The following is a 120,850-nucleotide window of genomic DNA, read 5'->3' as shown; positions in this document are numbered from 1 at the left end:
AAGAAATACTTCAATTTGATTTGGAATTTCTAATGACCCACAATTCAATTCATAAACGCTGAATGACCCTTTAATTCAGAGTGTGATAGCAATTATTGAAATATTCCAGAATATCAGCAGACAAGTTTACGCTTTACTTTGAAATTAAAATCCCGCACAGTTTGTATCTAGAAATGAGACTGACATCTATCTATCTATCTATCTATCTATCTATCTATCTATCTATCTATCTATCTATCTATCTATCTATCTATCTATCTATCTATCTATCTATCTATCTATCTATCTATCTAGGACTCTCACTGTTAATGGATATTTATTATTCATGAACAATTAAATTGTAAGTATATATCTATATCTATCTATCTATCTATCTATCTATCTATCTATCTATCTATCTATCTATCTATCTATCTATCTATCTATCTATCTATTTATCTATCTATCTATCTATCTATCTATCTATCTATCTATCTATCTATCTATCTATCTATCTATCTATCTATATAGATAGATAGATGGATAGATATAGATATTACTATATATATAGATGCTATATATATAGTATAGTTCTGTACTATCTGTATAGATAGCTAGATAGATAGCTAGCTAGATAGATAGATAGATAGATAGATGGATTGATGGACTGATAGATAGATAGACATGTTGCTACCTCTAAAACCACATACATTGACAGTCATGTGGACCTTCCATGTACAGTTTAAAATATTCGGCACCACCTGCTACATAGTATGTGTATCGTTTGATTTCAATTTATTCTTGATTTTATAATTATGTTTTACCATTTGTATTATCTTTTCTGAGGTGTATTAGTTTTTAAAATTTGTCATTCTTGTCATGCTGCAATAACATAGATTAAATTCCCCTGGGGACAAATAAAAATTTTTCAATTTGAATTTGATTATGTATCTATCTATTCATCCATCTATCTACCTCACAACAGTTTATCCGTGTAACAGACTTTAAATGACATGTTTCTTTTTCGTGAACACAGGTTTGGTCTCTAATTTCCAACTTTGCTGTACTCTTTATTTTGTTTGCTTAAGTGAAAAAAATCACATTTGACTAAAAAAAAAATTCATTTGTTTCTCAAGGAATTAGAGCAAATTTCTGTCTGTCTGACTGCTACACAGACTTGCACGCAGGCGTTAAGTTTCGGCGCGCAGAGCCGCTCCAGACTTTCCAAGCTGCTCCCGTGAAGCTCCGCAGCCTGGTAGTAAACAAGAAACCCACGTGGCTACAAGCCGCGCCGTGATTGGACGAGCCCGGCCGCGCAGGAACACACCCCACTGAGGTCTGTTGTTTACTGACTTTGAGCTCTGAGTCACACCTGACAGACACGCCGCTGCTGCTGCTGCGCGTCCACGACCCCCCGTCCACTCTGTAATACTGCACGACTTTCATACCGCGGCTCTACTCCATGATCTACAGTTGTGCGACGCCCCCCTTCCCCCCCCGTGTACGCGCGCATGCGGAGCCTCCATGTGCTCCTTTGTTTCCATGTTTATTTCCGCTAATATTCCTGTACACACCAACTTCTTCTTCTGCAGTGTGCATATGCAATAATGTCTATGGAATGCAACAAAGTATGTGCACGGCAGCACACGCAGTCTTTAAGTATACCGTAGTACTCCGAATCATCCCGTGCACAGCTGGTAAATTCAGGCCTGTCGATTATGCCGTGATAATACTGTAAATCTCAATGTTACCGATGAGAAATACAGTACACTGCGGTGGTACTTCACAGAACCGCCCGCCCGTTATAGTACTCGTATACTGCACATCCACGAGGAAACTAAAACCAAAAAACGAAGGATGTCGAGAAAGTACATGTTTTCGATTTCTGACGTTAGTTCCGTAAAACTATTGATTTCTTTAAAACTTCTAAAACGACTTGGTGTTGTTTGTATTGTTGTTTCACGTGTCGCCACACAAACATAACAGGGCGACAGTGGTTTTTTGCGTATTGCAATATGGGTATTTGTACGGCGTGCTGTAGTGTGGATTAGTAACGTGTGCAGTCGTGGTGTGTGTCGTCGAATAACATGTACTTGTGGTGTGTGTGTTCTTGTATTGTGCGCCTTGGTGCAACATGCACAGAGTGTAGTCTCAAGTGTGGGTCTGGCACTGATTACGTAAGACAGTCTGTTCTGTCTCATTCCGCGCGTGCCCGTGCGTTTGTGAGAGAGAGAGAGTGTGTGTGTGTGTGTGTGCGGAGCTGCACGTAGCTCACACACGCTCTTCCTTCGGAATCGTGATCTACGTGCTGATAGTGAAGGAGCGACGCCGCTTAAAGCAACATTTCACCTTATTTACTGTCGGAGGGGAAACACACTGGACGCGCGGCGCGGGAGCGCGCAGCCCCGTGCCGAGTCCATTTAAATCACTTGTGACGTTTGACCGCTGCGTCACGTTTCATCTGCCCGGGAAGAAATATCTGTAATCTGCTTTTAAACACTTGATTTTCTCTAAAACAAAATGGAACCAATACAAAAAGGCGGGGTTCTCATGATAAAGAAATATCCGTTCAATAATTCCACCATGTGAGTCAATATGTGTGTGTGTGTGTGTGTGTGTGTGTGTGTGTGTGTGTGTGTGTGTGTGTGTGTGTGTGTGTGTGTGTGTTAATTGTATTGCACACACTAAAATTTAACCTTGATTCTACTTAAATCATATCAATATTTCTTTTATTGTTACGAGAACGTGGCTACGTTACTGACATCTAAATCACTCTCTGTAAATCAATTGTTGATAATAATCAAGAAAGAGAGAAAACCTCCACAGCTATGATCACATCCCATATTTATAAATTCGTACAATCTTACATACAAACACATGAAAAAAAATACACATGCAGAGTTAATATATAATTGGGGCTTGACCACTTGATCAATCACTTGTCAATCATAGGGTCATAGATATGAACCTGGAGAGAATCAAGGTAGAAGAACCAAAGGGAAGGGTCTGAAGGAGAACATTCAAACCCCATATAGAAAGAACGTTCTTGCTGTGAGGTAGGAAAGCTCACAACTGGTAGTACACTCCTGCCTCAGTTTCACATGTATATGTATATGTATATGTATATGTATATGTATATGTATATGTACCGGTGTATGTATATGTCAATGATAGATGTAGATGTGCATGTAAAAATAACTTGTAATCACAAAACAAATCTCAAGAGAAAAGACCCATGAAAAAGGAATACTCTTTTTTTTCACTTTCTAAAGGTCCCTGGTGGCTCAGGGAGTTAGAGTGGTCATCCTTGGAACCAAATAGTTCTTGTTCAATTCCTGCACATCTCTTAGCCTGTTGAGGTGTTGTTGAGCAAGGCACTGCTCAGTAGCTTCTTTCTGCATGGTTTATCTATGATGGGTTAAATTCGGTGGTTGAAATTTGCTGATGCTGTACTGTATATATAATTGGATTTGTATGTACAGTTCTTTCTTTTTAATGTTTACATCTGCATGAATAGTTTCTGCATACAGGTAGAGTGACACCGAAAACAATGTTTTCCTCTATTTACTAATGGGAAAGCTGAATGCTTCAATTGAAAAACAAAAAACAAAAAAAAAGTAACATATGTATATTTCCCCCAGAGGATCTGTGCGACTTTTCAAACTTGACAAAGTACCTGCCTGTGGAACTGGAAGCACCAGTGTGTGGACTTTGGCATAACTTTTTGGCAGGGAATGAACGTAATATTCACGTCTGCTGCTGCTGCAACCTGTTGGTTCAAGTAATGTTTTTTAGAGGAAAACTTTCTCATGGGTGTTTTGCAACCCAAGTTGTTTTACTTCTCACTGAGTAATATTTCAGTTGTCCAGCCATACAGTCTTCAAAATACTTGTCCGAATAGTGCACAAAATTTTTGAGGGTGTGTGTTATTCAAAAGCAAAAGGAATGAAGTTATAGTCTGCGGGAGAAAGTGGGTCTGGAGTTGTATTTTATTGCGACAGATGTTGTGTGTGTGTGCCAGACGTGCCTGATAACACATTAACGGCCTCCCGCCGAACTCCCACAGTCATGATGTTGTGACTCGCCAGGAAACTTTCCATCAACGAGTCACACAGCTGATAAAGTTCCATGTGATGTCAGCAAAGCAGCCATTACCGGAAAGATGACTTTCTCTTAATATTTCGATAATCAAAAGAGAATGACAATTCTTAAAGATTTTTTTAAAATGCATTATTCATTTCAAATGTCTGTGTTTTATTCTTTTTCATTTTTTTATCTAAATTATCTTTTATTGCTTATTGAGTCATCTACTTATTCATTTTAGCTCAATCTGCAACTATCATACAATGATATGTGTAAATTTGCATGAATAATAACCATCGTGCAAAACAAAGCGGTGAAGATAAGCTGTTCGAAAACATTTTGCATATTCATGATATCAGGAAGATGATTTTCTTACTTTTTAAATTTTTATGAAATGTATATTTTACAGATGCTACAATAAAGATGAACAGAACTACCAGAATACAGTAGATGAACAAGCACCAGAAAAGAGTAGGCAGTAATTCCAGGGGAACTAAAACACTGGAACACAACAGCCAGAATGCAAGAAAAGAAATCGTGAACCAGGTGAAGCTGAGAAGAGAAGCTTTGGGGGCCAAATCAGAGCTGGTTGGGAAGGTGACCATCAAATCATCTACCAACCCAGCTGCTGTTCTGCTCAGCACCATCATCACAAAGAGCTGCGAATGTCACAAATTTTGCAGAAATCTGTCACTTCCACACGTTAGAATCGAGGCCCAGACACATCCCTGGTGAACACCTCACCCCTTAGAGAAAAGACCCCGAACAGTCTGGCGGGTCTATGCCTCATGGGTAGTCTGAAGATGCCTTTGGATTCCCTTGGAAAAGCTGGAGGAAAGTGAGCAGGGAGAGAGAAGTCCAGGCATCTCTGCTTAGGCTGCTGCAAACCCTGGGTGAGTGGCAGAAAATGTGTGGATAGATGGACGGATGGATCTGAAGACTTGCCTGAACAGCAATAACAAGATCTGAGGGATGAACACGTTGAACCTGGCCGTCAGCAGAGACCTTGCTGGTATAATGAGGATATGAGGAGGAGATGATAGTCACAGATATCAAGACGAGGAAGCCCATCATAATGTTAGGGTGGTTTCATTCCAAGCCAAGCACTGTGAGACAGTGAGAGACGGATAGACGGTAAGACCGGTGAAGGTCAGGACAAAACAATCAAGATCCATCAGGAGGATGGTCATTAGAGATGGACTTAGAAAGGTACAAGCGTTGATGGAGAGGATGATAAGACAAATGGAGGGACAAGACCCGGTAACGTCTTGTTTGTGTTTTCATCTAGTTCATCAGCTCAGTTTATCATATTTAATTGTGTGAAAATACTTTGAGCAATTAATGGTTTATGGTATTCATTTTATTTTGCTAATTATGATGCTTTGGATTTTCTAAGGAAATTCATTTGATTTCTTAATAAAACCGTGAGGAAAACATCTTTTTTGTGGCTAAGAATTGCTGAGAAAATTTTCAAATAAGAAGAAAAATAAAAGGACAATATGAATAAGAAAAGGAATAGGAAGTCAGAGTAAAAAAAAAACTGAAAATCACAAACAAAACAAAGCTTTCAAAACAAAACAAGTAACTGTATTTCAAATGAACGCCACATTTGAACATCAGACTTGTGACATCATTTGTCAACAACAATTTTCACTTGTCAAATGAAATCTTTCATATCATGACCCTTCAGGAATGTCCTTTACTGTCATCAGAGACATGTAAGCGTTTTATATCTTCCCATCTAATATTAAGTGACTATAAAATATGCAGTAACTAAGTGCTTATTTCCAATAAAAGAACTACTTTTTTAGCTGACTAAGGCCATTCTTCTATTCATTCTCTTATTCATTGTCCTGCACTCGGAGTCATGGGTTGCTCCAGCAACCCATGGGTGAGAGACAGGGTTTAACCTTGACTGGTTGCCACTTGATCACAGGGCCACATTTCGAGACATACAATTATTCATTCGCTCATTCATACATCTAGGCAATTTAGAGTCTCCAAAGAACTGACTGCATGCTTTTGGACTGTAATTTAAAGTAACTTGCTACTGATCAGGATTTATTTGTGGCGTTTTAATGTATTTCTTGTTAAATTCATGAAGCGTATCAGTCTTTATCTTGAGGTTTTTAAGTGTTCAATTTCAGTGGGGCAGGTGAACAGTCTTGCTGCGACAGGAACAGAGCTGAGAAATGGGTTTCTTCGGTCAAAATTTATAATTTTCTGTGTGGGGACTTGATGAAACCGGATTCTATCAAAAAAGAACCATAGATATTTTGTAACTTTTGGTATTTGATGTGAAACAGTTTAGGATTTGTGTAGAGCTGCCACAAGTTCTCTGGTGGTTTTTAGGCTGATTGTCTTAAGCTCTGCGTATTAACCCTCAATTTGGGGTGTTGTCTCCAACTCAGCCCGTTCTCCCTCATGTTCTCCCTCTTTTTTTCTATTACCATCATTTATCCATCATTGAACAATCTCTTTCCTCCGTCATTTTCTCTGATCTGCCCATTATTGTCCCTCTGTCAGTCGTGACCCTTCCTCTGTCCATCACAACTGGTCTAGAGGCGGAGGGAGAGGTTCCTCCCTCTCCTCGACAGGGGGCGCCTTCTTTTTAATTTCTGCATACACTACATCGCTCGGTTCCGATTGGGTATTCAAATAACCATTTGGCTTATGATTGGCTGTTGGAGGGGTCGCTTCAGTGGTTTGGGGAATGCAGTAAGAGTTGATCTGATCTGCAAACAGAAATGAAACATAAGAGTTAATCATTTAGCACATATCATTATAAAATGAACATTGACAAACCCTGCTTCTGTACAGGAGCCAATGGTCATGCTTTTAGTGACTATTCAATCTCCCTTTTTTCAGTAAATCAAAGAGTCAACAACCCAGAGAATTCCATCCTTGAAAAGCGAGTGAGAAGCCAAACTACAGTCAAAGTCACATAAAAACAAAAATTGGCTCATATTTTTGGATATAAAAGAAACAAGATGAGGGTTTTCCCTAAAGTGAGGGGACAAGACCTTTCTTTTTGCAAATATTGAGATTCAAAAAACAAATTGAAGTAATTATTGAGTTTATTCCGTTTTGTCTTTAAAATTGATTCTAACATCACATTAAATATATATACATATATATATAATGTTATGTGTATGTATATATGTATATACATACATACATATATATGTTATATATTGTGATACAATCCCTGACTATCATATATATAGAGATATATATGATATATAAATGTAAAATATAAACGTTTCAGATGATGCGCCTGCGAAACTGATCACCGACCTGAATTGTTTGGCGCCCCCAGGTGGCTCCTCCAAGAAGGGAATGATACTGCGGTAACATCAGGATCTGACTCTGAACACACACACACACACACACACACACGCACATGCATACAGAGAGTAGAGGGCATTATGAGAAATGTAATCTGTATCATGGAAGGATGGTAATTTCAACACTCATGTCTAGTTACCAGCTGCAGTCTTTGTGTCAATCTCTGTCTTCATCACAGTTGTGTTGCCATTGGTCAGAACATCTGAAGATGCACACACACACACACACACACACACACACACACACACACACACACACACACACACACACACACACACACACAAATACACGCATGTCCATCTGAATTTGTGACTAACTTCACTGACATGCATGAAGCAAGAATGACTTTTAAGTGATATCTCATTCCTCACGTGTCTTGGATTATCAGAACATACTGTTTCCTTGGCAACAGATAAACTGAGAGAAAGACCACACAAATCATACTTTTATCAAAGACATTGAGCAGACATACCTTGGTGCTGGGTCACCTCCAGGTGGCTTCTCCAGGGAGTGAACGTGTTCTCTGTTGATATAAACTCTAAGATGCAACAAAAACAAAAGATAATTTATTCAACTTAATCAGTTTATAATGAGGATTCACCGTTAAAAAATACAAAATTATATTATTTCGATAATAAACATTTGCAACTGCCACAAAAATGAAACCAAAGAGGCAGAACAAACCCACACCATTGTGGGATAATGATTATGAGCATTAAAAAAAGGAAATATATGCAAAAAACTTAAACATTGATTGTCACATAAAGGCTGTTGTTTTTATTTCATGGCATTTTCACAAACCTTTCTCGTCCTTTTGGATCTCCGTGATCATGGGATTCTCCCTTGCCACCTCCTCCAGCTTCACCTGTCAATCATCATGGTTAGAGCTGAGGGCTCACTCTCAAAGGCTGTGGTGAATATCTGGGGTCGGAGGTCACTCACCACTCGCACGAGAGTCGGGGGATTTTTGTCCACCTCCACATCTTGCAGCTCAAACGAAGTTCTGAAAGAGAGACTTGATTGATGGAACCTCAATACAACCGTAAATAATGAGAAATACACTCAAACAATGGACATTGGGTTCCTGCATTACAGATTCAATTTCAGTAATTTATTACCATTTCCTTTTACACCCACAGTTATTTAATGCATTTCAAAATGGTAAGAAGATATCTTTTGTGACCGGAATCATTTATAAATCGCTGAATAAAGTGAGTTTCTAAAATTGTAGGAAATCTTCAGAAATCAAGCAGAAATCAAGCAGAAAATTATTCTAAAAATCACCTGAAGTTTTCCAGAATATCACCAAAATCTTAGTTTAATCTTTGCATTAAAATGATTAAAGTTGAACAGAAATAACCTTGAAATAATAAATGATAAGATTATTGTCAGAGGAACATTTTAGAGAAATCTAGTGGGAAATCAAACACAGCAAGAAATGGCAAAACATTAAGTGAGGATTCATTTATAGATAAATAAGACATTATCTAGAAACAAAGCAAGGAATCAAGTGGATCAACGGTGATGAAGTAATTCAACCTTCTGAAATAATCGTTTAGTTTTCAACTTCAACTGAGTTCACTGACCTGGCGCAGTCGCTGCATAGAGTTGTGAGGAAGATGGAGAAGATGAGGAGGACGACAAAGGAACCGATGAGTCCAAATGACAAGAACCACTGGCCTCCAATCTCAGCTGCAATTGCCGCCATGACTCCAAGAGAGACAGCGAGGAAGCGAAGACACGTGGCTGGAGAGAAGAAGGCGTCACCTGGGCGACGTATGGGATCTTTGTGCAGCAAAAAAATATGTCAACCTCAGAGACAAGTCTATTTAACAATGCCTTAGGAACATCAGTTTAATATGACAAATATCAAGCTATTAAAATGTCAGATTGCGTGGATGTCAAATATGTTGTATTTTTCATTTTGGCTTGGAAAATTGGTTTCAGTAACCTGATAAATGTAACTCTATGTAATGTAATCAATCTGTGAACAAGACTTTTGCCAGAGAAAAATGTTTAGTTTGAACACTTACTGTATAGCTAATGATACATTTGGTTATTTGTCATCCTGGAAACTGTATTTTTAGTATCAAATTGAACTCTGCGGTGACGCTCTTACTTTGCTCTTAAACTGGTTAAACTGACCGAACAGTCTGCAATGATTAAAAAACAATAGACTCCCTGGAAATATTGCTATCGTAATGGAGTGAGATTAATCTCAGTTCTTCACACAAACACCCAGGAAACGATCTCCTGGGAAATCATCAAAAACTGCTAAAACAATATTTCGATATACTATAACCCAAGGCGGCCATCCTAATAGTCAAGATTGTTTTTTTTGTCTCAATATTTATACGTGTAATATTTTTACTTGGCATATTGGAGCACCATTAGCGAGTTAGCTAAAAGTGCATCGTAGCATTTAGTCAGGGAAACACCCGGATGACGGTAAAACATCTGTTTGATGAGCAATAGGTGTTGTTGGCCACAGCCGCTTAAATGGATGTAAAAAAAAAACCCAGAGAATTCTTTGCACCCAAAACCACATCAACATAATTCCCATCAACAAAATCACACAGAAAACGAGCATCATCAGAAACCACCAAATTCATGACTCGCCACAGTATGTTTATGCTAGCATAAAATTACATTCAGATTTTCTCCACATCACACGCCACACTGGCTTCCAGCCACTGGGGCTCTAGGATTAGTTATCAAAGTTTTTATACTTGTTTTAAAAAGGGTTCTGTATCAGACTGTTCTATATTTCTGTTGCTTATTTCATTTAAGTCAAATGTTTCTCTTGGCAGGTGAGCTGTGCATTTTGCTTGAATCATGGACAACTGTATAGTGGGGCCAGTGTCTCCCTGAGCCTGCCTCAGGTGGGCACAGGCCAGTGTCTTCCTGAGCGGATAAATGCAGCAGGTTGCGTTAGGAAACGCATCCGACATAAAACTTTTGCCAAAACCAAACATGTGAATCAAGCATAAAAATTGCATACCAGATCAGTTGAGGCCCAGGTTAATAACGACCGTCATTGGTACCAATGACCTACAGGGAACCAATGGAAACTGGGCTACTGTGGATCAAAGAAGGTTAGGAGGAAGGTGTGTTTGGAAGCAGAGAGAGAAAAGGAAAGGCCAGAGTCTGTGTCTGAGAGTAGGGACTATGAATATTGAATAGTGGGACTATGACAGGAAAAGGTGGAGAGTTGGTCGACATGATGCAGAGAAGGAAGGTGGATATACTGTGTGTCCAGGTGGAGAGGTAGTGAGGCTAGAAGCTTAGGAGCAGGCTTTAAGTTGTACTATCATGGTACTGACAGGAAGAGAAATGGAGTAGGAGTTATCTTGAAGGCAGAGTTTGTTAGGGATGTTCTGGAGGTGAAAAGAATGTCAGAGAGATTTATGAGTTTGAAATTGAAAATTGAAGGCATGATGCCCAATGTTGTTAGTGGCTATGCCCTGCAGGTGGGATGTGAGTTTGAGGAGAAGGAGAAGTTCTGGAATGAGCTTGATGAAGTGATGCAGAATATCCCCAGAGATGAGAGAGTGGTTATTGGTGCAGACTTCAATGGGCATGCTGGTGCAGGCAATAGGGGAGATGAAGAACTGATGGGCAAATTTGGTACACAGGTTAGGAACACAGAGGGACAAATGGTGGTAGACTTTGCAAAAATGATGGAAACGGCTGTAGTGACACTTTTTTTCAGAAAAGATAGGTACATAGGGTAACTTATAAGAGTGGAGGTAGGAGCACGCAGGTAGACTACATCTTGTATAGACGAGGAAACCTGAAAGAGATCATTGACTGTAAAGTACTTGTAGGTGAGAGTGTAGCCAGAGAGCATAGGATGGTGGTTTGTAGGATGACTCTGGTGACAAGGAAGATCAAGAGGACAAAGGCTGAGCAGAGGACAAAGTGGTGGAAGATGATAAGGGAGGAGTGTTGTATGGTTTTCAGGGAGGAGTTCAGAAAGGCTCTTGGTGGTCAAGGAGAGCTTCCAAATGATTGGACAACTACAGCTAGTGTTATCAGGGAGACAGGTAGGAGAGTACTTGGTGTATCATCAGGAGGGATAGTAGATAAGGAGACTTTGTTGTGGAATGAGGAAGTGCAGGAGTATATACAAAGAAAGTGGTTAGCAAACAAGAAGTGGGACACTGAGAGGACTGAAGAGAACAGACAGGAGTACAGCGAGATACAGTGTAAGGTAAATATAGAGGTAGCAAAGGCAAAACAAAGGGCGTACAATGACCTGTATGCTCGGTTGGAGAGTAAGGCGGGAGAGAATGATCTATACAGGTTGGCGAAACAGAAAGATAGAGATGGAAAGGATGTACAACAGGTCTGGGTGATTAAGGATAGAGGAGGAAATGTATTGACAGATGCTAGAAGCGTGATGGGAAGATGGAAAGAATACTTTGAAGAGCTGATAAATGTAGAAAATCAAAGGGAGGCGAGGGTAGAAGAGGTGACTATTGTAGACCACAAAGGAGCAGAGATTGGTAAAGTGAAACGAGAAAGGTATTGAAGAGGATGAAGAGTGGAAAGGCAGTTGGTGCTGATGATATGCCTGTGAAGATGTGGAAGTGTCGAGGTGAGGCAGCGGTAGAGTGTCAGACAGACTATATGTGTGTGAATAAGAGGAACTTGGGTGGAATGATGAGGTTACAGGAAGAGGAGATCAAGAAGTTGGAGGATATCAGGTACTTCGGGTCGGCAGTCCAGAGCAGCTGAGAGTGTGGAAAAGAGGTGAAGAGACTGGCTCAAGCAGGTTGGAATGGGTGGAGAAAAGTGTCAGGTGTACTATGTAATAGAATGCTACCAGCCAGAATGAAAGGAAAGGTGTTCAAGACAGTGGTGAGGCCAGCGATGCTGTTTGGCCTTGAAACAGTTACAATGACGAAAAGACAGGAGGCAGAGCTAGAAGTCGCAGAGATGAAGATGCTGAGGTTCTCTTTGGGGGAAACCAGGATGGATAGGCTAAGGAATGAGTCTATCAGAGGAACAGTACATGTTAGATGTTTTCGAAAGAAGGTCAGAAAAGCCAGACTGAGATTGTCCGGTCATGTGCAGAGGAGGAACAGTGAATATATTGGTAGACGGATGCTGGAATTCGAGCTGCCAGGTGGGAGGTCTTGAAGAAGACCAAAGGGAGCGAGCATGGATGTAGTGAGAGAGGATGTGAAGGTAGTTGGTTTGAGAGAGGAGGATACAGAGAATAGGGTTAAATGGAGAAGGTTTATTTTCTGTGGCGGCCCCTAAAGGGAAAAGGGTAAAGGAGAAGAAGATAGACAACTGTATGGTCTACCTTGGAACATCTGTGATTTATCTAAAGGCCTCCCCATATTCCATGAGAAGCAAGAAATTTGTTCCACATGAATGAGAATATTGTTCATTCATATTTCAGATGTGCTGAGGACAAGCTCTGAGAACAGAATGACATAATTTTGTTCTGGTGGCCCTGGCAGCAAAGTTCTTGCTTCTCCCAAATGTGTACAGGCCTTAACAATGCAACATTTAGCTTATTTTGAGTCTCAACTTATGTATTAGCATTCTGTCTTTTTACAAAAGCACAAATAATGTTACCATGTACAACACCCATGTTTGTCAATAAAATGGAACTGTTTTAAGTAGAGTCAGAGCAGACAGTATAACTACTGACAGAGTAAAGTCAGTACAAGAAGCTGTGAAACAACCCTATCAGAATGAGTATGTTTTGCTAGTAGCTAGCAGACTAATGTAACATAGCATGAAAAGATTTTATAGGCCTATAAATAGGATGTGTAGCACATTAAAAAGATAAAGATATTCTGGTTCCTTTTTGTTTTGTTTCTTTGTTTTAAAAATTATGAACTGACTAAATAGCATTATGCTAATGGAACCAGCTAAAATTATGATATTTGCCCGTCACCATTGATCTTCTTCAAACTGTTAGCTGTGAATATGGGCTCACAGTAATTGGCATATATTGCTTTATTTATTTTCAGTTTCTTTTCAAAACATTAGTTTGTTTCCCTCTTAGCTATCAAATACATCTACACATTCATCTGCGTTTTCACCTATGATATTTTATCAGGTTGATAAGAGTAGAACTCACACAGACAATTTAAGGCACTTAAAGGAGCGTGCACGTGTCACTCAGGGATGGCCCTACAGTAGGCATGCTGAGAAGATGTGCACTTATATTCAGGTTAGGACAAAGGTGTATAAAAGTAGGCAGACATGCTTGTCTTCTGTATTTCTTCATATTTAGAAACTTCTCTATGTCTGGATGACCTGTCTTGTTTCAAACAGTCAACTGTATCAAACAGTTACTAGTTCATCCCAGCCGAAACTTGTGTATGAAGTGCTGGTCTAACTAAAACACAACTGTTGGGAAAACACACTCGTAGGAGTCAGACTCAGCATGTGTGACTTTACTTTGCACATGCTCATTTTAATACCAAGGTGGGTTAAGACTTTTCAGGCACCACTCGGGTTCAGTCGTACATTTCACACACCCTGCTGTGTTCACAACCGCGTTTATTTTTGAATATTAACTGAGGGTGGAGGAATCTCACATGCCTTGAGTGGAGAAATGTCAACAGCCATCTTTAGCAAATATGACATCAACCCTCACGTTGCCATTTTCTTTATTGTTTTGAAACTGTTACCTACAGCAGGCCCAAAGTTTCCCGAACCCCAGCAAAACACAATCTGGGAAATCTGAACAGCAAATCAAACCTAACAAAGTTGACAGAAAAGGTACTTGGTATCAACAGAATCTGCTGGCCTCCCCTTGGGTTGAAGGAGATGCTCTGCCATAGAACATGAGAAGAAAAAGGGTGGAGCAATGGGCTGTGGGATATGAATGGTTGATGTATGGGGTATGAAGGGTACTTGGGACATGAGAGGTTGATATATTTTCTGTTCAAAGGAAAGGGAAGCCGTCCAATCATTGAAGACCTGCGCTGACAGCAAGCACCAATGCCTGACCTGTCACACTTCTTTGTGCAACTTGTCAGTATGATTGTTGTGACCTGCCTTAGTGCACTAAGGGGAAACCTCATCGCACTTGAATGCATCATGGACTGTTAATGGTTGATACATAAATACAAACACACACTGTTTAAACTCAGGAAATGTTTGAATCTCCAAATTCCAAGTAAGGATGTCTGTAATACAATGCAAGGTATCGAGTATAAAAGAAACCTCTTCAAAAATGCTCCGTATACGTGTGTAAATGTATATATATACATACATGGATCCATATATATATACAAGCAAACAATAGTGTTTTATTATATTATCCTGTTACATGAAAGATAATTTTGTTGGCATTATGAAAAAAAATATTTTCATCTTTTTTTGATGGCATTTTGTTGGATTCAAGTCCAGCAATATATTACAAAAGTAATATCTGTGATGACCAATGAATTATCCAATAATCAAGGAGAAAATAATTAGGTCTTACATCCAACCATGAATTCATACATCCTGTGTGTGTCTTTTTAATCTTTTATCTGGTTCACCGTTAGAATGAGGAACCCTAATATACAAATCAATCTGAAATATTCCAGTGGAAATGTTGGTATTTGAGAGGAGAAGAAAATCTGATGGTTTAAAAGTAAAAATACTGTATATACTGTACGTGTATGTTATTCGTTGAAAGAGTGTTTCCTACCTGGTTGACAGCTGGGACTTCACTTGTTCCTGTTGCTGCTTATTCATTGAGTCACTGAACAAACACTTGGCTGTTTGAGCTGCTTAAAGGAGCGGACACATTGTGACGTATTGTCACGTGTGATGCCGACAGGCTGGATACCTGAACATCAAAACTCAAACAGGGAATGGGTCTTCCAAATGGTCACTGGTTAAAAAAAATAAAGTGCCTGACAATGCATTGGTTCCTTTGATTAATTTGTTCATTTGTTGTTCATTTGTTCAACAGTGTGAGACAAGAGAAAACACAGATCCAATTTTTCCTAAAAAAAACGGAAAGTATATAGAGCTAACCAAAATAAATTACCCAGAATTATCAATAAATGACCAAGAAAATATTTCAAAATATTAACCAAATAGAATAAAAATGAAAAGGTGGGGAAAATGGTTTCATGGTTTGTGTAAAATGGGTAGATATTTATTCAAAATGTACCCGAAAAATTGAAGAAAGGTCTTATAATCATCATCATTATTAATATTTCACTCCTCAAAAGATGCTCGAATTACCTGGAAACTTGTCCACAAAAAAAAAAATTCAAACAGGTTTGAAAGTTGTTTGAAAAAATTCATAGTCTGCCATAATTTTTTGACTTTCAAATCTTGTGAGAGCTGCCTGAAAAGTTACATAGACAGGAAAGGGAAATTAAACAGGAGCTGAAAATGTATTGTTAATTATCTACAACTAAACAAAAAAATAAAATGAAAATTATTTAAAATTAGGGGAATAAAGGAAAACTACTTTCTTATATATCCTATTAACTATCATTTGTGTTATGATTACAATGTAACTACAATCTGAGTTATGTTCATATAGAGTCAGAGCAAAGTATATCTATCAGTCTGTCCTTGTGTTTGAGGTTCTCCATTCAACAGCGACATGGATTGACGGCGCTGGCAGCCGTTGGCAGGACTTGACACTGATAAACTCATTAAAACCCCAAACCAAACTGAAGCTCCAGTTTATCAGCTGCTCCACCCAAACACTGGAACTGAAACCTGCCGCTTGACTGGCAGAGCGGTGAGGAGAGATAAAGAGGTGAATGTGTTGTTATGTTTTTTTAACGGTTACACTTTCACTTCCATCGGCAGCAGATAATTTGTTTTTTTCATTTTCTAATTTTTACCTTTGCTCCGGCAAGTTTCTCTAGATCTCTTAACAAAAATGTGGTGAAATTGTTGTTGTTTGGGTCAATGTCTGACGGACCATCACATCATCAATTGCCAGTTTGGGGGGAAATTTGTTGCTTATTTAAAAAATAATTCTATTCGTTGAGGTTTTTTTTGTTGATGATTTTTTCAAATTGTCCTAGTGACGATTGAAGATAAGGTTACAGAGGGAAGATTTATTTTTGGCTCAGAGCAGTGACTATCTTTTACATTTCCATTTGGTTTGATTCCAAGTTCAGCAGTTTACCCCCTGTAGATGGCTGTTTGAGAGACAGAGACACGCACACACAAGCACACCTGCACACATGCAGCTGCAGAAATGTCTGGTCAATCTTATGTTGGTATTTTAAGTCAAAATTCAGCCTCTTCTTCTACTATATCTGCTCTTTCATTGATGTCGCTGCAACCCGCCATCCCGCACCGAGGGCCACCACAGCGGAGCCAAACATCAAGCACAGGAAGGAGGTGCAGATCAGCAGAAGTCGCTCCTCTCCAAAGGCACGGAGCAGGGCTGGGCGGCGCAGCAGGAAGTCACGCTGCACAGCTTCCTGCTGGACAAGCACGCTGAGGGCCAGCAGCACGTGGCAGATCTGGCGGGCGTTACCGATGATATCATAGCGACCTGGGGAGAGGACCTCAGGTACAGGGCACGAGAAGAAGAGGGCAGCCAGCAGGAACAGCGCCATCTAGTGGAGACAGGTTTGAGCATGCGATTAAACGGCACCGCCTGCTCGAGACAATGTGTGATAAATAAAGTCCATGTTTAATAAGTAGTGTGCAGTGTGTGTGTGTGTGTGTGTGTGTGTGTACGTTTTGTCTTTGTCTTTGTCTTTGCCAAAAAACAAAAACAAAAAAAAACTCACTAACCCAAGCTTACTGTTCTGTATATTTCCTGTGCATCGTGTATTTGCAAGTGTATTTGCAGTCCCTATGCCCGCTATTGTAAGTCGCTTTGGATAAAAGCGTCTGCCAAATGCAATGTAATGTAATGTAATGTGTGCATGACACCTGCAGGAGGTGTAGCTGCCATGCAGAGATGCTGCTCCAGGTGTGGACGGCTAGTCGGTGGGCAACAGGGCTGAAGGCCAGGAGGTAGGCCACACCCACCAAGGCTATCCGACACAATTTCCTGTAGAGCAGGTGTGATCTTTGGTAGGAGACCTTGGCGTTACAGGAAGTGACGCAGATGAGCCAGGCGAGGAGGGCAGAAGCTGGGAGGAAGACCTGCAAGGATTTCAGTGCTTCTGATGTGATATCTGACCTGGAGCCGTGTCTCAAATGATGAAATGATGTGGCCAGAAGCCAAAGTCAGACCTGTCCCAGCACGCTTTGTGTCCAGGAGATGTCCGAGCTGTACACATAGAGAGCCAAAGTGCTGCCATACTGGTAGACAGCAACGCTCACGTAGCTCAGGAAAAAGAGGAAGTAATGGGCTTCCTCTGAGCGGGAGTGCAGCAGGCGGGCCACGGTACTGCAACAGGCCACTCCATGATGTCAGTCAAATTCTAAACAGGTGAAATTCCAAATGGCCAACAGGAGCGTATTCAGACAGTTTGATTTAGGGGTTTATACATGTCCATCAGGACCTGGATGCCTCACACCTGATCCAGAGGCCTGGCATGAGCAGAGATGACCTCATTATGGTCATTATGGCCAAAGTCTATCACTGCTGGTCCAACCCTTTTGTTTAATCTGTAATAACAGCCATTTTGATTGCCCTTATTCAGTTTCACCCACAGCAATTTGATTTTTTTTGATTTATTGGAGTTAACAATATTATCTAGTATTCATTGATACAGTTCTTGCACTGTGGACAGCAAAATTAGAATTTCATTGTACGGGAAACTGTCCAAACCACACTGTACATATGACATTATATGCTTTGAATCGCGAATCTGGAAATCTTGAATATTGATATGGAAAACCCTCCATAACTGCGTTTGACTCTGCAGCATATTCAGTTAGAGCTTAAAACCATTACTTGGCAGCTCTAGTGTGGGAGTTGTTCAGAAACAAACATTTGTAAACATGTAATTTGGTGTGAGCCTTTGTTATTTTTTATAAAGAGAGGAATTGGGAGCCTATTAAACATCCTGAAGGCTGACCTGACAGGAGAGTTAAACAATCTTTGTTTGAGAATAGTATTTTATTTTTTCTTATCTTAATGAAACACATCTGCTGGAAGCACAGACTTAATTCATTTCTTCAGAGGCTCACCTGCAGCTTAGGTACGTGAGGGCTGAGAGGATGAAGAGGAGGAGAGGTAGCGAGGAAGCGTCAAAGGAGAAGCCCTGGCCTTCAGGGCCTTGGTGGCGAAATCCGATGATCCCCTAAAAGGAGTCGAAGGTTGCAGAGGTGAAATCGGAGGCAGTCAAACACCCGCAGGATCGAATCAATGGGTCTGGACTTCAATACCCCTCCCTGGAGGACCGTGAAGAGCAGGAACCTGGCCAGGACGCAGATGGCGGCCAGCAGGTGGCTCCACACGTTAAGCGTTTCGTTGTGTATCTGGAGGAGGCTGAGGGCGTAGCAGCGCCACGGCAGGGCCAGTGGACGGTAGCCAGTCAAGATGTAGCGTTCCCGAAACAGAGGCGGGACCCCCATGTCCCGAAGAGTAGTGGGTAAGGAGGGGAGGAAGCGATCCAGCAAAGGAAGGAGTTTGAAGCGCAGTGAGGGCAGGGCGAGTGACACCTGAAGCATGATGGGAGACCTTTGGAGGTTTTTAGTCCGTCTTGTAGTCTGTAATTATATGAGCATTTTTAGAGCATTTTCAAATTTGCAGAAAAAGATAACCTTAATTTGTAACTTTATCAAGATTTTACAAAAATGGTCATCGTTTAGATGATTACTTTTACATGCATTTTTTTTTTTTTTTTTAATCGTGACTCATTAATTGAGCGTAAGTAAAGAGAATTATCTTAAACATGATAGTTATAAGAAAATCTCTCAAAGTTCCAGCCAATGATCTAAAGTACTTCCCCCTTTGGCCGTGGCTTCTCCGAAGTAAATCAGCATTCCGAGTTCTAAACTGACATAATGATACCGAGGTAAGTTTCTGCCGTGGAAACACACCTCCGCCAACGACCTGGTGGTCAGATGTGTCATCTCTGTCCTCCGAGAGTTTGAGAGAAATTTCAAACATGGAGGGTAACCTATTTACAAGTGACATGTCAACAGGTTCTTAACATTATTAAGGTGCCACACATTATTTACATATGGTCTGAGTTTTAACCTCAGTAGAATTTCACTCACACGACAGTGAGTAAAAGTGTAAAACTGAGTTTTTGATTTTGACCAGGAAACTCTCAGTGGGATGTTTCGTCGGAATCTACATGGTTAGACCACAACAGTTAAAAGTGTTATTCCAGTCAGACTATTTAAAAAAAAAACCTTTATCTAAATTCCCCATCAGATAACATACAAACTTCAAACAAACAGAAAAAAAAAAAAAAAAAAAAGTCCCAGAACCAGGTACTGAATCACTGAAAGCTTTTTCTTTCCAGTGTCTTTGCAGAGTAGAGAACATGCGATGTACAAAGAGATTTATAAATGCATGCAACTGTTTTGGTAAAAACCCTCATAATGTGTGTTTCCTGTATGACAAACACACCCATCACCGTTAACATTATTTATTCCTTCATCAGCTATGCTGCTTAAGGCCTCCATTTACTGCAGGACAAGGAGAATGTGGAGAGAACCCAGGCATAGTCGGAATTAAACCAATAACCTCCTTGCTATTACTCAGCAAGGAGGCCCCCAACCACAACTCCATGGGTCACACAACACTACCCCAAAGCTAATATTACCACTAGCAGCTATGAATTTATATTAATGAATATCAACCGCTCTACTTACATAAAATCAGGTATTCTCAACATTTTTGTAAAACTACTGCATTTTATTATACAGTTTTGATCGTTATGGTTCTATAAACTCGCGGTTTTAAACATCTGACCTGGAAGAAAACAAAAAAACAAGACTTCAGGATGTGCCGACTCAATCAAGACTGGGTTCAAGCCCACATAAACATATGTAGTCTTAGAAGTTCTTTGTGAAAGATAATATGAACATGACAATGCCAAACAACATGAGTCCATCAAGTATTGTGATCACAAGTCATACAGTGAGTTTTTTTATATCTATAAATCATTAAACTCAAACGTGTTAAGAGTCCGTATTTCTTCTGCGGGACCGTAAACCATCTTGCAGAAAATGCTAAAATCAAGACACGCTGTATTGTCAACATTGATGGCCTGAAATGATAGAAATTACTTCCAAGGAAGCTGGGTTTAGTTTACAACATTGTATATATATAACTTTCGCCAAATCAAAAGAAATTTCCTGATGATAATCAATTTGAAGTCACTGTAATTTGGTCAGAAGGACAAACATGGCCAACATTGACACACACCTACCTGAGAATGTCTTCTCGATGTGTTCTACTTCATTCTGCATCCACAGTTTTCTCTTGCTTGTTGATGTGTCACAGAACCATTCACACACACTCCCACATGCGCACACACACACACGCACACACACACACACACTGAACCTTTACAATGTGTACTTGTTTGGCGTTAATGAGAGCTGATTGCGGTCTGAATGAGACGTCATGAGACTTGCAGAGAATCAAACTCACTGCTTCCACTGGGAGAACCATTGGTTTCCTATTTCTGCTATAATCTGACATGCCGCTTTACATATCTCGGTAAATCTCGGAGAGAATATTCCAACTTCGCCCACTATCGACCCGGGCCCTCTTTCCTCTCTCGTGCACAAGTTTGCTAGAACAGGCTGACCGAACCTATCCTGCACCCTTCAAAAATGCAGGAATAATACAAAATAGCCTTTTATCATATAAAATGTTAACAAGTCAGTGGTTAGCACTTATCGCATGGTTTTAGTTGTCTTCTTTTTCTTTCGTCTTTTCCCTTCAGGGGTCGTCACAGCGAATCGACCTTCTCCATCTAACCCTTATCTCTGTATCCTCCTCTTTCACACCAACTAACTTCATATCCTTTCTCACTACATAAATCTTCTCTTTCTTTTTCTCTTCAACATTTCTTCTCCTCCTCTAGACCTCCTGCTTGGCAGCTCCAATTCCAGCATCCATCTAGCAATATATTCACTATCCCTCCTCTGTACATGACCGAACCATCTCAGTCTGGATTAAACTTTTGATTATTCATTCATTCATTATCTACCACTTATACAGCACACACTCAAAGTTGTGAGGATGCTGGACTTTATCCCAGCTGTCATTGGACAAGAGGCAAAAAACACCCTAGACCAGTCGGCACTCAATCACTGGATCTCATGAGACAAACAACTGCTGACCCGCTCATTGGTTTCGCTTTAACCTTTTGCATGTTTTTGGATTTTGAGATATTAAGGAGAACCCAGACAAAACCCATGCAAACACAGGGGGAGAATAGAATAGAATAGAATAGAATAGAATAGAATAGAATAGAATAGAATAGAATAGAACAGAATAGAATAGAATAGAATAGAATAGAACTATATTAATCGTGAGGGAAATTCTTTTGCCGGAAGCCTCCAACATTAAATCCATTCACTTGAAACATGATTTTGATTTTATTGCTGTTAGGTTTCCTTCTTGCAGAAAGGGAAGAGGTTATATAGTTTGATGGCCACAGGTATAAAAGACCTTCTGTGGCGTTCTGTGGTGCTGAAAGTGCTCTGGTTGGACTTCAGTACAGCGTGCAAGAAGTGAGAGGTGTTGTCCCTGATACTGAGCAGCTTCTTCAGTATCTCCTCTGAGACTCAACACAGAGAAAGCTCCTGTGGAATTATATCTATCTTGCTGTGAGGCAGAAGCGCTGACCATTTCTCCACTAGATGCCAATTATTGGTTATTCATTGTTAATACTGTTCATACTATTTCTGAGTTGAATGATAATTAGCTTCCTATTTTTGTTGCTATTGATATTGATGTCTCAACAGCATCAACAACACTCATCTTGATATTAAAAACCTGCAAATTTTGTTTAAATATTTATTCAATAATAAGAAAACAAAACATAACATGACAAAACAAAACAAAACAAAAGCTTAACTACGCAAAAAGGACATTTTTTTAGCTAGATTTAATGACAAGTTACTTTCTACCTTTCTTTTATGTTGATTTATTTTACAAAATTTGGCTAAACTGGATGTTTATCATGACTCATCTTTGAAAAAAATAACAGAACAAAAAAAAAAACCCTCTTCAATCAGCCTGCAAAGAATTCTTGGAATAAATCTTGCCAGTGTTCAGATGACATTGGGTGTTAAATCTTTATTTCCTTTAGATCCCGTAAAGACATTTCCTGGCTTCAAAGTGTGTGACAGCTGAGCTTCCTGTTTCCATTTGTGACGCTCAGGACACGACCTAAGAAGCTTTGCTGTGGCCAGACTTCCCTCCCAGCATCAGCACCTCTGCTCTGACCTGGTTCGAGCGGCAGATGAAACTGCAAAGTGCAGGCCTCAAAGAAATCAATTATTGAAAAATTGTCTAGCAGGTGGAAGCCACATTTGCCTTATATTGACACTGTAACCCAAACTGTCTTGAGCCCATTGATCTCTAAATGCGTGTGTTGATGTGCGTGACAGTGTTATAAATTAGCTTTAAGTCCATTTAGCATTTGTAATGGGGTGACTGTTGGGAGGCGGTTGTTGTAAACTCATCAGAATGCAAAAGAAAGGTTTACAAATGTTTTCAAAGAACTATTGAGTTGAGGGTCAGCATTATCATATCCCAAGAAATTAAAAACAAAAAAAGAAAAAAATTATAGAACAGGAAATCAAGAAACTGCATTACCTCTGCATAATAAGACTGACAAAACAGACAAAAAATAGAAATTCAAATAGATGGATAAATACAAAACAAATTAATAAATAAAAAACATTAACCAGAAAAGGGCTTAAAGTACAAAAGGGAGATCTAGCAATTCATCAACTAGATAAATTCGATGGAAAATGTATAATAATCTATGATAATCTGACCAAAAACTGTCCTGAAAAATAGCAGGGAACCAAGCCAGACCTTTTTAAGAGTTTTTTTCTTGACAAACCAGTAGGATTATTTGCAAGGAAGCCTCCACAAGTAAGGATGGTGGAGTGATCTCAGAACATTGAAAGACATAAACATGAAACTAACCTTAAAATCATTGAGTTTAATTATCCCCAGCCTTTGTTTTTATAAAACAAAAATCGAATACATTTAGCCCTATATTCATGTGTGTGTGTGTGTGTGTGTGTGTGTGTGTGTGTGTTTGTGTGTGTGTGTGTGTGTGTGTCCGTGTGTGTGTGTGTGCTCTATTTCATCAGACACAGTCAGAAGATCTTATCTTAGAGTCAGCTATAACAATGGCTAAGATAATAGATGATGTCTTTGATGTTAAGATGATGTTAAGATGTCTTTGTATTTGTCAACAGAAATCCCCTGCAACCTCAGCTTCTCCCACAGCCCCACATCGAACCCAGGAAGGTGTTTCCAGTCACCACAGCAGCAGCAGCACTCAGGAAGTCCTAGAAAGACTAAAGGCGTCTGTATCAACCATACATTTGTAGCCACGCTGACATTTTTGCATCTTTAAACAGAAACTTCCCTGTGTTGTGCTCAGAAGTGTGTTGGACAGTGAAAGTGTCATCGGTTAAGTTTGTCTGATTCTTTCAAAAGCAGTTTAAACACCAAGTGAAGAATAGCGAACCCAGTGATAAACCTTGAAGAACTCCATATATGGCGCCCACCCATTAGCATTCACATATGCAGGTTGTGGGAAATGACAAAGTGGGAAATCAGCAAGACATTCATAAATGTATTTATGAAATCCTTTCAACATATTATACACTACTCGAAAAAGGAACACTTCAAAAACAGGATCAAAGTGGAAAAAGAATCATGTTGGATATCAATACTGATATTATATATTATAATACAATTATATATTATATAGTCAGGATCATGTTCAGGGACAAAGCGATGGCATACCATTGGCATAACATTTGACCTTCGCCAGTATAACACTTCTTCACCAAGCACTACCCTACTAATCGCACCTAGCCCCCAACCCCCAAGCCAAAAAAAAAAAAAAAAAGGGGGTTGAATGTATGTATGTATGTATATGGTTCTGAGATGGCTATTTGGTAGAGTGGTCACTTCTGAATTCCGACTACTGGTACTTCGGATCTTAGGTGACTGAATTGCACCTCTTGTAAGTCGCTTTGGATAAAAGCGTCTCCCAAATTACTGTAATGTAACGTGTTGTAATGATGGAAATGAATATCAATCAGCAAAGGGCAGAAATCATAGACACAGAAAATCAAAAGGGAAGAAACGATGCCACAAACTTGTCTATTTTGCTGAAATTCTACTGCACTAACTTAAAATGGTATTCAGTACTCTTACTTACATACCTTGTTAATTACTTTCTATTTATGCAAACAGTTTTTGTACATCTGATAACTCTTACTCTTGCACTTTATAATGCCTTGGTGCTTTATATTTTTGGTTATACTCTATATTAAATTCTGTGCTGGGCAACTTTTGTGTACACTTGTTCGCTGATTGACAATGATCTACCAGTATTAGTAGTTAGTTTGCCCCCCACTAACAATGGCAGAGCATAATCCTCATGAGACGATTATTTTTGATGTGCATGTTCGATGTGACCAAATGTATTGCGAACAGCAAAACAATAATTTCATCGTACGGGATACTGTACATTGACAACAAACCTTTTTGAATCCTTTTAATCCTTGAAAACAAAACAAAGCACTGATTAACAACCCCTCCACTGCTTAACTGACCAGATCAATCCCAGAAGTTCTGTTGACTAGATGCTATCAAGCAAATGTAAATGAATAACATATTAATAGTAAATAAAGACCAATGACAAAGTATCACGAGATACTAAGGTACTAATATTAAGAATACATTTCCTAAGAATTAGCAAGGAGTAGCAAGAACTATAATCAGATAAATTACCTTAAAAGCGAGCAAGACATCACTTCACAGTTAAATAAAAGGAGAAAAAAGAATGAATCTACATTTTATCAACAAAATATAACTTTGATATATACCCAAGTAAAAATCTACGAGGAGGAAAAAAGCCTTTGAAATTAATCTTTATGAAATAATAGCCGAAAGAAAAGGCATGAACAAAATGTATTTTCTTAAGTCAATAAAAGCATCTGTATATTTTTTTTCTAACTGTCACGGAACAGATGTCAAGTTCAGATATCATCACCTTTGTGATACTTCAGAGAGAAATCTGATAACATCTAAACTTTAGATCTAAACCCCATCCTTTAGATTCTAAAGGATGGGAAAGATTTAATCTGAGTGATGTAACAGGGGAGATGAGTACCAAAAAACTGTGACAATGAGTCTTTCAGATGGCTGATAATGATCGAAGCGGGTCGTGGTGGCGGGGGCGGCTGCTGCTGAGCATCCTGAGTCACGACTGCGGATCTAACCAGCTCTGACTCAACACATGAGTTTTGCACTGTTGCATCACGTTACATCTGAGAAAATAGAATATTTTCTTCAATTCCCCATTGCAAATAAAACATCCAGATCGGCTTGTTGGGTAATCCAAATGTATTCAGCGTTCTCTGATCTGATCGGTATTTCATGGTACGCAACATTATCTGACAATATAACAGGATACCAGGATTAGACACGAAATTATAAAAAGCATAAAATTCTATGACTTCATCTGTAAAAACAAAAATGCTTTAAAAAATTAGTTTGAAGTCTACGGTTAAAAATGGAAATTCATGCTGTTATTTTTGCTAAATGAATAAACGAAAATAATACAACCACTAATTCAAATGATTCCCAGATGTATGTAGTTGTAAAAGATCTATACATTTACACCTCAAAATTTCAAAGCACTTTACACCAGAGTGCATTCACCCATTCTTAAACTCACACCGACACACCGATGGTGGAGCAACTGGGGGCAACTTGAGGTTGCCCGAGGACACAATGCAGACAGGATGAGCTGGGAATCAAACTGACGACCTTCCGATTGGAGGGACGCTAGCTCTACCAACTGAAACACAGCTGTCCCACAGGATCCCTGCAAGGTTATAAATCACGTACAAGTGTCTGAATTTCCATCTCATTAGATCTGGAGGCAATTAGATCAATATTAGGTCACTTTCCTAGAATGGCACGGTTGGTTTTCTCAATAAAACAGAATCTTTTGAAATCAAACAGTAGAACACGAATTACATGGGAAATGGCTCTCGAGGGAAAAAAATATAATTTTTTTTTTTTCATTATGTAATGTTTTAGATCAGTTAAGGGATCAAGGTTCTTCTCATTCTTCTCTTTTGGCTGGTCTCCTCAGAGGGTCGACACATGAATCAACATTCTTCATCAAACCCTATTCTTTATATACTCTTCTTTCACACCAACTAACTTCATGTCCTCTGTCACTCCATCCAAAAATCTTCTCTTCGGTCTTCCTTTAGTTATCCTGCCTGTCTGTTCCAACCTCAGCATCCTTCTACCAATAGATTGACTATCCTTCATCTGTACATGACGGAACAATCTTAGTCTGGCCTCTGTGACCTCATCTTCAAAACATCTAACATGTGCTGCCCATCTAATGGACTCATTCCCGATCCTATCCATCCTGGTCACTCCCAAAGAAAACCTCAACATCGCCATCTCTGCAACCTCCAGCTGTGTTTCCTGTCTTTTCCTCAATGCTCCTGTTTACAAACCATACAGCATCTGTGGTCTCACAACTGTCTTGTACACCTTTTCTTTAATTCTGTCTGATATTCTTCTATCCCACAGTACCGCGGACACTTTTCTCCATCCTTTCCAACCTGCTTGAACCCATTTCTTAACCTCTTTTCCACACTCTCCATTGCTCTGGACTGTTGACCCTAAGCGCTTAAAATCCTACACCTTCTTTATCCCTACTCCCTTCGCTCCACTTGGGTCCTTATCTTTCACACACATTCTGTCTTGCTGCGACTGACCTTCATTCCTTTCCTTTCTAGAGTATACCTCCACCTCTCTAGAGTTTCCTGATCTCTGCTCTCACTACATATCATGAAGGCATCTGCAACCATCATGGTCCATGTAGATTCCTGTCCAGTCTCATCTCTACACCCCTGCAAACAAGAAGGGTCTCAGAGCTGATCCATGATAGTCCCACCCCTATCTTGAACTTCCCTGTCATACCTGCTGCGCAACTCACCACTGTCTCACATCTAGCATACATGTCTTGCACCAATCTAACACATCTTCCAGCCACTCAAGACTTCCTCATACAAGACCATAGAGTATCTCTTGGCACACTGCCGCATGCTTTCTCTAGCTCTGCTAAGGCAAAATCCAGCTCCCTCTGACCTTCTCTGTACTCCTTTACCAGCATTCTTTCAGTAACTAATGAAATTGTAGGATTCTTTCTGGGCATGAGACCATACTGCTGCTCACTAATGTTGGCTTCTGCTCTCAGTCTAGTTTCCACCACTCGTTTCCTTAACATCATTGTATGACTCGTCAACTTTATCCCTCTATAGTTATAGTTACATTTTCCTTAAAAACTGGCACTTCTTTACACTTCATACTTATTCTCCATTTCTCAGGCATCTTCTCTCTCTAAGATTCTGTTGAATAATCTACACAGAAACTCTACTGTAGCCTCTTGTAGATACTTTCATACCTCCAAAAGAATATCATCAGGACCAACTGCTTTTCCACTCTTCGTCCTCTTCAATGCCTACCTCACCTCACCTCTACTAATGTCTGCTACTTTCCGGTCCACAATAGCCACCTCTTCTACCCTTCGCTCTCTTTATTTCCCTCATTCATCAGCTCTTAAAATTTCCATCTTCCCATCACTCTTCTAGCATCTGTCAATACATTTCCCTCTCTATCCTTAATCACCCTTTCACCACACGCCTACTCCATTTTCTTTCTTTCAGTACCATGACAGTACATGAAAACGTGCACCGAAGCTTCTAGCCTTGCTACCTTTCCACCTGGACTCCTGGACATACAGTACATCCACCCTTCCTTCTCTGCATCATGTCTACCAACTCTAGCTTTTCCTGTCATCGTCCAAGCATTCAAAGTCCCCACTCAGTCCCAGACTCTTGCCTTTCCTCTTCTCTCTCTCTGCTTCCGAACACGCCTTCGTCCTCTCCTACTTTGACCACAGTAGCCCAATTTCTATTGGTACCCTGTAGGTTATCGGCACCAATAGCAGTTATTGCTAACCGTGCGAAGGCCGATCCAGTATGAGAGGCTCAAAAGGATGGTGGCTTGGCCCCCCTGAGGCAGCAATTTCACTGCATCAGACTTTATTTGATCAATTCCAATTTACTTGCATTTTAATAATTCCTTCTGAATGTGCAAGTTGGTTTAATCTAATGAATTTTATAATCAAAGGGAAATTTATATTGGTTAATGAGCAAAGACTAATTCCTTCACGTCACAGAACAAAACATGATTCATTCCAAATTCGATTGCGTCCAACGATGGAAGATATTTTGCTGAGTTGAGAGCCGGAAATCTAGGCGACCTAGAAACATTTGTGCAGAATCACATCAGTTCCTGTGAAACTGGGTCGAGGTCCCGTCATGGGGCGTCGCTGTGGTTTAGCAAGGATCAAAGGTTAAGACATCATCATAGGAGCACTGTCTCCTCTCGTCAGGATAAAAGATAGAACTTCACCTGCTGTCATGCAGAACATCAGCAAAGCAGAAGAATCATCGGAACAATCCCTGCAACTCCGACACAGAGAACCCTGACCATCAAGTCAAATTTCAGAATGTTTTCGACATCCTTGACGGTAAGAATCGGAGTGGATGTCGGACGTCGGACGTCCAGACGTTATGGGGGTTTAAATGTCAAATTTTTTTCAAAATTCTATATTGAATTTCAAAATTGTAACGCCGTGGAAAGGAAAGTTTGCTCGACGCTTTCATTGATAATGGGAGATTCTGACTGGCTGAAAGATGACTCCCATAAAAATGGTCACATTATTTCTATATCATTCGTAAGGACTTTATATTTATTTACTTACTGACTTGCTTATTTATTTACTTATTAATTAATTTATTTATTATTTATTTGTTTAATATTTACTTCGATCATGTTAAAAATTTTCATCACACAGTGATTTTATTTTTAACGCTGGCGGAGGCCAAGTTATTTATAGCAATTACATTTACATGATCTCAATTCTCTGTGATTATTCAGAAATGTAAGCTTTGGCCTGTGTTAATTTGTTGCTTTATTCATATGAACTTCAGCTTTGAAACCCTGGAGAAACACACACACACACACACACACACACACACACACACAAGTAATGATTGACGAACTCATTATTCTCAGGTAACCCAGGTGGCCATGATAACGATGGTGGTGATGATGATGGCACCTGTGGCATCAGCAGCGCCGAAGGGAAACAGTCACAAACAAAGTGGATCAGGCGGAGCGGCGGTGGAGACAGTCACAGTTGAACTATCCAGAGAGGACCTGAGGGCCAAGCCTGTCAGGTCTCTGGCGAACGTTTCCATCTCACCCTGGACTTACAGGTACGGATGATCAGAACCTGCGCTAATTTCTCCTCACCCTACTTCTCCATCGATTGTCCTTTTGAGACAATTGATGAGCTTTGAATAAGTTAACCTTACTTTACAGGACATTTTCTTCTGGTCTTTATATAAGTGCTCACTGAAAGTTGTTTTTTTTTATTTATATATCCATCGCTAGTTTATAAACTTTGAATCACTACTACTGGAGATATTCTGGGTGTTGGCATCAAGAACAATGAGTAGAGAAACTACTAAACCAGCTTTAACAATAAGAAAATAATGAGTTTTCTATCCGTGTCTTCAGCATGTCCACGGACCCCGAGCTAGTTATGCAGATGATGGAGGCCCACTGCCTGCTGCATGGCTGCCTGGACTCCAATGGAAAGGAGGACAACAATCTGCATTCGCGGCCCATCCACCAGCAGGTCCTGGTGCTGCGCCGCGTTCCCTCGACGTCCGGCGACAACAACAACCACTACCGCCTGGAGTCCCGTCTGGTCGCCGTGGGCTGCACCTGCGTCCGGCCCCATGTTCAACACCAGGACTTAGGGCAGATGTCAGTATTGGAAGCTGTATGAAATCTGAATTTCATGCAAAACTGGCAATAGCTTTGTCAAAAATGGCCATGAAAGCAAGAAAAAAAAGAAGGAACGGCCTGCTCTCAGTACAGCAGAGGAATTGCATTCATATTTATTTTAATTTAAAAAAAACTATTACAGGTTATGATAAGATAATTCTCCTCGTAACTTTTTTTTTTTTTTTCAAATAAGTATAAAACTGAGGAGCCCATTGTTTATTTAAATTTAGAAAGGATTTCATGTAACTAGTGACTCGGGTCAGTGGAAATTCTTTTGTTTTTCTTTCTTTAAGAGACAGCGATGCATGTCATAATCTTCTTCATTAATATTTATGGCTTGAATCTATTTAACTAAATTTTTATTTAAGCAGTTAATCCATACTTGGTATTTATTGATATTATTGTTTAACATATTTATGGTTTGCCATGTTTTCCTCTAATAAAAGCAACAAAGAGGCAAAGTGTAATCAATTTATTTCTTCAATTTTAAAATATAATGTGATTTCTGTACATCATCATCATCATCATCATCATCTTCACGCCACTCGTTGCAGCTCCTCCGCGCACGCCGCGGCTGTAAACAATAACATACACCTGACATACATTTATTCTTCATCAGTGCCAGAGCTAGTGTCCCGGTGTGTTTGTGGTTTGACAAAAGGAGCATTTCGACTGCGGAAACTCTCAACAAAAGGAAGTGCCAATTTCCTTCCTATTCAAAAATTTTCATTTTGAGGGAGATTTTTTTTTTTTAATTGAAAACAAATTTGAAATGTGGCCGTACAACCACAAAGCCTTCTTTTTCTTCTTCTCACTGCCATCTACTGTAGTGGAGTTGTAATGTATTTTTCTTTTCCATCCATCATCAAAGTTAGCCTTCAACATTAAGAGAGTTCTTGGAAATTTTGTCGAAATGCACCTGAGTTAAAAGGTTCAAAGCCTCAGCAAAGAGCTTTTGATTTGGTACGATCCTCTGCAGGTGTAAAGAGCATGATTGTATTGAAACAAGTATGATGCTCAATTAAAAGACAGTTGATTTGTGTATGTTTTTGTATTTTATCTTCACAAAGGGAGTTCTTTGAAGGGCACAGAGGGATCTGAATGATCGTTTGAGGGGCCTTAAAAAAACTACAAATCTAAAATAAACAAAAAAGAAAATTTGTGTTTATGTTTTTTTCCATGCTGGCAACATCAATGTTGAAGATATTTATATAAGATATTTATTTTAGACTGCATGGGAAAGTGGAAAAAATAAAAACGATAAAAAGGTATTGATTGTTTGATTTTAAGTTGCTCTAGGGGAAGATTGATCAAATGTTTTTTTTTTTTTCTCCCATAGAAATTTGTATTCAGTTTGTTTTCAGGGGCTCACTGAACCCACTAGTGGCCAAATCAGTTCAGAATCCAAATCAGAATCAGAAAAAAACTTTATTTGTCCCTGCGGGGCAATTTGGGGACGCAAGGGGTAGCAGTATCACATTATGAACATCAATAAATAAATGGATGAATATATGTATATATGTAATATAGGTATAATAACTACTATTTGATGTGCATCTGGCTGGAAGGGGGGAAAATAAAAGTGATTAAAAAATCACTTTAAAAGTCAAAATTACATTTCCCTTTTTTTATGATGTTTTGATTCATTTTCTTTGGAGATTTTATGAAACCCTAAAAGCTCAACTGTACCTGTGTGTCTTATGACCGATGATGTTGGCTTGTGATGGCTGTTGTTGTGTCTGTTGTGTGCATGTGCTGCGCGTTTGTGTGACCGTGACGCATGATGCATTTGCAGCAGGGGACACCAATCATGGTTTCAGACCAACTTTTGGTCTGATTGGAGGAAATTTTCCACCCCAATGATGAAGATCCTTGACACAGTCGCTCACGAATCCACATGCTGGCACTGATGGCATGGCAACAAGCACATTTTCACTCCTGCATTCCATCTGAGGTTTGAAAAGTCTTTCAGCTTAGAAGCAGTTTGTCTCTCAAAATCATGTCCTGGTTGTAAAGAGGAGGTCCAGCCTCCTTGTCTTCCTCCTCCTCCTCTCTGGCTCCAGAGTTTCCCGGTCAGAGCAACATCTCGCCTCATTAACTCGCTGCTCTTCTGGCTTCAAAAATGGCTTCCAATGAATGTTCAGCTTGTGTTGTGATCAGGCCATCAAGACACCTGGGAAAGGAACCAGAGATTCCATATTCAATGAGGAATACACACCATTTTGTCATAGTTTGATTTATGTTTTTCATGATTTATGTTTAAGTACTTAAAAACATCTATCTATCTATCTATCTATCTATCTATCTATCTATCTATCTATCTATCTATCTATCTATCTATCTATCTATCTATCTATCTATGTATGTATGTATGTATGTATGTATGTATGTATGTATCTATCTATGTATGTATGTATGTATGTATGTATGTATGTATGTATCTATCTATCTATCTATCTATCTATCTATCTATCTATCTATCTATGTATGTATGTATGTATGTATGTATGTATGTATGTATGTATGTATGTATGTATGTATGTATGTATGTATCTATCTATCTATCTATCTATCTATCTATCTATCTATCTATGTATGTATGTATGTATGTATGTATGTATGTATCTATCTATCTATCTATCTATCTATGTATGTATGTATGTATGTATGTATCTATCTATCTATCTATCTATCTATCTATCTATCTATCTATCTATCTATCTATCTATCTATCTATATGTCTGAGTTCTAACCTCCTGTGAGGCGTTCAGGTGCATCGTCCACTGCTCACGGCAGGCGTCAGCACGGTGCTCCTGCCGCTCTTTGGTTTGAGCTTTCTGGGCCACTTCCCGCTCGTGCTCCCGTCTCTCAGCCAGGTGCTTCAGCAGCTCCGCCTCCTGACACTAGAGGACGACAGAGAATGCAAAATAAATTGAATTTATTCATTTTTTTCCTCAAGAAATCGCTAAAAAACACACACAAAAAAAAAAAATCTAAAAAAATTGGAAAAAAAAAATTCAAAATCTTTTCTTGACTTTTCCTCTCAGAAAATGAATAGACAAATAAGCAAGGCTAGATAGATAGATAGATAGATAGATAGATAGATAGATAGATAGATAGATAGATAGATAGATAGATAGATAGATAGATAGATAGATAGATAGATAGATAGATATTACTAATAATAATTTCATTTTTAATTGAAAGAGAGAACCCTGAACAGTATGAATAAATCTATAATTATAACGTGAGTTTGAAAGGTTCTCAAGGCAGCTTGGTCCCAAGTAACATATGTAAGTTATGAGATATTTTTTGGGTGAGGGGTCACGGCTGGGGGGGTCACTGACCTTCCTCCTCTCCTGTGCTGCATCCAGCTTCTTTTGAATCTCCTCCAGGGAGGGTTTGGGTTTTGGCGGTGTCGTCGGCCGCAGTTCTGGGGTGCCGTCAAAGGTGGGCGGCTTCAGGATAACCTCGAAGGCCTGTCCACTCGCCCGCTTGCTCAGCTCGATCACCTCCATGTCCCGGATGTTGCAGAGGTTCAGGTCCACCACACCTGCTGGAGGTGCAAGGAACACTGAGCCACTGCATTTTCCCACATACATGAAGTAAATGATCTGTACTAATGACATCATTCGAAACTTTGGATCAGGATGTAATCTATATGTATTTAAATTAAAAAGAGAGAAACCTTGGCATATATCAAAATGTTTCAGTCTTTTGATTTGAAGACATGTTAAATAGCACTGGGTCAGACGAAAAGCATTTAAGATTGATTAGAAATACTTCAGAGGGACATGAATATTGGATTCAAATAATCTAGTGAATGACAAAAAAAAATGTATTTAGCAAACAAAAAGATTATATCTTTAAAAATGTTATTTTAAATGATTTCATTTGATTTGAATGCATGTAAAACCAGATTTAAATATGGTTTAAACGCTCAAATTAAACTCTAGTGTTAGAAATCAAAAACTTTCAAAAAAGTCCTTAACATTTTCAATTTATTGTTAATTAGTATTGAATAAATAAAAACAAATATGTTCCATCCATCCATCCATCTTCTGACGCTTATCCTGCATTCAGGGTTGCGGGGGATGCTGGAGCCTATCCCAGCTGTCATAGAGGCAGGGTACACCCTGGACTGGCCGGCAGACAATCGCAGGGCCACATATATAGACAAACAACTATCCACTCACTCATTCATTCAGGGTATTTTCCAAAGTTTTTTCCAATTAACCTGCATGTTTTTGGACTGTGGGAGGACACCGGAGAGCCCGGAGGAAATCGACGCAGACCTATGTGGCTGAATAAGATTTATGGTGTTGGAATGTTTTGTTGACAAAAGGGAATAGAATAGAATAGAATAGAACAGAATAGAATAGAATAGAATAGAATAGAATAGAATAGAATAGAATGCCTGCTGACCTTCCTTCATGTCAGTGTCCGGGGCTCTAGGCAGGATGCATGAGCAGAAGAGAGACACTAGGGGAAGCTCTTTCACCTTCTCCCTGTAGGCTGCAACATTCATAGGGAACAGATGGGACATCTACTGTCAGTCATAGCAATAGGCAAATAAAATGTCAAATGCTATAATAACACTTACAAAAAGTAAAACACAAATATAAGAAAAAAATAAATGACAACCTCAACAACAAAATAATAATAATAATAATAATAATAATAATAATAATAATAATAATAATAATAATAATAATAATAATAATAATAAATACCTGACAGAGTCATCCTGCTGCTGTTGGTTTCAGTCAAAGACACTGTGGTGAGGTAGAGGCTGTTCCTGAGGATAGACAAACACAACATACTGTTTACTTTTTGCTGCAGTACACTTTAATATGATAGGTATCTTAAAACTGCCCCTCCAATCCCAGATAAGTATGGTAGGATATAATTTCTAATTAAATTTAATCTAATTTAATATAAATTCTAATTTGCTCACTTGTTCTCAAAGCTTTATTCTATTGCAGATTTCACAAACCCACCCACACACATGACATTACATTACATTACATTACATTTGGCAGACGCTTTTATCCAAAGCGACTTACAATAGAGGACACACACAGCATATACATAGTAAACCATCAACAACAAAAAAGCTTTTGACTAAACGTACATGCAGTTAAAGTTAGTAAACAACCAGAATTCCTCTCAGAGCAGTGGCGTGATTATCAAAGATATCCGAGTGAATAAAAGGCGAGGAACTCGATCAACAACAGACATTCCAAGGTCATTGATCGACCACTGGAGAGAAGCTGCAGATGATTCAAAATCATCATCATCATCATCATCATCTGATGCAGCACCTTCATCATATGTACAACCTGCTAAACAAACTGTAGCGTCACGTCATCAAACGTCATCCTTCATAATGATCCAATCACACAAATGATGAGGAGCATCTTCCTCTTCCTTGATGAAAGTATAGACCAGTAAAGTAAAAGATCTGCACACAGTGCTGCCGGTCAGCACATATATTGGAAAGAAAGTAGAATAAAAATGAAACACTCACAAGAAATAAAGAAAAACAAGCTAGAATATCAGACTCGGGGGTTACAAATAGGATTAAAAACTGCAGGCAGGTCTTCCTGATCTCACCCAGTGACAGAGGCTGATTTCTGCAGCAAACACACTTCGACCATCCCTAGTAAACCACCTTAGCTGAAAAACACACTCCTCAGCTTCAACTCATAAAAAAAACAAAAGGGCAAAATCTACATTCTAGGAACGAACCGACGACTCGCAAACAACTATGAGATCATCCTTGCTGCTCGTGCGCGCGAACGCGTGCGTGCGCGATCGCGCACGCGCAATCAGAAGCAATGGTGTCATCGTTTCATCGTTGCCAGTAAGCGCATCGTGCACTGCAGCGGCTCAAGGCGAGAGGTCAACAAAGACGGAGGGAAAAGTGTGTGTTTTTTTGGTGAGGGGGGGCTTAAGATGAAGCGTCTACAGGATTGAATTGATTAAATGAAAGATTAAAACATGCAGATTGTTCGGATTATTGTTTTTGCATGAATGCAACCGGGATTAGGAATAAATGGCGAATTCAAAGATAAAATAAAAGATGCATGGATCAGCTGCAGTGTTGCCCGATAGGACAGATGGAAAGCGCACTCACCCTGCAGGTGCTCGTCTCTCCGCCGCTCCGAGGATCTGCAGCCCGGCAGCATCAGCACCTCGCAGCAGCTGCCGCATGACATCACCGCCGAGCCTCCCCATTGGATGACACGGACATCGCGCTCTGATTGGCTCTTTGCGAGGAGGCGGATGGGAGGAGGATGGGAGGAGGATGGGAGGAGGATGGGAAGGGGGTTTTATTTCAGAGGAATCCTCCTGATCGTGCCTCACATCAGTAACTCGGTGAGCTCATCCTCAGTAACCGCGGCAGAGAATTTCCAGGAAACATGTTGATCTTATTCTCAACTTATAATATTTTTGAATCAAGGAGCAAAATCGAAAGGAAAACCTCTACCTTTTACACACAGACACAAATCAAAAATTCAATTCCATTATTTTTTCAAAGGCTTTTTTGGAGGGGGGGGGGGGGGGACAACGTGTTGGTGGCAAGGGTGGTGAAGTAATAAATATGTGATTACCAATGAGTAATGACTGGAGGTGTGGGAGGGATATGAGTGTGTCATATAAAGAAACGCATATTAAAAATTTCTGCAAGAAAGGGAAGAATCAGGGGGAAAACTATATTTATCCTTTCAGTCTTTACTACCAGACAAACTGGCCAGGAACAAGTAAAATGATAACAGAACCCCTTGAAGCCACAACTAACTGTCTATGAAATATATCTCAGGGAAAGAAAACAGTTTGTTTCGTAAGAATTCTATGGTATCACTGGGTGGACAATCTTTTGTTTTGTTTTGTTTTGTTTTTGTTTTGTTTTGTTTTGTTTTTGTTTCATTTGAATGGTATGAATTCTTGAATTAAATCCTGCCTTAATGTGGGGTTTTCTGGGTACTGATGTTTATCTGATGAAATAAACATGTGGCAAAATGAACATCTGAGGATCAGAGTTGTCATTAAACAAAGGAAAAAAAAATAGCTATTTGTTGTGATTTCTTAAAGCTTAAAAAGCATTTGAAATGATAGTTTGGAAAAAAAGCATCCAAAATGTAAGAATTTTAAAAAACTTTATGTAAAAGTAGAAGTTTTTATTTGTTGTATTTGAACTAAACCTCTAAGTGGTGAAAAAAAGAAAGAGAAATGAAACTTTGCAAAACAAACATGATTAATTCCCCAAGTAGGCACTTGAAACCTAGATATGCAGAACAAAAACAAGCACACATACACACACACACACACACGCACGCTTGCGCACCCACACACACACACTATCCCACTCACACACACTGTAAAATGTCAGGAGCATGTAGATGAATAAGATGAATAAAAGTGAGTGGATTTGCTTGTGTGGAAATTGTCAGCTCTATATTTACTGTGTTACTCATCCTGATACACAGACATAGAAACAGACAGACACACACACACACACATTCTTCCATCTGTCTCTAGGTGATGGCCAACCATTTATGTCTGTCACTTTCTATTCAAACGCCTCCAACATCATTTCCACATCCGACAGCAGAGAAGTTGAAGAAGTGTTCCTTTGTCCCTCGTCTGCTCCGGGGCTACGGTCCCCGGAAAGTCACACTGACAGGATTTTTGAAAGGTTTCCTTTGCATTAGAAGATTGTTCATTTCCTTGCAGGTTCCCACCTTTGAAGTGGGAAATACTGGAAATACTGGAATCACAAGGTTGTGTGTTCTGTCGAGGCCAAAGTTAAATTTGTTGTCAATACTTTCGTATGTTTCACACATACATGGGATTGTATGTTCACAATATTGTTGATAAGTTGACTTTGACTTCTGGTTGGGATGCTGAATCTGTGTGTTTGAGACCATATAGAGGCCTATGATGGGGCATCTTGTTTCATATTAAAGATCAGCATGACCCTCCATCCTTGTTGCAAGTGGGGCCGGGGGTGGTGAGGTGGTTTGGTTCAGCACTAAACAGTGGAAACTAATGAATTAAAGTGACAAGCTGGTGGCACAGTTTAATGACCAGACTCGTTATAATAAAATAATAAAGAAATGTATGTGGAAAATAACAAACAAACGTGGGGTAGAACATTAAGGAGATGTAGGAAAAGAAACAAGACAAAATAATTACCTCATAATAACTGTAATAAAGAATTTATGGCAATTAAAAAACCTCAATGGCAAGAAATACATTTTAAAAGTCCTCTTGCCAAGTCTTATTTATCAGTAAGGGTAATGGAAATTAACGGTATTCTACATACCGAAGACTTCACTTCACTTCAAAGAAAAGATGCTGGATTTCAAATTAAAGACCATTTTATCAAATACAATTGAAATAGCTGTTTAAATGTATCAATGTGTCGACATCAATCAATGAGGCGCTGACAGGACAGATTATAAGGATCCAAAAGATACTTCAAAATTAATTTTTCAGTATTGAATGATGTCCCAGGGGGAAAATTTTGTTCACAAATTTTCCAAATAATGCACGAGTATATGTAACGTGGTCTGTCCATATGAATGGACAGTAACTACAAATGTGCAACGGTCAGGTTCCCCATATTCAGGACTCCACTTCCCATAATGCAACAAAATGGAACACTCTGTTCCACATACATCATATAATGCAGACATGTGTGTGTTTGCGTGTGCGCCAGAGAGAGAGAGCGGGAACAGGAATACAAGATGGAAAGGCTGCAGAAATCTCCACATCCTAACTGATGATGTCATCCGCAGCCAATGGGCTTTGAGCTCCACAGCCAGCGTGTGCGTGTGCACGAGTGTGTTGCAGAGTCAAACAAGGCTAAAGATTCAGCACCAGCAGCAACATCTGCAGTCCTTTTCACAGAAATTTGAATATACTTCATTGTGTTGTAGTATCTATATACACGTACCATATGCAGCAGCCTATAATGTATACAACAGAGTGATAATGCATAATGTAATGCAATATAGAAGAGATTGTGCTATGGAGGGGGGCAGGGCTCTGGCATACACCAGGGGGCGGGGCTCTTCTGGAGGTCAGAGCAGCTCTGGCAGCAGCAGCAGGACTCAAGGGATGACATAATCTCTGAGCTCGGAGGGTGATGTCATTGGAAATGAGGTCAGCGCACCGAGCTCGATGCAGCAACATGTCATAACAGTGATGATGTCACATCTGAGGAAACAAAAAATATTAAATTAAATATAATATAATATTATAATATTTAAACATATTAAATACATCAGCAGTTTTCTTGGCCGTCTGCCACTAAATTTATCTGCCAATATTCACTTGCAGGGAACTTCATTGATGACGTCAGCTGTGTTGATGTTTGAAATTAAGTTAGCCATCACCTCAGATGAGAAGCTACTGGGAAATCAGTTTGAAATGCGGACAGGAAGTTGATCATGGAAGGTATGCTATTCATCAACGCGCTCTTCTTAACGCTGGAGAAACTCTTCGTCTGTATGAATGGATCGTGTATATGAGTGTATGCTAGATCTGCAGAGAGTTCAATTAGATAAAGGGTAGACGCGAGTAGATTGTGTACTGGCCGTGAGGTAGACATATGAAGAGCGTGTACTCCATGTGATACATCTAGAATGTGTAATGGCTGTATTGAAGAACTGTGTAGATACTTTACTGGTAGTGTAGAAGATGTTTGTAAAGTATGGACTGGATGAGTTTTACACGTGTGTAAAGTGTATAGTTGCTTTGTTGTAGATGTGTGTACACTGTGCATTGGCTTTGTTATACATGCATGTACAGTGTGTACTGGATGCAGAGTCGATGTGTGCGGAGTGTGTGCTGAATGTGTAGTAGACATGTATAGAATGTATACTGGATATATAGTAGATGTGGGTAGAGTATGAAATGAATAATAGACGCGTGTGGAGTGTGTACTGGATGTGTATTAGATGTGTAGATTTTCTGTGAAGAAAACATTTGTAGATGTATTAATGTCTGTGTTGTAAATGTATGTAGAGAGTGTACCGTCTATGTAGTAGATGTGTGTAGGGGCTGTATTGACAGTGTGTTGGCGAGGTGTCGTGACTGTTCGTGGTGGTTGTACAGCGAGTGCGGGGTGAGCCAGCAGCAGGTAGAGGCAGGGAGAAAGAGGGAGGGAGGGAGAGAAAGAGGGAGTGAAAAGGGTGAACGGGCTGAATGTCAGTAGAGGTGAGTCACTGCAGCTGCTTCCTGAAACTCACCTGAGACCCTCACAGACACTCATAACCAAAATATCTAAAAATAGTACCATTATTATTATTGTTTTTTCCAAAAGTAATTTTTGACACTTCTGTAATCAGTCATTTATGACAGCAGGAGGGTCCATACATGTGAGAATCAATTTACCGTAAAAACAAGACTATTCATTTGGAAGCAAGGGAGCCTGCAATCCGTAATCTGGAGTTTTTTTCTTCCCACAGACCAAAGCTCTGGTGTTTCTCAGCTATAGAAGTGCTGATCAGTTATTTATATTTTTGTTTTTCCTGAAAGAAGACACTCTTTAGCTCTGGAGATGTAGAATAAGAAACTTTGAAATACCCTGTTGAAATAAAACAACCACATAATATAGAAAATGTTGGAAATTAGATGAAAAAAATGTATACATTTCAAAATAAAAAGTATCATAACCGTTTCGGCATAAAGAACCATGTGGGATGGTGAGCCTCTTCTGGATCAGTTGCTCTCAGGCTCTTACCCTCTGGTGGAACGAGTCGTGCAGCACCTTCTTTTCCAGGCGGGAAGTGACTCAGCTCTGTGGCCTAACCACGGATCTGGAGGATCTGGGTACGAGGGTGGGCGACGCAGGCTGGCAGATGGCGGCAGGGCGGTTGAGTCCATTCAGCCTGAGATGAATGAAGAGAGGGATAGGTTTCCTCTTACACAGAAGATACTGCAGAAATACACTAACAGTTGCATCTTCCACTCTAATTGCCTTCAGAGGTTCTCGTAAGGAAAAAATGCAAGTAAGAGAAATTGTTACATTATTTTAAAGGTTTTTCTTTGTGCTTCTTCCTCTCCTTTTCCATGCCTGGAAAGACGCTCTGCCATTTTAAGGATTTTCCAGGATCCACGCGAGGCCTGCCTTCGGCTTCATGGTCATGTGACCCCATTGAACCTCAAGAGCTTGTTCAGTAATTCTGAAATTCACCACGTTGCAGAGAAAACATACAGTGCATCTCTCCCCCAACCGAGCTGATGTTTATCTTTGAGCTCCTTTTCACTAATTCCACCTTTATTTAAGACTTTATTACAATGACTTATTAATAGCAGAAACACATCTTTTTTTTGGGGTTGAATAACATTTGAAATAAATCCAAATAGGTAGAACATACACAAAAAAACAAAAACAAATTAAGACTTGCCAGGTGAAAAAATACAATGTATAATCAACAAGGAGCAAAAGCAATGACTTGTCAGATGAAATAAAAAAAAAAAAAGAAAACCTAAAAGATCTAGAAATCTTCTAACTGTGATCCATCCTTTAAACATGTACTTATATCTGGGCATCTGGATAGATAGCTTACTCTTCTGATTCTGTTCTGAGGTACAATCAGTAACAATCAATAATTATCAATCATAGATTGGTGCTGCAATCAAAACAAAACTTATTTTGCAGGTTGTTGGAAGTCACTGTCCTTCTAAGTCAGAACTCAGTAAAAAGAAGTAAAGCCATCAGAAAAAATGAAAAGAATAAATAAAATGACAATCGTGATTTTAACATATCTCCTGATCAAAATGAAAGATCAATCTTGAGTTGGTGTTTTGCCACAGTGAAGCAACACTGCCCGTCACGCAGGCATTTTGTCCAAAGTAATTCTCCAGATATAAAAATAAAACTTCCTTTTTTTTTAGGGGGGTCGGGGGTCGGTGATGTGACAGTCTCTCTCTACCCAGGGGTCAGAGGTCAGAGGGGTGTGAGGTTCCCTGCAGGACTTCACTTTTTCTGTTGCGTACGTGAACCACCTCCTTCCGCTCCTTCAGGAAGTTCCCGAAAGCATCCTTCTCTTTGCTCTCCTCCGTCACTACGATAGGTTAAAAAAAGAAGGGGTCACTTCTGGGATCACTCGCCGTGCAAGTAGGCTTAATGAGGGATTTCTTTCTTACCGCTGTGGTCAATGTCATCTGTGTCGCTGTCCTCCGCATCCTCCTCGTCATTGTCAGGGTTACCACGTGTCATAATGAGGTCGCTGGGCCCGGGTATTGCGACGTCCTCTGTGGACATTGAGGGAGTCAGCAAAAACAACATGAAACAGAACATTTAGGTTTTCAACCCAACTCTATTGCCCCCTGAGACAGAATCAATATCGCCATGGAAACATCTTCTATAAAACTACAGTTATGGAAGTACAATGAACTATATAAGCAGTGTTTCAAGTCCCTTGGTGGCTGCTTGGGACAGAGCTGTGGTTCTGTGTGGTGTGTGTGTGTGTGTGTGTGTGTCTGTTCTCCGAACACAGGTGTTGTGACTCGTCTAGTGCAGTAGATAGAGGGAAGGTGCAAGCCTACTTCCTGTCTGCTTGCTACCTCACTTTCAGAGAGCAACCACTAGCTAGCCCTTGTGATGAATGAAGAGGCAGCTCATACATCAGTCTTCTTCTGCCAGTACAAAGCCTCTCCATCACCAAGACTCCTGCCAGGCCTCCCCGTGGCACACATGGTAACTGGGGCCTTGCAGCCTGGGTGAGGACCAGCAATCGGAAATGGTAGAAGTCTGGTGGCGGGAGCAGGTCTGAATGCGCTGGAAGCTCCTGGTCAGAACCCTGCACACCAGTGGCACAGGGCTTTCTGGCCTCTGATGATAAAACCCACCCCAAACACCAGAAGCTCAGATGGGCAGAACACTCTGAACCCTGCCTGAACCAGCCCTCCCAACAGACCCCTCAGTGTCGGATGAGTTACCTGACCACCTCACTATTAAAGACCTCGATCTCCCATCAACCTTTGAGGAGGTTAGACGTGCAGTAAGATCACTGAAGAACAAGTCCCCTGGCCCTGATAACATCCCTGCAGAGATCTTCAAATATGGAGGCTACCCCTGCACTCCCACACTCTACCTCATTGTTGCAGATGTCTGGCAGCAAGAAACAGTCCCTCAACAGTGGAGGGACGCAAACATCATCACCATCTACAAAGGCAGAGGATATAAGTCCATCTGTAGCAACAGCCGTGGCATTTTACTTCTTGCTGTTGCCGGAAAAGTCCTGGCCAAAGTCATGCTGCACAGACTGGTGGGTGCACAGACTGCACTCCGCTGGGTTGTTCATGTCATCAGGATGCCAATTCCATCTTGGCCGCCGTTCTGCTGGTGGTCAGAAAAGGCAATACAAGGACCAATTGAAAATCCTGATGAAGAAGTGACCGACAATTAGTGCTCCTTAAATTCCAGCCGCACTTGAGAGCTGGCTTTCATAGCTGGGCTTTCGTAGCGTAGGGCACCGCGAATGAAGGCAAACGCGAAACAAGGCAGTCAACTTTTTCAAGGCAAAAACTTCTTCAAGCGAAAACGCAGTCAAATCAAACTGACAAAACCCAGTTACAATCACCCACCAACTGCTTCCCTAGTTTAGACCATGTGCTTCCTTCCCATCCCCAGTGTAGCACCCACACGCAGACCCCACGTTGGGTCGCACCTAGACGCCGCAACCCTTCCAACCTCATATATCCAACCATATCCAACTACACTAAATAGGAGGTATCCGGGGCTCTCTGGAACTGACGGTCAACAGTAAAAGAAAAGGCAACAGATGTCATTGCTGCCTGTATATCCACTCGCACACGAAACTTTCTAGCTCTAACAGAAACATGAATTGCACCGGAAAACAGCCAGAGCCACACCAGCTGCCCTGTCCGATATGTGCACATTCACTCACACCCCCAGAGCAAATGAGCGTGGCGGTGGAACCGGCTTGTTAATCTGCCCAGAATGGAAATCCTCTCCTGTTTCCATCCCACACTTTCTTCCATCCTCCTTTGAGTTCCATGCCATCCCTGTCCCTCACCCGGTGAGACTCACTATTATAGTTGTGTACCGTCTACCAAGGCCCTTCGGGTTATTTCTGGAGGAACTTAATGCGCTCATATCACACTTCCCCATTGACGATTCTGCTCTTACTCTTCTTGGTGACTTCAACTGTGGGGAGAAGGACAAGCTAGAACCACAGTTTCTCTCCTTTCCTCCTTTGACCTTCACCTCTCTCTCTCCCCTCCCACCCATGCGGCCTGTCGTCAGCTTGACCTAATCTTCACCAGAAACTGCCCTCCGACTAACGTCTCAGTCATGCCTGTAGATAAGAAACAGCTCTCAGATCACCATTTCATCACCTGCACCCTAGCCCTCACCCCCTCTACCTCAACTCCCCCCACTGCCCACCTGGTCTCTACACGCATACAGCTCCGTTCACTGAATCCCATGGATCTTGCCTCATCCACTACTGCTTCGCTCCCCTCGATCAATTCATTTTCCCTCCTCCCCGCTGACGAAGCTACTGACACACTGATTTCCACCCTCTCCTCCTCAATAGAACAACTCTGCCCCCTCACCTCCAGACCTGTTCGCTCGAGCCCACCAGCTCCATGGCTATCTGACACTAGTGACAGACGGACACTCAGAGCGGCTGAACGCAAATGGAAGAAGTCCCTTCTCCCTGATGACCTCCAAACCTTCCAATCGCTCCTTTCCATCTTCTCCTCCATTCTCTCAAAGGCGGAAGCCACCTTCTATCGCTCCAAAATTCAACCCTCTGCATCTAATACCAAGAAACTCTTTGAAATCTTTACTAAACTTCTCCAACCCCCTTCCCCTCCCTCCCACCTCTTCCCGATGATTTTGCAAACTTCTTTGAAAATAAAGTAAATGACATCAGATCCTCTTTCTGTCACAATCCAACTAGCTCCACAGCCAACCACCCCTCCTCTACCTCCCCACCCATCGCACCAGTCACTACCCCCCCCCTCCCCAAACCCGTCCTCTTCATCCCCATCTAACCCACCTCAGCCTACCCTGCCTCACTTCACCCCTCTCTCTCCCCCCGAGGTTCTCAAACTCACAACATCCAGCTGGCCGACCACCTGCTCCCTCCACCCGGTCCCTTCCCCCCTCTTACAATCCACAGCACCAGACCTTCGCCCCTTCCTATCTCACCTCATCAACACGTCTCTCCAGACGGGCTGCTTTCCATCTGCCTTCAAGTCTGCTAGGGTCACCCCTCTGCTCAAGAAACCAGCACTTGACCCATCTGATGTCAAAAACTATAGACCCGTCTCCTTACTACCCTTTCTCTCAAAAACACTTGAGCGCGCAGTCTTTAAACAACTTTCTCACCACCTTCAGCAAAACGACCTCCTGGACCCTCTTCGGTCAGGGTTCAAAGTAGGTCGTTCGACAGAGACAGCCCTCCTTGCAGTATCACAATCACTGCAGGAAGCGAGAGCAGCCTCTCTCTCATCTGTGCTTATACTTCTTGACCTGTCAGTCGCGTGCGACAGTCAACCACCAGATCTTTGTCTCCACCCTCAAGGGTCTGGGTGTCACAGGATCTGCACTCTCCCTGTTGGGATCCTACCTGACAGGTCACTCCTACCAGGTGACATGGCGGGGAGCTGTGTCTGAACCACGCAGACTATCTACCGGTGTTCCACAACGTTCGATTTTAGGCCCTCCCTCCTCTTCTCCCTGTACACGACATTGCTTGGTTCTGTCATTCACTCCCATGGCTTCTCTTACCACTGCAATGCTGACGACACACAGCTGATCTTGTCCTTCCCTCCGTCAGACACAAAGGTGGAAACCCGAATCACAGCTTGCCTGTCCGACATCTCAGATTGGATGGCAACTAACCACCTGATGCTCAACCTAGACAAGACTGGGCTGCTCTTTCTCCCGGGGAAAGGTTGTCCACGTAGAGACCTGGCCATCACCATTGACAGCACTGTGGTAGGGCCAACCACAACTGCAAGAAATGTGGGTGTCGTCCCAGACAACCACCTGTCGTTCTCTGCGAGTATCGCAGCGGTCGCACGTTCCAGCAGATTCCTCCTTCACAACATCAGGACAATTCGCAGATTCCTCACGGAGGATACGGCACAGATACTCATCCAGGCTCTAGTCATCTTTCGTCTGGACTACTGCAACTCCCTCCTTGCTGGTGCCCCAGCGGTGACCGTTAGGCCTCTGGAGCTTATTCAGAAAGCGGCAGCCCGCCTGGTGTTCAACCGTCCCAAATTCTCCCACACAACTCCCCTTCTTATGTACCTACACTGGCTCCCGGTAGCCGCCTGCATCAAGTTCAAGACCCTGGTGCTCGCCTACCGGGCAGTGAATGGGACAGCCCTGTCATATCTTCAGGATATGGTCAAGCCACACGTCCCTACCCGTCCCCTCCGATCTGCCACCTCTCGGCGACTGTCAACCCCATCACTCAGAGCCACTGGCTGCCTATTGAACCGGTCTCAGCTCTTCACGGTCTTGGCTCCTCAGTGGTGGAATGAACTCCAAGAAAAGGTTAGAACAGCGGGGTCGCTGCCCATCTTCTGCCGTGGGCTGAAAAGCTGAAAACGTACCTCTTGACCAAGCACTATCCCACTAATTGCACTTAGCCTCCCCCCCCCAAAAGAAACGAAGAAATGAATGTATGTATTTATATGGTTTTGAGCTGGCTATTTGGTAGAGTGGTGACTTCTGAATAACGACTACTGGTACTTTAGATCTTCGGTTATTGAATTGCAATTTTTGTAAGTCGCTTTGGATAAAAGCGTCTGCTAAATGACTGTAATATAATGTAATGTAATGAAGTGCAGTCTGAAGCAAACCCTGCCGGAGGAAGCCGCCACCCAGCGCTTCACCTGGCGGAGACTCTGCCAACAAGGTGTGCACAGACTTGAGGAGGATCGAAATGATAGATCGTTGAAGAAACGCACAAGGAGACATGAAGCCTGCATTAAATCTACAACCAAAGCCTAGGGATTCACTTGCCCTGACAGCGGCACACAGTGTGGATTAAGGATTAGACTCTATAGCCACAGCATGACTACAAGTAGCAGAGGCAGGACTGTCATCATCGGACACAATGGACCACCAAGAGAGAGAGAGAGCGTGCATGCATGCATGTGTGCGTGTGTGTATGTGTACTTGCAATATTATAGCAAAATACCTGATTTGAGTTTTTCTGATTACTTTATTTGGAAAATTTACAAGGATATTTTCTTGTTCCAGCTTACTAACATACTGATATATCACAGCTATACCTTAACTTACAAGTATATTTTGTAACGACCAAATATTTGTATATTTGGTCATAACTCATAACTCAATTTGCCCTGATGTCATTTTCAATTTCCAAGCCAAAATGACTTGAAACGCTAGTAATCTGTTCCAGCTCCAGGGTTTTGGGGTGTGTTTTGTCACATATCGTATCAATTCATTGTTAGTGGATGCAAATCTCAATTCGTTTTTTTTTTTCAATTCCAATGTCTATTGTCCAATAGTTCTCCTGTGTTTAATGATTTAATTTTCAATTGTCATTTGCTTCTACATTTCTCTTTATAAGGTTTTTTATTTTTCTTTGACGAGATCAAGCACTACATGTTGGTAATCATCTTGTGCATTTGAGCTGAAACCTGGTTTTAGACCTGGAACTGACCTGATGTGAAACTCTGATGGGGCTGTGGCAAAGCTGCACTGTCACAATTCGCATTCTATTTTGATAATCTCAGCCACTGACCTGTGGGCGGAGCGCTTGACATGTCGACGGCACCGAGGTCCCTCCTGAGACGCTCAAACTGGTGCTGCTGCGATTTGCTCTGAGCCTCGGCCTGCCGGGTCGGGGAGTCAAGAGACGGACAGGATCAAGCCAAGTGTACACTGAACTCCTCAGCCACGGTGGCAGGATTGAAACACACTCACCAGCTGCCTGCAGAGTCTTTCATATTCAGGTCTGTACTCTCTGAGGGACAGGAGGGGATGGTTAGAACAGGCTGAGATCAGAAGGACTAATATCCAGGTAGGCCGGGGTCACCTCTCACCTCTCGTACTCCTGGGCAGCATCCTCCACCTGGACAAACAACTCGTCCAATCCGTTGCCAGTGACAGCAGATACGCCCACCACCTGCAGACAGATACACACTGCGTCTGTAACCTTCCATTGGTGAGGAATAAGAAGTGGTTGACTCGATTTGAATATATATATTTTTTTTTACAAAAACTACAACCACTGTCAGCTCTCCAGACTTCCTGCCTAAGGTCAACGGTCCCTTTATCTGACTCTGCAAGGGCTCCTCACCCTCAGGTTGGTGTAGAATTCATCCAGAACCAGACTCATGGAGCGCGTCAGGTTACTGACGTAAGAGGTTTCCTGATTGAGGGCGTCCTGGAAGACCTCGAAGTCCTGCATCCACTCCACGGCAAAACTGTGGTCGATGATGTCGGTCTGTAAAGACAAGCAGGTGCCGGGGCCAGCCAGCTCCGTCAGCATAGTGTGACGGAGGACAAAGTCTATCTAAGGAGCCGATTCAGAGACAACTCGGCCAGGTCCTGGAATGACAGACAGGAAGAGACCTCACCTTGTTCATCGCCACGATGAAGGGCAACTTGGTCTTGTACAGGATGCTGAAGGAGAGTAACATCAGTTTAATATTCAGTGACTGGAGTGCCCCCTGCTGGCCGTGCTGCCGGTGTCCCAACCACATTTTGTCCAGCTTAGTTCTTATTTACTTCCAGAAGTTCAGGTTCAGACACATTTTAGAATACCTGCATGCATATAACATGTTGGACATGAAGGTAACGGGGTTGACGCTGCGGGACGTGTCCATCACGTACACCACAATGCAGGGGAAGGACGAAGCCTGAAACACACACACGGGGTGAAATCAAAAACAGACAATCACAGAGAAGGGAACAAAAAGGCCTCCTGAGACTCACCAGAGCCTCTGTGATGATGGTTCCTGACGCTGACCAAGTGAAGACTTCGATCTGCCCCGGGGTATCAATCAGCACATACCTGCGGAGGTCAGAGGTCATCAGACAGGAAGAACACAAGGTGGATGAAACAAGGTAGTCAGTGACTAAAATGCAAGTATTTGTTGGAATAGAATACAATAGCCTTCACTGTCATTGCATAATGCAACAAAATAGGAAAGAACAACAGAACTGGCAATTTTGTACATACATTTTAGATAAATTTTCATGTAAGTCTTTCCAAGTAAGTGTTTTCTTTCTTGTTCAAAGTAAATGTAACCATACTGACCTGTAATTCTGCTTCTTCTTCTCTATGAAATGCATCACCTGATGAACATACACAAAACCACATACACAGAGTTACTACAGAGGAAAAGGACAAAGTATGGTAAAAAGAAGCACCTCTGCAGCTTAACAAGTTTAAATGTCACTGTACCTGGGTGAGAGTAACTGCAGGCGAAGGCCCATTACATCCCTATACTTCACTCCATGATTACATTTTTTTCTCATTATCTCATGAAACTGTGTTGATTTTGGTAGGAAAAACTTGGAGGATATATTTCAAGCATTTACATCAGGTGACAAAACAAACGCACCTGATCGAAGCGCGTGGCAAACAGGTTTAGTGACGTGACGATGCCTCCGTTGGGTCCAAGGCCGTACTGCTTCATCACCTCCTTGTATTTGACGGTGTCTCGGATGTCTGGAGGACAGAAGACGGAGACAGTTTAGACCAGGAAGATCATACTCCGAAACCAGGGCTGGGTAAAACAACAACAAAAGTGGAGGGATGTCAAGAAGGAAGTACAGAAATGAGTGGGTCTGGATGGAAATCAAATTGATAAATGCAGTTCATTGCTTCTGTTCACTGGCTCATCCTCACATCCTCACCAATGTTGGCAGGGAAGGGCACTTCATGAACGGCCGGGTCCAGGTTAATGATGTAGGGGGGCTGTTTCTTGCTGTGAAGGTAGGCAGTCAGTCTCTGCAGGACAGGCAACACAGCAACAGATAGTTCGTCATGAAACCGTTTGGCCGAAGAGCAAGTGACTCAAAAATCGCATATTCTGACAACATGAACAAACCAGAAACTGTGATAAACTTATCGTGAATTGCTGTGGGATACAACTTCTTACAACAAAGTTAGGGTGAAAAAATAATTTCGCATGTAAATTATAAATGATGCTTCAACTTTCTCTGCTAACGTGTCGTACCAAACTAATCTAAAAATATAAGTGAATGAGCCCGGTGGGCAAAAACACATCAGCCATCAACAATGTCAACAGCAATTAGAAATCCCATCCACCATCATATTCTATGAAAATATTGTATTGTCTTATTTTAGCTTCACAAATACATTTATTTGGGTTTGTTACGGGAGCCGAGTACTTTAATTGTGGTTCATCCAGTGGAAAGCAGCTGGAAGTAAGACTCAAAGTGTTACTGGAGTCAGCTTGAGTTAGGTCATGCTAAGCTAACATTAGCCGCTGTCGTTACCTGGACGAAAGTGGTTTTACCGGATCCAGCCATGCCGAGAACGATAAGACACACGGGCTTGTCCTGGGACGCGGCTCCCGGGTTCAGTTCTTGTTCCACCGTAGACGAACATCCCGGTTCATCCGTTAGATGCTCCTCAGCGCCGTGACACCTCGCCGCTCCGGCCATGTTTGACGTCAGTAACCTACTGCCGCAAACAGACTGGCGATGTTGTGATACGGTTCGTTATACTTGAGAAGCACTTATTAAGTTTGGCCACTAGAGAGAAGCAGAGAGACCGTTTTAATAAAACAATTTTTTTTCCCCAAAGAACTCACTTCTTACAAAATTAAACTTTAAAAAAGTACTTAACAAGAAATACCACGAGGACAAGAACTGGTGAAACCCGTCTTATCGATGACACACCCGCAAAGGGTCATGGGTAATTTTTCTTTCTAGTTATAATCTCTGGTATGACTTGGACATGGAAAACAAGCTCAGATAGTTTAGAAAGCAGTAACCACGACTTGAACTGATCTACTGCGTGTATAACATGCAGTTTGCGTTATTATTTAGAAAGAACATTAATTAAAGAAAATAAATGAATACATAAATGAACCACTCGATGTGATATGGTATACGGAACGACAACAAATTAGGATAGTTGCTCATCAATATAAAATGAGCAACCGCTGTTACAGAATTTGTACATGTATGTGTACTTGATAGCCAATAATTGCAACACTTTTTAAAATAATTTTCTCAGTATTCGAAAATCACAGGGCCATATTTAAAGTGAAGCCCCCCTCATACAGCAGACAAAATACTTTCTTTTTTGGCCATTGTTCGGTTTCAAATATTCCGATTTGCAAGATTTTTACAACTATCCTGACTGTAACTACTACTGCTGCTACTTCTAAAGAAGTTGTAGTATTAAAAAATGGACAAAATATCACGGGTGAATCAACATTTTGGCCATTCCTATTGTTGTTATTAGTACAATAAAATGCCCGAGTGCACGGAAACATTTTGGTATTCATGTTATGTGTATTTTATGAATATCGACTTCAATGTATTATGCATTTAACATTGAAGTGCATTAATGGTTGATTCCGGTCAGACCGATTCCGCTTCTTCCTGCATTGTTTCGATATGGCAACTCGACATCGCTTATCTGTGTCGTTTGTAGTCTTTACGGAATGACAGTATTTTAATTCTTTGATTGTTGTTTCCTTTGTGAAAAATAAACAGATACGCTCTCCTTCTGTCATCTAACTGATCGATGTGCTCACTCTAACACGTTACTGTCAACACGCAGACATCGTTAATCATTAAACCTAGTAGATCCCAGGTAAATCGATGCCTAATTGACGTCATCGCTGCTCGAAGCGGAAACAAGTGAGAGCTGACGGTGACCCCACTGGAGGGTCCGAATCGAAACAGTCATGGTTTTCGAGTCTCTGGTCAGCGACCTTCTCAACAGGTTCATCGGGGACTATGTGGAGAACCTGGACAAATCCCAGCTCAAGATCGGGATCTGGGGAGGTGAGCTCCGTGGTTAGCTAGTGGCAACTGCTAAACGGACCCAGATAGACCAGACTCCATTTAGAAACGTCACTCTTCAATGCTTACATTTTTCTTTACAAATGTAAACAAGCAAAAGCACAATTCCGACAGCTCTGGGGTATAAAAAACACCTTCCTTTTGAATTCGGAATTGGTGCTTTTGTGTCGACAAACGTCATTTTTCGTCAATTTTGCTTGGCGACACAGCCTCATGGATGATGCTTGACCGGAAGTGAGCTGTTTGTTGATGTTTTGAGATGTGCTGTTTCGCGTACTGTCAGTGGCCTCTGTAGAACTACTTGCATGCGGAAGTGTATCAAAGCTCAAGTCGACTGAAAGTCACAACTGGTTATTCGTTTTTATTTGAAACCACCGCTTGGAAACACATCCCTGTCTAAATATTCCCAGGTTCAAACGAGGTTTGGCGTGCTGTTTCGTGCCACCCATAAACAATCAGCAGAGCTTTGTTTTTTTTGTGAAATGCTGTTACAATTGTCCTCATACCTTGTGGTGATTTCTCTGCCAAAATACTAGAGCAGTCAGTTGATTTTAACACATTTTTTATTTTTTTAGGCCCGTATTTTGATATTAGTTTAATGAAAAGAAGACCAGAACCGTGGACGAGCTCAGACAAAATGAAGTAGTGCTTCCTCAAAAACGCCAAACAAAACTGACAATGAACATCTGTGAACCACAATGTCCGGGACCTAAAACCACGACCCAACTCCCAGTCCCATGGGGTTAGAGGCCACGCCCCTTAGTGTCCGCCACAATAGATGATTAAATAACATTTACTCAATTTAATCAAAATGGCACCATTTTTTATATTTTTTCATTGTTACGAACTGGACAAGAAAGAAGCTATATTACAAACTTTGCATTAATTATCAGAGGCTGCAGAAGATCCTAGCAGGTATCTGTGGTTGCTGCCATTTCAAGGTCCAGCAGCTGTCTAATATAGAGTTACAACACTGTGCTATGTATTCAACAAGGAAAATTGGAAGTATTGGTTTCATGCCTTGAAAAAGTGCTACAGATGCTGCTTTGCTTTAAGAATACTGGTAGAGAAGTACAGAGAAGGTCACAGTGAGCTGCACTGCGCCTTTGTAGATCTAGAAAAAGCATATGACAGGGTGCTGAGAGAGGAGCTATAGTTATGTATGAGAGAGATGAGATGAGAACAACTTTATTCATCCCGAAGGAAATTGTTGTATGAGGAAGCCTGGAGTGGCAGGGAGGTGTGTTAGACTGGTGCTGGACATGTATGCTAGCTGTGAAACAGGGCTGAGATCTGTTGTTGGTGTGACATAGAGGGTGACGTTGGAGGTGGGACTACATCATGGATCAGCTCTGAGCCCCTTCTCGTTTGCAGTGGTGATGAATAGGCTGACAGATGAGGTTACACAGAAATCCATATGAACCATAATGTTTGCTGATGACATTGTGATCTATAGTGAGAGCAGGGAGCAGGTGGAAAATCTTGAGAGGTATACTCTGGAAAGCTGAGGATGAAGGTTAGCCATAGCAAGACAGACTATTTGTCTGTGAATGAGAGGGATCCAAGTGGAATGGTGTAAAACAGGGAATTGAGATAGAGAAGGGGAAGGATTTAAAGCACTTGGAGTCATTTCAAAGCAATGGAGAGTGTGTGAAGAAACATGTTCAAGCAGGTTGAATGAATACATATTTTTTTGACACTTGAACACCAAGCTTGATACACATGAACATTGTCAGGACTTTGTTTGGGCTAGGGTGTAACCCCAAGGGAAAGGGCACCACCTACACTGTTGGACAGGTTTGCCTTCTTCTCATCCCGTTTGCAGAGCAGGTCAACTATGCCATCCCAACCGCACCCTCACACTCACAGACACACACACATGCACATGTGTGGCTGCACACAAGAACACACAAACACAGGAGATACAGTCACATCAATACACATTTGATCCCACTGTGATTTTGCAAGTTCTTTCCCTGAGAAATCATGGTGGCGTCTAAAATTTTCATTGTTGGTGCGTTTCCACTGTTAGAGATGGAATCTAAAAAAAAAAAAAATCAGAAATCACATTGTATGATTTTTTTAACAATTTATTTGTAAATTTTAGGGTCAACTTAAGTGTTTGATCCCTTGAGTCAAAGAATTTTATACTTGGTACAGAAGCCTTTTTAAACAATATTAGATGTCAACCTGTAGGTCTTCACCAGGTTTGCACTGCAGCAGTGATTTTGGCCCTGCTGTCTCTACCTGTCATTTTGCCTTTTAGGCTCATCAAATTAAGCAGCTCCTCCATACAGCAAAAATTATCATCTTCTCTCCACAAAAAATTAACAGCTGTGTGGTGTCTGTTGCATCTGTACTCTCATTGCATGCTATTGCAATTTTTACTGATATTTTTGCTCGCATTGCATGTGCGTTAAAATCAAAAGCACAAGCTTTGCCTATCAGCTGACGTTTCAAGTTAGCTGACAAGTCCTCGATTCTCCGTACCACTGTATTTCTGGATAAGCTCACATTGTTGAAATCCTGCACATTTTCTGGTGACATTATATCAGTGACTTTGATGAGGCACTGCTTTAAGAAATCCCCATCTGAGGATGGTTTGCTGTGCTGGGCAATAAGGTCATAGCTTGCTTTTGTGGTGTTTTCCTGTATTTTGTGAGCTTAAAAAAGAGAATTGTTGTTAAGCTTGCAGGCCAGCTGCCATTTGCTTGAATTTCTGTGTTTGTTCGGCTCCGGTATTCGATGTGTAGCTCTTATAGTGCAAAACAAGAAGAGTCTAAAATTTGGACTCTTCTAGTTTTGTGCCTGTTTTGTCTGCATATTTCCCTATCATGGCACTTGTGATGACTAATCTAATTTTATCTAAACCGCATTTTCCCATCTCTTATTCGTTTTCCCCCTCCTGTTTGTTGACTCTGACTCTCCTTTGACGTTTCTGCAGGAAATGTTGTCCTGGAGAATCTGAAAGTGAAGGAAAATGCATTGGTAAGTCCTAAACCTACACGCTTCTGATGTCATTGCACACATTTCTCCAGAGAGTCGCATTGAAAGCAGAAAGACATCAGAGCTGCTCCTCCAAATGGAACTCTGTCCCCTTTTTTCATTCATACTTTGAAGCCTGACACCCTGCAAGAAATCCTTCAGGTTGCACCTCGGCCCATCTGCTTTTATTACCAGAGTATAGTACAGCTTTTTTTTTGTTTCAGAGTGAATTTGACGTCCCGTTCAAAGTGAAGGCTGGGCAGATTGGTGAGTCTTTGATGGTTGACGTGACTCAGATCCCCTAATATTTGAAAAAAAAAACAGAATAAAACTCAACAGCTAAAGTTGTAAAGATAAAGGAAAACTCTGAAGTGCATACGACCCCTCTGAACATTATTTATTGGGATTAACCTAATTTAGACTGATCCATTTGCCGGTGTGTTTCAGGGAAACTGACACTGAAGATCCCCTGGAAGAACCTTTACAATGAGGCCGTGGTCGCTACGCTGGAGGGCTTGTACCTGCTTATTGTTCCTGGAGCCAGTAAGTGCATAGTTTTCTCAGAGGTGGCCTTGACGCTATTCTTTCAGACACTATCTTGACCAGTCATCTTAAATCAGCTGTCTTGTGTCATTGAATTAATCTTATTGTCATCTTATTCTCTAACAGGATTCTCTGTTATTCAACTTGGATTTTTTTCCAAAAATGTGATAGGAAATGTCTGGAAAATGTATGCGTTGAGGTGTCTGGGATGACCAGAGCTGTCAGGTGTGGGGAGGGGAAGAGTGTTCCAGAAATAGAGGGATGTGTAATCCCTCTGACATGTTTTTCATGGTTTGATAAGTTCTTCTAGTTGGATAAGCCTGGGTTATTCAAAACCACCTGAAATTTCTGTTAACCCTTAGACCCCCCCCCCCCCACAATTCTACTGTGGAATACCACAGCTCTGTCCACCAGTGAGTTACACGGGTGTCATTTGGCTTGACAGAACTTGTTTGAATTCTGAACAAAAAGCCATCTTGTTATATGGAAAAACTACACTACTGTATCACCGGGATTAACCACCATCATCAGTCTTCAGTGCCAAATTCTAGATTATTGATTATCCGTCAGGTTACTGTTCTGCAGAAACATGTCTTAGTGAACCAAGGTGTTTCCAAACGAATACTGGGCTTACACCTTAAGATTTGAAAAGATTTTTAAAAGACTTGCGTAAAACCATCATCTCACAGCAACTCACATCTAAAGACTAGTATTTAGAGTTGTGAGTAGGCAGAGACTGTGATTTTACAAAGATTTTACATCTAAAGACTCTAAAGGCTCTTCTTTCTGTTTAATCCATACTGATCGGTACGTCTCTGCCATCACCGTTCATCCATAATGCAAAGAAATACTGTCTCTGCCACCCATACCGCTCTGGTGATTGTTTGCTTTCTGGTTTTGCTGGAGCTCAACTATTAGTTGTTGATTCAGTCTTTAAGGTGACAAAACACAAAGACTTGTGATAATATCAAACATGAATGGCAGCACAGTAGCGCAGCTAGAAGGTCCTGGGTTCGATTCCCAGGCCTGACGGGGCCTTTCTGTGTGGAGTTTGCATGTTCTACCCGTGTCTGTGTAGGTTTCCTGCGGGTACTCCTGTTTCCCTTACCACTAAAAGCATGTACAATAGGTCAGTATGAATGAGAGTGTGTTTGTGAGCCCAACTGTGGGACAACAGATGCAAATTAGCCCATGGCTACTATCCGGAGTGGTGTGTTTACATGCATGTCTCATGTGTATTCATTAACATGCATTGTCCCAACCAAATAAATAAAAATAAAAATAAAATCAAATAAATGTTTGATATTGTCATAAGCCCCAAGACTTGGCAAAGACTGGGATTCATCTGAGCTGAGAAACGCTACTAGCTCACATTTATTGACCGAGATGAAGGGAGGACACAGTGATTCCATTAAGACTCCCCTAAGACTCCCTTCTGATTTCCAGTTTTATGTCTGTGACCGCAAAAACTGTAAGGTTAAGCCCGGCAAAAGTGTCATGTGTTTTTCTGAGGGATTCCGGTATAATGACCTCAGCGGCATGTATGGTGATAGATTAGATACTATTCTAAAACCATCACTGTCAAAATCATTGACAGAATTGACAGAGGATCATCCAAGTTGGAGAAATCCAGGGCAAGAAAGACATGATGTATGGAACCGTCCTGTTTCAAGCTGCATTACACATGCTATTATTGTGACAATAATGTGAAAACTATGCTGTTATTTCTGATATTGGGTTTTTTAGTAAAGAGTAGCTAGTCCAGGATGTAAGGGTATGATGGCATTGAATGTATTACCGGAGGCGGGGGAGTGTATGTTCTTAGTTTCTCTGTGTTTTCCAGTTGGATCCCAATTGAAATCAAGGCCGTACAACGGTAAGCTGCCAAGGACACCGGGTGGTACATAAGGATCAGAATCAGTCTCTCTGCTTCCTGTCGGGGCTGCACGATCTCTACAAAATGTACAGGCTGTTTAATAGAAATGCTTATTTCACGACAAAAGCCTATAACGTACCAACAGCTGGAGGGCTTTCACATTGAAGCAGCTCTAGTTTGCCAATTTAGCCTGTGTCTGAAAAAGATATCACATCGTGCAGCTCTATGTTGTCATCGACACTGATTGTTTTTTGTAGCATCTTAGCCTTGGTCTAATCTGGTTATAGTTTTTCAGACGGTGTTCCTGAGAGCTCCTGGGGATTCAAATTTGATTCTTTCGAAACAGTAGGGAAGGTGTGGGCGGTTAGATGAACATGGCATATTGGTGATCGGCTGAGGTTTGAGTTTATGTTGGTATTGCTGAGGGATGTTTATGTGGGTGAAGCTCTGCTTTCCAGTTTCAGCTGTGTCTCTTGCCATCAACCTCGGGAAGAGATGTCTGAATTGAGAGTCGCCAGCAGCAGACAGTCGCAGGGTAAAGACTTTTTATTTTTCTGACTTCAGCCATCAAGTATGACGCAGCAAAGGAGGAATCCCAACAGCAGGAGGTGAAGCAAAAGGAGCTGCAACGCATTGAGGACGCGCTGCAGATGGCGGCACGTAGAGGTGAGACCTTCTGGCCTTTGACCCCTGCACTGCTGGCAGTGTCCTCTGCTCCTGACATTTTTCTACCTGCAGTCAGATCTCTGATGTTTCATCAGTTTTTTTGCTTCATTTCTGCTCTACTACATTTATGTAATAACACAATTATGTGCCCAACCTCAGCTGTGATGACATCACTGGTGCCATTGGTATTCATAATACTGGGTGTTTTGCCACGTGAATGTGTGCTCATCTCCGGGCGTGATGACTGGATGAAAGATGAAGGATGAATGTGTTAATGCTGTCTGTGCTGTTCATGCTGCGTTTGCTGTCAGCGTCTCAGACTGGAGATCTGATCTTCAGTCTGGAGAGCGTCGTGTACAAGGAGCCCCTCAATGGTAACACATTCTGAAACACAGATACTCATGGTGGCACTTTAGCACACACAGTAATATAAATACATCTATATGTAAGCCACATATTAGTAACTAGAGATATATTCAAAACAAACGATCTTGTTATCCCAAAAAGTTAGTAAAATGGACAAATATATGAACAATCTGTGCTGACATGTGTCATGATATCTAGTTTAATAACTCTTAACATCCGGTAACATGTTTCTCAAAATATGTGCAAGATTAATTTATAAATTGATGGCTTTTATAGAGTGAAATCAACAAATGAAGTTACTTGGCTATTAGTGAGTGATGTATTAAGAATAGTAGATATGAATGACCAGATTACATTTAAATGTTGGTGTCATAATTTGTCATAGCTTTATATTTTACACCGCTACCTGTAAATTCTGTGTCCCTTCTCCGCTTATCTTTATAACGCTGCTCTGATTGGTTCTCCTACTCACCAAGTTGTCTGCATGGCTTGTTCTTTTTTTCTGGGCTTTTCTCTTAACTGCTGTTCTTATCTTTAATGCTGCCAAAGTCCCTAAAGGACTTAAAAAAGACAAAAAGCACAAAAAAGCTTTGAAGAAGTTGAAAGGACATAAAAGCAAAGCAGGTGAGTTAAACTGTGGAGATGTCTCATGAAATGGTGGCTATAGGTAATGGATCTTGTGAGTGTGTGTGTGTGTGTGTGTGTGTGTGTGTGTGTGTGTGTGTGTGTGTGTGTGTGTGTGTGTGTGTGTGTGTGTCAACGATGTATACTGCGCAAAAAAATAAAGGGAACACTTAAACAATACAATGTAACTCCAAGTCAATCACACCTCTGTGAAATGAAACGGTCCACTTAGGAAGCAACACTGGCTCATTTTGACCTGTTCTAAGGACATTACATCAAAGTTGGATCAGCCTGTTGTGTGTTTTTCCCTTTAATTTCGAGTGTGACTCCAAATCCAGACCTCCATGATAAATTTGATTTCCATTGAATTTTTGTCTGATTTTTGTCATCAGCACATTCAACTATCTTCTTCTTCTTCTTTCGGCTTTTCCTTTCAGGGGTCGCCACAGCAAATCAACTTTCTCCATCTAACCCTGTTCTCTGTATCCTCCTCTCTCACACCAACTACCTTCATATCCTCTACATATCCTCTACTACATCCATAAATCTTCTCTTTGGTTTTCCTTGAGACCTCTTGCCTGGCAGCTCCAATTCCAGCGTCTGTCTACCAATATATTCTCCATCCCTCCTTTGTACATGACCAAACCATCTCAGTCTGGCTTCTTTGACCTTCTCTCCAAAACATCTAACATGTGCTGTTCCTCTGATAGACTCATTCCTCATCCTATCTCATTCTGGCAACTCCCAAAGAGAACTTCAGCATCTTCATTTCTTCGACTTCTAGCTCTGCCTGCTGTCTTTGCTTCATTGTAACTGTTTCTAGGCCAAACAGCATTCGCTGGGCTCACCACTGTGTTGTACACCTTTCCTTTCATTCTGGCCGATAGTCTTCAATCCCCACTCATTCCAACCTGCTTGGACCTGTCTCTTCACCTCTTTTCCACGCTCTCCATTGCTCTGGACTGTTGACTTCAAGTACCCGAAATCCTCCAGCTTCTTGATCTCCACTCCCTGTAGCCTCACCGTTCCACCTGAGTTCCTCTCATTCACACACATATGTTCTGTCTTGCCGTGACTAACTTTCACTCCTCTCCTTTCTAGAGCATACCTCCACCTCTCTAGATTTTCCTCTACCTTTTTTCTGCTCTCACTACAGATCACAATGTCATCTGCAAACATCATAGTCCATGGAGATTCCTGTCTAACCTCATCTCTCAGCCTGTCCATCACCATTGCAAACAAGAAGGGGCTCAGAGCTGATCCCTGATGGAGTCCCACCTCCACCTTGAACTTCTCTGTTACCCCTACAGCATACCGTGCCACTGTCTCACAGCTAGCATACATGTCCTGCACCAGTTTAACATGAGATGAGATGAGAACAACTTTATTAATCCCGAAGGAAATTGTTGTGCCAGAGTTTCAAGTAAAAAAACATAACAGTAATAGACAATAGTGGAAAGGAGGAAGAATAAGAAATATAATGAAATATAAATTGTCTTAGCTGTTAGCAGTAACTACAAAGATTGAAGATTCCCTGCGGCTGAGGGAAGAGGAATTAAAAAGTCTGATAGCCTCAGGTAGGAAAGACCTCCTGTGGCGTTCAGTGGAGCTCTTTGGTGGTATCAGTCTACGACTGAAAGAGCACCGACAGGACATCAACGTGGCATGCAGGGGGTGATGGATGTTGTCCATGATGCTGAGGAGCTTCCTCATCATCTTCCTCTCTGAAACCTGCACAACAGACTCCAGCTCCACTCCCAGGACGCATCCAGCTCTCCTGATGAGCTTGTTGAGTCTGTTGGTGTCAGCTGTCTTGAGCCTGCTGCCCCAGCACACAACAGCATAGAAGATGGAAGATAGAAGATAGAAGATACTTCTCTGCCACTCCAGACTTCCTCACACAATACCAGAGCTCCTCTCTTGGCACCCTGTCAAATGCTTTTTCTAGGTCTACAGAGACACAATGCAGCTCCCTCTGGCCTTCTCTATTTCTCTATTAGACTCATAAGTCTTCACCTCCAGAAGGTTTCTAACAAACTCCTCCTTCAAGATAACTACTCCATTTCTCTTCTTGTCAGTACCATAATAGTACAACTTAAAGCCTGCTCCTAAGCTTCCAGCCTTACCACCTTACCACCTGGTCTCCTGGACACACAATATATCCATCTTCCTTCTCCACATCATGTCGACCAACTCTTCATCTTTTCCTGTCATACCTGTAGTCCCACTATTCAAAGTCCCTACTCTCAGTCCCAGGCTCTTTCCTTTCCTCCTCTCTCTCTGCTTCCGAACACGCCCTCCTCCTCTTCTTCCTGTTCTTGTTCTGCGACCGACAGTAGCCCAATTTCCACTGGTACTATGTAGGTCATCAGTACCAATGCTGGTCGTTGTTAATCCGGTCCTCAATGATCCGCAATGATATGGTTATGGTTGACTCGCATGTTTGGTTTTGGCAAAAGTTTTATTCCGGGTGCCCTTCCTGACGCAACCCTCTGCATTTATCCAGGCTTGGGATTGGCTCAAGGGGACACTACTCCGTGCCTCCCCCCAGGCAGGTTTGGGGAGACACGGACCAGTGCCGCCCTGAGGCTGCATTAGCACATTCAACTATGTAACGAACAAAGTATTTAATTTTAGTGTTCCCTTTTGTTTTTTGAAGCAGTGTATATAGTTTATGTAGATACATTAACAAATGCATACATTTTCAATATGGACATGTTTGCATCTATTTAGTTGATTCATTTTGACTTTTTTACTGTAAATTTGTTTTTTCTTTCCTGTGTAAATATTGTAACACTATTTCTGTTAAAGGCTTAAGCAAAAAAAAAAAAAAAAAAGGCACAAACTTGTCAAACAGGTTGTGCAGAATGGCTAGAATCTGAGCACTTACCCTTTACTTTACCGTGGTCATTGATCTCACAACTAATGCCAATATAGGTAGTAAATATCAGCTTACTTAGGATTTGTATTTAAAAATAAACTGTGGATGGTTCAGTTTGTTCACGGTCCATGACTGATTTGCCTCACTTTCTGTCGTTTTATCCATCCTGGATTTATATAAATGTATATATGTGTCATTATATGGGTGTCATTAGTCCTGGATCAGGTTTCTGAAATGTTCTTTGGTGGTCTATTTGGGCCTGTGCCCGGTTTACATTTGGACCGGGGTCTTGTCCGGGTTTCTTCCCTCCGTTAATTTCAGAGAAACCTCAGGAGGAGAAGAAGGACACACTTATGGAGAAACTGGCCACTCAGGTGATCAAAAACCTACAAGTGAAGATCAGCAGCATCCACCTACGCTACGAGGATGACGTAAGTTCTGGCTTCATGTTCGGGCTCTATTCCTAGTTACATTTATTGGTCTAGTCCAAGCTCTGGTTTATGATTTTGGTCAAAACTCAGGTCCAGATAATGATTTATATCCAGGTCCAGTCTGGGGTTTCAACTCAGTAGAAAAGTTGAGGGAGCTTGAGTGTCCCATTGGAACATGTTTGTTTGTTTTTTTCCAAGGTGTCGGACCCAAATCGCCCCCTGTCCATGGGAGTGACACTTTCTGAGCTCAGCCTGCAGGTACACACACACACACACACACACACACACACACAGACACACACAAACACACACACACACACAGTTGCAGCTCAGGTCAACTCCTCCATGTTTTATTTTCAGACCACAGATGAGCACTGGAAATCATGCATCCTGAATGAATCAGCAAAGATCATCTACAAGGTATACACACACACATACACACACACACACACACACACACACACACACACACACACACGGACACACATACACACATCTTGAAAGTGAGGGATTGTTCAAACAGAATTATCAAATACATCGTAAATTTTGGCATATAAGCCACTACTTTTTTCACATGCTTTGAGAACTGCAGTTTATGTTTTTTTATAGGATAATTATGGCAGCTTCCTTCTACCAACACTGCCACAGTGGACAAATGAAACTGTTTCGGCAAACTCGCATATACGATTACATGACATTACTTGACAGTCATTTAGCAGACGCTTTTATCCAAAGTGACTCACAAAAATTGCAATTCAATAACCGAAAATCCAAAGTACCAGTAGTCGTTATTCAGAATTCACCGCTCTGCCAAATAACCATAATTCTTCAGATCAGCCATTTTGTGCTTATTGCACATAGTCACATCATGAAAAAGATGCGCAGAAGTGCATTTGATTGGCTTTCAAGTTAAAAGCAATCAGTCCGGCTGTCGAAGAAGGAAAAAGAGCTGCTGCAGTTAAGTTTGGCATTTGTTCTGGAAAAAAGCATTTGTGTTATGTACTAGTAGCTGTAGATGTTACCATCATTTATTCAATTAAAAGTTTTCAAAAAAATCTTTCCTGTAATATCTTGCCGCGTAAATATCTCATGCTTCAATGGGGATACCTGTTGCTTATAGACAAGTGCGGCTTATTTATGTACAATTTCTTTTTTCTTTTAAAATTTAATAGATACAGCCTTAGTAAAGGTGTGCTCTATAGTCTGGAATTTACGGTACCGTAAAGATCACCTCTTTTCTTTGAAGTAAAGATCTGATATAATAACAATAACGATAATGACAATACAGTATTATTCTTATTATCATTACTTATTAGTATCATTATTGAATAATATAACAATAATAACAATAGAATAACTCATTAATAATACCAATATCATACTAATACTACTATTAATGCTACTACTACTACTAATAATAATATATAGAGAGAGCACTTCTTTCAGATCCTCACACCAAAGGAAGAGAGTAGAGTAGCAGATAAAATATAAATCATTTGTTTATTCAGTTAGTCAGTTTTTGCTGCAGTGAGGTACGCTATGGCGCGAGTGACTCCCAATTAACCTGCACCCTCAGGATAATACTCATCCTGCTATATTCCCACCTAGCCTCTCCTCTGTAGTCGCCACCGATCAGACAGACTTATCCCTCCTGTGCACACAAATGACACACAACCAATCCTCTATCTGCTGTCAGTCAAATACTATTATATGTGCCCACCAGGAGCTGTCAATCACTCCATGACACGCTACTCCCAAAGCAATGACCATAAACCATCTAATGTGTGTGTGTGTTTGTGGCCTCAGCTCGGACGCCTGGACTGCCTCTGCGCCTACTGGAACATCAACAGCCCCATATTCTACAAAGATTCATGGGAAACAATCTTGGTGAGCTCGAGTTTAGACGCCAAACAGAATAGACGGATGTCAACGCCTCATCTCTGGTGGCCTTCATCACCTTCCATTCTGTCACCGACCAGTTTGAACACACACACACAGGATCTGACCTTGTGGAACTTGTTTCATGCTGACCTGTCAGAAGTTTTTCAGCATGTACCTGATAAGAGTTTGTTAAACTGTGTGTGTGTGTGTGTGCGTGTGTGCGTGTGTGTGTGTGTGTGCATGCGTGTGGATATTGCAGGATCAATTGAAGAGTGGTATAAGCTGTAATGACCAGGGGCTACGTCAGTATCAATACAGTGAGTTCAAGAGTTCATCTTGATGTAAATTTAATAAAGTCTGAAAGACAAACACACACACACACACACACACACACACACACACACACACACACACACACACACACATACTGCACTAGATCCCTATGAAAAACAGATGTACTGATGTTTCTTTTTTTATCACAACCTTAATCTGTGACTTTTTTTTAGAGATTTAGGCTTCCTAGTCTGATTTTATGTCATTCTAATAGCTATAAATAGGAATTTATCTCCATGTAGTATGTTTGCAACTAATATAAAACATCGTAATGAACTGTTAGATATAATTTATCCGCATACAGCATCTCCAGCATGTTGCTTGTCCAGCACTGAAATGCTGACAGTAATTTATGTCTTGCAGTCTTCAAGCCGATCTTCGCCTCCGCAAAAATGTGCATCAACCCCAATGCTGAGCTGGAGCTGAAAACTCCCAAGGCCAGTTTTCACCTGGAGATCCTGAACATCGCCATAGAGATGACCAAGCTGCAGGTAACATGGTTGACTGGTTGACAGTCTTATTTCAATTTTTGACATTAGACGTCCTGACATAGTTTAACTGAATGTGCAACAAGATATCAACAGTTTAAGCACACTTGCATTTCCTGAGCGTTATTTAGCAGTTGGTGCGGTTATTTCAGAGGTGGCGAGTGTATCACTTAATACACAGTGCTCATCTGAGGTTGCGCTGTGTGTCGTCCTCTGCAGTACACAACGATGCTGGAGCTGCTGGAGTCCTTAGACTGCATGGTGAAAAACGCCCCCTACAGGAAGTTTAGGCCAGTGGTCCCCGTCAGTGGCAACACCAGAGTCTGGTAAGGTCCAACACCATACTGTACAGGAGCAGACACAGTTCGCGAACACGAGGACAGCATGAGGTTCCATTACCGCCCCGTACAGGCCGTGGTGGTTCTTTTATAGGAAGAACTTGCATCCTGACCTCGTTAATCTTTTACAAAGAAGTAGATAAAGCCAACTGTCACCACAGGGGTTGATAATTGAAAGGAGTTCAGAGGTTGTAAGCACCAAAAGTATCTATGGAGGTTAATTATATTAAATATGAAGTTGAGCCCCCATAGAAACACAGACACAATGTCCAAATTCAGGTATTAACTTAATATTTCTTATAAAAACATACAAAGACTTCTGGGTCTGATCTGAATTTCGCCCACATTCAAGATTGAACCTCAAAATTCAACAATGATTCTAAGAACCAACATAAAAATAGGCAAACATTTCAAGTAAAGATTGTTGATAGAAAGTTTCAGGGAAGGACAAAATAAAAACCTGTTCAGATAAATGTTATGGATTCAAACGCAATCAGGCGATTCCAACTTGTAAGTATCAGTCTGACCTGAAGGGGACACTGAAGTAGAGTACTTTGTGACAAACACTAGGAGAAGAGGTGTTAGTCTTTGAATGGTGTTTGAGACAACACGTTTGTTTTCCGGGCCCTGCCAGGTGGAGGTACTGCTTAAGCAGCATCATGGAGGTCCATGTCCAGCCCCTCAGCCGGATGTGGTCCTGGTCCAATATCAGGCAACACCGCAATAATCTCCGTGCCTACAAGTCTGCCTACAAGACACTTCTCAGCCAGAGCAAACCAAACCCAGACACTGAACGCCACGTCCAGGTGAAGTCGCAACAACCCGGCATTATTAAATTTTATCGTTAATTCATTATTATTAAATCCAAGATTATTGTGTTTACATTTTTTCTCAATATTTTACCGTCAGGACCTGGAAAAAGTTTTGGATGTCTTCAACATCACTTTAGCTCGCCAGCAGGCTAAAATGGAGGTACACTTGATGATGGTAATGATGATGGTGAGAGCGATGTTGTGGGACAGAAATGATCACATCTTCCTCCCTCCCCCAGACCATTCGCCAAGGACAAAAATTGGCAGCAAAAAAGATGTCAGGGGGGCAGAAGCAGGGAGGGTTTTTCGGCTTCTTCACCAGGAAGGCCAAGAAGGAGGAGCAAGATACCGAGGAGAGCAAGGAATTGGAAGGTGAGGCCATTTGTAGTGAGAGTCAACTTTTATCTATCACACTGAAATTCCGTTCTAGACGTTTTTAAAGGTAACGGTGACTAGATGTAGATAAAGGCGATGTAAATGTAAAGATATGTATTTTTTGGCTGCGGTTCAGGTCTGGATCAGATCATGACGCCCGAGGAGAAGGAGAAGCTCTACACTGCCATCGGCTACAGTGGCAGCTCTCACAACCTTGCCCTGCCTAAACAGGTAAGATCACCTATTGTGTCCCGGTAACGTCTGCAGACTACAAATCTGCCGAGCGAGCAAACTGTCCTCTAGCTTCAGCACAGAAAAACGCATCTTCGGTGTTGAGTGGTTGTGGTTGGGGTTTGTAGACTGAATCCCTCCGGATCCAGGTTCTGAAGCACAGGCATGATTCAGACATGTCACCCTTCCATCCCATAAGTGATTATCAGTATCAAAACAAGATAGCCATGTTGTTTTGACCATCTGGCATTGAGGTGGGAACGTCCTTAATGTCATTTTTCTGGAATCACAAGAGCTTTCTCTCTCGATTGCAGTACGTCGCTGTGGTTGTCACCTGTCAGCTATTCAGGACCTCGGTGACGGTCAGAGATCAACCAGATGTTCCAGAGATTCTCAAGATCCAGATGATCGACCTCAGCACCAAAATATCGCAGAGACCAGGAGCTCAGGCTCTCAGGTGAGCCAATGCTAACAGAAGCTAATGGATCCCGTGAATAATTATGTGAGGGGAGAAATAGTCGGGGAAGGAGGTGAACCTTTGTGCGCCGTTTCAGGGTGGAAGCGTCGTTGCAGCACTGGTATGTGACGGGGTTACAGCAGCAGGGGGTGGTGCCCTCACTCATTGCCTCTGTGCGAGACTCCAAATCCTCACTGCTCAGCGTTGTGTTTGAGTTGAACCCAGAGGAAAGCACTGCTGACCAGCTGCTGAGGGTCCACTCCCAGCCCGTAGAGATCATTTACGATGCGGTAACACTCCTGAGTCTGAATGTTTTACTACCTTCAGGGAGAAATCATTAGATGCTGCAATGCTCTTAATGTATATTGTCCCCCCAGCTGACGGTGAACAGCATAGCGGAGTTTTTCAAGATGGGCAAAGGCGTCGACCTAGAGGTCCTGACCTCGGCCACACTCTCCAAACTGGAGGAGATCAAGGAAAAAACAGCAACGGGTTTGTTTTCCATCTTTCTGGCACCTCCCATCCAGCCTCAGGTCGTCCCTCATGTCCCCCAGACTGAGGGTCTCTGATTGATACCGGTCTCTGCAGGTCTGTCCCACATCATTGAGACCAGAAAGGTCCTGGATCTCCGCATCGACCTGAGGCCGTCGTACATGCTCTTGCCAAAGTCGGGCTTTTACAGTGACACGTCGGACCTGATCATCGTGGACTTCGGTAGCTTGCAGGTAGGGACATTGCTCTCTTTTGGAGCAGCCCAAAGGGCTCATTTCAACAACCTTTCAGACCTGCCGTTCTGTTCTTGTCAGCTCAACAGCGTGGAGCAGAGTGCTGCCGATTCATCTGCGTCCTTCTCCTCCCTGGTGGACATCATGGATCGGGCCTACGACAAATACAGTGTTGAGCTTCGTCGAGTCCAAGTGCTCTACAGCAAGTCAGGTACGCAGTAGCTGTAGCGAATTTAACTCTTACGAACACCAGATCTAAAAGTTAGAGCTCCTCTCGTTACTAGCCTGCTGACTATCATGCCAAGGCTCATCTGTTATTGTTTAAGGGTGAGCTTGTGCAAACAACGGCATTTATTATGGTGTTTTGAGGTAATAAGTTGGTAATACATCCAGGTCAGGCCTGGAAAGCCGCTCGTCTGCAGGCTTCGTCTGCCCAGCACATCCTGCAGCCGATGGACTTCACCGTCCAGCTGTCCAAGTGCATGGTGGAGAAGGACACCAGGATGCCCAGGTACGAGTCTCATGCCTGGATAAAGAGAAAGACCACATGCTATATCTGTACTGCTGTGTCATTTCCCTTCCTCCGGCTGCAGGTTCAAGGTTTCAGGCGAGCTGCCGCTACTACATATCAAGATCTCTGACCAGAAGATCCAGAACGTCCTGGAGCTGTTCGAGAGCATCCCACTTCCGCACATGGGCTCCACCCCTTCCAGCCCCACAGGGAAGGTATGCTTGGTACAGTCTAGCAGAACCTACCAAGTGAAACAGAAGGTGAGATTTTATCCAAAATTCATGCTTCTTGACTAACATGACGGTATTTGGCCATGCTTCCACTGTAGGTGCTGTCACTGGTGGAGGCCCAACCTAGAGACTTCACTCTGTCCCCCGAATTCCTCAGCACTATGGAAACAGGTGGAAATCTGGCATTGTTCATTAATTCATTCATCACATCCTTTGTCATTAGTTCTGACCTAGTTTCAAGTATATGAGAATTCATATGTAAAAGGTTTCCTGGGATCAAATCAACTTACGTCCCTCTTTGTATCCATAAGATTTCGTTTCTAAACTCACGTCTGCGCCACGTTTCAGATTCTGACGAAGATGTCAGTGAGAAGTCGATGGACAAGGACCAGCAGCGCTTAGCCCTGGAGGAGCTCACTGACCTTCATTTTAAGTTTGAGATCAAAGAGGTTGGTTTTTTTTTTCCAACTTCCCTATTTTCATTCATTTGTTTTAACAGAATGAAGTACTGAGCCGCGACTGACCGTGATTTCGGTGTGTTCAGGTGCTGCTGGAGCTGAGCCGGCAGGTGGACCAAGAGAAGACCATCCTCTCCCTCAGCATCTGCCAGCTGGGTACCGAAGGGAAGAAACGCAGTTTTGACCTGACTGTAGCATCATACCTGCGCAGAGTCACCCTGGACTACTGTGACCTCCCAGGTGACATTGTGCTTTCTGATTGGCTAGGAAACAAAATGAAAAGCTGGCCTACATAAATTATAAATATCCATTTATTATCAGAAGTTAAAACATAAATGCTTCATTAAAGTAATGTGATGAATGCAAAAATCTCATTTTCATTCATCACATCCTGCTCAAATGTTCAAATATCAAGTGGAATTTGATATTCTGAGAGGCCAGTTCTTTCTCTGTGCTGTGACTCTGTCTCTCTGACGTGTTCCAGAGGGGAAGAGCCGCCCCCTTCACCTCATCAGCTCCTCGGAGCAGCAGAGCTCTGACCTGCTGAAGGTCGAGTTTACCAAGGTGAGCCCAGCGAGGCACCTGCACTTTTAAAGGAAATACATTTCCCATGATGCAGCAGCTCAAACTCAAAGATGTCTCAGTCAAGTCTCATCCTAGCAACAGCAACGTTTTTAAAAAAATCTATGAGAAAATTTCTGTATCATTTGCGCATTTTGTCCTGTTTTGTTCCCATGCTGTTATGCAACGTAGGTAAAGCAGAGGCTGTGCATGACGTATCTGTAACACAGATATAGAAGCAGATCATACTCCCTGTGCATGCGCTTTTGTGTGTGTGTGTGTTTGTGTGTGTGTGTGACCCCTGTGTGTGTAACCCTACAGGTGGACCCCAGCAGCCCTAGCTTTCAGACGCTTTTCGACAGTACCGAGCAAACGCTGAAGGTAGGTGGAGAACTTGTCAAAGGCTATAAAAAAATGGGAAATTCCTGCCTGAGGAACTGCAGTTTTTTTTTTTTTTTGTACATTTTGAGTAATTGCTTGTATTGATAGAAAATTAAATGTGAAGAAAATTGAACAAATAAAACATGAAAAGAAAATAAGCAGGATTTTAGATAAAAAGCAACATCTGTTCCTGAAAGGGTTTCATCAGTTTGAATTCTCGAGTTACTCCCCGTGTCTGCTGCAGGTGGATTTCTCGTCCCTGGACTTCTTGCTCCACACCAAAGCTCTACTCTCTACCATTAACTACCTGAACAGCCTGGTGCCGCAGCAGTTGGTGGCTTCCCGCATCACCAAGGAGCAGGTGGAGAAGGTGGGACAGGGGAGGTCAGGTGAGTCGAAACCCCAAGGTACCTAAGACAGATCGCCAGGATAGTTTTTCAAACCCAAGGTATTTTGGCAGTATCGAAAGGAGCTGCAGACGCCAGCGTGTTCAACTTCAAGCTCTTCGCCATGCTGGGCTGCATCCACGTGGAGGTGTGTGATGACCGCAACAGCATCGCAGACATCAGAATCCAAGGTACGGGATAAAATTAACCAGATAAAGGAGTCAGAATCTTAAACTTTTAATGTTTGTCGCCACTTTGCAGGAATCGATGCGTCAGTGTTTGTGCAGGTGAAGCAGACGGAGGTGTTTGCCAGACTCCGAGACATCGTTGTCACAGACGTCAGCCCTAACACCATCCACACAAAGGTCACTGTGTTATCATTATTGTTAATATGTCATTACATTAAGTTAGCATGTAGGCAAAGAGAATGAAATGTTCAGAATACGAATCTACAGTGTTATAAAATTGATTAGTCAGGATTAATTCATCCTAGAAAAGAAAACTACTCAGAGTAGTCATGTCTTCCCCCTCCCACTCTACTGACAGGCGGTGTCCATCATGGGCGAGGAGGTGTTTAGCTTCAATCTATGCCTTTTTCCCGGGGCAACCGAAGGCGATGGCTACAGCGACATGTCCAAGGTGGACGGGAAGGTCACCCTACGTCTCGGCTGTATCCAGATAGTCTACCTGCACAAGTTCCTGATGTCACTGCTGGTCAGACACACGCAAACAGACGATGTTAAAGATATACACACATGCATCAACATCAATACAGACATGGAAATGCAATGATTCACCTAAATACACATGTATGTTAAAATATAGCTATGTTTACAAAGGTATCCATTTGTATAAGAAAAGTGCACAATTACGTATTTCGATAGGTATATGTAAAAACAGATGTACATGTTCACAAATACAGATGGGTATATATTAGACTTAGCTATGCAGATCTACAGTGTCGCGCATAGGCACATATACAAAAAGTATACAGGGGGTAAACGCAAAATTACACAGGGTTGTACATTCACAAAGTCACACATGATCAGTTACTAATACACATACATGTTTACCATAAAAATTACCTATGGATGTGATTTTTTTACTTGTAAATATTTAAGAATGCATACATTCGTCAGCCTATCCCTTTTTAAAATACATATTTACATGTATATGTATTCTTCATTATCTACCCAAATATTTTATGTTTACACATATTTAATCCTCCTTCTACAGAGCGAGTCTAAGGAAGCACGTTTCTCTAAGTGTTTTCTGTTTTAAGTTGCATTAGTTGTGTTTTTTATCGTCTCTGATGTCACATATCTGTGTATATCTGTGTCCGGGTGTCCCTTTTCTTTTCTCTTCTTCTCGAGTGAATTGATGGGAATTTTAATCACCATTAATTAATTTTTTAATCCAAATTTTTTTTATAAAGATACATCTATAGTGATCTATACTTTATGTTTGTTACGATAAGTAACAGTAAGCGGTCATCAGATGGCAACAAGAACACGGTTTCTGAGTTTTCTGTGGTCTTTTTTTTTGATAATAGTAGTTTTTCAATAATTATTTCATAACCTCTTGGTGATTATTACTATTTTTTTTAATCTGAGCAATTTTTATGTAGATTCATTCTGATTTTGTCATGGAATTTTCTCCATTGTCAACTGCAGGCACTTAGCAAGATAGCAGCACTTATTAAACCATTCGAGAATTCCTGAACCCAAACAATGAATCTCTTCAAAATGAAGGTGAAACTGCTGGTCTTGTTTCCCTCTGTCTCTCATCTCTCCTGTCTTGTCAATGTGTCTTGTCCTTTCAGGCTTCTTTTAGCATTCACTATGCGTCTGACGAGGTACTGCTTCAAGCATGCACCTTTTGAAATCTATCAAACCTGCTTTGCGGCTCAAACCTGCTTTGCGGCTTCACTCAGTAACTCCACCACACTCTCCTGTCCACCTTGAATATCATCGGGCTTACCGCGTTGGTCAGGCCCCGGCTTCCACCCGCAGCCCTAACCTGACTGATTTCCAGAGGCAGACACACACAGCTCATTACCATATTTTTAACCCAGAAAGATGGGAAGAGGAAATAAATGTGGAAACCGTGGAAAAAAAAAGAAAATCCCTTTTTCAAATTTTTCAAACAGCGTCCGAGCTGTGAGAAGCTGCAGGTGAAACAAACGGGAAAGGAGTGAAATTAAATCTAAGTTTAAACTCCACAGAAATAAAGGTTTGCCAAGTGGAGCTAAATCAGTCCATTTTGGATATTTAAACACCTGACAGGATTGTTTGTTGTCAGTATCGTCTGTGTCCACTGCTGGCGATTTCTATGCTAAAATGTTGGTTTCGGCTCATCAACTTCCTTTTCTAAACCAAACCATTAAACACGCAGCTAGGTATCATGAGCTAAGCAAAGATAAATGCCGCATCAGTGGCAAAATAGCTTGTATCCGACTCAAGAGATGTCACAGCTCATGACTCTATAAAGTTCCAATCTCACCTGATGGACACCGGAGTGCAGGAAGCTTGTGTCCAACTTGGGGGAGCAACGAGCCAATGAAAGCCTAGAGGGAAAGTGTTTGAAAATGCACGGGCGACATCATCACACCTCACAGCTCACCTCCTCCATAAGGCTTCTGCCCTCATCATCACCCTCTCCGTCACATGATCACCATTAGTCACATGACCTCTGCCTGCGTTACTGCACCTTCTCCTTTAATAAATGCCATTAATTGTTTTTTTTTTAACTGCCACTTAAACTTGAAAATTTCTGTGATGATACATTTGGAATTCTAAATTCTGAGATTAAAAACAAAAAAACATAAATTGAATTTTTCAATTTCAATTGAAGTTTACTGTAGTCAATATTATAATTTCTGCTGTTTTAAATTCCATTTAAACACATTCTCCAGATATTTTCATGTTTTTTGTTTGTTCAACATGCCCTTAATCTTACATTAACATAAATAAGTTACAAATATTGTGAGGAAAAATAAAATATATCTAATAAATTTACATTTCCTCTGTTGATATTGGTGGATTAAGTTTGAATTCATTTTTTCATTAAACCTTTTTCAAGAGCTACTAGCTAGGGTGTGAATACAGACACATATTTCTTACCCTAATCACCCTTTAATATTTCCTTGACAGTGAATGTCTCACCTCAATCCCTTCTTAAAAGGTTCCTTTATTACAGGTTTATGAACACCGTCATGACACAGTTCCTCGTGCCCCCCTCCCCTAAACTGTATTTCAGATGTTCGTCAATAATTTCCAAACGGCCAAGGAGGCCTTAAGTGCTGCGACGGCTCAGGCGGCGGAGAAGGCGGCGTCCAGTGTTCGCGACTTTGCCCAGAAGAGTTTCCGCCTGGCGATGGACATCAGAATGAAAGCCCCCCTCATCATCATCCCCCAGTCGTCCAAATCCCTCAACGCAGTGGTAGTGGACCTGGGCCTGATAACTGTGGGAAACAGCTTCTCGCTGCTGCCCGCTGAAGGCTTCCCTCTGCCAGCGGTGGTCGAGAAGATGGATGTCAAGCTGACTCATTTGAAACTATCCAGGTATCCATATTTTTTTTTTTTGTGCTCAGCCTCCTGGGAAAATCTTTGGTCAAAATTTTGGGGTGAATGCTCCTACCCGTGCCCTCCACAGAACCACCTTGGAGAGAGACTCCCCGCAGCCGGATATTGAGATCCTGCAGCCAATAAACCTGGAACTCCTCGTCACCAGAAACTTGGCAGCGGCGTGGTTCACGAAGATCCCCGGGGTCCAGGTCCAGGGGGTTCTGCGGTCACTGAAGGTATGTTCAACTCGCCTGCCTCTCCCTGATGCCAAAGCAAGTAAGACCCCTCCCCAAGTGCTTGAAAGCCCTTAGTAAGATTGCGTATTGTATCACGCAGATGAGTCTCGGTGAAGAGGACTTTGGTGTGCTGATGAAAGTCTTCATGGAGAACATCGATGAGGGGAGTAAAGAGCACAACAGGGACGTGGACACATGGGCAGCTCAAGGTAAATGGGCACAGTAACTAACTGGCATCCATGTTTAGTGTTTTAGGCCTCCCTAGAGCCCGTTGGCATCCATCACTGTTGTTGCTCTGTGATTGATAGGTGACTGCTCCAAGTCAAACCTGCCTCTCACCTAACTTGTACCCCAACACTTATGATGTAGAAGCAGCGGAAGAAGATTGCAATACCAGTGACCTTGTCACTTGTTTCCGATCACAGAGAAGGCGGAGCTGAGGGATCAGCAGCTGGAGGCATCGCCATTGCCCATGGGAAATGGCGGTACGTTGGATGCAGCCCACGGGGACCTTTGTGAGAACACCATCAATGTCCTCCTCAACTTTGAAATCAAAGAGGTACCCATGGTCTTCGCCCACTCAGGTGTGTGAATGTCAAAATGCAATAAAATGTACCAAGATAGTCATCGCTCGTGCCCCTTCCCCCCGCCCGGCCAGGTGATTCTTACTCTGAAGAAGCTCAGGGACCAGAAGGAGTCCCCATTTCTGGTCTTCCTTGCTGCTCAGCTCGGCATCAACACCAAAGTCAGAAAATACGACATGTGCGCCAGCACCTACATTAAAAAGATCGCCCTGAAGTGCCTTGAATTCAAGGGTAAGAGGCTCTTTCCATTCATTTTTACCCCACAACGATTGACATGGTACCTACCCTCCACGACTGCTGGACGTAGTTTTTTATGACCCTCTGTACCATGGTGTTCTTACAGTAGCCTCCTGTGATGTAGGGTACAACATTTGACCTTCTGCTTTCAAGTTGCAATAGTCTGTTACCTTGAAGTGCAAAACTACCTTCACTGTGTTTTTTTTGTTGTATTACGCAGCTATAACATGGTTTTTACCAGTCAGCATATATAGTCTCCTATTTTTTTCATTGTTTACATCCTCCACCTCTGATTATTTATAGTTTTTCATGCAGTACTCCATATGTTTGTATTTAGCTGTTGAGATATACACAGATATATACATACTCATATATATATATATACTCACATATATATATGTACATGTATGTATGTATATATATATATATGTGTGTGTGTGTATGTATATATGTGTGTATATATATATGTTTGTGTGTGTGTATATATATGCGTGTGTTTGTGTGTCTGCTTCATATATATATATATATATATATATATATATATATATATATATATATATATATATATATACACACACACCATGGCCAAACCTATTCGCTCACTCATCCAAATAATCGGATTCGGATTCATGTGTTCCAATCACTTCTATGGCGACAGGTGTATAAAATCAAGCACCTAGGCATGCAGACTGTTTTTACAAACATTTGTGAAAGAATAGGTCGCTCTCAGGAGCGCAGTAAATTCCAGCATGTAACTGTGATAGGATGCCACCTGTTCAAAGAACCAGTCGTGAAAATTCCTTGCTCCTAAATATTTCACAGTCAACTGTCAGCTGTATTATAAGAACATGGAAGTGTTTCGGAACATCGGCAACCCAGCCAGGAAGTGACAAGCTACGCAAACTGACAGAGCGGGGTCAACAGATGCTGAGTCAATCACTACAAACCTCCAAACTTCATGTTGCCTTCAGATTACCTCAAGAACTGTGTGCAAAGAGCTTCATGGAATGGGTTTCCATGGCTGTGCAGCTGCATCCAAGACACACATCACCAAGTGCAATGCAAAGTGTCAAATACACTGGTATTAAGTACGCTGCCACTGGAGGCTAGAGCAGTGGAGACACATTCTCTGGAGTGACAAATAACGCTTCCGATGGATGAGTCTGGGTTTGGCGGTTGCCTGTAGAATTGTGCTTGTCTGACTGCATTGTGCAAAGTGAGGGGGTAGTATGGTGTGGGGTTGTTTTTCAGGAACTGGGTTTGGCCCCTTAGTTCCAGTGAAAGGAACTCATAAAGCTTCAGCATACTAAGACATTTTGGATGATTCCATGCTCCAAACTTTGCTGGAACACCCTTGGGATGAATTTGAATGGAGACTGAGAGCCAGGCCTTCTCATCTGATATCAATGTGTGACCTCATGAATGCGCTTCTAGAAAAATTGGTTGAAAATTTCCATAAACACACTCCTGATCCTTTTGGCCAGCCTTCTGAGAAGAGTTGAAGCTGTAATAGCTGGAAAGGGTTGACCAACGTTATATAGAACCCTATGGATTAGGATTGGGATGTCACTTAAATTCATATGTGAGTCAAGGCAGGTGAGCGAAGACTTTTGGCCATATAGTGCATGTGTGCGTGCCTGCGTGCATGTGTGTGTGTGCACACACACACACATACACACACTTATATTTATTCCAGACACCAGCGGCGAGCCCCTCTGTCTCATCAGCTCCTCTGTGGAATCAGGGTCAGAGCTTCTCAAAATACAATACTTCAAGGTACTTCACACACACACACACACATACACACACACACACACACACACACACACACACACACACAAACAATATCTCTTGAATGCATCAGTGTGTCTTCTTAACCTGGCTGCGTGAAGACGAAGAAGGGTGATGTCACTGTGTTGCAAGAGAAAACAATCTTTACTGGAGTGTGATGAAAAGTTATATGTATTTATTTTTTCTTTTTTATTGATTATTCAGGCCGACCGCAACGGTCCTAACTTCACCACTATGTACAAGAACACAGAGCAGATGATCAATGTGAGTAACCGCCTCCAGTGAATTCTTCTTTGCCTTTCAGCTTTTCCCTTCAGGGGTAGCCACAGCGAATCGATCTTCTCCATCTAACCCCATTCCCTGTATCCTCCTCACTCACACCAACTACCTTCATATCCTCTCTCTCACGACATCCATAAACCTTTTCTTTGGTCTTCTTCTAGTATGCAGTATCTGTCTTCCAATATATTCTCTATGCATCCTCTGTACATGACCGAACCATCTCAGTCTGGCTTCTCTGACCTTCTCTCCAAAACATCTCACATGTGCTGGTCCTCTGATAGACTCATTCCTGATCCTATCCATCCGGTACACTCTCAAAGAGAACCTTAGCAACTTCATCTGTACAGCATCGCTGGTCTCACCACTGTCTTGTACACGTTTTCTTTCATTCTGGCTGATAGTCTTCTATCGCATGGTACCCCTGACACTTTTCTCCACCCATTCCAACCTGCTTGAACCCATCTCTTCACCTCTTTTCCACACTCTCTGCTGCTCTGGACTCTTGACCCTAAGTACTTTAAACCCTCCGACTTCTTGATCTCCACTCCCTGTAGCCTCACCGTTCCACCCGGGTTCCTCTCTTTCACACTAATATGCTCTGTCTTGCTGCAACAAACATTCATTCCTCTCCTTTCCGGCGCATACCTCCACCTCTCTAGAGCAGCATCTGGTGAATACACTTTAAAATACACTTAATACTCGAAAACACTTAACTGTCCTTCACAGTTATTCATTTCAACTTTTTTAAAGTAATTACTTTAATTATCAAGTAATGTGATAATGTGGTAATGACTAATACACATCTTTACCAGGAGGTTGTCAATATGACAAAATCGATTGTAATCCAATAACTTACTCGGATTAGGCAAGGTAAGCTCAGGTAGTCACACTATTGTCAGTCAAGTACAGACAATTAAATCAGTAAAATAACAAGTTAATACCCATGTAACTAAAGAGGCATCACTTGCACTGTTTAGAAAGAAGCGAAGCAGACAGAGTGAAATCACAGCTTCTCTCTCTCTCTCTCTGTCTCTGTCGCTGTCTCTCTATCTCTCTCTCCCACTTTAGGTGACCTTCACCTCTCTTGACCTCATGCTGCACACCGAGGCTCTGGTTTCAGCCATTGACTTCTTGTCCGGAGCTCTGTTGTCTGGCGTGGCGCTACCTTCAGAGGGGGAGACACGACCAAAGAGCGAGAACAGCACAGCGCCGTTGGGCAAGTCCAAGTTCGCATTCTCAAGCTACTGTTATAACTGGGGTTTTAGCAGAACCTTACAAATGACAGATAGTACAATAATACTACCCCTGTTGACTTAAGAGCCAAAAATCCAAACACTTTAAGACCTATTTTTGATCCGTCTGCCATTTTATATTCACCGGACTAAATTTTTCCAATGCCTCGATGACTCATAATCTATAAGGATTGATTGATCCTGTATTGCAAGGGCAAGTGAAGATAATTGGTCCGATCTTGACCATTGCTTGAATGTGTCGTGTTTTCCCAAAGCTGCCGTGGTTTCCTCAGCTGACAGTAACGTTATTGACCTGAAGCTGATGATGGCACTCAAGGCTTTCAACATCCTGGTGTGTGACCAAAGCACTAATCTGGCTGATATTAAGATCCAAGGTACTTCAGTTTTATTTCCTGCCGTTTTTTTAGTATTATTATGTGTTGATTTAAATAATGACTTCTACCGATGCGTCTGTCAGGCATCAATGCCTCACTGCTCATGCAGGGAACTCAGACCCACATCTCAGCCCGATTGAGAGACTTTGTCGTCCTGAATGTGGATCCAAGAAGCATTCATAAGAAGGTCAGTCAGAGCATTCTGCTGTTATAATGTCGTAATAACCATCTCAGCACCAAGTGGACCACAGTGACGTTCTTATCAAAGATGATTATGTTTTTTGGTTTGTGTGTAGCATTTCAGTGTTTGTTTTTCAAATTCAAAGAAAATGAATCGACTAAAACATCACGAATATGTTGCCCCACATTTATTTTTTTGAAACACACAGGCAATAACCCAACAATGAAGGGGCATTCTAAAAAAATTAATAAATCTGCATGAAGCGACCTAAATATTAGGATTGGCCGCGATGTGTATGACGGTTAAAGTGATAAGCGATTCAATTGTTTCACACCTTTTCAGAGAGTTTAAGAGATCTCTTCTCCGCAGGCCATCTCCATTGTTGGCGACGAGGTGTTCAGTTTTGCCCTGAGTCTCACCCCTAACGCCACAGAGGGCGAAAGCTACGCAGACACATCCAGGACTGACGGACGGGTGAAGCTAAACGTCGGCTGCATCCAGTTGGTTTACCTGCATAAGTTCTTCATGTCTCTGCTGGTGAGTGTCAGGGCGGCGCCAAGGGGAGGTTCTTGTTCTTACCCACTCAAAGTGTCATCTCTTCAACCACTGACTCATGTTCTAGTGTTTGTGACATAATCTGCTATTAATTATTATTACAAAGTAGAAAACAGGGCAGATGAGTGGGAAGAAGTCAGCATGACAGTCAGAAGCTCCAAGTCAGAGGCTCTGGTTCTGTACCAGGAACAGGTGGATTGTCCCTTTGGAGAAGGGGGTCCAAGGGGTGGTGAATATGTGCACTGTCTACATTGGTTATGACACCTAATTGATCTGTTGGGATAAAGAGGGAGCTGAGCTGGAAGGTGAAACACACTGTTCCAACTCTCACCAATGGCCATTACCTTACATTTGGGTCATGATTAAAAGAACAAGGTCTTGGAAGAAGGAGGCCTGATTGAATAACCTCCGCGGGGGGGTGGGGTTTAGCAGTTGGAGGTAGCCTGTGGAGAACAGCTGCTGCTTCATTTTGCTGAAAGGAGTCAGAAGAGGTGGTTTAGGCTTCCTGGGCGCCTCCCATTATAGGTTGTCTGGTCAACTCGGAACACATAGGGATGATAAATTCCATCTGGGAACAAAACTTGGGAAATCTTTTACATTTTTCCACTTCTTTTTCTTTCAGAACTTCACAAACCACTTTCAAATGGCCAAAGATGCTCTGAGTGCTGCAACAGCTCAGGCAGCGGAAAAAGCCGCGTCCAGTGTTCGGGACTTTGCCCAAAAGACTTTCCGTCTGGCTATGGACATCAATCTGAAGGCACCGCTCATAATCATCCCAGAGTCCTCCATCTCGCATGATGCACTGGTGATGGACCTGGGTCTCATCACCGTGGGCAACAGCTTCTCACTGTTGCCCATTGACAATTGCCCGCTTCCCGCTGTCATCGACAACATGGACGTCCAGCTATCACAGCTTAAACTGTCCAGGTCAGTGAATGCATCAAATACAGTCTGAACAAGAGTGTAATTATTAGGTGTTGGGAAGTTCTGGAATTCAGACCCCAACACCAAGATAAGCCTACCAACTTAAAAAGATCCTCATAGTAAAAAAACAAAAAAAATGATTAACTTTTCTCCTCTATTGCACTAGAATATGACCTTTTGTCTCAGCATTGCTATAAATAAAAACATGTGAAAAGTTAGCCAGAAATTGAGAAAATAACCTGGTTAATAACAAAAAAAATTAAAATAATGCCTTTACATCCGTCCCACAGGACCAGTCTGGACCCGGCAGCCAGCCAGCTGACCAGTGAGCTGTTGGAACCGGTCAACCTGCAGCTGAGTGTCAAAAGAAACCTCGCAGCAGCTTGGTACAAGAAGATGCCCGGTGTGGAGATCAACGGTGACCTGAAGCCGATGAAGGTAAGGACGCTCAGTCCTGGTGGTGCTGAACTGAAAGGTCTATACTTCAGGAGTGTTGGGGGTCATCTGATCGGGATTACAAACCAACTTCATATGTATAGATTTTATAAAAGTGTGATCAGACCGAAAGCATCAAACTTGAACATGTGTGTTCTGTTCTCATTTCTGCGTTCAGTCATCATGTCTCCCACCCAAGGTACAGCTCATTCAGGATGGTCTCTGCTTCTATGTTTACTTGAAGGCTCCTCGAAATGAGCGAGCTAAGCTTGTGCTTAGTTAGTAAGTCGATGTAGTTTCGATCAGCTGCTCCCCCTTGTTTCCAGCCCCTAGTACTACTTGTTCCTTGGACACTGGTAATCCTAGACAAGCAGCTGTACCCCGATATGGAACGTCCCTGGAAAGTCTCACATGATCAACCTGTTGATATGTGTGCGTGGTAGGTGGCGCTGAGTCAAGAGGACCTAAAGGTTCTGCTGAGGATCCTAATGGAGAACCTTGGAGAGGCTGGCAGCCTGGAGCCTACAGCCCCGAGGCTGGAGACCAACCTGCAGCTAAGAGCGCCTGGAAGCCCCCAGACCGGTCTAAGACTTTATATCCTTGGTGTTTATCTTCAGAAATTTTCTCCAAATGGCAGACAGAAACTCATATTCTGATCATGTTGTCCCTCAGAAGACGTTGGGAAGCCTCAGGAAAGCAGCGATGAGGAGGACAAAGTACTGGAGACCATGAGGTTTAACTTCAACATTGAATCTCTTGGACTGGTTTTGTATAGAAACAACCCAAATCAGGTCAGCATCTCAACACCTCCTCATTTGCCTCCTTCACTCAAACAAAAGAACTTTGTAGATTTGATTGAAAATTCATTTGAATATCATAGTTTCTGTTAAGTCAAACTATCTTGGTAATTCAGCTTCATCTTGATCCTGTCCAGAAATTTGACATTCCACAAGTTCAGATGGTTCAGGTTCTATTGGTTAAGGATCAGTAGAGGTTTCTGCTGGATCTTTAGTCTTAATCCTGGTCCTGTCTTCTCCAGCCGACCGACCTTAAACATCAGGAGAGCCTACGCTTGGGGGAGTTTGCCCTCCACCACCTGAAGACCACAGGGAAGATCCTGAGTAACGGCAGCATGGAGGTTTCCACCATCTTGACCAACTGCACCCTGGACGACCTCAGGACAGGAATGGAGAGGGTGACCTCGCAGTGAGTTAAACCACCCCTCTTGTCTTTTTTGGGGGGGGAATGGGGGGGGCTCGCTCAAATGATGGCTACTCAAACCTTACCCCACTGACAGGATGGTTGGGCGCCGGGACAAGGACAACACCGAAGTGATGATTGACGTGACGTACCGGCAGAGTGGCGGGGAGCGTGAGCTGGTGGCCGTCCTGCAGAAGCTTTACTTGTGTGCTAGTGTCGAGTTCCTGATGGCTGTGGCAGATTTCTTCCTCCAGGGGCTTCCCCAGGGCCGGCCTTTGGGTACTGCCTCCACATTGGCGAGTGAAAGACTGCCGCTGAGGCAGGTGGCGGAGCCTTTACCCAACACTAAGACTGGTGAGACCAAACCTGGTTCACGTGAAAACTAACAGAGTCAGACCGTCTGAATTTATTATCTAGCTTTATCCTGAGAATAAAGAAACAGTAATATTGCAGATTGGTTATTTCAGGGCTGCATATAGATTGTAACTGATGGAATGAAAATACAATGAAGTTGACAAATTAATTACCATATATATTCTACTCATCAGAGTGATTATTGATCCCTGATCAATTTAATGGAATGAAAAAGGTTTGTACTCTGTTTGGCTTTTCCAAAAAGTAACTGTCATGTTTACATGACAGCTACAGCTTAATAGTTTTTTTTCCATTTCTCTTCTAATAATTGAGAGTTTAAAATATTAGAGAATCAGAATTCATTCAAAGAAAATGTGTCTAATAAACATCCAAAAACAAAATTGATCCAATAGAACTGACCTATCAAGACTAGTTCTCACAGTTAGAGTAGGATCCAAACAAAGTAATTATAATATACACTTTCAGATCTTTTTAGCATGACAATGACATTATTGCGTCATCTGCATAGTAACAGAGCATTTTGACTTGGATCATAGAATATGTGGGTATTAAAAACAGTGCAAAGAAGGAGGCTTGGTAAAGACCCTTGGGTGCAGGAAATATTCACTCTCTCTGAGCGTAATTGCCTCAAGTGGTTTGTCAAAAACCTTATTGTTAGTTCATAAATTAAATATACAGTTTGGATAATTAGTCTCTCTCTCAAGCTAATAGTGATTTGCTAGTTTCACCTTCTCTGTGGTACTTTGCTATTTTACACATTAAGTTGCTGTGTTAAAAGGGAATTAATTTGAATAAATGTTAATTTAAGATATTGTATAGTTGACATAATTGCCTGTGTAGTATTGCCTATGTAATGGCTATGTAGCACTAATGTCAAGAAATCGCAAATTAGATGTTTTGCTCGTTGAAATCCTTGATAGTCACAAGAGGACAAAAGTCAAACCCAAGTCTCGTCTGTCCTCACCCTGCAGCCTCCATGCCGAGGACACGTCTTCACGCTGTGGTTGTAGACCCGGAGGTGGTGTTTGTGGCCAGCCTGATGAAGGCTGATGCCCCCGCCCTGGTAGTGTCCTTCCAGTGTGACTTCAGCCTTCAGTCAGAGGATGATGGCAGCCACAACATGAGGGCCAACCTCCGGGATATGAAAGTCCTGGCTTGCCCCTTCATCCACGACGCGCACGAAAAAGCCGTTACCACAGTAAGAGCTCATCCGAGGAGTTACCATGGAACCTGCTGCCTGTACTAGAGACATCCCTGAGAGAGCTGCCGTTTGTGTTATCGTCTCTAGTTGATACAGTATATTTTGTGTGAAGTTTACTTGTACTTGTACAGTGATAGCCATACAACAGTCAGTAATGCTGGCATAAAAAATAAAGGCATCTGGGTCAAAATGTTTGTTTTTGAACTTTGGCAACAGTGATAACCAAGACTGGTGGAAAAATTTTGACACTGACTTGACTCTTACTCAATAGGTGCTGAGGCCCTGCTCTGTTGCCTTGGAGATGCATACCAAACCCAGTCAACCAATGAGCGGCTCTGTGATGGTGGAGGAAGTCATCATAAAGGTACAGTTGGACCCTCAAATGACAGTGTAATAGAAACAAGAAAAAAATGATGTATTGTCTCCTTTGTTTGGGTTTTAGTTTCAAATGCAGCTGTTGTTTTGTGATGTGATGCATCTGCTCCACTATGCTTCTCCATCCATAGATCTCGCCCTTTATAATCAACACGGTGATGTCAATAACAGCTGCCATGATGGCAAAGCAGCGCCATGAGCAGAGCCAGTCTGCAAAGCCAGACGTCAGCAATCTCTGGTCCATCATTAACATATATGCTTGTAGCTTCTGGTTCCTCGGGGTGGACCAGGCCACAGAGGTCACAGAGAGCTTCCAGGACCGGGACAAGCTCAATGAAGGCGAGAGCTTGTCTGTAGAGGTCAAGGTGCGACAACATAAATAATCAGTTATGAACCATCAAAGCTGTTCGGGCCATCCTTTGTCCCGCTGACCATGCGTCTTTGGCACACAGGTGATCCAGGTGACGCTGGAGTCCGGCTTAGGTCATCGGACCGTCCCTCTGTTGCTGGCAGAGTCGTCTTTTAACAGCTCAGCCAAGAACTGGTCGTCACTGCTGCAGCTGAGGGCCAACATGATGCTAGAGGTGAGATCCTGATGCTTTTCAGACGCACGCTAAAAAGATCTGAGAGCACTGCTGTGCTTGAAATATATCATTAATGCGCTAAAAGGTGGTTCAAATCAAAACTGCACAGTATGTAACAATAACAATAATGTTATCAAATTTAAATCACAATGTTGTTTCCCTTTCAGCCCCCAGCATCAAGGACAGCGGGTCTGTCTCTTTAATATGGTACCATCTGCTGGATGTGTACCATATGTGTTTATAAACTATGTGTTTGTAAACCATTTTTTTAAATGTTAAACCCTGCCTTTTCTTTTAACTGTGAATGCATCACATTTTTCAGCTTTGCGGTTCTTAGCAGGTCATAGCAATGCTCATACAGATGTGGGATCGTGCACAATGACGGCTTCGTGTCTCCAGGTGAACTACTTCAATGAGATCCACGCTGTGTGGGAGCCTCTGTTAGAGCGAGTGGACGACGGCAAACGGAGGTGGAACTTGGAGCTGCAGGTGATTCTTCAGGCTCTCCTCTGCTGTTTCTCACATCCACAACAGGGCGTATCTGGTAGAATGAATAATAAGAGTCTGATGCATGGAGACACATGTTAGCTTATTCCTTTTTTAATGAAACTGTGAATAGCTGTTGACGGGTGTCGGTTCCATAATGGTGACATGATCTAACATCACTCCATTGTTGCTCCTTCAAAGCTGAAGAACAACCCAGTCCAGGACAAAAGCCCCGTCCACGGAGACGACTTCATCATCCTCCCCGAGCCTCGCACGGCCATCACCATCAGCTCCGCCGACACCATGAACATCACTGTGTCGCAGTCCTGCCTGAACGTCTTCCAAAACCTCGCTAAGGTGGAGAATTGAATTAACCTGTCATAGTCATCTGATGACTCCCCGCTGACTGTCATTGCATATTCCTGGCAGGCATTCTCAGAAGGAACAACTTCAGCCCTTGACTTCTCCTTGAAGGAGAAAGCCCCTTTCACCATACTGAATGCCCTCGGGATCCCCCTCATGGTGCACCACAGCGCCAACCTGAGGCCAGTGGACTCGCCGGGGCAGGGAAAGCTGCACGAGCTTCCCGTGGACCAGAGCATGGACCTGGAGCACTCCACATTTGAAGCGTGGTCTCGCGGCAATCTGTCAGCACTGCAGCGGCAAGAGAGTTGCCTGTTCAACCTCAGCATCGGTCAGTGCACCCCTCTGTGTCCTGCTAGCTTTGTCATTTAACCGGCGGAGCAGTAACCAAATTTCGCTCAAGTAGTTTTGTTGTCGGATCCTCTAGCCTACATAGATAAGGGAATAAAAAAGGGGAACATTTTATCCTCCATCATGGAGAAATGCAGCGGACGAGGGTGGTGACACTCCTTCATTTCTGCAGTGCCAAGTGGCTACAGCGAGATCTCTAACATCGCTTCTGACAAGCCGGGACGCCGCCTCTACAATATCCGAGGCCCGGGGCTGAAGGAGTCAGTCTCCGTGTTGCTGCAGATTGACGCCGCTGAAGGCAACAAGGTCATCACGGTCCGCTCACCCCTTCAGGTCAGTTGCCCTCCAGTGTCGACTGAAGTCATTAATGTTCGATCCGTGTCCAGCCTGTCGACAATGATTCTCAACTCGTCTTCTTTCCAGATAAAGAACCACTTTTCTGTGCCATTTGCCGTTTTGGAGTACTGTCAGACGTCCAACAGCCTTCAGAAGGTTGGGCTGGCCCAACCCGAGAAGGAGTTCCACATCCCCTTACGCACATACAGGTAGCCATGGAATCACAGCACCCCCCCTGCCAACTTACAATCAAAAAAGGATATTTCGCACAAATATTTAGGGATGAGAAATTGATACAAAATCAACGCTTCAACTCTTGATGTCTGATTATAAAGTTATTATATATTATACAGGAAGCTTCAGATTATCATTCTAGCACCTCCATCTCTAGGGGTCAGCTGTTCCTGCAGCCGGCTGGTTGCTTGGAAACTCAGTACGGGCCCTCCGCCACCTGTGTGTCGTGGAAAGAGCAAGTGCACCGCAGCTTGGAGGTCCACTCGGTGCTGCAGTGCCCAGCAGCTGATGGCGGGCTGCTGCCGCTGATGATGAACACACTGGCCATCCCAGACAACCTGCAGCACATCGCTAACCACGGAGAAGACGACTGGGACCCCGCTTATGTCATCCACCTCCACCCAGTGGCCACACTGCGCAACCTGCTGCCATACAGCATCCGCTACATGCTGGAGGTACAGAATGTCACCTGGTACCAAAATGAGTTTAGTAGGCAGATCTTCGTTGCATCACTACAGCGATTAAACAGCCAGTTATTATCAAGTTAATGTTGCTTTGTAATATAAAAAAAAGACAAGTATCTTATTAATCTTGACAATGAAAGCAATCATTTTCCCTTTTAGATCCATCACTCTTTCGTGTGTTTGTGTTTGACAAGGAGGGAGGGGCAGTGTTGTATGGCAGTTGTTTGGTGTCCATACACTGGGAGTAGCTTATAAAAATCTATATAAACATATAAAGTCACACACACATAGATCATGTTCTATTATTTCACATGAAAACATAAAAGCAACCAAAAAAAAAAAAAAAATTTGTTTTCACGATCTAGATCAAGATTGTTCTTTTTCTGACTGAATTTCAGTCAGACCAGTAGGAGAAACATATTTTTACTGCTCTGCTCAATAGATGTGTAAGTCATATCCATGGTTTTAATTTTCTTTTGGAAATTGTGTTATAAAGAACAATACCATTCCAACACTTATCATGTACATTGCATCACCTACTTTGTAAAAAAGACAAAGACATAACACCACAAATGTGAGGTAACCTTTGTCTGTGGTGTCATAACTCTGACTAGACCTTAGCGCTGTCAGGTCATATTAGCTGTCACAGGCACAGGCATGGACGCACGCACACATCTATGTACCAATGCATGAACGCACTCACACGTGCACAAACATGCACACATGCACTTGTTTCCTCTCTGGTTCCTTGTCTTCATGGCCATTCTTTCAATGAGTCCTCCGCTTCTGCTGTACCATGTATATTTCTTAACATACATCTATAACTTTATTTTGTGATAAGATTTGTTGATTTGGACATGGTCCAACAGCTTTGTTGTCTTTAATCATGAGTAAAAAAGCCAGAGACCTTGGTATGATATACAGTGAGCCTCCAACGACCTGAGATTTGTCACCCGGTGTCGAATGAACGGCTCTGTGAACATAAGACCTGCCGTTTCAAAGGCTGCCTCTCAAGTCAACACATCCTCAGTAACTCAGCTGTGCTGTGGGTCCATCAGAGGTGGTGGACGGTTGCTGTGTTTGCTTTGCTCAGCTTGATCTGATAAACATCAACCCAGATGTGTGTTGACTATTGATAGCAGCAACTAGTGAGCACAGGTATTCTCAGGGGTCAGTAAATCACCCGTCTAAACCGCGGGGGATTGCAGCACATTCACGGATTGTGTCCCCCCATGGTCCGGGATCCTCCCCGTGCGGACTTGAGTTGTTTTCAATGCGGGTGTAGGATGATCTGGGTCGACGCCTGGCAATCAGTCTGCTGATCAGGAAGGTCGTCGCGCTTATAAAAATGACAAAATCGATCAGGAGCCATACACAGATAATAGAATCCATTGTTGTAACTGCAGGGTTATTGAATGGTTACATTTACAGGTTCTGTCTGGCAGAGAGGCCTGTGACGTCCACCAGGCTCTCACTATCAGCCATGTGGGGACCCTGTGGTGTCTGTATGACGTCATCTATTGTCAATGCGATGTCAGGGGAATTTTGGGTGGAGTCCCTGCATTTTTAAGGCTTATGATGTCAGTGCAACGGTCCAATATGGAGGACGCAGGGTCCTCACAGTTCGGTCCAGAACTGTAAGAATCCTCCCATCTAAGGCTGTAAACCTAAGTAATCATTGGACTATTATCAATAATGTTATCAACAAATCCTGAGATGATCTGCTATTGGAGATCCACTGAGTTCGGGAAGCTGTTATCAAAACAGAATAATTCATAACATATGACATCTGTAATCTCCATGATTTTATTTTTTTTTTCAATATTTTATCAAACAGCCTGAGATGATCTGCCAATCAGACTCTTTGTTCCTCAGAATTCGGCGGACTTCTACGAGCTGGAGGAAGGCAGCACGTCGGACCTGCTGAACGCACGTGTGTCGGGCGAGGTCATGTCGCTGGTGCTGCTCAGGTACCAGGGCCGCGACTGGCATGGACACGCGCGCGTGCAGCAGGACATGCCAGAGTTCTTCACAGTGTGTCTGACATGCGACACAGACCCGAGCATGACGGTGGACGTGAGCATGCACGTGTCGCGCGCTGGAGGCCGCCTGCTGCTGTCTGTCTTTAGCCCGCACTGGATCATAAACAAAACGTCCCGTGTGCTGCAGTACCGGGCGGAGAATGTCAGCGTCAAGCACCCGGCCGACTTCCGGGACATCATCCTCTTTTCCTTCAAGAAAAAAAACCTCCTCACTAAGAACAAGGTGAGAGATGCCACGTTTGCCTGGTGATCTCAAGCGACTTTTTCATCTATTTTATTTCTCTGACTGTACACAAAACCCTTGTTAATTTCCTTTTTTTTTTTTCCTCCGATGACCATTTTTTGTTCGTTTTCTTAACATTCCAATAACCTCAGTGTTTTTGCTCTTGTCGTCGATGTCGGTCGTTGCAGCTCCAGTTGTGCATCTCCACCAGCTCCTGGTCAGACGGCTTCTCTCTGGACACGGTGGGAAGCTGCGGTTGTGTTCGCTGCCCTGCCAACAACATGGACTTCCTGGTAACCCCCCCCCCCCCCCGCTGCCCCCCTTCTCTTCATTTATGGTTTGTTAATGGGGTCATCTTACCGATCCTCACCCTGTGATCTGCCTCATGTGTTGTGCAGGTGGGAGTGAGTATCCAGATGAGCAGCTTCAACCTGACGCGCATCATCACCATGAGTCCCTTCTACACGCTGGTCAACAAGTCAGCGTACGAGCTGGAGGTGGGGGAGGTGGTTCACCAGGGGACCACTAGGTGGCACTATATCTCTTCTACTGAGGTTAGCAATCTTAATAAGTGAAGTAACCTAAATTAGATTATTTTTTTGACAATAACTGGATATCTAGATACAATTTAATTATTTGTTTGCATTGAGTTTATTCACATGGAAGTATAACAACAAAAGTTACAGATCAAAAACTGATAAATTCTGTCACGACTGCTTTGTGTGTAATGTTTTGTCACAGTGCCTCCCTCTGTGGCCGGAGAACAGCTCAGGGACGTTGTGCGTCCGTGTGGTCGGATCCGACTCGGCCTCTAAGTTCTTCCTCTTCAACCGGCAGGACAATGGCACGCTTCTCAGGCTCAACATGGTTTGTGGATCTTGACCGAGTCAAATGGCTGCCTCAGCCCACTTCTCACTTATTTTCTGTTACGCCCCCCCCCCTTAGGAAGAAGAAAACATTTTGCACTCCTCTACTCTCTGTGACAACTATAAATATTGTCATTTGTCTATAAAATTGTTATATGTACACTTCTGCACAAAATTGTATTACATTAGTATTAACATTGTTTTAATGTTAATGAAAAGAAAAAGAAAGAAATATGTATCAACATGCAACAAAGAATGTTTATCAACATTTATCAACATAACAGTGCTGAAAAAACTCAAGTGGCTTTTCAGCGTAAACGGAATGTAATGTCTTTAAGTGACGCCTTAATTTATTTGGCTTCATGCTATCGACTGCCAACATTTTTAGACACTGTAAACACAAGGGTCTTTCCTCGTCTCCCAGCGTAGACAGTGAAGCCAAGCTCTACATACACTTCGTCATATAGTTTCCTCGTCTTAGCTTTTTGGTGACTTTCATTTCTCATTATCTCTGTCACTCACCGCCTTTCTTATCATCCCTGCTAAATATTTTTTCCATGGTGTCTATTGAGGGTTTGTTCACTGCTCTTTAGATCTCCTGCTTTGTGCTGCGTGTGAGCATGCTTGGTTTAAAAAAAAAAAACGTACACCATACAAGTAATACTACACCATAAGCATGTTCCCCGGGGTCACACACGCCTGCCCTGGCATCAGCCCCCCAGGGAAGTGTGCCCCACCATTCGAGAAGCAATGTTATACACACATTCATCTCAAACAGTGTGTTCTGTGTGTGTGTGTGTGTGTGTGTGTGTGTGTGTGTGTGTGTGTGTGTGTGTGTGTGTGTGTGTGTGTGTGTGTGAAGTGCGGTGGGATCATAGTCGAGGTCAGCGTCACCGATCACTCGACCGTCATCAGCTTTAGTGATTACTACGAAGGAGCAGCTCCCGCCCTGATTATCAACCACACTCCCTGGCTCACCATCAGCTACCGGCAGAGGTCAGAGGTCAACCTGCATACAAATATGCTAATTTGGGTCCGATGCAATCGTTTCATGTCCCTCCACAAATTAACGCCCAGACAAAGAGACATACTTTCACAGCACAATGATAATAGCATCACAGAAAGGATGCTAACAATAGCAGCCAGGCTTGTTGTGTTGATGCCAGTGGGTACTGGCATATGCGGAGGGATACACAAGTGTGCTACTACCATCTAGAGTGTGAGGATAGCTGCGCTAATGTTTTTCCCACAGTTGCGGGTTTAATGTTTTTGGAGGAAGAGAGAGAAGCGGCCTGACTGCATCTTAGCTCTTAGCTGGAGGATTTAGCTTGAGTGGTCTTATTTAGATGATTCACAAATTAAGTTTATTGATTTCATGACTATTTTATGATGGAACCAACACTCATGCACACACGCACACAGTGGCTCGACAGCTGTCCACCAGCTGCAGCCAGGGGAGGCCCAGCGGTTTGCGTGGGATGAGCCGGCAGGCACCAGGACATTAAGCTGGAGCTGCAAGGGACATTCAGGAGAGACGGACCTGCTTAAGGTCAGAAAAAGCCTCTTTGAAGATTTACAAGATTCTATTTGGCGCATCTTTTAGAAGGTCATTTTGGTTCTGTTGGATGTTTCCCATTGATGTCTGTCCTCCACAGGATGAGGTGGGTCAGTTCTCCTACGAGAGCTTGTCTCAGGTCCACTGGGTCTCCTTCCTGGATGGACGCCAGCGGGTGCTGCTGTTCACGGAGGACGTCGCCGTGGTGACCAAGGCGCGGCAGGCGGAGGAGCTGGAGCAGTTTGAACAGGAAGTCAAGGTGTCACTCCAGAACCTCGGCCTGTCGCTGGTCAACAACACAAACCGGCAGGAGATCGCGTACATTGGCATCCCTAGGTATCCAACAACTGGAGAAGTACACTTTTATTTTACCAGCACATCTACAGATTAGCTACAACACAGTGTGTGTGTGTGTTTGTGTGTGTGTGTATTTCAGCTCTGGGGTAGTCTGGGAGATGAAGAGGAAGAACCGCTGGAAGCCATTTAATCAAAAGAATATAAACCTGTTGGAGAAAACCTACCAGAGTCAGCTGAAAGGGATGATGCCGCAAGGCTGGGTCAAATTGGAGCCTAATCTGGAGGTCAGAGGTCACTCAGCTTACATTGATTTGTCCAATGAGTTGAGAGTGAGAAAGCAATGTCTTTGGTTGCCAGGTGAACCTCAGTGCGGCCATCATGATGATGCGTCAGCCCTTTGAGTCTCCGGTGAGGAGGAACTTCCTGTCTGGGATCCAAGTAGAGTACAAGCAGTCGCCTCACCAACGTAGCCTGCGGGCGCAGCTGCACTGGCTGCAGGTAAGCACACTTGCAAATGAACATAAACACAGTAATCTTAACATACACACTTGTACAACTGAAATTGTCTGTATGTGCAGGTGGACAACCAGCTGCCCGGGGCAATGTTCCCAATTGTCTTCCATCCAGTCCCCCCCCCGAAGTCTATTGCTCTGGATTCAGGTGACACACTCATACACACAGAAATACAGGCAAGGGATGGAGCTATTCTTCACATCATTTTGATGATATGATTTTTATTGGTGTGTTTTTACTCCCTGCAGAGCCAAAGCCATTCATTGATGTGTCAATCATCACTAGATTTAATGAGCACAGCAACATCAAACAGTTCAAGTGAGTTCATGACCAGTCCAACCTGTGGTGGCATGTGAAAGATGTCCAGAGAAAGGAGGATGTTACACTGTTGTGCGTGTGTGTGTGTGTGTGTGTGTGTGTGTGTGTGTGTGATGCAGGTACTTCATGGCTCTGGTTCAAGAGATGGCAGTAAAGATAGATCAAGGATTCCTGTCAGCCATCTTGGCCCTGTTCACACCACCTACTGACCCCCTGGCAGGAAAACAAAAGGTATAGCCAGTAAATGGAGGAGTAGGATGTCATGTGACCTGTCACCTGACCTTTCCCTTCCTGTGCATGGTATTAGCTGATAGAAAAAGACCTGCAGATGCTTCAGGCGGAACTGATGGAGGCATCACTAAGTGACACATCGGGGCTCAACTTCTTTGAGCACTTTCACATCTCACCCATTAAGGTACGCAGACTTGCATGCACACACACACACACACACACACACACACACACACACACACACACACACACACACACACACACACTCTTCATGTCGTTGAGCATTGTCTCCGGTCTTTCAGCTCCACCTCAGCCTGTCCCTGGGCTCCGGTGACGATGACTTGGGCCAGGAGACGGCAGCTATTCAGTCCTTCAACCTCTTGCTGAAGAGTATCGGCGCCACGCTGATGGACGTCGATGACCTCATCTTCAAGTGAGGCCCTCACTGCTGGCAGGGTCATGAAACTCCCACTGAAAACAGCTGCTTCAGCTGGCTGCCATACTAACATTTCAAATGATGTCCATTAGCCATGGTGTGTGTCATCATGGTTGTCCTCTGAGTGGTGTGTAACGTCTGCTCCCCTCTTCCCCTCAGACTGGGCTTCTTCGAGGTGAAATACCAGTTCTACCACAGAGACAAGCTGATGTGGGCGGCATTGCGACACTACAGTGAACAGGTGACATCATTACCGCCGGCTTATCTTGCTCTTGTTTTCATCGTTTTGAGTATAGACCGATGGCAGTGGGGGAGGCATATGTGGGAGCCAATATGTTAACCCGGTTTCCCAATTTAGTTCCTGACGCAGATGTACGTTCTGGTTCTGGGTCTGGATGTTCTGGGAAACCCCTTTGGACTGATTAGAGGTCTGTCGGAGGGTGTGGAAGCATTCTTCTATGAGCCTTTCCAGGTAGGACACATATACACCTACTTAGAGAATTTATATGCATACATGAAATGCCATATTCAGCTGTTCAAAAGCATCGCTTTTCATTCTGAAACTTGTGCACACAGAGAGTTCATCTTTGATCCCACCTTTATTTGAATGGTTTTACAGTTTTACCTGAATTTAACTGTGAGACATCCAGGTCGAGTTTAGATCCCTGATCTGTGCAAGTTTGTGATATTATCTCCGTCACACTGTGTCTCTCTCAGGGGGCAGTCCAGGGGCCAGAGGAGTTTGCTGAAGGGTTTGTGATCGGTGTCCGCAGCCTTCTAGGCCATACAGTGGGTAAGAATCAGGAGCCGTCTTAAGAAGCACTGTGGAGACCAGACGGATGAATATTGCAGATTATGGACACATCACACATTAGAATAAATCATCCCGTATTACAGAAGATGTGTACAGACACTACATCCCATTACCTTTTGATGCAATGTACCAATTATTGTACATCAAGATGATTCTGAAGCACAAATTATCTTCTATTATGAGTCTTTAAATGAATGAATAAATGACCATTTAGAGGGACCAATTACTACATTATAGGACATTTCACAGGACAAATTACCCCACATTAAGTGTTCATAGGCTTAGACATGGCACAGATGTGATATTTGTCCATCTGGCCAGGCTTGAGCAGCTGTTACTGATGGGAATGGTGTCAACTCATCACTGATTTACAGCTATATCCATCTATATTCAACAAGACTCATTAAAACTGTAATAATTCACATTTATAACCACTTGTAGTGTTAGATTTTTTTTTTTCAACTCAAGTTCTCGTGAATATTGCAAGTACATACTTAAATTGTAGATTTTTTGACTAAGAAATAATCAGATTTAACAAAGTGTAATATTTTTGAAAGACTACTTTGGGATAAAAGTATGTAAGGATGCAGTATGAAAATCAATGTGCATCTTGTAAGGCATATAGATGTGTGTGTGCGTGTGCATGTGTTTGTGTGTGTGTGTGTGTTCCTTTATCTGTCAAATGAAGACGTAGTGGATGTTCCCGTTTTTACACTAATTTTAGCCTCCCCAAATTTTTTCAAATGATCTATCAATTTCTGGCCGGGAACACCATGAGCATACAAAACATAAAACAAGTGTATTTATTATTTAAAACTTTATGTTGTGCATTGAAATCCAATTTGCAGACAGAGTCATAGAATTAAGATCAAATTACTTAGCTCTTTATCTTTAAAATGCTCAAATTTGACCCGGAGCAGAACATAGGGGTTAAATGTTTTTTTCATAATTAAAAAAAAAAAAGAAGCTCATTATATTACCCCTTACGAATTTTGTTGAGATTTTGTCTCTTGTGGTGTCCCACAGGCGGCGCTGCAGGCATGGTGTCCAGGATCACCGGCTCAATGGGGAAAGGACTGGCCGCCATTACCATGGACAAGGAGTACCAACAGAGGAGAAGAGAAGAGATGAACCGGCAGCCTAAAGACTTAGGGGAGAGTCTTGCTAAAGGAGGGAAAGGGCTGCTGAAGGTAATAACACCGATATAGATGACAATGCTCGAAGAATCAGACACTGATAAACAAGGCGCCTGAAAAAAGTTACATTATCTCACTTTGATGTAATTCTGTGCTTTACCTGTAAGATACGAGCAAAGATATTTGGTCTCATATCAATACTGCTTGAGCGGTTTGTTTCACAGCTGAAAGCCAGGGCACGGATGTAACTGGGTGTTTTTATGTGTCTGCAGGGAGTCGTCAGCGGGGTGACTGGTATTGTCACCAAACCTGTGGAGGGTAGGGTTTATTTCCTATTTAACCTTCTTATTGTACACTCACATGGACTCTTGCTGTGGTACTTCAGGTTACATTCATTCTCATTGCTTTGACTCTGGTTTCACACACTCTGTAAGCCTTGACTCTCTTTTGTTGTGTTGACTCTTATTGTCTCAAGTCTTGCGAAAGCTACTCTGATTGCAAGTCCAGTTGTCTCTGCATCTTGCTGCTTTGACTCTTATTGAAGGTTTTTGCCTCGGCCCATGCTGTGATGACTGTCATTGTCTGGTTGTGTTGACTTATGTGGACTCTGGTTTGTTGAGGCTTTTTGTGATGACTGTGATTGTGTTGAGTCTTATATTTGTGACTTTTATTGTTTTTATTTTTGTTTTGACTGATTGTAATGACTCTTTGTGTTCCCTCTTATTGTTGTGACTTGTTGAATCATTGAATCATGAATCATTGTGTTAACTCTTCTTCTGTTGAGTTTTAATGTGTCGACTGTTATTGTGGTGACTTTTTTTAGTTTGACTTTTTTTTAGTTGACTTCCTCTATTGATGGAACTTGTGTTGAGTCTTATTGTGTTGACTTGTTTTAACTATCATTGTGCTGTGTCACATAGAGGTAACTCTTATTTTGTCAACTCTGTGTTGACTCTTATTCAAGAGACACATATTTTGGTGTCTCTAATTGCTTTGACTCTTATTTTGGTGTTTTTTTGTGGTTAGTTTGACTGAGTAGACTCTTTCTGTTGACACGTAGTGCGACTGCTCACTACTTTGACTCTTATTGTAATGACTCTCAATGTTATGACTCTTATTTTGGTGCCTCTTCCTCTTACTTGAATCTTATTGTGGGGACTCATGTGTGTTGACTTTTATTGCGGTGACTTATTGCTTTGACTTGCGTTGACCATCACATTGAACAGACTCCCATCTTTTTCTTATGTTATTTGACTCGTATTGAATTAAGTCATTGCTTCTCAAATAGTGGGGCGTGCCCCCCTGGGATGGTGCGATGTGATGCCAGTGGGGTCACGTGTGACACCGGGGAACATGCTTATTTTTTCTGGCCTAGAATAAAGTGTGATTGCACCTGAGTGTGTGATTATTATCTCTATGGTGTACGTTTTTTTTGCACTCAGCATGCACACAGACCGCACAGAAAAGGCAATATGAAGTGCAGTGAACACTCACGAGACAACATGGAAAAGTATTTAAAAAGGATGATAAGAAAGGCAGAGATAATGAGACAAACCAGTCACCTGAAACCTAATACAAAGACATACGAGGAAACATTTGCAGTGCTTGGCTTCCCTGTGACTAAGCTGGGAGGAAAGACCAGTGTGTTTACTGTGTCAAAAAAAGTGCCCTGAATAACTGTTGCTGATCAATTTGGATATATTATCATTTATTTTATTTTATTTTATTTTATTTTATTTTATTTTTGAGTATTAAATGGTTAAATTGGTAGAATTTTTTTTTTAGTTTAAATAAGGATTTAATTTTTTTAAATTTCAGGCAAATTCCTGCACTTTAAATATTTTCTGTTATAGACTAAAAAAGTTGGGGGGGGACGCAAAATGTTTTCTTCTTCCTAGGGGGGAGCATATCAGAAAATACTGTAATTGAGAAGCACTGATTTTAGTCATGACATACTGTCTCTTAACACATATCACTTGTTTCTTTGACCTTATTTTTGGGGGGTGTTAATCAACCCACACGAGAACCCAAGAAAGGCCTGGATGGATTTCCTTGATATCATCTTGCACCACTGTCTAATTTCTAGAAAGGTATTTAATTGATCCAAAGTGATGTTTGTGTCCCGGTGCTCTGCAGGCGCCAAGAAGGAGGGCACAGCGGGCTTCTTCAAAGGCATTGGAAAGGGCCTGGTTGGCGTGGTGGCTCGGCCAACAGGCAGCATCGTGGACATGGCGAGCAGCACCTTCCAGGGCATCCAGAGGTACAGTCGACTGTCTGCCACCGCACCAACGCGCCTCTATATTTCTATTTCCTTTATTTGTGGTGACGTAGTTGTTCTCTGTGTGCGTCACAATGTGTTGTTGCTCTGTTTTTCATGTCTGCTGACTAATTTTAATATTTTCTGCTTTTTTGTTGTTTTCCTTTTCTCTCGTTGGTGGTTTTTCCTTTCCCTGTTTTAATGGTTTATTATTTGGTGAGAGTGTTTCACATGTTAAAGCTGAACTCCTTCATGCGCACTTCTGTGATTGGTTTGTCGGAGCTACCTAGTGGCTTTAGAAATAGCGCTATTTTTTTGCGGTAACACAAAAAACACAGGGTGCTATGAAGGAGAGCGGTTTGGTGTCCGTGCATGCCATTGTCATCCAGCAGCAGCAGACGGATGGTAAGTCGCTGCATTGTGCGGGAGATAAACAGTCCATTTTGGTGTTTTTTTCCGAAACAACACCCCACCCCCCCATACTCACACACCTAATATCCCCGTGGCGCAGAGTCGACTGTTGCAGGTGGAGAGGTGGAGCCAAGCGTGTCGGCCTGGAGCCCAGCTTTTCCTCAGCTCATGCCTGCCATTAATGTCTAGACTCCAAAAAACAGAACCAAGTGAACCTTTTATAGAGCTTTTAAACTTTTAGAACTCTTAAAAAAGAAGAGCACTGAAAGTGTCTGGGTGTTAAAACAATTGCTCCACTGGGTTTATGAGGGATGGTTCCGGGAATGTCGCGGAGCTGCAAGGGTATAAGGCCAGAGGGAAAATTATGGCGAGGGGAACTCAAGAAATGAAATAAACACGACAGTGAAGCAGAAAAGATGAGAAGTAACTGTTAACTTTACATCCATCGGCTTAATTGACAACACATTGAAACAGATCCGTCGGCAGCTCGTTGGTGACGTCGCAGGGGGACCATGCATGTGCACGCATGTGTATCTCTGTGCATGACATGGCAGTCGCAAGTTTTGTCGAAGGGTCCTTAAATGCATCACTGCTCGCTGGGCTTCACGTCCTACCGAAGCAGCTCACCCTCCTCCTGCATCACCCGCGCTCTGGATCTCTCCTTCGGGAGTGGCTGGCTGAATGGTAACATGTAACTAGAACTGACTGCACTAACAGCCATGGAGTGATGGCCTGGTCGGTGGGACAGGGCGGGGAGGGGGGGGGGGGGAGGGGCTATCTTTTCAAGTAGCACAAACATCTTTGTTTCATTTTTTTAGAAACTCAGATCCTGGAGATCCTTAGCCAAACGATCATTTCTGGTCCGACTCCTATATGTATTCATCTGTTGATCAGGAACTTATTTCTTTTTTCTTCAAAGACAAATTTTTGTTCCAAATCTGATTTCCGGGTCAGTGTCTCCCTGAGCCAGCCTCAGAGGGCCCAAGCCCTTATAAATGCAGAGAGTTGTGTCAGGAAGGGCATGCATCGTAAAACTGCGGCGGATCGGTCGAGGCCTGGGTTAACTGCCGTTGGTACCGATGACCTACATGGTACCGGCGGAAATTGGGCTACTGTGGGTCGAAGACAGAGAAGAGGAAGGTGTGTTCGGAAGCAGAGAGAGAAGAGGAAAGGCAAGAGTCTGGGACTGCGAATGGGGGCTTTGAATATTGGGGCCATGGCAGTAAAAGGTAGAGAGTTGGCTGATGTGATGCAGAGAAGGAAAGTGGATAAGGAGACTTGGTGGTGGAATGAGGAAGTACAGGAATGTATACAGAGAAATTTGTTGGCAAAGAAGAAGTGAGACACTGCGAGGACTGAAGAGAACAGACAGGAGTACAGGGAGATACAGTGTAAAGTAAAGATAGAGGTAGCAAAGGCAGAACAAAGGGCGTATGAAGACATGTATGCTCAGTTGGAGAGTAAGAAAGGAGAGAATGATCTATACAGGCTGCCAAAACAGAGAGATAAAGATGGAAAGGATGTACAACAGGTCCAGGTGATTAAGGATAGAGAGGGAAATGCATTGACAGATGCTAGAAGAGTGATAGGAAGATAGCAAGAGTACTTTGCAGAGGTGAAAAATGTAGAAAATCAAAGAGAGGCAAGGGTAGATGAGGTGACTATTGTAGACCACAAAGTAGCATATGTGAAGTGAGGAAGCCGTTGAAGCCATTGAAGAGGAGGAATAGTGGAAAGGCTAACTGGTTCTGTTGATAAACCTTTGGAGATGTGGAACACACAGAACATATGTGTGTGAATGAGAGGAACTTGGGTGGAATGGTGAGGCTACAGAGTGGAGAAGTTGGAGGATTTTTACTACTTGGGGTCAAGAGTCCAGAGCAAAAGAGAGTGTGAAAAAGAGGTGAAGAGACAGGTTCAAGCTGGTTGGAATGGATGGATAAAAGTGTCAGGGGTACTATGTGATAGAAGACTATCAGCCAGAATGAAAGGAAAGGTGTGCAAGACAGTGGTGAGACCATCAATGCTGTATGGCCTAGAAACAATAACAATGATGAAAAAACAGGAGGCACAGCTAGAGGTCGCAGAGACGAAGATGCCAAGGGTCAGTTTGAGAGCTAAACGGATAGATAGACTCATTCCTGATCCTATCAGAGGAACACCACGTTGGTGTTTTTGGAGAGAAGCTCAGGGAAGCCAGACTGAAATGGTTCGGTCATGTACGGAGGAGGGATGGCGAGTATATTGTAGATGTATGCTGGAATTGGAACTGCTAGGCAGGAGGTCTAGAGAAAGACAAAAGAGAAGATTTATGGACGTAGTGAGAGATGATATGAAGGTCGTTGGTGTGAGAAAGGAGGATACAGAGAATAGGGCTAGATGGAGAATGTTGATTCACTGTTAAGAGCCATGAAGAAAAAAGCAAAAAGGTGGTAGAAGAAGAAGAAGAAAAAGAAGAAGAAGAAGAAGAAGAAAAAAAGAAGAATGGAGCAAACAATCAGCATTTTTTTTAAAACTATTTTCATTGTTTATTGTTTAATCGGTGATTACTAACGTGTTTTTACTGTAATGTTTTTTTTCGTACTCAAAAAGTTAAAAACAAGATGAAAAGTGACAAAATTCTCAAAATAAGCAACATAGAGCAAAGAATTACAAGATGATATTCTTGGGTGCTTCTGTCCTGCTGTCTGTCCATGTCATATCTGTGATGCTTCATCCAAGTTGCTGGGATCTAACGCAGTAACAAGCAAAATACATTCAGCTGTTTCCATAGAAACACAGCTTTTGTCTTGTGGTTACACTTGTATGTGGAAAAGAGGATTTTATCCTTCAAGATTCAATATATACAGTTTTGTCAGGTTTTTATATAGGTAGTAAATATTGTTTTGAGGTCACAAGTATTTTTTACTGAAATTTTACAGGTCGGTTTTTGTAGATTATCAGTTCATTTACATTATTGAGTTATCTTGGGAATTTAGTGCATTTTGGTAAAATTCTACAAATATTCAGGTAATGTCAATGTCCTGGTTTGTGGGGTTTTAGCGCCATTTATTTATTATTGCTAATTTAAGAATCACTGGAATTTTTTTTTTTTTTTTAATATTCACTCAGTTTTTATTGAATAAAGTTCAAGCTATTGTCATAGTGATTACATGCAGTCGCAGTCAAAAGTTATATCTGTTTTTTACTATCAACGTCTGTTTTATTACCATTTTTATTACTATGGTAATTTCCCCAACATTATCCATTGCGCTGAACCAAACAGCAGCTTTAGTTTATTTAATGTGACATGGCCTCAAACCCCTGCTTCTGACCCCCCCCCTCCAGTCCCTTCCCCTCCATGTCACATGATTCATCCATGTTGTAGTTATTATCTTGTTGCTGTTCCACGCTGTCCCTGTAGAGGGCACACAAGGTGAGCTATTTGATCCTCTACATGATGTGCACGAGTCCAGCTCTGTTACGCCATCTGCCCCCCCCCATGCATTTTGACTCTTGGGGGTGGGGGTTGTAAGAGAATGATGAATCTTGACATCTGAATTAAAAAATAGAGATTCTGAAACGGTGTTCCTGTGTGTGTGCGTTTGTGCGTGTACATGTGCGTTCTCAGGGCAGCCGAGTCGACGGAGGAGGTAACGAAGCTGCGGCCGGTGCGTCTCATCCGGGAGGACGGCATCATCCGACCCTACAACCAGGAGGAGTCGCAGGGCTTCGACCTTTTCCAGGTGCGTTCTCTTATTTGCTCGCCTTCAGATGGGTGATGTCAATTCCTGCAACAGTGCAGAGCAAATCAGGTCCTCACCCCATCATTTATTCCATGTAAACAGTCCCCAATTATTATTTTAAACAACAAATATTTAATAATAACTACAAAAGGTATTTTACAATCTGGCTTTCTGCTAATCATGCAAGCTCTTACCAAATTAGTGCTAAAACTTTGGGCAATTCCAAATGGAAGACGGGTTTCTAAAGTTCCTGTCATTTCTCTCTAATCTGGGTCTTTTGTGGAATAATTTACTTTTGTTATCTCTCTGTTTTTCTGTGTGTCTCTCACATGCAGCCTGATGAGGATTAGACTCTGGTTTGATTGTTATCCGAGTGCTTTTCAAACACTGCGCTGTGTCCGATCCTCCAATCCCCCCACCCCTCATACCTCTCCCCAAGTCTGTAAATAATGTATTTCCTCCACGTGTCTATAAATATTGAAATCAAACATTGTTTTTCCTCTGCATGTCAGAAGTCACCAAAGCCTTTTCACACTGAAACGCCACGCTTTCATTAAGTCTGGATTGACAGGATCATTGTCTCAGAAAAAGCAACAAAATTTCCAAATAGTAAAAGTAAACGTCAACTTAAAGTATGATCGGCTAAGATAATTTGATCTTGTTTGTACTAAACAGAACAATAATTCCATGAATTATTTGATGAAATCCCTGAGCCGATGATCTCTTCATCCAGAAAAGCGAGCAGGTGGAGGGCTGAAAAAATTCTGCTTCTGTGCGCTCTTACTTTTTTAACACTTTTTTTTCCCATTAATTTCTCTATTACTATTGTTATTATTTCTAAAAGCTAATTTTATTTGATAACATTTGTTTGCAACATTAACCATGTGACTCCAAAGAAGGAAACCAGAAGTGAAGATTATTTTTGTATTATTTGTATTTATGTTTTTAGTTCATTTTTTTTACAAATATGTTTTACTTCTATCAGATTTTTAGCAATATTTTTGTAAAATATTGTAGTGTATTCTCATGTATGATATTTATCCTCATGACTAAACTGATATGCCATGTATTCAGGCATGACCTCTGACCTGGTGTTTTGTACAGGCTGTGTATCTGTGCAGCAAGTGTGAACTTTAAGAAAAGAGCACGTTACTGATGCATTTTTATCTGCAATCTACACACTTTTGTTTTTAAACTGGCAGGGAAACAGGATGTGATAATACAAGTTTAAATTTGCTCAAATATGCTCAAAATACCAAAGGATTTTGAGTACAATATTAACAAGTCATAGTAAAAAAAATATCACAAATATGTATGTATATGTATATACATACATACACATACATATTAACATATATACATATATATGTATGTTTATACACTGTGTGCGCAATTATTAGGCAAGTGATTATTTTGACCATATCATCATTTTATCCATAATTTCCTACTCCAAGCTGTGTATACTTGAATGCTTATTGGATTTAATGCATAAGAGGCAATGTGTATTTGTGTAACGAGGGAGGGTGTGGCCTAAGGAAACAGCCAGTATCAAGGTGTGCATGAATATTAAGCAGTTTATTTTCCTCCGGGAAAAATGGGCAAAAAAGAGATTTAACTGACTGAAAGTCAAAACTTGTAAAAAGTCTTTCAGACTTGCACTCTTAAAATATCTAAGCTATTGGGGCATGATCACAGATCCATCAAACCTTTTGTTTGCAAATAGTCAACAGGGTTGCAAGAAATGCGCTGAGAAGAAAAGATGCAAATTAACCGCCTAAGATTTGAGAAGAATCAAACATAAAGCCACCAGTAACCCATTATCCTCCAGTGTTGCCATATTACACAACCGCAACCTACCTGAAGTGTCAGGAAGTACGAGGTGTTGAGTTCTCAGAGACATGGCCATGGTAAGGAGAGCTGAAACCCGACCACTTCTGAATAAGACACATAGGTCGAAACATCAAGAATGGGCCAAGAAATAGCTGAAGACAGACTTTTCAAAGGTTTTGTGGACTGATGAGTGACTCTTGACGGACCAGATCAATTGGCCTGTGGTTCGATCAGTAACCGCCATAGACATCTACGTCAACTCAGACGGCAGCAAGGTAAAGGTTGGGTACTGGTATTGGCAGGTATGATTAAAGATGAGCTAGGTGGACCTTTTCGGATTGAAAATGGACTCAAAATCAACTCTCAGACCTAACGCCAATTTTTAGAAAACACTTTCTTCAAACACGGGCACAGGAAAAAGTCTGCATCTTTCAATAAGACTTTGCTTTTTAGAGAGAAAAGATGAATAACTAATGACATGGCCCCCTTCTTCACCTGACTTATATCCTATTGAGAACCTCTGGGCCTTTCTTAAGCAGGAAATTTACAGTGAAGGTAACTGTAAACCTCTCTGAAACTGACTGACTCAGTTAATGGAAGGTCTGTGACTGCTCTCAAAAAGAATGGTGGCTACATTAGTCATTGAGGTTATTTTTTGAAATTTCAGAAATTTTTATCGGTGAATTTTGAGTTTGCTCATTTATCTCACTTTAACAGGTGAAAATACACAATACAATCTTTGTTTTTCATTTAGTTGCATAATAATTCTGCACACTAATAGTTGCCTAACTACATATAGATACATATAGATGTACATATAGATATTCTCTTAGGAATGCTACTTTTACGACTTAAATGTTCAGGTTTGAGGTTTTAATATTATGGACCAAGAGCACTTGCCTATTAATTGTGCACGCAGTGTATATTAGTGTGTGTGTGTGTGTGTGTGTGTGTGTGTGTGTGTGTGTGTGTGTGTGTGTGTGTGTGTGTATTGTCCCTTCAGGGGTTGCCACATTGGGCCAAAAGTTGGCCAAAATGTATATATATATACATATATATATATATATATATAGTCATGGCCAAAAGTTTTTAGAATGACACAACCATAGAAACATCTGGCAAACACCTAAAAACCCTGAAGGAATAGACTTTGTGAAAGTGTCATTCTCAAAACTTTTGGCCATGATTATATATATATATGTGTGTGTGTGTGTGTGTGTGTGTGTGTGTGTGTGTGTGTGTGTGTGTGTGTGTGTGTGTGTGTGTGTGTGTGTGTCTCTACATATATATGTTGACCTGTTGAGTATCTACTTCATTTTTTTTTCTCTGTTTCCTCACATTATCTAAGTAAGTTTTCATATCAGAGTAGTTTTATTCCACTTCGATAAATAAAGTCAACTTTGAGGTTGACTTTATTTAATTAATTTATCTTAAATTGAACGATGTTTCAAATTGTTTCTGTTATTAGTATCAAAGTAACAATGTTTTTTTCCTACAGTTCTGGTCACGGCCAATAAAGTCGAGCCTCTAAGACCCATTGCAGGCTTTTTAAATTGAGTTTTAGCAAAACGGCAACAGGATTGTTAATTCATGAAAATATCAGTTGATTTAGTTTAACCGTCCATCTGTCCATGTTCTTCACCTCAAGCTGACTTCCTGCTTTATTGCTCTAAATATTTACTAATTTCTAATCAAAGAGACTGGCATTATATCTGGTTCATTTCCAAAAAATGATTCGCTAACTTAAATCTATCTCAAATTTTTTTTTATTTATTTATTTATTTACTTTTTTTTATTTTTTTTGCATAATTTGTTTGGTCAAATGTATCGTTTGACATTTTGCATATTAATTCAATATTATTTTCAAACAATAATGAAGGATATGTTTTGCCACATTTTCCCAGAAATAAGATAAACACAAAACGCTTATTGCATCAGTACATGGTTCTGAGGGTCGGGTCTGTGTAATATATTGTGGATTGTTCCATCATTGGCCCCTCTGGTTCTGTAATAAACATGTAATAACAGTGATCATGTTGTCAAAATGACTTATTGATATCATAAAGAGTGTAACAAGGATTTATCAGCTACATCAAGTGGTTCATCAGTAATTCCCTTCGCTGGATGAGTGATTTAGCATCAGTAGTGTCTGGTGAGGCAGAATTTCTCATCATCATAGTTGTAGTCCGTAAAATCTGCCCACAGTCACGTTCACGCCGTGCGTGTGTGTGTTTTTGTTTGTCAGAGCTCCGAGATCGAGCAGCTGGATGGGGAGGTTTTCCGGGAACACTGTGCCGTTCAGGGACAAAAGAAGGCCAACATCATCGTCACCAACAAGTGAATACACATACTTTCATCACCGCTGATGCGAAATGTTCGATACACGTCTTATTTTTAATTAATCAACTGTTTTTGTTCATTTTTGGTTATCAATATTGATCATTTAATTAATTGATCTTCGTCCCTCATTTTTGTTGTTGCTGCTCAGGAGGGTTTTGTACCTGAAGACGGACTTTGTGGGTCATTTAAACAAAGATTGGGAGTGTTTGTTCGAGAACTTCTACCGCCCACCTGATCTGAAGGGCTCCGAGCTCAAGATCTACTGCAAAGTACAATAAGTCTGCCTGCTCTCCATGCACCTGCTAACTTTCACCGCATTGCGGGGAATTTTCTTAAGAAACCATCAGATGTGCAAATGATAAAACCTGCTGTCACCCAACCGGGTCACACTTCCACCCATGTCTTTTATTGTTTAGAAGTGATGTGTAGCTATGGTAACACCCTTCGTTTGCTCCGTCTCACAGGACCATCACAAGCTGCAGCTCCTGAAGTCAGGTCAGGAGGGAGGGAGGAGCATTGAGCTACGTGACCCCCACACTGCACAGGTAGGTGTGTGTGTGTGTGTGTGTGTGTGTGTGTGTGTGAGCGCGCACGTGTTCATGCCAGACAAATAATTCAGACATCACACGAAGTCTGTGTCAAATACAAGAGTTTGTATTGAAGGCATATTTTGAATTTTTCCGTAAACGAGATGCTTCACACTCACTTGGTTACCGTGGCAACCCACAGAGGCTGCATACAGCCATATCAGATGCTAAGGCCGCCTTCCAGCAGCGCCGCATGGCGCGGCAGAAGTCGCAGCGTTTCCTCAAGTCCACAAGCAATCCCTGAGGACCCCCACCGGCTGCAGCGCCACTTCCTGTCCAAGGCAGGACTTCCTGTCAGCCGTTCGATAAAAATGCCTAGTGATGAAACACGCTGTCATGTCAACCAGCTGCTTCTAGAAACTTCTGTAGAATCAAATCCAGTCACAAAACCAACATGGAGAAGAAACCTGACAAAAAAGCATCTGACTTATAACATGCAGTGGCTGGATAGCTGTTTATATATGTGTTTCCATGGTACCAGTTAGTTCAGCAGCCATGGGATAAAGGGCTAAATGTAAACAAGCGGCAAATATGAAGATTTTCTGTCTGGGTGCGTGAGCAAGCCGCTGGACGAAGAGTTTTTTTCTCAGACTTTGACAGAAAATCCGAAATCACGTCTTGTTTTGAAAACCATTACCACATTTCAAATCTTTTCCTTTTTCTAAGTCAAGATGTTTGAAAATCACCCGATTTCTACTTCCTGACGAAACACAGCGCTCTCCACTCGGAGATAAAGATCCAACGGATGCGTCCAGTCGGCCGAGTGGAGGGTTCGATTCCCACTACATGCTCTTTATTATTTGATTGAATGTGTAAAAAGCCTCAGGTGGACGAAGCCATGGGCGGTGAATTTCTGACCCCCGAGGTGAAAGTTTGCACTAGAACAGTCTGTTTACATGGATCTTTATTGCACTATTGTCTGTTTGTTTAAAACTCCTTTAGCTTTGAGCTTTAAAATCAATTTATATTCTATTTTGATTCTTAATATTCATTGTAAGAACGTGAATAGGAATTTAATATTGTAAGCTGATTATTTAGGGATGAATTAAGTTTTGAAAAGTCAGATAATATATCTTGGAGTTATACTTCCTTCCAACTTTACTGCCAATGAAACTGACTAAAATGCACAACATAAAGTTATATCTTTAATCAATGAATGAATTGGAAATAGATGGTTTCATGAAGGACGAGACCATGTGAGAGTTTCTACTCTGATGTCCCGGGGAAACTGCTACATGGTCTTTAAGTTAGTCGATGCAATGCTCAAACGTCTGTGTGGTGCTCAGGGAAATAAATGTAGGAAGATGTAAAGATTATTACTGGCAAGAAATAATGAACTGTTGAAAATGGGTCAAAAGATGAAAACAGCATTACAGCAGAAATAAACATTAGTTACTATGCAGGAAATGACTACTTTGACAAAGATGTGTGTGTACCATATATGTGTGTCTGTTTTTTGGACATGTGTGTGTGCGTCACTTTACATGGTTCCAATCAAAGCATCAGAAACTCATGCACTAATTATCAGGTACTCAACAAAGTATAAACTGTTGGATTATTAAAATAAAAATAATAAAACTATTTGTGTCATATAATTGTTTATAGATACATTAAAAATATGTTTATCCAAGTTGACTGACTCACTGTCCTTTTATAGCCATTGTTAAGTTTATTGGTGAATGTATATGTCTTTATTTGAATGTCATTTTGCATATTTTTTCATTTTTTACAGGATCTTAGTCATTGTTGATTATCGTTAACAAATGATTAAGTACTCAATTGTTAATAGGTTACATATGTATGTATATAGTGTCAAGAAGCTCTTCATGGTAACAGGAACATCAAAGTTACAGCAAACTGAAATGTCTATTTCCATGATTTAATTCACACGTGATTATCTCACTTCTTCTCCTTTCGGCTTTTCCCTTCAGGAGTTGCCATAGGGAATCAACTTTCTCCATCTAATCCTATTTGTATCCTCCTCTCTCACACCAACTACCATAATATCCTCTCTCACTACATCCATAAATCTTCTCTTTGGTTTTCCTCAAGACCTCTTGCCTGGCAGCTCCAATTCCAGCATTCCACTAATATATTCACTATCCCTCCCCTGTACATGGCCGAACCATCTCAGTCTGGCTTCTCTGGCCTTCTCTCCAAAACATCTAACATGTGCTGTTCCTCTGATAGACTCATTCCTGATCCTATTCCATTCTGGTCTCTCCCAAAGAGAACCTCAGCATCTTCATCTCTGAGACCTCCAGCTCTGCCTCCTGTCTTTTCGTCATTGTAACTGTTTCTAGTCCATACAGCATCGCTGGTCTCACTACTGTCTTATACACCTTTCCTTTCATTCTGGCTGATAGTCTTCTATCACATAGTACTAGGCCTGACCCCGACTGCTTGAACCCGTCTCTACACCTCTTTTCCACACTCTCCGTTGCCCTGGACTGTTGACCTCAAGTACCTGAAATCCTCCAACTTCCTGATCTTCACTCCCTGGAGACTCACCGTTACACCTGAGTTCCTCTCATTCACACACATATACTCTGTCTTGCTGCAACTAACTTTCATTCCTCTCCTTTCCAGTGCATACCTGCACCTATAGATTTTCCTCAAACTGTTTCTGCTCTCACTATAGATCACAATTTCATCTGCAAACATCATGGTCCAAAGACATTCCTGTCTAACCTCATCTGTCAGCCTGTCCATCACCATTATAAAAAAGAAGGGGCTCAGAGCTGATCCCTGATGGAGTCCCACCTTGAACTTCTCTGTTACCCCGACGGCACATCGCACCACTGTCTCACAGCTAGCATACACGTCCTGCACCAGTCTAACATACTTCTCTGCCACTCCAGATTTCCTCATACAATGCCAAAGTTCCTCTCTTGGCACCCTGTAATATGCTTTTTCTAGGTCTACAAAAACACAATGCGGCTCCCTCTGGCCTTCTCTGTACTTCTCTGTTAGCATTCTCAAAGCAAATAATGCATCTATAATACTCTTTCTAGGCATGAAGCCATACTGCTGTTCACAAATGCTGACTTCTGCTCTCAGTCTAGTTTTCACTACTCTTTCCCATTGCTTCATTGTACGGCTCATCAATTCAATCCTTCTGTAGTTGCCGCAACTCTGCACATCCCCCTTACTCTTAAAAATGGTCACCATCACACTTCACACATGTCTCTTCTTAAGGCATCTTCTCAATCTCTAAGATCCTGTTGAATGATCTAGTCAGGAACTCTACTGCTGCCTCACCCAGACACTTCCACACTTCTACAGGTACATCATCAGAACCAGTTGCCTTTCCACTCTTCATCCCCTTCAATGGCTTCCTCACTTCACATTTACTAATCTCTGCTACTTTGTGGTCTACAATTGTCACCTCATCTACCCTCGCCTCTCTTTGATTTTCTCCATTTATCAGCTCTTTAAAGTACTCTTTCTATCTTCCTATCACTCTTCTAGCATCTGTCAATGCATTTCCCTCTCTATCCTTAATCACTCTGACCTGTTGTTCATCCTTTCCATCTTTCGTCTTCGGCAACCTGTATAGATCATTCTCTCCATCCTTACTCTCCAACGGAGCATACAGGTCTTCATACGCCATTTGTTCTGCCTTTGCTACCTCTATCTTTACCTTACACTGTATCTCCCCGTACTCCTGTCTGTTCTCTTTAGTCCTCTCAGTGTCTCACTTCCTCTTTGCTAACCGATTTCTCTATACATTCCTGCACTTCCTCATTCCACCACCAAGTCTCCTTATCTACTTTCCTTCCAGATGACACACCAAGTACTCTTCTACCTGTCTCCCTGATAACACTAGCTGTAGTTGTCCAATCATTTGGAAGCTCATCCTGACCACCCAGACCCTTTCTGAACTCCTCCCTGAAAACCATAGAACGCTCCTCCCTTTTCAGCTTCCACCACTTTGTCCTCTGCTCAGCCTTTGTCCTCTTGATCTTCCTTGACACAAGAGTCATCCTACAAACCACCATCCTATGCTGTCTGGCTACACTCTCCCCTGCAACTACTTTGAAGTCACCGATCTCTTTCAGGTTACCTAGTCTATACAAGATGTAGTCTACCTGCGTGCTCTTATCTCTGCTTTAATAAGTTACCCTCTGATCCTGTCTTATCTGGAAAAAAACATTCACACAGCCATTTCCATCCTTTTTGCAAAATCTACCACCATCTGTCCCTCTGCGTTCCTGTCCTGTATAGCAAATCTATAGCCTGCACCAACATGCCCATTGAAGTCTGCACCAATCTCATCTCTGGAGATATTCTGCATCACTTCATCTAGCTCATTCCAGAACTTCTCCTCAAACTCACATCCCACCTGTGGGGCATAGCCTCTAACAACATTGAGTATCACACCTTCAATTTCCAGTCTCAGACTCATAAGTCTATCTGACATTCTTTTCACTAACCCTCTAGCCTTACTATCCTTCCACCTGGTCTCCTGGACACACAGTATATCCACTTTCCTTCTTTGCATCATGTCGACCAAATCTCTACCTTTTCCCGCCATAGTCCCAGTATTCAAAGTCCCTACTCCCAGTCCCAGACTCTTGCTTTTCCTCTTCTCTCTCTGCTTCCGAGCACACCTTCCTCTTCTTCTTTGACCCACAGTGGCCCAGTTTCCATTGGTTCCCTGTAGGTCATTGGTACCGATGGTGGTCATTGTTAACCCGGGCATCGACACCTAGTATGATATTATGTTTGATTCGCATGCTTGGTTTTGGCAAAAAGTTTTTTGCCGGATGCCCTTCCTGACGCAACCCTCTGCATTTATCTGTGCTTGGGACCGGCTCAGGGAGACAGACCTGAGGCTGCATTACTAGAGGAAGACCAAAGAAAAGATTTATAGACGTAGTGAGAGAGGACATGATGTTAGTTGGTGTGAGAGAAGAGGATACAGAAATAGATTTGGATAGAGTTTGGTTTGCTTTGGCAACCCCTGAGCGGAAAGGCCAAAGATATTAAATAGAAAAGAAAAAAAAAAAAAGATTCGTTGATTTTATATGAGTGCAGTGCTTCCATCTAACCAGCAGGTGACGACAAAGATCACATCAGGTTACATTTCCAGTCTCCACTCCTAGTAGTCAAAAACAAACATTCACCCACGACGGGACCGAAAGGGATAGAAGCGGAGTGAACACGCAGGCACATACACACACACACGTGGACTCACACAGCTTTCTGGCCTCTTTGTCACTGTGGCAACCTCAAAATAATAGAAAAACAAAATAATCAAATCAAATGAAACAGTTTTAGCAGTAACTGACATTAAAACAGAAACAATGCTGTGTGCGTGTGTGTGCGTGTGTGCGTGTGTGTGTGTGTGTGTGTGTGTGTGTGCATGTGTGTGCGTGTGTCTGTGTGTCTGTGTGTCTGTGTGTGTGTGATGGATTGGTGGGGTTCTTTTTTTTGTCCAGATTTCACCTTCAGTTGAGACGGTATTTTTCAAAAAAATACCAGAAAAATGAATTACCGGTAAATGAAAATTTTCAATAAGACATTTGTAAAACATTTGAACAACATTCACATTATAATGACGATGTTATGAATCAGTTTGACACGATGACCTTTCTCAGAGCTGAAGGTCAAAGTTTAGTGCCTCCCTCCATGGGAGGGATGCTTCATGAGCTGGATTATAATCATTATTAATAAAAAACAAATAAATCCCAAATGCAGGTGGCTGGGCGGCACTTCCACTTCACAACTAAGAGGTCCCTGTTTCAATTCTGACTGGAATGAATGAATAAACGTGAATTATTCAAAAGATTTTAAAGGAACTTAAATCTTGACCGCATCCTTTAGAATTTGCAAGAAATGACCATCATCTTCAGGATTTACCTGGAATTTTGCTGGAAATTGGTTGAAAATTGGTTTCCCACCCAACGTACTCATAGAAGAGGTGAAGAACCCACCTCAGGCAGCTCTGACGTCACCGCCGTCTTCCTGAATAATTCAGTCGACGATTTGCGGCAGAGTGTGTCTGGCCCAGCGGCTGCTGGGAGAATCTTTGTGTTATGAATATTCATGCTACGTGATGAATAACGCTAGAGCTCCATTGCCCAATGGCAGCAGCCGTGGCTGAAGGCCGCCGTCGAAGCACAGTCGCGTTTATCCTGGTTGCCGACACAAACATCTTTCATCTGTGGACGCCGATTTCCGACCCGTTCAGGCGAGTCAAGGCTAAGCGGAGGTTTACGGCCTGACAAATGAAACCTTTGGGTCAGCCGGGTCATGTGACTGCGGTTCGCTTCATCACTGTTGACCGGTGAGAACTTGTAGCTACATGAGGCTGAGAGTGTGAGAATGAGATGAGATGAGATGAGAACAACTTTATTTATCCCGAAGGAAATTGTTGTGAAAACATGATCTTTTTACGAAGGCCTGGCTAGTCTTAGCTAGCCAGGGTTATCATAGCATGGAAGTACATTAATGCTACGGTGCATGATCACAATGTATGGATTTAAAAAGTGGTTGCGTGATGGCGTGCTGTGATATTTCCATGGCGACAAAATTGTCTATTTAGGAGTTTGTCGTCGTTCAAATTTAGCCCAATCCATTCTTCATCCAGACCATGCAAACCTCTGATTTAGTCAAATGAGGCTGGTCAGACCACTTTACTTGTCAGAGGGGTTACCAGGTTTGGCAGGTTCCCAGGGGCCGTGGCTTGATCTACTATTGATCTCAGCTATTATTGGGACCATGTCAGCTATTACCATGTTCCAATCAGCACTACTGCTGTTAGATAAAATAGATCATTTGTGCGTCCCCCCCCCCCCCCGTCTCTATCATAATTTTGCTTTCTTTGTCTTTGTCCTACTTTATTGCACCCCTCTCTTTATATACCATCCAGTTGAGGCGGAAGGCCACCAACATGGAGCAGGGATCTGTACATTGTTTCTTGACAGTAAATAGTAATATGTCCTGGTCACTTTCTCTGGGAATGTTGTGTTTCTGTCAGTCATTTTGCAAGGCAAAATTTTTAAATCACACACACACAAAAAAAAAAGTGCCAGCACCTGCTGCTCTTATTGTTGAAATTTCATTTAAAACTGGATTGTCGCCTTAATACCTGCAACCACCATCCTTTTCAGGTGTGTTAGGATTAATATTTCAGTACATTTGGGCTCAATGGACAGTGTTAATAACAATGGAACTGACTATGTCACATTGGCACTTTATCCGGCTTCACGTTGCCGACGAAATGAGCTTGGTGTCCTCAGAACCAGTCGATAAACCTCGAGGGGAGCAGATGATCTCTGCTGGATGCTCAGATTTCATTAACACCACCCTCTCCACCCTCCCAGGAGTTAGAGCACACCCACCATCACTTCCACTCCTCCCAGTCTGTCCAGTCCAGCATCTCATCCGGGTATCTTTTCAAGCCTGCGACACATTTTTAACACACATGGCAATTTACAGTGTAATGTGTTAGTGTGTGTGAGTATGGATATGTGTGTTAGGGTATGAGTGCAAATGCCCCCTCCCTCCTCTCTCTCTGGATGAGTGTGAAGAATTGTCACTCTATCAGGTAATTTCAGCTTCCCGGAACCTCATGACCCTCCGAACCGAGAAATGGGATATTTTTCAGAAAGTAAATTAAACCTTTAATCACAACCGGAAGCTGTTTAAAAAAAAAACGCACTAAATATCTTATTTATTTATTTATTTACTTACTTACTTACTTATTTACTTATTTATTTTCAATTTCGGATGCCACTCGAACCAGCCACTTGCAATAAATGCTCAGTTGTGGGAACATAACCAACTCTGAAACTTGATTTTGCATTACACTTTCAAAATCGCTTTACGCATTTATAAAATAGTAATGCGTAATTCGCAGATCATGTAAGAATGTGAAAGTGACTCGCTGAAATAAGAGGGCAAGTGATGACATTTTAATTAAACTTAAATTCAGACACTGCATTTAAACACACCTTTGAACATCAGTATGTTCCTGGCACATACTGTATGTAGTTTTGATTGGATGGATAGATAGATATATAGATAGATATATAGATAGATATATAGATAGATAGATAGATAGATAGATAGACAGATAGACAGATAGACAGATAGATAGATAGATAGATAGATAGATAGATAGATAGGACACTCATTTTGTCTTTTCACATTTTCTCGGTCTGTTATTGTTTAAAGCTTCAGTGATTTTGAGTCCATCATCGAATAGATCACTTCCTATTCTATTTTGCAATTACAAAAAGTTTGTGTTTGTAATTTCTATAATTTAAAAGTGTCCTCTCATCCTGCCCCTGTCCCTGCAGATCACACAGTCAGGAGGTGCCACAGTGTTTGGGGGCTTATTATCCCAAGGAAGACATTTAATTTCCTGCAGGCCATGCAGCCCATAGCTCCCGTGTCCGACTGACTGGCTGCTGATACAACAATAACCCATTGCTGTTCGGCACGTTTGAATGGACTCACAGCATCCAAGAAGAAGGTAATGAGGGTTCAGAAGGTTCAAAGTCTGTGTGTGTGTGTGTGTGTGTGTGTGTGTGTGTGTGTGAAAAGAGACAAAAGAGAATAACATATATGTATATGTATGTTTCTATATATAGATAAGTTACTTTATGAAATTGTGCAATATTGTGCAAATTGTCGGTACCAAATCACTCTGCATTTGTAAAATAAATTTCACCAGTGGCCCTCAACGAGACGTGTGTGTGTGTGTGTGTGTGTATGTGTTGGGCTGGTTTGGGGATGAGGGGTTTGCAGGGTTGCTGTGCATTGAAGAGTTGGACAGCTCTGAGGACAAAGGTTGCTCTTCTCTGGGTTTTGCAGGCAGGGCAATGGAGTCTGCTACCAGAGGGGAGCCACCTGAAAGTCAGGTGTAGGATGTAGGACTGATCTGGGAGGATATTTTTGGCTGTTTTTAATATTTGAGTGTTGTTAAAGGTCTGAGAGGTTTGCCAATTATTTTGTAGCAGACTAAGGCAGTGTGCTCCAGGCAATTCCTGTCCTGTTGGGTAATGGAATGGAACCGGCAGGAGAAGGAGAAGGTCATTACATTCTCAATGATGGCGTAATAGAACGTGGTTAGGATTGTGCCGCTACCCTCAAATGACCACAGCTTCCTGAGCAGATCCTGCCATTGGTGACATTTTTCCGGATGACTGTGGAAGACAGTGCCCAGGTATCTGTACTCCACTGTTTCAACTGGCTCCCCTTGTATGGTGGTGGTGATTGCCTCTGCCAGTTGCCTCTGCCTACTGGAAAACGTGATGACCATGTCCTTAGTCTCGCTCACATTCAGCTTCAGGCAGGAGGCTTCACACTAGAGCGCGAAGTCCTGGAGGGCTGGGCCGTGGTGGAGTGCGGGACCAGACAGTAGGGAGAGGACAGTGTAGTTGACGCACTTCACTTGGTGACAGTCCCATTGGTTGGACCTGCAGTCATCAGTGTAGAGGACAAAGAACAGGGGAGATACGATGCAGCCTTCCGGTGAGCCAGTGGAGGTGAGGAGAGTGTCGGTAAGGACGTTGTTCACCAGAACCTTCTGGGATCTGTTGGTGAGGAAGGTGATGATCCATTGGATGAACCGGTGGCTGAGGTGGAAATAGGTCATCAGCTTCTCCGCTAGTATGTATGGTTGCAGGGTTTTAAACGCAGAGAAGTCGTCGGCAAAAAAGAGCCTGGCTGTGTTGTGGGGAGTTTCCAGGTGTCTGTGTATAGACTCAGAGGAAGATCTTGGCATCATTCACCCTCTATGAGCCTTATAGGGGAACTGGGGAGCATCAACCAGGGGTTCAGTCACTCTGGTGATGTGAGTTTTACAATTCTCTCCAAGGCCTTCATCCCCAGTGAGGTGAGAGCCACTGGCCTGAGGTTGTTCAGGGCCTTGGGGGTCCCCTTTTTAGGGATGGGAATCACTGTTTCCTCATGTGGTGCACTGTTCTGCAGGGTAGGGGGTCATGAAAAAGGGAATGAAAAAAATCCCCCCAGCTGCTCTGCACAGAGCTTGAGGTTACTTCCACAGATGTCATCTGGACCAGGCGCTGTAGATACCCTAGTTTTCCTGGGTGCTTTAGCCACCTTCTCAGAGTCGAAGACCAGGCTGGGGCATTCCGGTTTGAGAGTGGAGACTAAGGTCTCTATCTGAGATATGTTGTCACTCTCAAAGTGGGTGAAGGAACTGAGGTTGTTGGGGAGTGATGTGGAGTTACTCCATGGGTGTCACGAGGCGCGGACTCAGGCAGAGAACCACACCTCAGAGCAGGAATCTGGGTTGAAAGCGCTTTATTTGGGTTGAACGGCAGGTAGGGTGTCGCTGGTAAGCCCCTGGCCCCGAGACAGAGTTGCACAGGGCTGGGTCTCACCAGGACGGGCTGCAGGCAGGACAGGCCCCAGGCAGGGTGAAAGCAGGACGGGCCCCCAGGCAGGGGGGTGAAGGCAAGAAGGGTCACAGCAGGATTTCAGGAAGGGTCACAGCAGGGTCTGGGTCCAATGTTACACCGGCCAGCTGGGTCCGGTCGTAACAGAACGGGATCCGGTCACGGCAAGGTAAAAGCAGGGCAGGGCAGGGCAGGGCAGGGTCTGGTGGTTCACCTGGGTCGAGGCAGGATCTCGGGCCGGGTCAGATGTTACACCGGCCAGCTGGGCCCAGACGTGGCGGTGTGACAGGGCTCCGGTGTGGTCTGCAAGAGCCACAATCCCCTGGCGCCAGGCAGAGCGTGCTGCTGCCCTTTATAGGGATCTTGATTAGCGGCATCTGCTTGCAGCTGGCGCCGATTACAAATTGGACCCAGGTGTGATACCCTAAAAATGGGATTTGAATGGGTTTAACGACTGAGAGACGCATTGTTCACTGAGGCCATATTTTGATCCCCTGCAAAGCTGAACGGAGGCAGTAGTGTCATCTAGACTTCCCTGAGCCGGTCCCAAGCCCGGATAAATGCAGAGGGATCAGGAAGGGCATCCGGCTTAAAACGTTTGCCAAAACCAAACATGGGAATCAATGATCATACCAGATTGGTCCAGGTCCAGGTTAACGACTGCCATTGGTACCAATGACCTGCAGGGAACTAATGGAAACTGGGCTACTTTAGGTCAAGAAGGAAAAGGGGAAAGCATGTTCAAAAGCAGAGAGAGAAGAGGAAAGGTCTGGGACTGAGAGTAGGGACTTTGAATATTGGGACTATGACAGGAAAAGGTAGAGAGTTGGTCGACATGATGCAGAGAAGGAAAGTGGATATACTGTGTGTCCAGGAGACCAGGTGGAAAGGTAGTACGGTTCAAACAGGGGTAGGCAAACTTTTTGGCTCAGGGGCTGCATTGAAACGTCCGGGTCAGCGCAAGATATGATAAATATAAAACAATCTGCATTTGTTAACTGTACATATCAGACTCGTCTGCTATTTGTCGAAACATTGTCTGATGGCTCTGATGTTTGCTTGCATTTCATGTGCATACTGGTTTTTCCCTTGCAGCTTCACGTCCAGTTCATTCATGTGTGTCGCATGTCTACAGTAAAGGCTAAATCACAAAGCCAATCTGTGCAATTCAGCTCAGGAAAATTCTCAAGTGTTCTCAACGAGCTCCAAAAATGAAATAATCTCCTGTTTGAGCTCCTTAATTCATTGATCCAATCGTTCAGTCATTCACATCAAGTATGAATTCTGTACCAAACTGTGGGTGGGCTGGATTAAAAAGGACAACGGACCGGATGTAGCCCGTGGGCCATAGTTTGCCCACCTAGAAGGGCTAGAAGCTTAGGAGCAGGCTAAAAAAAAAGAAGAAAAAGGGAGAATAAGAAAGACAAATAAACTGTAAAGTGTCTTAAGTAACAAGTGAAAACTATAAAGTATCTTAAGTAGCAAGTGAAAGATAAGAGTGCACAAGAGTATGAAAAAATACTGTACATGTAGCTGTTATGAAATATTGCACAGTCATGAACATATATACAGATAAATTATTACAATTTAAATTATTACAATTCACAGTAAGTGGGTGAGATTTTTTTCTTTTTTTTTCTTTTTTTTTTTTAAGGTTTTAAGATTTTAAGATTCCCTGCAGCTGAAGGGAGAGGAATTTAAGTCTGATAGCCTCAGGTAGGAAAGACTTCCTGTGGCGTTCAGTGGAGCTCCTCTGTGGTATCAGTCTACGCCTGAAAGAGCTCTGACAGGACGTTGGTGTGGCACGCAGGGGGTGATGAACATTGTCCATGATGCTGAGGAGCTTCCTAACCATTCTCCTCTCTGACACCTGCACAAAAGACTCCAGCTCCACTCCCAGGACAATTCCAGCTCTCCTGATGAGCTTTTTGAGTCTGTTAGTGTCAGCTGTGTTGAGCCTGCTGCCCCAGCACACAACAGCGTAGAAGATGACGCTGGACACCACCGAGTGGTAAAACATCTGCAGCATGGTCCTGCAGACGTTGAAAGATCTGAGCCACCTGAGGAAGAACAGGTGGCTCTGACCCTTCTTGAAGATGGCGTTGGTGTTTACAGTCCAGTCCAGTTTATTGTCCGAGTGGACACCCAGGTATTTGTAGTTGTCCGCAATGTCCACTTCTGCACCCCTGATGGTGACCGGGTTCAGATGGGTCCTCAGTTTCTTGAAATCCACCACCAGCTCCTTTGTCTTTGTCACATTGAGCTGCGGGTGGTTCAGTCCACACCATTCCACAAACCTGTCCACCACGCTCCTGGTGATGCAGCCCACGATGGCAGAGTCATCTGAGTATTTCTGCAGGTGGCAGGACTGCGAGGAGAACCTGAAGTCCGAGGTGTAGAGCGTAAACAGTGAGGGAGACAGGACCGTCGTCTGCAGCGCCCCCGTGCTGCTCACAATGGTGTCCGATGTGATGTTTCCCAGCCTCACGTACTGCGGCCGGCCTGTGAGGTAGTTGTTGATCCAGGCCGCGTGTAGAGCATCCTGCATGTCCAGAAGCTTCCTGTTCAGTAGGGCAGGTCAAATGGTGTTAAAAGCACTGGAGAAGTCAAAGAACATGACTCTCACAGTGCTTCCTGCCTCCTCCAGATGGGTGTAGATTCTGTGCAGCAGGAAGATGATGGCATCTTCCACTCCTTCCACTCTGGGGCTGGTATGGGAACTGCAGGGGGTCCAGCGAAGGTCCGACGACTGTGCAAAGGTGCCTCAGGACGAGCCTCTCCAGCGACTTCATGACGTGTGATGTCAGGGCCACTGGTCTGTAGTTGCTGTGTGTGCTGATATGCTTCTTCTTGGGCACTGGAACCACGCATGAGGTTTTCTACCAGTCAGGGACAACCATCTGGATCAGGCTCAGGTTGAAGAGATGTGTGAAGATCCCACACAACTGAGAGGCACATCCTTTCAGCACCCAGAGTGACATTGGTGTGGCATTGGTGTTCAAGGTCCAGTCCAGTATATTGTCCAAGTGGATACCCACAATGTCCACCTCAAAGCCAGAATGAAAGGGAAGGTGCACAAGACTGTTGTGAGACTGGCGATGCTGTATGGACTAGAAACAGTTACAATGATGACAAGACAGGAGGCAGAGCTAGAGGTCGCAGAGATGAAGATGCTCAGGTTCTCTTTGGGAGTGACCGGGATGGATAGAATCAGGAATGAGTCAGGGGAACAGCACATGTTAGATATTTGGAAGAGAATGTCAGAGAAGCCAGACTGAGATGGTTGGGTCACGTACAGAGGAGGGATAGTGAGTATATTGGTAGATGGATTCTGGAATTGGAGCTGCCAGGCAGGAGGTAGTCGATGTGAGAGAGGAGGATACAGAGAATAGGGTTAGATGGAGAAGATTGATTTGCTGTGACGCCCCATGAAGGGAAAAGCCGAATGGAGAAAAAGCCGAAGAAGAGGAAAGGGAAGCA

General features: G+C 42.4%; 6 protein-coding genes across 14 annotated transcripts; 2 read left to right on the top strand and 4 right to left on the bottom strand.

Annotated features, from left to right (window-relative positions):
- Positions 1-3,101: 3,101 nt before the first annotated feature.
- On the bottom strand, positions 3,102-15,128 carry LOC147235614 (uncharacterized). Of its 2 annotated transcripts, none has more exons than XM_086139380.1 (8): positions 15,080-15,128; positions 8,997-9,195; positions 8,353-8,413; positions 8,212-8,275; positions 7,883-7,948; positions 7,550-7,612; positions 7,360-7,431; positions 3,102-6,797 (listed from the first exon to the last, which is right to left on the bottom strand). In XM_086139380.1, exons 2-8 carry the CDS (start codon positions 9,116-9,118, stop codon positions 6,610-6,612), a joined length of 636 nt encoding a protein of 211 aa, XP_085995506.1. In that variant the 5' UTR covers positions 9,119-9,195; positions 15,080-15,128; the 3' UTR covers positions 3,102-6,609. The 2 variants fall into 2 exon arrangements, with proteins under 2 accessions (XP_085995506.1, XP_085995515.1); XM_086139389.1 differs by having other exon boundaries at positions 8,997-9,156; positions 15,080-15,121.
- Positions 15,129-16,055: 927 nt separating this feature from the next.
- Positions 16,056-18,984, bottom strand: LOC147235613 (membrane progestin receptor beta-like). Its single transcript, XM_086140238.1, has 5 exons — positions 18,715-18,984; positions 18,502-18,614; positions 17,599-17,755; positions 17,293-17,508; positions 16,056-16,970 (listed from the first exon to the last, which is right to left on the bottom strand). The coding sequence occupies exons 1-5, from the start codon at positions 18,982-18,984 to the stop codon at positions 16,659-16,661; spliced, it is 1,068 nt and encodes a 355-aa protein (XP_085996364.1). The 3' UTR covers positions 16,056-16,658.
- A 10,687-nt stretch (positions 18,985-29,671) lies between these two features.
- On the top strand, positions 29,672-30,437 carry il17a/f1 (interleukin 17a/f1). Its single transcript, XM_086140225.1, has 2 exons — positions 29,672-29,859; positions 30,164-30,437. The coding sequence occupies exons 1-2, from the start codon at positions 29,672-29,674 to the stop codon at positions 30,435-30,437; spliced, it is 462 nt and encodes a 153-aa protein (XP_085996351.1).
- An 844-nt stretch (positions 30,438-31,281) lies between these two features.
- LOC147235611 (stathmin-4-like) lies at positions 31,282-36,629 on the bottom strand. 2 transcript variants are annotated; one of them, XM_086143733.1, is made up of 6 exons: positions 36,576-36,629; positions 35,170-35,234; positions 34,862-34,951; positions 33,784-33,992; positions 33,190-33,339; positions 31,282-32,609 (listed from the first exon to the last, which is right to left on the bottom strand). In XM_086143733.1, the coding sequence occupies exons 2-6, from the start codon at positions 35,180-35,182 to the stop codon at positions 32,601-32,603; spliced, it is 471 nt and encodes a 156-aa protein (XP_085999859.1). In that variant the 5' UTR covers positions 35,183-35,234; positions 36,576-36,629; the 3' UTR covers positions 31,282-32,600. The 2 variants fall into 2 exon arrangements, with proteins under 2 accessions (XP_085999859.1, XP_085999860.1); XM_086143734.1 differs by having other exon boundaries at positions 33,784-33,989.
- A 5,082-nt stretch (positions 36,630-41,711) lies between these two features.
- gpn1 (GPN-loop GTPase 1) lies at positions 41,712-51,182 on the bottom strand. Its single transcript, XM_086143732.1, has 13 exons — positions 50,946-51,182; positions 50,340-50,433; positions 50,045-50,151; positions 49,738-49,775; positions 49,413-49,491; positions 49,242-49,336; positions 49,055-49,100; positions 48,775-48,921; positions 48,518-48,600; positions 48,399-48,438; positions 48,217-48,307; positions 42,602-42,709; positions 41,712-42,519 (listed from the first exon to the last, which is right to left on the bottom strand). The coding sequence occupies exons 1-13, from the start codon at positions 51,111-51,113 to the stop codon at positions 42,395-42,397; spliced, it is 1,221 nt and encodes a 406-aa protein (XP_085999858.1). The 5' UTR covers positions 51,114-51,182; the 3' UTR covers positions 41,712-42,394.
- Positions 51,183-52,330: 1,148 nt separating this feature from the next.
- vps13c (vacuolar protein sorting 13 homolog C) lies at positions 52,331-108,624 on the top strand. 7 transcript variants are annotated; one of them, XM_086143731.1, is made up of 87 exons: positions 52,333-52,469; positions 55,432-55,475; positions 55,697-55,739; positions 55,920-56,015; positions 58,456-58,557; positions 58,869-58,931; positions 59,473-59,547; positions 62,750-62,859; positions 63,058-63,117; positions 63,220-63,279; positions 64,666-64,746; positions 65,000-65,057; positions 65,437-65,564; positions 65,781-65,887; positions 66,534-66,705; positions 66,809-66,871; positions 66,951-67,083; positions 67,223-67,317; positions 67,632-67,774; positions 67,872-68,064; positions 68,152-68,266; positions 68,363-68,499; positions 68,581-68,710; positions 68,893-69,010; positions 69,093-69,225; positions 69,339-69,411; positions 69,589-69,689; positions 69,785-69,938; positions 70,183-70,262; positions 70,581-70,640; positions 70,885-71,029; positions 71,101-71,217; positions 71,288-71,391; positions 71,573-71,740; positions 74,285-74,589; positions 74,681-74,828; positions 74,929-75,037; positions 75,254-75,387; positions 75,487-75,643; positions 77,346-77,425; positions 77,645-77,704; positions 78,791-78,938; positions 79,230-79,349; positions 79,433-79,536; positions 79,900-80,067; positions 80,708-81,012; positions 81,300-81,447; positions 81,623-81,643; positions 81,888-82,026; positions 82,117-82,235; positions 82,484-82,650; positions 82,742-82,998; positions 83,991-84,217; positions 84,492-84,584; positions 84,727-84,960; positions 85,048-85,179; positions 85,579-85,668; positions 85,867-86,022; positions 86,095-86,359; positions 86,552-86,712; positions 86,803-86,924; positions 87,107-87,404; positions 89,289-89,678; positions 89,867-89,971; positions 90,077-90,232; positions 90,420-90,545; positions 91,407-91,540; positions 91,967-92,093; positions 92,200-92,435; positions 92,536-92,680; positions 92,754-92,894; positions 92,975-93,056; positions 93,158-93,227; positions 93,347-93,458; positions 93,535-93,642; positions 93,761-93,891; positions 94,054-94,135; positions 94,253-94,366; positions 94,612-94,687; positions 95,735-95,898; positions 96,117-96,162; positions 97,981-98,104; positions 102,123-102,237; positions 106,313-106,404; positions 106,556-106,676; positions 106,872-106,952; positions 107,137-108,624. In XM_086143731.1, exons 1-87 carry the CDS (start codon positions 52,370-52,372, stop codon positions 107,236-107,238), a joined length of 11,208 nt encoding a protein of 3,735 aa, XP_085999857.1. In that variant the 5' UTR covers positions 52,333-52,369; the 3' UTR covers positions 107,239-108,624. The 7 variants fall into 7 exon arrangements, with proteins under 7 accessions (XP_085999856.1, XP_085999857.1, XP_085999852.1 ...); XM_086143726.1 differs by lacking the exons at positions 58,869-58,931; positions 59,473-59,547 and having other exon boundaries at positions 52,334-52,469; positions 82,120-82,235; positions 83,940-84,217; XM_086143728.1 differs by lacking the exons at positions 58,869-58,931; positions 59,473-59,547 and having other exon boundaries at positions 52,335-52,469.
- The last annotated feature ends 12,226 nt before the right edge of the window (positions 108,625-120,850 follow it).

Source organism: Fistularia commersonii, chromosome 3, assembly GCF_037954325.1.
Source record: "Fistularia commersonii isolate RoL2024-O1a breed Wild chromosome 3, RoL_Fcom_v1.0, whole genome shotgun sequence".
In the NCBI taxonomy this organism is placed as follows: Eukaryota; Metazoa; Chordata; class Actinopteri; order Syngnathiformes; family Fistulariidae; genus Fistularia; species Fistularia commersonii.
Note: the sequence above shows the minus strand (reverse complement) of the source record. Positions and strands in the feature narration are given on the sequence as shown.

Excerpts from the sequence above, each read along its gene's own strand:
- LOC147235614 (XM_086139380.1), bottom strand. The coding sequence starts at position 9,118 with ATGGCGGCAATTGCAGCTGAGATTGGAGGCCAGTGGTTCTTGTCATTT. Across the intron at positions 7,432-7,549 it reads TGACACAAAGACTGCAGCTG|AGTCAGATCCTGATGTTACC; the intron begins GTAACTAGACAT and ends GTGTGTGTTCAG. Across the intron at positions 6,798-7,359 it reads GGGGGCGCCAAACAATTCAG|ATCAGATCAACTCTTACTGC; the intron begins GTCGGTGATCAG and ends TTCTGTTTGCAG.
- gpn1 (XM_086143732.1), bottom strand. The coding sequence starts at position 51,113 with ATGGCCGGAGCGGCGAGGTGTCACGGCGCTGAGGAGCATCTAACGGAT. Across the intron at positions 49,337-49,412 it reads CCATCATCACAGAGGCTCTG|GCTTCGTCCTTCCCCTGCAT; the intron begins GTGAGTCTCAGG and ends TGTGTGTTTCAG. Across the intron at positions 48,308-48,398 it reads AAAGACTCTGCAGGCAGCTG|GCCGAGGCTCAGAGCAAATC; the intron begins GTGAGTGTGTTT and ends CCGACCCGGCAG.
- LOC147235611 (XM_086143733.1), bottom strand. Across the intron at positions 33,993-34,861 it reads GGACACTGACATGAAGGAAG|CAGGTGTGGTGGACCTGAAC; the intron begins GTCAGCAGGCAT and ends TTGCACCTCCAG. Across the intron at positions 33,340-33,783 it reads CAGCACAGGAGAGGAGGAAG|TGTCAGGAGGCGGAGCTGCT; the intron begins GTCAGTGACCCC and ends GTCGTCCTCTAG.
- il17a/f1 (XM_086140225.1), top strand. The coding sequence starts at position 29,672 with ATGATAACGATGGTGGTGATGATGATGGCACCTGTGGCATCAGCAGCG. Across the intron at positions 29,860-30,163 it reads ATCTCACCCTGGACTTACAG|CATGTCCACGGACCCCGAGC; the intron begins GTACGGATGATC and ends CCGTGTCTTCAG.
- LOC147235613 (XM_086140238.1), bottom strand. The coding sequence starts at position 18,984 with ATGCTTCAGGTGTCACTCGCCCTGCCCTCACTGCGCTTCAAACTCCTT. Across the intron at positions 17,509-17,598 it reads CACAAAGCGTGCTGGGACAG|GTCTTCCTCCCAGCTTCTGC; the intron begins GTCTGACTTTGG and ends AAATCCTTGCAG. Across the intron at positions 16,971-17,292 it reads GGCAGCTACACCTCCTGCAG|ATGGCGCTGTTCCTGCTGGC; the intron begins GTGTCATGCACA and ends TGTCTCCACTAG.
- vps13c (XM_086143731.1), top strand. The coding sequence starts at position 52,370 with ATGGTTTTCGAGTCTCTGGTCAGCGACCTTCTCAACAGGTTCATCGGG. Across the intron at positions 81,644-81,887 it reads CATCATGTCTCCCACCCAAG|GTGGCGCTGAGTCAAGAGGA; the intron begins GTACAGCTCATT and ends TGTGCGTGGTAG. Across the intron at positions 92,436-92,535 it reads GCGTACATTGGCATCCCTAG|CTCTGGGGTAGTCTGGGAGA; the intron begins GTATCCAACAAC and ends TGTGTATTTCAG.